At 46.3% G+C, this 144179-nt stretch overlaps 3 protein-coding genes and 1 pseudogene across 9 annotated transcripts in view; 1 reads left to right on the top strand and 3 right to left on the bottom strand.

Moving 5' to 3' along the window:
* St7l (suppression of tumorigenicity 7 like) overlaps positions 1-18051 on the top strand; it is an 87272-nt gene extending 69221 nt beyond the window's left edge. For 3 of the 4 annotated variants that reach the window (XM_075981704.1, XM_075981703.1, XM_075981706.1), the window contains exon 15: positions 13959-14078. In XM_075981704.1, the coding sequence (XP_075837819.1) occupies positions 13959-14063 (105 nt within the window). In that variant the 3' untranslated portion in view covers positions 14064-14078. Of the gene's footprint in view, positions 1-13958; positions 14079-17871 lie in introns of those variants that run through there. The other variant, XM_075981705.1, reaches the window with a different exon arrangement.
* On the bottom strand, positions 16685-34847 carry Wnt2b (Wnt family member 2B). Its single transcript, XM_075981709.1, has 5 exons — positions 34361-34847; positions 27885-28105; positions 26403-26680; positions 23070-23334; positions 16685-19444 (listed from the first exon to the last, which is right to left on the bottom strand). Exons 1-5 carry the CDS (start codon positions 34540-34542, stop codon positions 19215-19217), a joined length of 1176 nt encoding a protein of 391 aa, XP_075837824.1. The 5' UTR covers positions 34543-34847; the 3' UTR covers positions 16685-19214.
* A 19390-nt stretch (positions 34848-54237) lies between these two features.
* On the bottom strand, positions 54238-54808 carry LOC142853880 (large ribosomal subunit protein eL15-like; annotated as a pseudogene).
* Positions 54809-64953: 10145 nt separating this feature from the next.
* Positions 64954-115297, bottom strand: Cttnbp2nl (CTTNBP2 N-terminal like). 4 transcript variants are annotated; one of them, XM_075981699.1, is made up of 6 exons: positions 115217-115297; positions 101470-101591; positions 94861-94968; positions 73970-74200; positions 70304-70411; positions 64954-69124 (listed from the first exon to the last, which is right to left on the bottom strand). In XM_075981699.1, exons 3-6 carry the CDS (start codon positions 94957-94959, stop codon positions 67646-67648), a joined length of 1917 nt encoding a protein of 638 aa, XP_075837814.1. In that variant the 5' UTR covers positions 94960-94968; positions 101470-101591; positions 115217-115297; the 3' UTR covers positions 64954-67645. The 4 variants fall into 4 exon arrangements, with proteins under 4 accessions (XP_075837814.1, XP_075837816.1, XP_075837817.1 ...); XM_075981701.1 differs by having other exon boundaries at positions 114955-115242; XM_075981702.1 differs by lacking the exon at positions 115217-115297 and adding an exon at positions 103085-103540.
* Between the last annotated feature and the right edge of the window lie 28882 nt (positions 115298-144179).

Raw genomic sequence — 144179 nt, 5'->3', positions numbered from 1 at the left:
GATCATAATAAGCTCACAATGAGTTTTTCCACAGTAGTTGAGGTATAAGTGATAGATGGATGCCATTTAAATAATTAAATTATTCAATTGATACATCATGTATGCGTGAACCACAAAAAGAAGAAAAATGTTTCCATTTCCTGGTACTGGCAAACTGGTTTGTAGAACAGAACGTTTTGGCATGTTGTAAACTGTGTAAGGATTTTTCAGTTGGCTCAGATCTATAATGACAATATAAAGTAGAAACTGATGAAATATTCTTTTCCTACTTCTTAATAAGGCAAAGCCACTTAAGAAAACTTATCAAATTGTTATTATCTCTTCATCTTCCTACCCCATTAATGCTCCCTCCCCCTTTTGTTGTTTTTAGAGATGGGTCTCACTTTGTTGACAGGGTGGGTCACAAACTCATGGGCTCAAGTGATCCCCAGACCTGTCTTCAGGGTATCCATGGCTGTAGGCACGTGTCACCATGTGTGACCAAATATAAATATTTTGTTATTACCATTTCATCTTCTTTCTCTTGTATCTCTTTGTTTTAGCTCACATGTTAAAGCAAATTCTATTTGAATTTCTTAAGATATATTTATTACAAAAATGTGTTTTTATAACGCCAGGCACTGGAGATTAATGACTTGGGGTTTTTTATTTTTGAGGCAAGGTGTTGTGTATAGCAGGTGTTCTGGAACTCACTATGTAGTTAAGGATGACCTTGAGTTCTTAGGGCTTTGAACACAGCAAACTAGCTCTCTACAAACTGAGCTACATTCCCAGCCCTAAGATTAATGATTTTTAAAATTCTCACTGTGTATCAAATTTAAAGAAATGGACGAGGATGAATGAGCTAGAATGATTACTGGTTTTAGCACCCTCGCCCCTTTTTCATGGTATAAAGCTATGTGGAATCAGACTTAGTTTTCAGCAAGTTAGGATATTTTCTCCAGACTGAGATGAAAACCTCATCTGACATTATGCACAGAGCAATGAAAAGGTTGCATAAATCCCCGAAGATGTGGAATGTACTGATACCAGAGCTGATATTCTCCAAGGCCAGGATTCCTGAAAAAGGAAAAATTGCTTTTAAGTGGTAGGTCATTTTCTCACCTGCCTTGAAGCCTGCTGGGTTAAATATGAGGGTTCAAAGAAAGGGTAGCCAGCAAGCGGCTCTGGGAATCTGATTCTCTTATCTGAAAGGAGTGTCTTTATTTAAGAACAGCACTGCTCTCCTCAGCGAGCTAGTCTCACCCACTCCGGCCCTTTCAGTTCCACACTGCAGAATGAGCTTGCTTTTTAGCCAGGCTTGGAGGCTGTTATCACAAAAGATGTAAAGATGCTCTGCAGGGATTTCACTGGCTTCCTGATGAATTCAGACTTGAAGCTGTGGCTCCAGTGCTCTGCATCAAGATATGTGTTTGAATGCCAAAGCTCCTCATTGAGTTTTAACTAAATAGGACAGTCACTGCAATGTTGTCAGAAAAGGTATTAGGGTTAAGGCAAGAAAAAAAGAGTACCAATAAATTTTGATTCTGTTGAGTTTTGCAGAACGCACACTGTAGCTGTGCTGGTGGGGGCAGACCTTGTCTCCACATACTCCACTAATCTCTATGTGGGAAAATGCTGTTGGATGTACAGAGATGAATTTCAGAGCAGCTCATAATTGGCTGGCTCCACCGTGGCCAAGGCCTTACAATCTGCTTGATTAATTCTTTAAGGACTACATTAGCCAAGTTGCATGATTTCCAAAGATATAGAAGGTCAGTTCTTACACTAACAAAGGACCTCTCCACAAAATGCCTCACTGGGGATTCTTCAGGCCCTGCCTAAAAATAATTAAAAATTTTCTTCCCAAATTAAATTTTTAAAAATAATAAGCACACACAAATGCCAAATATCTTTTACTGAATAATGAAAAAACTTTGGGGAAGGTTTATCTACTATCCCTCATTATTTTCCCCCAGGGACAAAGATTAGTTTAAGAGCTAGGAAGTTGATAAACAACTTTAAACATATTAGTATATAACATAAAAAAGATATGACTATCTTGAAAAGTTCTTAGTTTTTGAAAAATCATCATAACCAGTAAATGTAAATGTTCATAGGTAAAAGAATATTCCTCACATTTGACCTAATTAATGCTAAAAACCTATAATTTCTCTTTGCTTAATATATAGGATTACATTCAGAATTGTGACTGACAGCTAGGGATATGGCTCAGTTAGTCAGAGTGCTTACCTAGAATAAACAAAATGCTGACACTATGTAAACCAGGAATGGTGGTTGTAATTCCAGCACTTGGGAGGTAGAGGCAGAAAGACCAGAAGTTTAAGGTCATCATAAGCTGCATACCACGTTTGACGCCAGTCTGGGCTACATGAGACCCTGCCTCAAAAAAGAAATGAAACCGACAATGTAAGTTTCTTCACTTACTTGGAAATTATTTTTTAAATATTTTAAACTTATATTCCTGCAAAATAGTGTTCTGCAATCATACTAACCCTGTGGTAATGCAGCTGAGACATTCCCAGAAATTTTAAAGGTAGCCTATGGTATGACAGGTCAGTTTTGTTTTTTTAATTTTTTTTTTTTGCCAGTCATGTTTGGTCCTATCCTAGGTCTTTGGACTGTCCAGACTTAGATATTCATGAAATTTCATGTATTTTTTCCCCATATTTTTCAAGTGCTGGAATCTTTCAAAGTGGGAAGGAAAGAATAGCAGAATAATGTGGTACTGCCAGATGACTTCCTCAGACCTTACTTGAAGCTTATGGAAAGCACCCTTTTTTCTCTTTATATATGCCAGAGATTCTCAAAAGCTCTCCCTGAATATTTTTGGCAGTATATTTAATCATTTTTCTCAATCAAAATGAGTCTCGGTACCAAAGCATAGGACATCCTGTCACTATCACTAGTATATTTACTGGTTAATCGGTTGTGTGTCGGTCCATGGATTACCCAGCAGTCTCGGAAGCCTTGTTATTAACATTAGATGAACTGCGTATCCCACGCTCATACTGTCTGCATGGGAGTTCAGTCTAGAAGATGTACTTATTTGTTAGATGAACTGCGTATCCCACACTCATACTGTCTGCATGGGAGTTCAGTCTAGAAGATGTACTTATTTGTTGCTTTTGAAATAGATTTTGTCCTGCAGATGCATTAAAGTTCTTTAAAGGGAGAAAATAGTGGGATACAAAAGAAAACAATAATACCGAGGAATATTTTTTAGCTTTTTCTTTTTGAGTTTCATGCCCTTCCCTGTGTTGATTGAGGTTTCTGCCCCACCCAGTCCTTCATTCGTTCAGTCCCAAAGGAACACACAGAGGTCTAAATTAATTATAAACTGGTTGGCCTAATAGCTCAAGCTTTTCTTATTAACTAATTCTTACATCTTATATTAGTCCATTAATCTTGTCTGTGTTAGCCACATGGCTCGGTACCTTATTTGGCAGGGCAGTAACATCTTGCTTCTTTTGCATCTGGGTGATAGCTGCTCTGAAACTTCCCTCTTCCCAGAATTCTCATTGCCCCACCTCTACTTTTGGTCACCCCGCCTATACTTCCTGCATGGCTACTGGCCAACCAGCATTTATTTAAAATGCAAGTGACAGGGTACAGACCATTGTCCCACAACATCCCTGGTGAATCAAATTTCTAATATTCAAAAGAATTAAATTAGTAAAATTATTTAAGGTTTTTAAACACTTTAATTTTTAGATTTTTTATTTTTAAAAACTTTATACTTGTTATATTCTTATTAGAAGACATTAATTTACAGTGTTATATGGCTGGGAAACTTGAGTCATGAAAGCTAATTACCTAAAATTTCACAATGCATAGGACAGTCTTTTACTTTTAGTCATGATATATATTTCTGGTTTCAGTAATATATCATAGTCTATGCATGGTGTTTTATATCTATAATCTCAACCCTCAGGAGGCTGAGGCAAGAGTTGAGTTCAAGGCCAGAGTGAGTACATAGTGTAACCCTGTCTCAAACACACACATACAGACACACAGACACACAGACACACAGACACACAGCACCTCACAACTTACCTCAAAACAAGTAGAAAAGAATAAATTTCGTACCAAGTAGAGTAATATTGAGGGAATAGAGAATGGCAGAGTGATACCAGTGCAGTGATGCCCACCTTTAATCCCAGCACTCTGGAGGCAGAGGCAGGAGAGGTTAAACTGAGGTCAACATGGTCTATACAGTGAGTTCCAGATCAGCCAGAGCTACACAATATTATTCTATTAGAAAACAACAACAAAAGACAAACTGGAGATGGCCAAACGGCTTTGCTAGAGAAGTCTTCCTATGAAGGTTGAATATCAAGAAGATTTTTACATTCAAAGGCTGATGTGGATGGCCAGAAAAACAGGAAGGAAGTTTAGATTCAAGAAATGCTTATTGTAAGTCAAAGCTGCCTAGGGAACCCTGTGAGTTTGCTGTGGACTCTGATGCTGTAAAGGTTGTACACTTGCAGTCCTCTTCTTGCTAATTAGCTGCTTAAGAATAAAGAGTGCTGCTTGGGTATTTATACCAGGTACATAACTGAACGAACAACTTCTGCATCTCTGCTTAAAATACATGGAAACGTAAAGGAACGGTAACCCTTGGCTTATAATATTGCAAAAGGAATCTAATGACCTCAGAGTAAAAACAAATTTTGGAGCTGGTAATTTTCGTAGCTCAGTACTAGAGCATCTATCTGCCCAAGTGTGAGGTTCTAGTTTAGGTTGCCAGCAATCTTCCTGATTCAGCCTCTCAAGTACTAGGGTCAGTCTGTGTTTAAAATGACACGCACACACATACACACGCTCATGCATGTCTATATGCTTGGGGTCAGGACCTTGTTCATTCTAGAGGAATGTTCTATCATTGAGCTACTCAGCAACCCTAAAAAAAGTTTCACCACAAATTGTAAATAAATGCATATCTTATATTTCAATATGAAACTTCTCTCAAAATCAACTTATAAGTTTGTGTAGGATTATAGGGGTAAATTTAGCTGGGCAGAATAAACTCTTGGTCTAAAATATCCATAACTTTCTCTTTTGCTGAAGTGGGGATTTCAGGTAGCAATTAGACTTCTAATAGTTTTATCAGTGGATGTGCCCCTTACTGCTGGTGGGGAAAGTTTGTGTTTATGAGCATTTACCAATTTAAAAGGGGAAATTATTTGTCTGTAATAATGTTAAGATTGCCTTAGGGCCTGGGTGTGGTGGCACCCACCTTTAATTCCAGCACTCAGGAGGCAGAGGCTAGAGGATCTCTGTGCATTTGAGGTTAGTCTGATCTATATAGTGAGTTCCAGGACAGCTAAGGCTAAGTAGAGAAACCCTGTCACAAAAACAAGCAAGATTGGCAAGAGAGCTCAGCAGGTAGTGTTTGCTGCACAAGCCTGGAGACCCGAGTTCAATTCCAGGAACCTTTTTTTTTTAATTTATTTATTATTATGTATACAACATTCTGTCTGTGTGTATGCTGCAGGCCAGAAGAGGGAACCAGATCCCATTACAGATGGTTGTGAGCCACCATGTGGTTTCTGGGAATTGAACTCAGAACCTTTGGAAGAGCAGGCACTGCTCTTAACCTCTGAGCCATCTCTCCAGCCCCTCCAGGAACCTTTGTAAAAGAAGGAAGAATGGCACTGACCCCACAAAGTTGTCCCCTGACCTCCGTGTGTGCACTGCTGGGGTGCACACACATGCATGCACACATGCATCATAAATAATTTTTAATTTAAAAATAGACATAAATTTAAAGACTATCTTGGGTCCATCTTGGCAGTAAGGAACTTCAAGGAAGTACATTATTTGGGTTTCACATGATGCTCAGCAGTTAAGGGACTTTATTATGAGAGTTCTCTTTATGCTGAAACTTGGCGCATTCCAGAGGTAAAATGTGTATGGGTGTCTGTGACCAGTGTGAGAAAGAAGCCACTTGAGAAGTTAAGACACATGCAGGAGCAGGCTGGCCCTTGTTCTCCTCTGTTCAATGTGCTCTTGTCCTCATTTCTTTCTGAAGCCAGAATTCAATCTTTCTGTCCCAATAGCAGCCTCATTACAACTAAATTTTAATCCTCAATGTTGTTAGACTCCTATCCAGAGTACAGCCACAGCTGCTCTTGGCGGGCAAATGCATTGCTGTTTTTCCCTCAGTCACAGCGAGTAGAAAAATGTTCTCTGGCTGGAGTGTGGATGAAGGCACTTCACTAATCTTATACATAATTCATTCTCTGTTGCTGGGGTACTCAAAGTTGAAACTCTGCCCTCTGATAAAATTCAGCTGGATTTTTTATTTACTTGACTCTGATCCCTTTGGGGGTTTCGCCTTTACTGGGAGACCAGAGACTCTAATTTAGCTAAACCCTGCTTGTGAAGACTATTCTTATTCATTTGCTCTTGGTCTATTTTAGCTATTGTAATACCACCTTTTAAAAACAAAACAAAAACTACACTGGAACATGCAGTTCAGAGAGTCCTGGATACCCTGAAAAAAAAAAGCTTTCAGTATCAGCTTGTTGAATGGAAGAACTCCAAAAGGCTTATCTTAATTTGTTTTCAAAGTTTAGACTTTTAAAAGAGCCTCAGCATTAAAAAGAATATGCTAACTATTAAGCACACTATAAATCTCTGAGTTTCAAATTCATTGCATTAAAGTATTACTACTAATGGATTTGTTTGTTCGTTTTGTTTGGTGTTTTTGTGTGTGCTTATGTGTGCAGTGAGAGTGCCTATCGTGTGCATGTGAAGCCAGCTGTCAACATTTGTTGTCTTCCTTTGTCACTCTTCACCTTGGTTAGACAGCATCTCTCACTGAACCTGGAACACACTGATTGGCTGGATTCCTCTGTCTCTGCCCTCGCAGGACTGGGATTATAGGCACACAGTGCTGTGCCTGGCTTTTTATGTACGTGCTAGGAATTAGAACTCAGGGCTTCTTGTTTATGCTGCAAGCACTTTATGAGCTGAGTCATTCCTCCCAGTCCTTGTTAATTCTTTATGCAATAAAAATATTTATTGGTTTCCTTTATGAAGTATAAGATACAATTCTTGTTCACAAATAGCTCATAGTCTTGAAGTGGAGGGTTGAGCAGAACATGAAGATATGTAAGTATGAGGTAGGAACTGTTGCCACAGTAGAGACTCTTCCCTCCCTCCTTTCTTCCTTTTTTCCTTCCTTCTTTCTTTCCTTCCTTCCTTCCTTCCTTCCTTCCTTCCTTCCTTCCTTCCTTCCTTCATTTATTTTTTAAAACAGGGTTTCTCTTTTTAACAGCCCTGGCTGTCCTGGAACTTGCTCTGTAGACCAGAATGGTTTCAAACTCACAGAGATCCGCCTGCCTCTGCCCCCTAAGTGTGAGGTTAAAGGCGTGCGCCACCACCACCCAGCTCATTCATTCTTTCATTTTAATTTATTTTAGGTGACAAGTTATTTCAGTTGCCTCCAAAATATCTACAAAGGTCAATCTAGACTCATGGAGGGCCCTCCTTTCTGTATACATCTGGCTAGAGTCCTTAAATCCAGCAAGATACAGAAAGAAGTATCTTTATTCTCTTTCAAAGATGTAACATGGAATATTTTCATCTTTATACCTCACTGCCTAAATTCATAGCTTTATAAGGTAATATTTAGTATAATCTCTGTATAAATAGTTTAGGAATTAACACAAAATGAAGAGCTCCTCAATGACACATTTAAGAAAAGTCTCACCTCCTAGTCCCATAGTAACTGCCATAAAGCTCCTATCCCATATTCTTCCTCTATTATATTATCTCATTCCTAATAGTGACAGGGTCCTAGTGGTTGAAGGACATCCCAGGTGAAAGTCAAATATGCTCATGGGAGCAGACTAGAAAACTGAGTTAGAAGCAGTACCTTGGTTTCTGTGTGTGTGTGAGGAAAAGGACTGGAGACAATGCCCTACATCTCCCAGAGCTCACACGCTCACCGCATAGCTGTCTAACCCTGCAGCACTAGCCATAGGCCTGTGCCATGCACATTTCAAAAACCAAACAGAAGGACACTGGGATACAGCAGTAAGTTCCTATCGTGCTCTCTTCCAAGCTGAGTGTTGTTCCACTCTGATCCTTCACAAGTCTGTCTTTCTGGGAAGGACCTCCAAGTGGTTTGCTTTACAAGTAAGTGAAAATAGTTCTTTCGAGGCAGGGTTTCTCAGTAGTTTTGGAGCCTGTCCTGGAACTTGCTCTGCAGACCAGGTTGGCTTCTAACTCACAGAGATCACCTGCCTCTGCCTCCCGAGTGCTGGAATCAAAGGCTTGCGCCACCACCGCCCAGCAAAAATAGTTTGTTTTTATTTTTTATTTATTTGTATTTTATGTACATTGGTATTTTGCCTGCCTGTGTATCTGTATGAGGATGCCAGATTTCCCTGGAACTGGAGTACAACTGTGAGCTGCCTGTGGGTGCTGGGAATTGAACTCAGGTCCTCTGGAAGAGCAGCTGGTGCTCTTAACTTCTGAACCATCATCTCTCCAGCTCCAAATATTGTCTTTACTGTGCTGCCGCAGTCAACTAACATGCACTAATTGGATCCCTGAGGTTATGACCTTAGGGCGTTCATGTTTTGAAACAGGGTCTCACTGTGTAGGTCAGGCTGACCTCACATCCCAGTCCTTCTTGCCTCAGCCTTCTGAGTACTAGAATTACTTATACATATGAAACTCGACACAGAGCCTATGCCTACTGAGTTTATACAAGTCAGGTATCAGTGAAAAAGGAAACAGGCTAAATGATGTTTGTGGAGTAGAAGAGCAGGCCTGAAAACCGTGCTGGAGTGTTGAAGAATAAGCTAATTAAGTCAGTGCTGTAGCAGATAAAAGGGTATCGGATCATGTGAGTCATGATTCGAAGGCAGCAGATGGAGGCTTTGGGATTCCCTGGTGACTGCTACTTCTCTGGCAATCTCTCTGAGCTTGCCAAACCTACTGAAGTAAGCAGAAGTGGTCCCTCTCTGCGTAGGTTAACAGAATGTCCATTTCCAGATAGAAAGTTCAATGTATAACGGCAGCTTCTAATGCAGAGTCTAATTGGCGACAGGGTGGGAAGAAGGCACGCCCATCTGGCTGTGTGGTAGGGAGCCCATTCCCAACCATCATTCACCTGCATTCCTATGACACTACTGACTGTCTGCTAGCATTTGGTCTCTAGGAAGACTTAACTCCAGCCCTTTGAACTCTGTGAAGCTACTCCCCACTCTCACAGCATTGGAACAAAGATAAGGAACATGGTTATTCAGCCTTTTCCCTGAACTTTTATCTTCTGGATGGCATTAAGAGTAACCATATCTCTGTTTCAGCCTCAAATTCCATATTGAATTTTTTAAAATTGCTTTTTGTGCAATAACTTTTCCCATGTTGCTTAACCAGTCATGCAAGCTGAGGCTTCTGTCGCTAGGCCTATTTTATAATAGCTGTCCTGGGAGAAGAGATGAAAAATAAGACAGTTAGATATTTTATGAGTATTGCAATCCCCTCCATTCAGAAATGTAAATAAAATAACCAGCACGAGCAATCAGCTTATGTCAGATTCCATGGGTTTACATTACATGGAGAAATTATAGTGCAACCTGAAACACGCTGCTTCATGAATTCATGGTGGTGTCACAAGTGAATGTAAACCCTGAGCTTTCCTTTTGTGAAGGCTTTCAGAAATCACCTTTAATAAACTGCCTAGGAGAGGAGGGATAACAGCTGAGATGACACTAACCAACGCTGTACCTGCAGAGTCGTGGCCTCCCTTCCAGCACCCACTCACGCCAGCGAGGTGAAGCAGAAAGCTGAGATACTGCCTACCTTTGGGCTTATTCAAGGAGCATTAAAATACAAGTACTCAGCATCACACTGGGTCCAGTGCACAACCAGTGTTTATGCTGGCTCTGAAAGTGGCATCAGGAAAGCAAATAGTGGAGCAGGATTGTCTTTGTGCTCTTTGTCCTTGTAGGTCAAGTACGACAGAAGCCTGCTAAAGGCCGTTTTTACCTAACCAACTGCAAGATCCGCATGGGCTCAGAATTGTCCGCCTTTAGCTGTTGGTCCAGTGCCCTGTAGTTAGAACTGTCTTCTCATTTATCAGTTAACATGTTTTGTGGTCTCTAAAGTTCTTTAGAAGTTTCCCTCTGTCCACTGTGCCCTCACATGTGATAAATCTGTGGCCACAAAAATCCAGTATACCAAATGAAATATGAGAGTCAAGTTTTAAGGCTCAGAGTGAGGGGAAGAAATGTATTTTCTATTGTAAATTATTTTCTTTTCCCATTCTCATTTCTTATGCATTTGACTTGATTGATGTCAGGTTTGGGGCCTAATACTACATTAATGTATCATAGCACTGGATATTTAATATCACTTAATTAACCCAGAATTTCAAATGATTGGGATCTGTAGTTAATGCATAGCTTTTTGGTGGCTTTCACAAACACCCATCTCTTTGAGTCCTTGTATCAAATGAACTCATCCCAGTGCTCTGCCAGAGATGCCCCGAGTTCACTGCCATAGCTGCTGTGCAGCTCTTATGAGACGCTGAACCTCTTGACACAATCACCTCGTAATAAAGCTCTGGTCTCAGCATTCTGATTTCTCTGTATTCCCCAATGTATATAGTATATACTTGCTTGAAATTCCTCATATATTGCTCGTACATTCTTGCTTGTAAGATTCAGCATACACCAGTCCCTTCAATATAGAATGCCTTCCTCTGCCTTCCGTTGTTCATGCTTATCTTATAACATTCCAGCCCTTTGGAAAACCATCTCTAATGAATTTCATTCATTCACGTTTTCTTCCATCTAAGACTTGTTTCCCGGTCTCTTAACTGTTTGTCTCTTTGTAACTGTTTCTGCATGTTGTCACCCAACATCATGATGCTAACAATGATGATCATTCTCTAACCCCTTTGCCTTTTTTATTCTATGCAAACCTCCGAAGGCCCACAGGTGATGTGCTTTTCAATGTCCTAGTGCACATCCATTCCCTTTCCTTTTACTTTATAGATGAATCCTAGAGAAGCAAGGTATCTGTTGAGGGCTCGGCCTCCATGTCAGCATGTGATCAGGTCCTATGATCAGGAAATATTAGCCCTTAGATTTGTCCATTTTTGCATTTTTCTCAGACACCATCACGCTACACACACGAGACCAGGAGCAGACCCACAGACAGAAGTCGGGAAGGTTCCACTGAAAGCCAACTTAGAATTTTCCTTCCTTTTTACACAAGATCTATGAAGCTGCTGTTGTCAGCAGCTCAGCAGACATACCCCTGCTCTGACTCCTTTCCAGGAGTCAGGGTTAGTTTAAGAAAAACCTCTGTAGAAGCCATGACCTCGTACTTTTATCCCCTCCATCTGGTGTGCGGCCTCACGGGGCTGTGCTGCTATGCAGGAGGTGAGCAGTGGAATTCTTCAGATGATGACTTCTGAGCCCACATGTGGAGGCAGCTGGGGGGTGGAAAGCAGGAGAGCAGTGAGAGCCAAGATGGATGGACCAAAAACCAAGGTTTGCTGCAGAAGGAATCCTAACTATAGGTAGGTGTTCTTTCCCCGGCTCAAGCAGGGGCCCAGGTCAGAGAGCTGTAATGTCCCAGCCCATGATTGATGAACACTGTGTTTCTGCAGCCTCCTTTCTGACTTCCCAGTTGGAGTATACCAGTGGGATACATGGGGTATTGGAGGGCTTACCCTATCTCTAACCAAGTATATGCCAATGTGGGACCAGGAGGGGCCAGCTGAGCTAGCTACCTCTTCTCCTGTCTTCAATTAAATTTTGAGTAAGGGCGGAAGGAGGAACCGAGGAAAGCACGCTTTTGGTCAAATGAAATTTGCTGACTGCCTCATCTTAGAGATTTTTCTCTGCATCATAGATATCCTTTGTCTTAGGTGTATCCAGACAACAGCCCAGAAGCCACATGTATCTGCACATAGCAAACAATAACTAAATGCAACCCAACTCAAAATGATAAGCTTACTTAAAACATGAGAGGTTTTGTGATTAAAAAAAAAAAACAACCCTTAACTGCACAGTTCTCGAGTGAAGACTTTGTATTATATTGTCAAAGTTAGACACAACTGGTACTGGTAGATGAAATGCCTGTCTCAGTGAGTGGTCCAGGGGTTTATACTGTTTCTTAGGTGGGCTTGGATGGGATAATATCTTAGCTTCCAATACAAGCCCAGGGTCTACTCATTTCTTCTCATGACTACTCCGACTCTGCCTATGCATTGAGCACCACTGTAAAAGAATTTAGAGAAATAAAAGAACAATTTTAATGTTAATCTGAGGGATGGAGGAGTGGGGCCTCAGAAAATGACAAGCAAAAGCTGTTGAGATACAGGGTCCTTTGTAGAGTGACTCTGGATAGTGACAGTAACAGTGGGAACGGATGATGTCTACAGGTTAGGGGAATGTAGTCCTAGCCTTTATAAACTCTGCTCAGATACTCTGCTGGCAGTATAGGATTCTTGTGTGGGTTAGGGCTGTTAACATCAATTTCTGTTCTGAAGTGTTGGTAAGCTGACACCCCCAGTCCCAGCATCCTCGGGCTTTGAGGAGAGTATGTAGTATTTGAAGCTAAAAACAAACAAGCAAGCAAACAAAAACTAGTTGTAGTGGTGCACGCCTTTAATCCTAGCATTTGGGGGGTGGATCTCTGTAAATTCAAGGCCAGCCTGGTCTACAAACCGTTCCAGAATAGCCAGGACTACAGAGAGAGACCCTGACTCGAGAAGAAAAAATAAATAAATAAATAAGCAAGATTTGTGTTCTGGCTGGATCATTCATTGAACCTCTCTGAATGACTCCATAAAATAGAGCAATCCCCACCTCACAACCCCTGGAGTGATTGTGAGATCTATACCTACATGCCCGGGCATTTTGTGCACAAAAGGCTTTTGTGAGCATTATTGTTATTCTTGGGGAAGCCCCACCTTGGAATTTGTCAAAAGCTGCTTACAGGACAGTAGTATTGACAAAATGTTATCGGATTTTTGGCCTTCTTTGGTTAAAAAACTCCTGTGTCCTGCTTCTCTAAGTGAACAAAGAAAAGGTGCTTCAGCGTCAGGGAGCAAAGCAGAGATTGCCCATCTTGTATTTTTAAATCCTGGATGACCACAGCATCCTATGTAAACAGCCACGGTGATGCTCAGAGGTAACCCAGGCTATGCATGCAAGTGGGGAAAGTAGTTTTCAGACCCCTCTATCCCTTTCAACTTTGGGGTTAAGTTCAGGTCTACTACCTGTGAAACCTGTCAATCATCCAAAAAGAAAGCTAACTCTGAGAAAGCTTAGTTCAGTCTGCAACTGTGACATCTTTACTCTAGTAAACCCACTGCTCCTGCTCTTCAGACACCTGCCTCTCTTACAGAGGTCATTCCTGGAACCAAGGGTATCCTGTTCTTTAGCGGGGTAAGTTTAAAACAACAACGGATCATAAACACCAAGTTCAGTGTCTATGTGTGACTTCAGAGCGGTCACAGGCGACTGGGTAGTCAGGACACGGAGGATGCACTCCTCCCCGTCCCCCGTGCAAACCAGGTTTGAGAAGTTGCACAGGCTCAGCCACTCTGCTTGGGTGGTAATTCTCCACCCTTGATCTCTCTTCTCCATGCCCTTTCCGTGTCCTTCCTCCACCACCTCCCGGGAGAGTACCAATTCCCAAAACAAACATTGCATTGCATGTTGATAATGTAGTTTTGAAACATTCCTCGCTTGTCGCTGACCCTGTTGTTGGTATGATTTTGGGGGGGATCTAGATGTTGGTTTTTAATTGTTGGAGAGGTGAGACTATGATAATTCCCACACAGGCTGAGAAAAGCTGTGTGAGCTCATTTTGCGTGCACCTTCTGCATGTGCGTATGTATGTGTGTATCCTCATGGTTGCGCTCAGGCTGACAGGAAGGGCAAAGAGTAAAAAGGAAACGCGTCTTTCTTATTTTCCAGCATTGCTTCAAAGATGCCCAACCCCCGCAGTACAGGCAGTTCCCAAGCGGAAGGTGGGGGCAGAGGCCTCCAGCAAGGCCATCAATAACCAGGTGTGTAATGTGAGGCTCTCTGTATTTCATTTCTGCACCCAGGGCCAGCTCTGCAGGGTTGCTTACGGAGCGCTCTGTGTCTGGCACCTCTCTCCACCAGACCCAGGCGCCCAGGGCCCACCGACCTGCCCAGGAATGCACTGCATTGTTCTCTGCTGCTGTAATTTGGCTGCAGGAGCTAGGCTGAATGCCTCCCAGGGATGAGAAACATACTCTCCCTGGCGGCCTCCCTTATCCCCAGCTAGCTTGGGCTTCTGCCCTATGACCACTGAGAGCATTTAAATAAAAAGTTTAGAAAGGCAGGGGTGGGGGTGGGAAATCCTGATTATCTGTCTTCTATTAAGCCATGCAGAAACTTATGTCCTGAGTGGGGTCTAAGAATTTGGCAAGGGGCTTGGTGGTTGGCGTTCTTGATAAGGGATGTGAGAGAAAGGGGAAGAATAGTCTCCTGCAGCAAAGAGGAAGAGAAATGAGGCTGAGAGTGTTCGAAAATTAGATCTACAAAGCTTGTAGCAAACAGACCCTCGGGATAGCGTTTTCTTCTAATCTCAAGTCCCTGATTCACATTTACATTTACTCTATTTGAGAGTGTGAAGGAATGCTATGTTTTAGAGCTGAAATCAGTATGATTTGGCAGTGCTGAAATCAGTATGATTTGGCAGTGCTTCGTCGGGGGCTGTGGCGGGCATTCTTACTTTCCGGGTTTTGTTTGTTTGTCTGAGACAGGGTCTTACTTTGTTCTTTCTTAGGCTAGCATGGAGCTCACTGTGTAGCACAGCCTGATCACAAACACAGCAGTTTTCCTGCATCAGCCTCCCAGAGTGTCAGGATTACAAGTGTGAGCTATCACCCCAGCTCTTCTATTGAAAAGAAACTGGCTGCAGGCTGTGCAGCTGAGGTTCTTCAGTCACGTGCCTTCCCCCAAAGATCCTATTATCCCTAAAAGATAGAAACAGTATCTTTTAAGTTCACTTTATATCCAAATAGCACTTACTGAAATGCGCACTGTACTAAATGTTTACCAAAAGATAAAAGAAATGAGGACCAACAAGAGGGAAAGGGAAAGGGGGAGAGGTTAGGACACTGCTGGCGGAAGACACACTTCTCCCATGGGGAATAGGTGGGAGACACTGGTGGAGGACACACTTCTCCCATGGGGAATAGGTGGGGGACACTGGTGGAGGACACACTTCTCCCATGGGGAATAGGTGGGGGACACTGGTGGAGGACACACTTCTCCCATGGGGAATAGGTGGGGGACACTGGTGATGGAGGACACACCTCTCCCATGGGGAATAGGTGGGGGACACTGGTGATGGAGGACACACCTCTCCCATGGGGAATAGGTGGGAGAGACTGCTGGTGGAGGACACACTTCTCCCATGGGGAATAGGTGGGGGACACTGGTGGAGGACACACTTCTCCCATGGGGAATAGGTGGGGGACACTGGTGGAGGACACACTTCTCCCATGGGGAATAGGTGGGGGACACTGGTGGAGGACACACTTCTCCCATGGGGAATAGGTGGGAGACTCTGCTGGTGGAGGACACACTTCTCCCATGGGGAATAGGTGGGGGACACTGGTGATGGAGGACACACTTCTCCCATGGGGAATAGGTGGGGGACACTGGTGATGGAGGACACACTTCTCCCATGGGGAATAGGTGGGAGACTCTGCTGGTGGAGGACACACTTCTCCCATGGGGAATAGGTGGGAGAGACTGCTGGTGGAGGACACACTTCTCCCATGGGGAATAGGTGGGGGACACTGGTGGAGGACACACTTCTCCCATGGGGAATAGGTAGGGGACACTGGTGGAGGACACACTTCTCCCATGGGGAATAGGTGGGAGACACTGGTGGAGGACACACTTCTCCCATGGGGAATAGGTGGGGGACACTGGTGGAGGACACACTTCTCCCATAGGGAATAGGTAGGGGACACTGGTGGAGGACACACTTCTCCCATGGGGAATAGGTGGGAGACACTGGTGGAGGACACACTTCTCCCATGGGGAATAGGTGGGAGACACTGGTGGAGGACACACTTCTCCCATGGGGAATAGGTGGGAGACACTGGTGGAGGACACACTTCTCCCATGGGGAATAGGTGGGAGACACTGGTGGAGGACACACTTCTCCCATGGGGAATAGGTGGGAGACTCTGCTGGTGGAGGACACACTTCTCCCATGGGGAATAGGTGGGAGACTCTGCTGGTGGAGGACACACTTCTCCCATGGGGAATAGGTGGGAGACACTGGTGGAGGACACACTTCTCCCATGGGGAATAGGTGGGGGACACTGGTGGAGGACACACTTCTCCCATGGGGAATAGGTGGGAGACACTGGTGGAGGACACACTTCTCCCATGGGGAATAGGTGGGGGACACTGGTGGAGGACACACTTCTCCCATGGGGAATAGGTGGGGGACACTGGTGGAGGACACACTTCTCCCATGGGGAATAGGTGGGAGACACTGGTGATGGAGGACACACTTCTCCCATGGGGAATAGGTGGGGGACACTGGTGGAGGACACACTTCTCCCATGGGGAATAGGTGGGGGACACTGGTGGTGGAGGACACACTTCTCCCATGGGGAATAGGTGGGAGACTCTGCTGGTGGAGGACACACTTCTCCCATGGGGGATAGGTGGGAGAGGAGCCTTCAGAACGGATGAGGGTGGAGCAGAGCTATGTGGAGCCCCAGCACCAAGAAAAGTTCTTGTTTTTTTGCTTGTTCCAAATAAATCAGTTTCTGTTTGTATAGTGTAGAATCAACGCCAGTTGTCTAAAGCCAATTGGAATGCAGAGACAAGCTAAGTTGTAAGGAAAAATTAATTGCTTGGCCATCATTCCTTCTTGGGGCCACACAGCTTCTGTAGCAAGGCTTGGATAGACATCTTTTCTCTCATATAAACACCTCACTTTACAAACTTCTCACTTCCTGAACAGCCATTTCTCTCTCAACCATTTATAAGTGGTTATGCATCTTTATCAGCTAGAATTCGGAGTGCAGGGAGAAACATGGAGTAATCTGAACTGTCACAGAGGACTACCACTTCTTTCCATAAACTAAGAACCCCGAATCAAAGGGGAGGTGATAAAGCACAGGTAGACTGAACTTAGGCTGGGTTCCTGTAGAAGGCCTATGCCATCACTGATGTAGTAACTTGGATGTCTTCACCCCTGCTCCCAAAGCTTCCCCGCTTTTAAGAGAAGTTCCTCTTCCCCTCCCATTCCCCCTCCCTAATCCCACCACCAGCTCATCAGTTATCCAGTTGACTCTACTCTGCAAGGAAGACATTCTCTCTGCCTGACTCATTCAGTCCCATTTCTCCACAGTCATCCCCTCACCACAGACCACAAGGGCCCTGACTAGCTCATGTTTTGTGTTAATGGATGTGAAACCGGAGCAAATCCCCTCACCAAAAGAAAAACCACCCTAAACTCTCCCACACAGGTCTCAGCAGGTTACACAAATATTAGTCCTATCATCCAAATAAATCTGCCTCCGTGGCCAGAGCCACCCCCCGCCCCCCACAACCTCCTGCTGCCTGGGCAGAATGAAGTTGCTCCACAAACATCTGAGAACCCGATTGGATAAAGAGGGACCGGAGGGAAAGAGCTCAAGGCCCTATATCCAGAATTCCTTGCGAAAGCTCCTTAATCTCCAGTCTGTTATCAAGACCAGACAACCCTAAATTAGAAGTTCCTAGAGAAGTTAGGATGTACTTGATCAGTCAGAGGTTTGATGACGTATATCTGTTGGCTGTTAAATCTCAGTATCTGAGCGAGGTATGCACCCTCATTTTACAGCTGAAAAAACGGGCCCGGAGGATTGAAAGAGCCTGCTGAAAGTAAACACAGTGAGTGCGTAAATGACTAGCATCGAACCTCGGCCCGTCAGACTGCGGATTTCTGTAATACTGCTGTTTATCAGTAGGCAAGATGATCACTGTGTACTCATACAAAACTAGGCCATCAAGAGTTCAAAGCCCATATTCTAGCTTTCCATACCTGCTGCCTTTGAAGACTCCACTACTGCGAACCCTAGTTAGGCTAGTGGCATAGAGGGAACCCTCCCCTGTTTAAGTCCATCATAGATGGGCAGTAGTTATCAGTAGGACTTGGAGAATCACAAAATGGGGGAAGGCTACTGTCTTCTAAGGTGTCTACCACTTTGGAACCATCTCGTTTTCTACATAGCGACATGCTTTTGCTCCTGCGTCAATGCTGAAGGTCCTCTCCTAAAGAACTGCCGAGAGGAGAGCTCGCCAGCTTCCTGGTCTACACTGATCCTCATGCAGCCCTTGAGATCAGGTTGAGCCCATGAGTTGCCTGCCCTTCACTTAGTCTTTTCCAAACCTACCTAATGTCCAGAATAATTGATGGGGGAGGAAGTCCCAAGGCCTAGCCAGGCTTAATATACTATTCTCTCACAGTTCTGTTCCAGGGCTCTAACGGTCTATTGAGACTTTGAACCACTGCAAGCTACCTCATCTAACAAGCAGCCAGTAGCAGGCTGCTGTTGACTGATGTAGGTGAAAAAGGAGACAGAGAATGTGCATTTGTACAGTTGTGTGATTTCTCCCCTCACAAAATCACTGGTTTATAAGCTGTGTAAGAGCATGGGATGAAGCCTTGTTCACCGTGGCTAACACATCTAACTACCTCGGGGTCTCAGCAGAATACTGTAGCCTAAGGTTGTCTGCACAAACTGTCTCCTGTGAAGGGACAGGCAGTTTATCTCTGTCCTATGTCCTTGGCTACAGTAGGATCAAAAAGGAAGCTACCTCCAGATTCCCTTCCTGTTGCCTACCCAAAGAGTATCAGAAGTCAGTGCAAGCAAAGGGGACAATGAGCCTTGACTTTAGTGCAACTCAGATCACTCTGAAGAGAACTCCTACCTCTTCTACTCTCCCTTCAAACCTCCAGGTGGGATAGCAGGGAGCCACTCACTCCTATATCCATCCCCTATCAACTCCTTCCTAGGGCTAAGGAACCAGCCAGGACATTGGGGTCCCCCTGGATCACTCTCCAAGTCCATAACAGAAGCTGTAGCAGCCCAGGATTGAGGGTGGAGGAAGGTGTGCATGCAAAGATCTTGTGCTTTTGAATTGGAGGCTTGAAGTGGAGGGATGTAAGAGGTATCTGTGTGTTCAGGTCTGGTCCAGCCACTCTGCCTTCTTAGGAGCCTTGCAAGTGTGGACGTCCACAGTGTTCCTGCACTCTTTGCACCGCACAGCACAACACCAGTGGAATTTGCACTCGCACTGGGTGACGCGGGTGACCCGAGTTGTGTCGTACCCTCGGCCACAACACATGATTTCGCAACCATCTGTTCCTTTAGAGGTCTTGCTGCAGACACGGCCTGCGGTACCTAGGGAACCTGAGTTGAGGAAGAGAGGTGAGAACCAAATTACTTCTGTTTTAGCCACCGTGGGTATCCTTATACTCTTAAGAAGACATAAAAAATTCTCTTTCTGAAAATGTATCCACTAACCAAAATGATCATTCATTGCCCTCTGGCCCAGGCTCATTTGTTTCCACCATTAAAGCTTCCCATAGGTTGCCAGTTTCACATGCTATGCCTTTATTACCAGTGCACACTGCCATGTCCTCTTCAACTCTAAGTCTGGGTGAGCACCTCTCATTTTGTGGGGGTTGTGATGGCATCTGGATTTAAATCCTGGTTGGGCCACTGCATAGCTGTAGTTATTTAGCAAGTTAGTGGATGTGTTGGGCCTCAGTTTCCATATATGAAAGCATATATACTAGCAGGTCTGGTAGCACGTGCCTGTAACACCATCATGCAAAACACTGAGGCAGGGGAGTCACTTTTAGGCTAGGCTGGGATATGTAGTGAGTTCGAGGCCAAGTTGGAATGCACAGCATGATCCTGTCTCAGGGAAACAAAAGGACTCAACGTCTAATGTAATAAATTGTTACGGTGCACTCATCACTGCTGTCCAGCAGAGGTGGACCGGTTGCCATGACTGGTAGAGGCATTTCTCTAAGAGTTCCTGTATTGTGCCCCTTTCAAAAGGGATTCCTAAAGAGTAAGAAAGCTTTCTCCTTGCACAAGGAATGCTCAGGACCTCATTCCAATAGATGTCATCACAAAAGATCCTGTAACCCTTTACCCAGTAACAGGGACCCATAAGTGGAAAAGTGACTGGCCTGAGACTTCAAGAAAGAAAATGGATCAACTAACTTCAACAATAGTCTCCATATTCCACTAGGATATGAGGGGAAAATGCAGAACTTTTATCTTTGTGCTTTGGCTTATTGGTTTAAAATCTCTGTTTTAGGGCTAGGAGTATAGTTCAGTGGTAAGTACTTGCCTAGCATTTGCAAGACCCCGCATTGGATCCCGGCACTTTAACAATGATGACAGCAATAAAAACATAGATAACATGCATATCTTATAATATACACAGTGCAACAGCATGAGTGGAATGTCTAAGAACATGCTCGATTTCCTCTTTTAAAATTTTTATATGTATGTATGTAAGTAAATTATGGGCATGCATGGGCCACAGCATACATGCAGAAGACATGAGGGAGTTGGTTCTCTCCTTCTATATTATAGCTCCTGGGAGTATCAAACTCAGGTTAATAGGGTTTGTAGAAGCTCCTTTACCTGCTGAGCCATCTTTCCAGCTCTCAGTTTTACTTTTTAAGATTTTATTTATTTATTTATTTGTGTGTGTGTGTATGTGTGTGTGTATCTTTGTCTGTGTGTATGCACACTTGTGTCTGGATGCCCTCGTAGACCAGAGGAGGGCATCAATCCCCAGGAGCTGGAGTTACGGGCAGTTCTGAGCAGCCTAATGTGGGCTCTGGGGACTGAACTCAGATCCTCTAGAGGAGTAGCAAGCACTCTTAGCCACTGTGCCATCTCTCCAGTCCCTCCATTTTTTTTTTTCAACAACAGGAATAATTAATCCAAAACGTTAGCAAACTTCTGGTCCAGACTGTGGGCTGACCAGGTCTACTTCATATGTTATTCTGACTCCAAGGACTGGGTCTTAAACACCGAAATCCTCTTTTGCCGTCTGGAGCTATGCTATCCAGTACTGCAGCTACTAACTGCATCTGCTCTTTTAAATCAGTGAATTAGAGTGAGCTAAACTAAAACATTCCAGTTTCGAATTGGACTAACTCTGTAGTAGTCCGTCACACTTGTTCACGGTTTTAGTCTCTCTGGCTTGTTACCCAATATCAACTGTAGTTCCAAAAGTATTAAATGGAAAATCCAAAGATAAATGATTAAAACCTATAAATATTTTATCATACCATGTTATTAAAGTTATCTTGTCTGTGACTCGGTGGTAGAGCCCTTGCCCAGCATATTGCAAGGTCCTGGGTTAGATCAACAGTACCACCAGAAAATGGGTCTACTATCTTATTATTTGTCCTTGTCGTTTGTCCCGTCACTCCTAATCTACAAGCTAAGCTCCACCACAGGTGTATCTGTCTCAGAAGAAGCATGTGCACATAAGGGCTAAGCAGTGCCTGCACTTTCAGGAATTCACTTGTTCAGTTATCACATGTGGCTTGTTGCTTCTGCACTGGAGAAGCAGCAGTGGAGATTCGATCATTGCACGAAGTTTAGTTGGATAGAACTGCTGTGGAGGGAATACCTGGTTCTGTATTCCTGGGGTGGCTGGCCTATACCATTTGGATTCTTTGGGTTTATGGCACCTAATTTCATGCCTCTGAGAAAAATTCATATGCATATGACTTGTCCTTCCTCCTAACTCCAAAGATCCTTCTCCGAGGGTACATTTCAGCGATGTGAAACAGGTCTACACTTCAGGCTCTGTGGAATTATTCCCAGGCGTCCAGAGATGAACCCTCTGAGTTAGAACACATGGAAAAACTAACTCACAACAGTACGTCTCTAGAAGAGGCCAGAGAGCCTCCCCAACCCTTCTTACTTCTAGTACTACAAACTGCACATGTACCTTCCACTATCCAGTGGAGCACCGCCCCCTCTGTGGGCTGAAATGATGAGAGTGAAGCCAGCCAAGGTGGGTGGCTACCGAATCTTGACTAGTGACTCTCCAGCAAAGAGCTGGGAGCCCAGTGACAGGGACCAGGAGAGAAGCAGCTCCACTGAGCCACACACTATCCCTGGTTTAACTTATCTAGACCAGAAATCACGAGCCAAGATGGGAGCTTCCATTCTCACAGAAACACCTTGTCACTTTGCACTGTTCCCAAGGCCCCTTGCCCAGCATCGCACATACATAGAACCGGCTGAAAACGGCCGTAAAGCTTGTTACCAAGTGTTTGCTGCTTCAGCAGCCTTTGCAGAGGTCACCTCCTGTCTTCCTCACTGCTGGAATCTGCAGTGGCAGCACATCAAGAAGCAGCTTGATTCCCCAAGTTCAAACAAACCTTCTTTGACTGTGTTGCTCATCTTCCTTTGGGGGGGGGGGGCTTTTGAGACAGTTTCTCTATGTAGTCCTGTCTGTAGACAGGTTGCCCTTGAACTTAGATATTCACCTGCCTCTGCCCCCAGAGTGCTGGGGTTAAAGGTATGGCCACCATCGTCCAGCTAGTCATCTTTGTAGTACCTTTGCTTACTATGTCGCCTTTGAGGGGGGTAGTAGGGGGTGGGGTGTCAGACCCAGGACCTTGCACACACGAAGCACATGCTGAGCTCCATCCCCAGCTCCATCTTCTTTCTTTAGCTGGATCGTAAAAAAGCCAGAGGCTTAGAGCTACATCTGATGCTTCTATGTAGCTCTCCTTGCTCAGAACTGAAAACAGGTGGCTCATTTAAATGTTCTCCAAGTAGTATCCCAGACCCTGGGGATGTAGCCGAGTGGCACGGGACCTGTTTGTGTAACCTCGGGCCTGGCAGCCTGAGGCACAAACCACCTATCTCAAGACTAGATTGTTTCCCTTCCTGAACTCCTGCACACCGGACAGACCCAGATTAAGCAGGAGCGCTGGCACTAATCACCAGGTCCCACGTCTCTCTCTGCTTGCCGCTTTCTCACCTGCAGCCTTGTCCAGGACACAGTAGTCAGGGGAGTTGTCAAAGTAGACCAGATCAGTCCGGGTGGCATGGCGATAGCCTTGGCGGGCTGCTGTGAAATTGGCGCCATCCTGGGTGGCGGTCACCTGTACAGCCCCATCATACCTCCGCCTCAGGTAGTCACCAGTGCGGCGGAAGTCTGAGAGTGCCCTCCAGCAGGTGCGTAGTGTGCAGGAGCCACTCACGCCGTGACACTTACATTCCAGCTTCAGAAAGCGCCGCACAGCCTGGGGGAGGGAGGAAGCAGGTCAGGACACGGCTCAGTCATCCCTAGGGTCAAAAGCAGGAGTGTTGAGGGCTCTGCTGGCCCTCTGCTGGACCTCGAGGACATCTTCCTGGATGACTGCCTGCTGGATTGTCAAACCGCAGGGTTCTGCTCCTGATTACAGCCTACACATCCTTTTAAAGAGCCCAGTGCCGTGCCTTCTGCTATATAGCGGGTGTTCAAATACCAGTGAATAGCCTGAAGCAATACCTGAAGGTCACTCTAAAAACAAACTACTTTTGGGCCAGTGATGCTGGTAGCAAGGAAAGGCACTTGCCATGCTGTCCTGGCAACCAGTTTGATCCCCAGAACCCACATACAAGTGAAAGGTGGGAGCCAGCTCCACAGAGGTGTCCTCCGACCTCCACACAGGTACCATGCCATTCATGTCCACCCATATACATCACGTCCACCCATATACATCACGTCCACCTATATACATCACGTCCACCCATATACATCATGTCCACCTATATACATCACGTCCACCTCTATACATCACGTCCACCTCTATACATCACGTCCACCTATATACATCACGTCCACCTCTATACATCACGTCCACCTCTATACATCACGTCCACCTATATACATCACGTCCACCTCTACACATCACGTCCACCTCTACACATCACGTCCACCTCTACACATCACGTCTACCTCTATACATCACGTCCACCTCTATACATCACGTCCACCTCTATACATCACGTCCATCTCTATACATCACGTCCACCTCTATACATCACGTCTACCTCTATACATCACGTCCACCTCTCTACATCACGTCCACCTCTCTACATCACGTCCACCTCTATACATCACGTCCACCTCTCTACATCACGTCCACCTCTATACATCACGTCCACCTCTCTACATCACGTCCACCTCTCTACATCACGTCCACCTCTATACATCACGTCCACCTCTCTACATCACGTCCACCTCTATACATCACGTCCACCTCTCTACATCACGTCCACCTCTCTACATCACGTCCACCTCTCTACATCACGTCCACCTCTCTACATCACGTCCACCTCTATACATCACGTCCACCTCTATACATCACGTCCACCTCTCTACATCACGTCCACCTCTCTACATCACGTCCACCTCTCTACATCACGTCCACCTCTCTACATCACGTCCACCTCTCTACATCACGTCCACCTCTATACATCACGTCCACCTCTCTACATCACGCCCACCTCTATACATCACGTCCACCTCTATACATCACGTCCACCTCTATACATCACGTCCACCTCTATACATCACGTCCACCTCTATACATCACGTCCACCTCTATACATCACGTCCACCTCTATACATCACGTCCACCTCTATACATCACGTCCACCTCTATACATCACGTCCACCTCTATACATCACGTCCACCTCTACATCACGTCCACCTCTATACATCACGTCCACCTCTATACATCACGTCCACCTCTATACATCACGTCCACCTCTCTACATCACGTCCACCTCTATACATCACGTCCACCTCTCTACATCACGTCCACCTCTATACATCACGTCCACCTCTATACATCACGTCCACCCATATACATCACGTCCACCTCTACATCACGTCCACCTCTATACATCACGTCCACCTCTATACATCATGCTCACCTCTATACATCACGTCCACCTCTATACATCACGTCCACCTATATACATCACGTCCACCTCTATACATCACGTCCACCTCTATACATCACGTCCACCTCTATACATCACGTCCACCTCTATACATCACGTCCACCTCTACATCACGTCCACCTCTATACATCACGTCCACCTCTCTACATCACGTCCACCTCTCTACATCACGTCCACCTCTATACATCACGTCCACCTCTATACATCACGTCCACCTCTATACATCACGCATGCACAGAGAACAACAATAAAGAAATTAAAACTTAAAAAATTAAAAGCTACTTTGGGGCTTGGGAGATGGCCCAGCATGTAGGAACACTTACTGTCCCCATAAGAACCTGGGTTTAAAGCCAGGTAGTGGTGGCGTAGCACTCAGGAGGCAGAGGCAGGCGGATCTCTGTGAGTTCAAGGCCAGCCTGGTCTATAGAGCAAGTGCTAAGACGGGCTCCAAAACTACAGAGAAACCCTGTCTCGAACCACCCCCCACACTAAAAAATTAATCTGGGTTTAACCCATGTAAAAAGCTAGGCTTGGCAGCACATGGGCTACCTGTTGTCCCAGTGATGGGGATGGGGACAGAAACAGAAGGATTGGAGATAGGAAGATTGCTGGGACTTGAGTTCCAGGTTCAGTGAGAGACCCTGCCTCAAGGGAATAAGGTGGAGAGTGACGGAGCAGGACACCTGACATCCTCCTCTAGTCTCTGAGAAAGCACAGACATGTACATCCATGTATGCACATGTGGACGCACAATCATAGACAAATCACATTTTTAAAAATTGAAAATTTACTTTTTTGTTCAGCATGGTGGCATGCCCATATAATCCCAGCACCCAGGAGGTTGAGACAGGAGAATTTAAGATCAGCCTAGACTATAGGCAGAGTGAAACCCTGTCTCAAGCAAAGCAAGGTGGGGCATGGTGGTACACACTTTTAATCCCAGCACTAAGGAGGTAGAGGCAGGTGGATCTGTGTGAGTTCAAAGCCAGCCTGATCTATATATTGAGTTCCAGGGCATCCAAAGCTACATAGACCCTGTCTCAAAAACAAAGAAACAACATCACCCACCCCCCAAAAAAAAGAAAACAAAAAGGAAGGAAACAGGAAGGGAAGGAGAAGGGAGAGGAGGGAATGAGAAGGGAGGGGGCAGAAAAAAGAGAAAGTTCCTTTCCTGTCTTAGGAAAACCTGGCTGAACCTGTGTATCGCAGGCTTCCTGCATTCTGTGGCAGAACGTTAGGGATTTTGGACGCGATCCAGAAGCTGTCAACCCTTCCACCTCTGACTCCAGCCTGTGGTCATGCTAGTTGGTTGACCCCAGAGAATATGAACGTACAGACCCAGATGGGAGTACTGACCGTGCGACCGCAGCGGTTGTTATGCAGGTTCATGAGGGCCCGGGCATCCTTAAGCCTCTTCTCTTTGGCATCCACAAAAGCCTTGGCAAAGCGGACACCATAGTGGATGTTGTCACTACAGCCACCCCAATCAAAGTCCCCTCGCTGGTCATGGTGCCGACCGCGGGTGTATGGGTCACAGCTGCACACACTCAGTTCACCCTGGCTACAGGCCCGAGTGATAGCGTGAACCACTCCTGCTGACGAGATGGCATAAACAAACGCGGCCTCCCGGCTACCTGCACGGGGAGAGGCAGAGACATGTTACGGGAACGGTCTGTGTCTTCCGTTCTTCCAACACACACACACACACACATTTCCAGGTGTTTTCTACAGTGTCTTATTCAATGGTCCAGGCCTGGAATTTGTAATGTAACCAGCTTTGAACCTGAGGTTTTCCTATCTCAGCCTCCCTAATGCTAGGATTGCAGGGACAGGCCACATGCCCAACTCTGTCCAGTCAATCTACACAATTTCAGAAGTTTCCTTCTCTTATAAGAGCATTCCTCGGAGACGCCAGCCCCTCCTGCCAGCTCTCACTAGTCACTATCATCTGACCTCTTTGGGATGACCTCCGTTCTGTTTCCCCTAGGTCTCTCTCTCTCTCTCTCTCTCTCTCTCTCTCTCTCTCTCTCTCTCTCTCTCTCTCTCTCTCTCTCTCTCTCTCTCTCATACACACACACACCACACACACACACACACACACACACACACAGAGAGAGAGAGAGAGAGAGAGAGAGAGAGAGAGAGAGAGAGAGAGAGAGAGAGAGAATATTAGTCCTGCCTTGGTCAACATTCCAGGGTTTTCAGATCCCCTCTGCTGGACAGTTCCCCTGCAACGTCGACCCCTACTTGGGGTCTGCGACCCCTACTCTGGTCTGATCGTTCCTTGACCTTGGGGACTGATGTTCATCATCCCCAGTTCTCCTTCCCCTTCGGAGTCCTGTCTCATTCCTTTTCTCCTCTTTTGCTGTCCAGCTCTGCTGAACTGGAGGTGAGCCACTAGCCCTTGGAATATTTACATATGACCTTTCTGTTTATCTCTTGTTCCCATTACTATGATGCTGGGACTGTTAGGGTGACTGGGTGATGATAGTGACCGAGGTGATAAGAAGCAGAGGACTGGGTCCTAGTCTTTAGTTGTATAGTTGATGGATGCTTGCCTGACTTGGATATGGGGAGGCCAGAGAAGGGAAGAGAAAGATGTAAGTATCAGGGAATGCTGTCCTTGACCCACCATCTCAAAGCACTTAGGTTGAGAGGGGCCCTGGCTTACAAATCTAGGGTAGTGAGCAGCTGTTCCTGTTTCCAGGGTTTCCCACAACTGTTCCTTAGATTATGAGGTAGTGTGTAGGAAAATGAAGGGGATCATGCCTACCCTTCTAACTCACCACCCCAAGCGAAGGAAGGGAAGGGAGGGGGGAACATGGAAGAGGACCCTACTTCTAAGCATGACACGGCCAAAGACAGTGTGGTCCCGGTCCAGTGTGGTGCAATTCCAGCGGTGATGGCGGAACTGGTGCTGACACTCTCGGATCCATTCTCGGGCACCTTCACCCACTGAACGCATGATGTCTGGGTAGCGCTGGCACAGCTGCCGCTGCCGGCTCACCAAACCAGGGATGTTGTCACAGATCACTCGGGCTCCCAGTGCCCCTATGTACCTGTAAAGTGGAGTCATTCCAAAAGGGGACGGGCATCAGCAAAGGGATAAAGAGGGGGTTATTTGGTATCTAGACCTTAAAGACATCCCTTCCCTTCCCAAGACATTCTCTGAGGCTGGTGGGGAGAACCATTACCCACAATCTCTGGAAAGAAAAAAAAAAAGCTCCACAGTTGCAGAAAGAGTAATTGAGTGGTCTCCCACCATTACCAGTTCCCTAGCCAAACAAAGTAACAGACACTTCTAAAACACAGACCAGGCATGTGTCATATACACAGAAGCTGTGGGCATGTCATACAAACCCACTGCCTGTTTATTTAATAAACATTAAGATCCTCGCAGAAAAATAAACTAACAAAATGAGAATCGGAGACAACTCTCTTACATGTACAAGTGGCTGGTCTAGGAGATAGCTTGGCCACAGAGGATGGAGAGAAGGGGGGCCAAGAAAGGCACCATGGGTAGTTTTGAGTAATGCTCACAGCTTTGGCCCGTGTGGCTAAACAAAAAAAAAAAAAAAAAAAACCCTCACTTCCAATCCCAAGGCTACAGAGCAAGACCCATTCTTTACCCTCCTCCTCACTCCCTTCACTCCCAGGCCCTAAAGCCTTTCTTCAATGAAGCTTTTAAAATCACTTTCCCCAACCTTTAAGGCACAAGGTCCAGTGAAGACCTTTGTGGACAAAGAGCTGTTTGCAGCAGCGGGAAGCCTGAACAGGACAAAGTAGTAAGAGTTCAGCAGGCAGGATGCCACACACCTGTAATCCCAGCACTCAGGACACAGAGACAAGCAGATCTCTCTGAGCTCCAGGGCAGCCTAGTCTACACACTACACAGAGTTCTAGGCAAGGCCACATAGTGAGACCCCATCTCTTTAAAGAAATAAGCAGTGTGGTATAATCTCTAGTCTGAATAATTTACAAGGTCAAGCGAGATGGCCACTGAAGGATCGGTGGGCTGCCAGCATCATTCAAAACTGCTCTAGGTACCGGGTGGTGGTGGCGCACACCTTTAATCCCAGCACTCGGGAGGCAGAGGCAGGCGTATCTCTGTGAGTTCGAGACCAGCCTGGTCTACAGAGCTAGTTCCAGGACAGGCTCCAAAGCTACAGAGAAACCCAAACAAAAACAAAAACCACTGCCCAAGGCAGTATTACCTTTCCTTTCAAACAATCTTACCCATGGACTCCACCATGGCCTCAAGAGATTCTGGAGAGAAAACAGGATGATATCACCCTTCGTCCCCAACAAGTCCCACAAAGAAATAGGACTTATTCCCTCCCTTTCTGCAGCTTAGCTTCTCTCCTTTCTGCCCCCCTTCCCCCGCCCCCAGCACACCCTCCACATAGCGCTTCCTTTGGTCTTTCCAGCATGTTCTATCCTCTTGTACCGACACTTGAAATGGAATTCCATGCTTTCCTGTTGGGAACAGGTGGGAGCTGTAGCAATCAGTTGCTACTGCAACAGAAGAACTTTGGTCTGAACTATGAATGAGCCAGTGGTTTGGGAATGTCCCCTAAGTGGGCCTAGACGTGAGTAGGGAGAAGGGAAAGCAGCCAGTAGGGGAGGGGCAAGCCAACCAGCCCCGAGCCCTACCCCCACCCTACATTCCCACAGCCGGCCCTCACCCACAGACTAGATCACCACCAGTGACAGGAACTCAGGCAAACACAAGGAGGGTTGCCATTTGCCTCTTGGGGAACTCAGCGGGGGTGATGAGCCCCATCTGTCCAGGGCGGAGGGCTAGAGGGCTGTTCCTCCAAGAACAAATCCTGTGGAATCAGCATCCCCAGCACTGTCCGTCAGGGCAGCAGCTTCCAGGAACAAACAAAATAAACAGCCCAGGCTGGGCCAGGCCGGAAAGGCCTGCCTGACGCACAGCTCTGCGTCCGCCCACCGCCCTGGTGCTTTGTTTGTAGTACTGAAACCATCGGAGTTGGAGCTCGTCCCTGTCTCACCACCGGTCAGCTTCCCCAGCTCAGTCCCAGATTACTGATCTAGGCAATGGGTGTTTGTTTTTTTTATCTGGGGCTTGGAGGAAGGCGGGTGGATAGGAATGGGAGACCAATGATCCAGCCCTCATAGACAGTCTGGAGTGGGGCAAGCCAAACTCTGGCAAAAGGGCCTTCCTGTGGTCTGACTTTAATCCATTCTGCTGTAGCCCACATTGATCCTTCGTATTGCATCCTCAGTGGGCATGGGACATCTGTTCAGTATCTAAGATGGGAAGGTAATTAGACTTTCTTATTACCCTGCTTACTTCCCAAGTAACTACTTCAAGACCCTTCATGGGGTTTGCCTCTTGTAATCAAGTGTGGGAACCGCCAATAATACTGAGCCTGAAGCTGAACGCATCTCCCTCAGCTCGCACGATGCCTACCATGTGCACGCTTGCACAATGCCTGCCATGGGCCAGTCACTGAGCTTAGCTGTTAGGTGCACAAAGACTTCATGCCATCCCTCAGCTCATCATCTAGGGGAGGATGCCTCAGTCCTGACTTCCTGTTTTCCGTTTCAGAAATTAATTCTTCACTTCCTTCCCCACCTCTGCATCAGAGTGCTCTCTTCACCTGCTTTTGACCAATTCTTTCCCTTGACAAAGTCACTCAGACCTACACCAGCCTCTTGCTTCTTGGGAGTCTTAGACTCTGCCTCTAGGTCAACTGAATCATAATTGGCATGCCAGCATCCCCAGTGCCGAGAAATGTCTCTAGCACATAGTAGGTGCTTAGTAGCTAGTGGATAAACACCAGCTTGTTCTGATTATCCCCAGCTTCCTTCTCCCCCTAGCCAGTCACCAGCTCTTGAAATGAGTTAGTTTGGTTTCTTGTCAACACTGTCTACCCTTTTGCAGACGTTCTGTTTCTGTCCTTTTAATGGAGCCAGGGATCTCTGCCCCCTCCTTTTGTGTTTATCCACTGGCTAAGCTTTAGAATTTAGCTGGGAGTGGAGATTCACAGCTTTAATCCCAGCACTCAGAGGGCAGAGGCTGGCAGATCTCTGTGAGTTTGGAGCTCTCTGTAGAGTTCCAGGGCGGCAGGGATACATAGTGAGTCGCTGTCTCAAAAACAACAGCAAACCACCAAGAGGATGCCACAGGATGTGGCGTAGGGAAATCTCTGCATTCTGGGTTCAGGGATACTGATGGAAATCCCACTGTCAAGGGACACTTGGGGGGAAACCAGGATGAGGGAAGCCATCTGACTTCAAAACTCGGGGGCTTTTGTAGTTGGTTGTTTTGTTTCTTTGAGACAGAGTCTCACTGTACATCCAAGGACGGCCTCAAAGTTTTGATCCCCTAGCCTCAGCCTCCCGAGTGGTGGTATTACAAAAGTGTATCATCATACCCAGGCAAAATCCATTTTTTATTCTAGGAGCAAGAGAGGCACACATGTTTGTTTAGAAATAAAACCATAAGGCTCTAAAATTGATATAAAATTAAGCAGTTTTTCCTTATTTTTGAGATAGGGTCTCACTTTGTGGCCTTGGCTGACCTAAAATTTACTACATAGATGAAGCAGGCCTGGAACACACCAAGACCCACCTGCCTCTCTCTGCCTCTCAAGTGCTGGGATTAAAGGTGTGCACCACCATACCCAGCAAGTTGTTTTTGTTTTGTTTTCTCTTTTGCCCCTATCTCTCACTTTTTTTTTTTTTTTTTTGGTTTTTGGTTTTTTGAGACAGGGTTTCTCTGAAGCTTTGGTTCCTGTCCTGGAACTAGCTCTTGTAGACCAGGCTGGCCCCGAACTCACAGAGATCCGCCTGCCTCTGCCTCCCGAGTGCTGGGATTAAAGGTGTGCGCCACCACCGCCCGGCCTCGCCCCTATCTCTCAATCTGGTCATTGGGAAACAGGGATTATAACAGTAGCTACCTCAGACTTATCCTGGAGAATAAAGATGATGCCTACCAAGGCAGTTGGCTATGGAGCCTGCAGTTTAGTAAAGATTCAGTGCAGGGTGTGCGTTTAGTAATGGTAGTACTAATGCAACCCTGCTCTATGCGCTCTTTATGAGCCCAAGAATACATCTGGTTCTTGGGACTCTCCACATGTCTTGCCATAGACTGAGAAGAAACTATCTTTATCTTCTTTGAGTTAAGAAAAGAGACAGAGGAGTCATTGGAGAGGAAAGGGGAAAATCCTAGGCTGTGAGGATCAGACTGTAAGTCACAGGGATGGATGGCCCTCTGCTCTGCTGTCAAACACGGACACTCTGAGTCAATAGATGTCCGTCTCCTCCAGGGACTGTACATAGTACTAGCCTTGCTGAGCTTGAGATAATGATCCTGGGTGCCAGACCTGCCTTCCCAATTCAGGCGTCCTCTTCCTACAAGTGGTGGCCACTGAGACAGACGCTTTTGGCTAGAGCTGTGACGAGACGAGGGCGAGGAGGTGGGAATGAGCTCTGTCCCTGCATTCGTCATCCTGCCCTGATGCTGTCTACAGGAATAGAAGAGCCACTCAGTCCCACTGTCACCTGCCTCCCTCTTCCAGGTAGTAGCCGTTCCAGCATCTTTAACGGGAGCCACTCTAGGAGGGAAGGAGAAAGAAAATGGGACAGGGAAAATAGTACTCAAGTGGGGGAGGATGGGAACTAGAAGAGCTGCAGGTGCGTCTGTAGGAACCACACCAGGATGCGGAGATGTCCAGAGAGCCACCTCCTCATCTAAGCATCCACAGGCCACCGGATTGTCTCAAGTGTTTCAAAGAGCCAGTTAACATGCGAGCCAGATAAAGGTGGGCACTGGGTACTCGGTGCTTCCGTGCTTTCTCCACAGAGACCCTGAAGATGTAAGCCCTCAGCCAAACTGCGCCATAAAGGTAAAGGCTGGGAGGGGTGGGGGTGATCTTGCTCTGGTCACTGAAAGGCTCCCCGCCCCATCTTCTTTCTTTCTCTTTCCCCTTCTAAAGGAATGTTTCAAGCCAGATGAAAGATATAGGCCTCTCTGTTTCCCCATCCGAACCCCCCTCCTTGCCTTCCCCAACACTGCAGAGATAAAAAAGATCCAAAAGAAAGATTTTTCTTTAACAGGAAAACAGGGGTGGGGGTGGGGATGGAGAGCGCAGCATCTTGAAATGATAGGAATCTGCAGCCAGAGCCGGCTTGCCCCTCAGCCAGCTACCCCTCACCCTTCCAGCCCGGATTCCTAGTCAAGACAAGAAAAGCCACAGGGTGCAAGAGGAGAGACCGCACTTTGCGGGAGGTGGGGGTGGGGATGAGATGGGGGTGCTTCCTTCGGGGGAGGAGCAGAGCAAGGGGGAAAGGGAGCACTGCCTGTTAGAGAGGGGCACGAGTGCAGCCCCAAAAGCCAGTTTGATCGGAGGGGTGAGGAGGCAAGAGATGAGGGGACTGAATCCTTCTGCAGTCCAATTCTGGACTGAAATACCCCCTTTCTGGGAAGAGGATGAGTGTCATTGTGGGGCTGGAGGAGTCTTGGAGCTGGGTAGGGAATTCAACCAAGAACACAGCAGGCACCCGGTGGATCCTGGACACCTTTTGCCTCATCTGCCTTTTGGAAGTGTCTGAAGACCAAGGCCTACAAGAGATCTGAAGAGAGGCTCTCAAAACTCCGAGACTTTAGAAGCCTCTAGGGCTTGGAGGGGAGAGGTGGAAGGTTAGGTCATCTGGGGCAGGAAAGCAAAAAGGGACATCAGTGTTCAAAATTACACCCTCAAAGCCGAGGCTGATGACAAATGCCTGGGTTATGCAACCCCAAGTGTTTAATCTGTTTCAATTGTGGGAATTAAGGGGAAAGGGAATAGTTTGTGCCTCAATTTCACTTCTAAGCCTTGCTGTGGATACTACTGCCTCGTTGTGTGGCCTAGACTAGCAGAGGAATGTGGGTCCCAGCCAGCTGCCCCCAACTTCCACATCCCCTGGGGAAACCTTAGGTGGTCGAAGGCTTTTTGAAGGCAGCGACTGTGGACGGCGTGGAGCAGCTACTGCAGGATGTGGAGAGGAGACTGGCTTCTCGAACCAACCCTGAGAATCAGATAGTAGCTTCCGTGCTAGGGGCTTGAGGAGAAACACAGGGGGCACAATATAGCAGTCTAGGGGACGTCAACCACCAGCTACCTCGCTCCAGATGCTCAGCGCTCTTCTCTCCAGCGCCTCATTCTCTCCATCCCCTCACCAGCCACTGGAGACTTTTGGGACTGTCCCTCAGGTTCCACCCAGGCAGCTATCTGGTGCTTGAGCAGCCGGTGCCTGCAGCAGGACACTTTCCCTGAGCCTAACCGTCCAAGAGCCACACTCACCACCAGGATGTGTCTACACGGGCCGGTAGAGTCAGCAGCAGCAGCAGTAGCAGGCAGGCAAGACCCAGGCGGGTGGAAGCCGGAGACACGTCGGGAGCCGCGGGTCTGGATGCGGGGACCAGGACGCGGGCACGCCGAGGGGCGAGCTGCGCGGCTTCCTCCGCACCCCGCGGCCTCAGCATAGCTCCGTGCAGACTCCCGCCGTGCAGCCCGCAGGGCCGTGGACGGGTACCGTCTGGGCTTCCTCAGGCGTCTCCTAGCTCGCCCCTCAGGGTGGCCATGGGGACTATGGACAACCGGGGACCGCGGGGCACGTGGAGTCCGGGAACGGGGCACAGAGTTCCCAAGAGCTCCCGAGCTGCAGGATGGGAGACCGACGAGAGCTGAGCCGGGTGTGGGCGGCTCGGGTGCGGTGGCAGTGGCTCCGGAGCGCGGAGTGCGGCGGGGGCCAGAGCGCGCGGACAGCCCCTGCGGCCGCAGCTCTCATTGGACGGGGCGGGGCGGGGCCGGGGACACGCGCGGCCTTCAGCTCGGCTCCGCCCGCGCCAGCCCGGGTGCTCGCGGCGCCCTAGGTGTGGCGGCTGCCTCCTCCCCCTCGGCTTTACCGAGCGCCACCGTGCCGCGCCCTCACCTGCTCCGGCCACCCGCGACGGGGCTCTTCTCCGCTTGCAGCCCCCTGTCCCTACCGACGCCACGCCACGCCTCCGGGTCCTAGCGCCCTTCACTCAGCAGCGCGGACCGCTGGGTTTGGTGGCCAGGCTCACCCAGTGCGTGGGGTGGGGGGAGGGTCGCGGACACTCCTCGTCCCCTAAACTACGGTGAAACCTCAGCTAAGCGCAGAAGATGCGCTTTCCTCAGGTTTTCCTATCCTTGCGCTTCTGGGAAACGGATAGACAACCGGCCAGCCAGAGTTGCCAGACAGCGGGACTCCCTTGGCCACGCTGCCTTCTGCCTTCGGGCGCCGTGGGCAGTCGGCTTCGGGCGGGGGACTCGTTCATCAAGGGCCATCGCCCCCCGCTTCTCCTACCCACTACACCGACACTATTCTTTCGTCCCGTACATAGTTGAAACCCAGATCCTGTCAATCCTAGGTGCTTTCTCCAGTTCAGGGTCGTGAAGCTGCCCAAGAGACACACCTGCCGGCGGGATGCTGCGGTCGCCCTGACGGCCGACTGGGGCTCGGCCGAGCTCGGTCTCCCCCGGTATCTCCGTCCCCCACCCCCTCGGGCGGAGCTGCGACTAGGAAAGAATCAGAAACAGCTGGGCGGCTTTCCCGCACCAGAGGCCGGGGTGGGGGTCCTGCGGAGAGAGTGGAAGCCCTGATGCCTTCTCTTCCCCTCCCTTTCCACCCTTCCTCTTCTCCGCTGCTCGCTGGTTCTCCGTCAATCCCGCAGAGCCCGGGGGTGGGGGTGGGAAGTTGGGAAGAGGTGGAGAGGTGTTGTGGGCTGAAAATGACTCCTTGCTCCATTTCTATTACCCCGCCCCCACCTCACAACGGGCTCGCCCTTCCCTGGGTGGGAAGAAGAAGCCCCGTGTGTGTGTGTGGGGGGGGAGCACAATGATCCTTACTGAAGCATAAAAAATTCTTTAAAACCCTGAGCCTTTCAACTGAAGACTTCCTCTAGGGTCTGACCTTCAGCCTCAGTTTCTCCTGCCTAGCCTCCCATTCCCAGGTGTCTTTCGTGCCTCTCTTCATGATTTTATCTAAACTATAAAGTCCTGATGTAAACATCATGCTGGTGACTGCCCACCCACCTTAACCCCGAGCTCACTGTCAGGCAGTCCTTGTTTGGTCGGGGGTGTTAGATGCTGGAGTGTGAAGGACAGGGCACAGCTGGCTGCAGACATCTCAGAGACAGAGAAGAGAGAAAAGTTCAGGGGGTGTCTGCCCTCTCTCCCACAGCTCCGTCCTTTGCCCGAAGTTTGTGTGGTAAGAGGCCAAGTATATGCATCAATTCCACAAATATCTCCTTTTATCTGCTAGGGTTGTGCTGGGCTCGGAGAACATACACACGCACACACACACACGCACACACACACACACACAACACACTGCCTTCATGGAGTTTACATTTTATTGAGCAAGATAGAGAATAAGCGTTAGAAATGAAGCATATGGAATGTGGAAGAGGGCAGGGTAAAAGGGCCTCATCCCTGTGATAGGGATGAGAGGAAGTGAGGAGGCAGGAACTAAGCAGGGAAGATTGTGAGGTAGAGCCTCGCAAGGAGAGAGTCAATAGACACCCCAGACAGGAGTGGGCTGGTGTAGAGGGGCCATCAAAGGGGTCAGCCAAATGGAGTGGCGTGCCCTAGAGAGGAAGAATAAAGTTCAGGTAAGTAAACGGGGGGTGAGCTAAGGTGGGGGAAAATGGCTCCCACCCACCATTGGGCTGTGTGGGTGTAAGTGGGGTTGGGCTGCCTCTGGATGGGAAAGGGGAAAGGGTGGAGCCAGCAGCTGGCCAGTGTCCTTTCCCTCCCCTTCTGTCATCCCTGTTAGTCTACAATGTCTTTAGTAAGGAAAGGACTCTACGGCCGGTTTCCCTGCAGGAAGCAGGTGAGGAGACTGTGACTCCAGGCTCTTTCCTGGCTGAAGCCCTTTCCTTGGACTCTTACCTCCTCCTAGCCCAGCTCCACCCCTGTGCAGGGCCTAAGTCTTCCAGCTTGGATGCCTCTCCCAGACTCCCCTGTGTGTTTAGACCTGGGTGTGACTCTGGCCCTGTGTTTATTTGTACGTATGAGCCTGGGGATGGGAGCTGGAGATGATCGCATCGAACTTTGGGTGGACTCACCCACATGGGCCCCAGAGTCGCTTCTGAGGCCTCTTCTTTGGCTCCAGCTATCCTCATAGCTGAGTGGGACCAAGTCTTGGCACACACAAATGCTCAACTCTTAAAGTATATTTCTGATATGAGCCCCCACCCCCAAAAACATCAGCAGCTCCAAGAAGAAGGGAGGGGACCGAAGAGACAAGACTCCTCACGGCTTACAGGCCAACCTCTGCTCTAGAGTAGGAAACCCAGGACGGAACTTTGTTCCCTCCATCCCGTCCTCCTTCTCCCCCTCTACCAGACCCAGTCCCCAGATCCCCAGGCTGCAGGAGCCAGCGAGAGCACTCAACCACTTAACTAGAGAACAAATACGGAGCCAGAGAAGAGGTTTTCTGGGATCTGCCACTTTGGAGCTTCAAATCTCAAAATAAACTTCCAGTCTCGAGGTCCTAGACACTATTGGAGAGCTCAGCTCCTCACGCAAGGGCCTGTTACGGGGTTCCAGAAAGAGAGGGTCAAGGATGGAGGCTCAGCCTTGCTCCTCTAGCTTATCCCCATCCCCCACCCCTGGGAGAAGTCTCTGCTTTGAGAGTCAGACACTGGTCTGGGGGACCCTGCATAAGGTCAGGTTAAATTTAGTAAGCACTTACTCTGTGCCTACTGCTGGTGAGGGTATCCTAAAGGAAGCAGAGGAAAAGGTCTTAGGTGGTATCGAAGCCTGGTTTGGGTTCAAGGCTGTGTGCTGCAGATATAATGAGCAGTAGTAATAACAGAGACCCAAGGGATTCCAGGCTGCCCCCCTCCTACCCATCCCTTAGCGACACACAATGTCAAATTCCTTGGGACCTACTGCAGACAGTTTCCAAGTCATCTCTCTACCTGGCAGTGCCACCGTACTCCCCTGTCCTCCTTAAAAAGAGTAGCTAAGGAGGAGATTCCGCTCTCAGCTGTGATAGCTCACTTGAGGCTCTGATCTCTACTGAGGCCACTTAGGGCCAAGGTTTCTCCTTTACTTTGTGTGGTGCTGAACTGACTTTAAATTGCCACTTGCCTTTGGATGGGAGTGGAGATGAGCTAAGGGGAGTTGGGTTGTGGGTGAACAGCTCTGATTCCACCCTGGCTTATCTTCCAGAAAACCCCCTTTCCCTGGGGCCCTGGTTGGCGATGACCTTCTCTTTCCTGGTGGGTGGGGGGCGGTGTGGATGGTCATGAGCAGAGAGAGAGAAAGGCCAAGAAGGGGTTGCCGCGGGGGTGGGGGGGGGTTGGATGAAAGTCAAGGAATTCCTGAGCTTGCTACTTACACAAGGGGCCCCCAGATGCCTTTCCTGAGCTTTCTTTGCAGGCAAAGGCAGGTCCCATTTGAATTGAAGAGGGTTTACAGCAGCCCCAGTGCCCCACCTCCTGCCCTGCTACCCTGCTACACCACGCAGGTATCTGGGGAGAAAAGAGGAACCTGAGAGGAACCCAAGGACTTTAAAGGGGGATGCTGTAGGGATCTTGGCTTGTTACACAGCCCCTCCAGTCTCTGTTGGGTATTTATGAGCTTCCAGGTAAGACATGGCTAGGCCAATCAGGCTTCGGTGGGGCTAAGGGAGGAACACCCAGCCCCAAATCAGGGAACTTGGTGGTACAGCATTCATTTTCGCCCCGTTAGTAAGTGGCTGAGCAGAGCAAACATGTCCCCAGAAGATCTAGAAGTAAGCAACTAAGGGAGACGGGACATCAGGAAAGGAGAATGAGGAAAATGGGACCTTGGGGGTAGGCGGGGTGGTCTGGAGTCTTTTCCCACTTGAGCTGCAGTAGGCGGGCTGAGGGCCATCCTGGGCAGGTGGCCCAGGTTCTGTGAGAGAACAGTGGTGTGCTTCTGGGATCCTGGGTGGTCACTGACCAGCCTCTCCTCCAAGGAAGGTTTCCATTTGCCTTCAACACATTCCCAATGTGCCTGTGTCACGTAAGCTAAGCACTGAGCTCTCTCTTGCTCTCTGCCTGGTCTGGGTCCTGGAGTGATCTGGATGTTAGACTTGCTCCCAGTAAGCCAAAATCCGCAGAGCTCCAGACACTCCTCTCACATGGCTTTCCTCGGTCCCATGCTGCCCCCCATCTCTCCTCTGGGGTGCTGCTCTCTTGGGTTGCATTTGTCTAGTCCTATCCTCCTCGCTAGGTTTAGTTCCCTGTCTTCCTTTGTCTTTGCCTGTCTTTTCTTTTTCTCTTCTCTCCTCCTCCTCTTCTTCCTTGATTTTTTTTTTTTTGAGACAGGGTTTCTCTGTGTGACAGTCCTTCCTGGCTTTGTAGACCAGGCTGGTCTTGAACTCACAGAGATTCTCGTGCCTCTGCCACCCAAGTGCTGGAATTAAAGGCGTGGCTACCATGCCTGATGTGTTTGTGTTTTCTTTCTGTTCATATATTTCTCTGTCTCCCTTTCTCAACCCTGTCACTCGGCTATCTCTGGGTTGGCCTCTGTCTGCCTGTCATCTACCCCCGACCCTGACCCTGTGGTGTGTGTGTGTGCACACACACGCATGCATGCGTGCTCACAGGCGTGGGTGTTCGAGCACACATACAACTGTAGGCCTTGCCCTTCTTTCTCCGCCCGCCCCCTTCCTCATCTATTTCTCCATGTTGGTTTTTTAAAAACCAACCAACTAACCAACCAAACAAACAAGCATAGCTCTGGGGCTTTCTAACTCTCTGGGTACCTTGCCTATCTGCCTCTAGACAGTCACTGACACGTGATTATGATTTTATTTCTTTTTTGTCTCTCCTCTGTTCCTCTTCAGCTCCCGCAATATATGAGCCAGAAAAGACCAAAGGCCACTTTCTCCTTTCAACACAGTCATTGTGCGTTGTTTACGAGACCACAAGTCACGTTCCCATTTGGGACCTGTTTCTCCACTGGTGGGACAAGGGCATGGAGAGTTAGTCTGTCCTGTGGCGCTTCCTCTGTCTTCAGCTCTTCCTTTAGCGTAGCATGCCCCATTCTGTTATGCTCCAAGGCCTCTGCCTCTCTGCTTCCTAAATCTGACCCTGAAGTCTGGACTCTAGTGTTGTAGGGACGCCAGTGTGTCAGCCAGCAAGGCCCTCAAAGCAAGATTCCTCACTTCTCCACTCCCTTAAACACCAGGGTAGACACGGTCCCTTTCTGGGGCCATGTCTGGGATACAAACCAGATTAGGTCATCTCTCTAATCCTCTCTGTGCTGGGGCCTCTGCCAGGCAGGGACACCCACAGTGTAGTGTGTGTGTGTGTGTGTGTGTGTGTGTGTGTGTGTGTGAATTCTTGGAGAGGCAGGTCACACAAGGTTCTCTCCTCTGGTACCCTCTCCTGCCTGCCTGTAAAGTCCAAATCAGCAACCGTCCCTGAATGAAAAACGTCTGAGGCTTGAGCTGAGCTAGCCTTCCCCCACCATTCCAATCTCCTTCGCAGCCCCTCCAGGACCGGATTATGCGTTTCAGCCATCCATCCCCCTGTTCCTGAATGGCTCAGAATCGACCCCTCTTTAACGCATATCCCACACCCTAACTGTGTGCACTCTGCAGTCATCTCAGAAGGACTTGTCAATTCCTTCTTGAAGAGCTCCGCACTTCCAGAGGGACGTAGGGACTGTGGGGGAGGGACAGGGGAAATCAGGCTGGCCTTCGGCTTTGCCCTCCAAACTGGAAGCCTCCAGCCAGTCCCTGAACTTTCCTTGGAGAGATCTCTCTGGACCGATAAGATCAAAGCATTCCCTCTGCCAAATCATTACCTTATTTTCGAGGCAATTACAAAACTTATTGTATCAATTAGCCAGGTCTCCAGCTGCAGCTTTTTATCGCCGGCTTTTGGTGCGCCGGCAAAGGGTCTGCCCAGCCCAGAAGGGTGGGGTCCGACCCGGGAGCGTCCCGCTGCTGTCTGCCGGGATGGACAGCGGAGGGCAGGAGGGAGCAGAGGGGAGTCGAGCCCACCTACCACTCTGGCCACGATCGCTCCGTGCCGGGCGCCACACCGCGCGGACGTGGTCCAGATAGATGCTACAGACCCTGGGGTGAGGCAGGTCGCCGGGGCCCTGGACTAGAAGGGGACAGGGCTGAGCAAGCACAGACGCCCAGCCACCCGCGACGCGAGCAGGCGGGCTGGACTGCACCTCGTGGGCAGGGCGCCCCGCCGTGGCGTTTTCTGGAAGAACAGGCGGGGCGAACTTCGTTTTGGAGGATCCCTGGGATTCAGATTGGGGTGGATATGGAAAAGGGAGGTGTTCCCAAATGTGTAAGAGGGTGGTACTGAAAGTTTCCGCCAGGACCACAGCCCCTTCTTGTTGAACCAAATGCACCTGGAGCCAGGTTGGGTGAGAGATCTCTGGAGGTTCTCAGAATTTTGGTCTTAGAAACACAAATATTACGAGATTCTCCCAAAGATCTTTTGCTTACGTGGTTTGTATTCACCCATGTTAGATTAGCATAAACACAGGGACTAAGTGATAAAGCTCCTGATGGATGAGGCTAGACCACGAACAACAAAATAAAAACAGTTCTGCATAGTAATCCAAAGAATAAAACAAATACCCATGGGTCTGAACTAATATAAAGAACCAACTGAACAAATGAATAGACTAACGGGGAAAGAACAGATCCCATGAAGAGTCTTCCCGATAATTTATGTAGACACTGTACTCTCAACGACAGGGCCTATAATAATGCTAATCCTCAAACCTGGACGTGCATTCTGACATCTTTCCAAAGGATACAACACAGCTGTGAAGTGTGGAGGGGAAAGGGAGTTTTACCACGAAGAAAACTTAACAAATACGTCAGCGGGGGTATCGGGCTCAGCTTTACTAGTGCCTGTGATAGTTTTTGTGACCAAAATAACAGGAGTCCCTACAGAGCAACAGTACCACATTTGCTGCTGGAAGAGGGTAAAACGGCCCAAGTGACTTGGGAAGGCAGTTTAGAAACTTCATAGACTCCTACTATGCATTCAAGCAAGTGCACTCATTGGGATGTCCACACAACCACCCCCCCCCCCACACACACACAGATGTTGACAGCTGCGCTCTCCATATTAGGACGCACCTAACACGCACCTGGAGGATGGCTACATGGGCAACGTATGCGGAGAATGGAATTTTTTTTAGTGATGAAAGGGAACGAGCTATGAACAGACACGGAGGAGCAGAAAGAAATGGACCAGAAGGGCTGTGCTTCCAACTGCGCATTTCTGGCAAAAGGCGAAACTATGGGAAGGATAGCGTCAGGAGTTCCTCCTCTGTGGCCTCATCCATAATCCTAGTGTCAGGAGAAATCATGAGAAAAATATCAGACAAATTCCATTCAAGGATTTTTTTTTTTTTGAGACAGGTTCTTTCTTGCTGTGTGGGTTAGGCTGGCCTTGAATTCTCAAGCCTTCTGCCTCGGCCTCCCACGTGCTGGGGTTGTGTGTGCAGCATTACAGCCTGCTGGAAGGACATTCTTTCTTGTTTCCTTCTGGAATATGCTGGGGGGTTTTGTTTCCAGAATGGAGCCTGGGAAAGAATGAAGACGTTAGGAGGAAATAGAGGAAACCTGTTTATGAAACATTGTTTTTGATTTATTTGTAATTAGTAAACTGGCAAGCTTGCTCAGCAGGTAAAGGTGTTTGCCACCAATCCATATGATGGAAAGAGAGAACTGACTCTCAAAAGTTGTTCTTAGACTGCCATTTGCACAGGTGCAACACACACACACACACACGATGGATAGATAGATGATGATGATTAGATAGATAGATAGACAGACAGATAGATAGATGAGATAAAAACAAAAGCAGCAATAATAAACCTGGCCTGAAGCTGGGTGTGTGGTGCATGCCTTCAATTCCAGCACTCAGGAGGCAGAGACAAGTGGAGCACTCTGGGTTCAAAGCCAGTCTGGTGTACATAGTGAGTTCCAGGAAAGCCAGGGCATTGCAGAAAGACCCTATCTCAAAATATAGACAAAAAACAAAAAATAAAGATAAACCTGGTTTGATGCTATTTTCCTATAACCCTAGCATTTGAGAGGTAGAGGTGGGAGGGTGAGGTATTCAAGGTCATGTATCTTGAGCTATATAGTGATTTTTTAGTCTAGCCTGGGATATATGGCTCCCTGTATAAACAAAACAAACAAAAAAATAGCAATGATGAACTCATTAATATTAATGTCCTATTGTTATAAAATAGATATAATTTCCAAAACAAGAGTAAGTTATCATTATTCATTTTTGTAGTTGCCATAATTTCCCAGTTGTGCAGATATCATAATTTACTATTCGCCTATTGAAGGATGTCTCCGCTGACCATTGATATTGCATACTATGTCTTTGGGGGAATAATTTAATGGCGCTCTGGAAATGAATCTGCTAAGTCCAAGGGCATGCATAACCTAAATTTTAGTACCTATTACAGAAAGATTCTTTGAAATGATTGTACCACTTTACACTTTTAATGAGCCTATATGTCCATCACTTATTGAATGGATAATGAAAATTACCCATTCAGCTGTACAAAGCAATTTCAGGGTCACGGCAGAACTGAGCACATATATAAATATTAGAAGCTAGGATCAAAAACAGAGGAAGAAGAAAAAGAGGAGAAGGAGGAGGAGATGCAGCAGCAGCTGGGATCAGCATGATCACATGACAGGATGTGGGAATCTTGTCTTTCTGAGCCGGGGGATTTCACTTAATAGGCATCTCCTGTTCCACCCATTTTCTGATGCTTTTCGTTTTCTTTACTATAGATATTGATGGAGATGCCAAGGCAAGCATGAAAAATAGATAGAGATGGTGACTTTAAAATAAAGATCTACTTTCAACTCCTTACCCCTCTAGGAAAATCAAACAGAATGTTTTCCTTGCATTTGGGGGGGGGGGAGGAAGAAGAAAGAGAAAAGAAAGTTCATTTATTCTGTGTCTCTAGAGAGCACAGCAGAGTGTCAAGGATCCTTCTGTCCGCACCCAGAGTCTGTGCATTGGTTGGTGGTCCTGTCCCCTGTGGTCAGGCTCCACATCAGTTTTACAGCATAAATACTTGTACTGCCTTAATGATAAGGAGGCACTTAGTGGACTCCTTAAAGTTCCATTTGCTAATGATTAATGTGCTGTTTGGGCTGGCCACTCATCCATGCATGTAGCTCAACGATTGAGCACAGTCAGGCATTTGTATTAAAATTTTTTAAAAACGGGAAAACAAAGGCAAAGACTTCAGATGGGGTCGACTTGGTATAAACTGTCAATAGCCGCTTTCCTGAAAACACGCAGGTTGATAAAGTGTTTCTCTCCAGACGGTGTGCAGAAGGAGTGATGGACGGACGAGTGTGTTTGCCGTTGTAGCGCTGCGTGCATTGGAGCAGGCGACACGAATGCCAGGCTGCCACCAGTCACACGAGGTTTTAATAAGAAATTTCCACCAAGGGAGCGTCTTAGACTCCGTGTTTAGCACCTTTCTAAGTAAGCAGAACGGGCTGACTGTGGACTTCAGCAGAACCATCAGTCCTGTTGCACAAGAAATTACATCCATTCCAAGTTGTAAATGCTAATCTTTTTCCCCCCAATAAAAAGACCATTAACTTAAAAAAAAAAGCATCATGGTTTAACCCATCGAGGGCTGCCACTGCAGAGCACAGTCATGCTGCAGCCTCTGCCCAGGCCAACACTGTAGCTGCAGGCACTTCTGAGTCTAATAAACCAACCGCAGGGGCCACTGGCCTGTGCGAGGGGAAGAGGAAAGACCCATGATCCCAGAAGTCTCAACATCCACGGGAAGGCAGAACAGATGAATCTTTTTTTTTTCAAGACCCCATTTGATCTATTCCCACCTTGGGGCTGGGACCAAGCCCAGTGTCTTCAACATTCCCGACAAGCACTCTACCATTGAGCTGCACCCTCAACCCTATACTACTAGTTTTAATTTTTTTAATGTTTTTTTAATTTATTTATTTATTAAAGATTTCTGCCTCCTCCCTGCCACTGCCTCCCATTTCCCTCCCCCTCCCCCAATCAAGTCCCCCTCCCTCACCAGCCCCAAGAGCAATCAGGGCTCCCTGCCCTGTGGGAAGTCCAAGGACCACCCACCTCCATCCAGGTCTAGTAAGGTGAGCATCCAAACTGCCTAGGCTCCCACAAAGCCAGTACATGCAGTAGGATCAAAAACCCATTGCCATTGTTCTTGAGTTCTCAGTAGTCCTCATTGTCCACTATGTTCAGCGAGTCCAGTTTTATCCCAGGCTTTTTCAGACCCAGGCCAGCTGGCCTTGGTGAGTTCCTGATAGAACATCCTCATTGTCTCAGTGTGTGGGTGCACCCCTCGCGGTCCTGAGTTCCTTGCTCATGCTCTCTCTCCTACTGCTCCTGATTTGGACCTTGAGGTTTCAGTCCTGTGCTCCAATGTGGGTCTCTGTCTCTGTCTCCTTTCATTGCCAGATGAAGGTTAATATTCAAGAGGATGCCTATATGTTTTTCTTTGGGTTCACCTTCTTATTTAGCTTCTCTAGGATCACGAATTATAGGCTCAATGTCCTTTATTTATGGCTAGAAACCAAATATGAGTGAGTACATCCCATGTTCCTCTTTTTGGGTCTGGCTTACCTCACTCAGGATAGTGTTTTCTTTTTCTTTCTTTCTTTCTTTTTTTTTTGATTTTCGAGACAGGGTTTCTCTGTAGTTTTTGGTGCCTGTCCTGGAACTAGCTCTTGTAGACCAGGCTGGCCTCGAACTCACAGAGATCCGCCTGCCTCTGCCTCCCGAGTGCTGAGATTAAAGGTGTGCGCCACCACCGCCCGGCAGGATAGTGTTTTCTATTTCCATTCATTTGCATGCAAAATTCAAGAAGTCATTGTTTTTTGAGACATGATTTCTCTGTGTAGCCCTGGATGTTCTGGAACTCACTCTGTAGACCAGGCTGGCCTGGAATTCAGATCTGCCTGCCTCTGCCTCTCGCATGCAGAGATTAAAGGTGTATACCACTGGCCAGCTGGTTTTTTAATTTTAAAAATTATTTTTGTTTTAATTTATATGGGTGTGCGTGTGGGTGTGCCTGTGAAGACCCTACAAGGACCTTAGATCCTTAGAGCTGGAATTCTAGGCAGGTGTGACCAATGATGGACATGGGAACTAGGAACTGAACTCTGGTCCTCTGGGAGAAACGTAAGTGCTCTTAACTGCTGGGCTATCTTCTCTCCGGCTCCCAGTTTTTATTTATTTTTTGTTATCTTCTGTGTATGAATGTTTTATTTACATGTATGGAAGTGTGTGTGCCATGTGTGTGTCTGGTACCCATGGAAGGCAGAGGAGGACATCGGATTCCCTGGAACTAGAGTTGTCAACAGTTGCTAGTTGCCACGTGGGTTCTAGGAACCAAACCCAGGTCCTCTGGAAGAGTGGTATGTGCTTTTGAGGTATGAGCCACCTCTCCAGGTCTCCTAAGGGCAGCTTACAGGAGTAGGTGTTCTCTTCCCACTATGTGGATCCAGGGATTGAATTTAGAGTGTCAGGCTTAGCAGTATGCTTGCTTTTACCTATTGCACCATCTACTAGCCCAATTACTGGTTTTCCTATGGTGACTTTTGTACCCAATCCTCAATGTAACCGGCAACATGTCCAGCATCATAATTCCTCACTTAAGAATACACAACAGAGGGCTGGAGAAATGGCTCAGAGATTAAGAGCACTGGCTGCTGGCTGCTCTTCCAGAGGTCCTGAGTTCAATTCCCAGCAACCAACCATATGGTGACTCACTTATAATGGGATCTATAATGAGATCTAATGCCATCTTCTGGTATGCAGACATATATGCAGACAAGCACTCATATATATATATATATATTTAATAATATGCATATATTATATATATATATATTTAAAAAGAACTTTACAGTTAAAAAGAAAGAAACCCTATCTCAAAAAACCAAATAAATAAAAATACATAAATAAATGACATGACAGGAAAATGTGTCTGTGTCTGGGATGTACTGTATAAAAGAAGAATAAATTTATAAAAACACTAAAGAGACATAGTAACAAAAACAGCACGTTACGGACACAAACCAGGCACACAGACCATTGTAATGAAATAGCAGATCGGAAACTAAAACCCGGCAACCATTTGATTCGTGGCAAAGTTACCAAAGACAGTTGAAGAAGCCTCTTAACAAAAGCAATGCTGGGCTGGAAAGATGGCTCAGTGGTTAAGAGCACTGCCTGCTCTTCCAAAGGTCCTGAGTTCAATTCCCAGCAACCACATGGTGGCTCATAACCATCTGTAATGAGGTCTGGTGCCCTCTTCTGGCCTGCAGGCATACATGGAAACAGAATATTGTATACTTAATAAGTAAATAAATAAATATTTAAAAAAAACAAAAAAAACAAAAGCAATGCTAAGAAAAGAGGGTATCCACAGACAGAGCTGAAACTAGGTCTCTGTCTCACACTGTAAAATCAACTAAATGAGGGTCAAAGCCATTAGTACAAAACGTGACACTTTGAAACTAGTAGAGGAAAATGTGGGGAGGCCCTTCAAGATCTAGGCGAAGACTCTGAGCGCCACACCAATTACTCAGGAAATCAGAGTAAAGTTGACTCACAGAACTGTATCAGATTTAAACGCCTCAGAAAGCACAGAAAAGCAAGCAAACAATCTCTAGAGCGAAGGAAAAGCCTACAGAATGGGAAAGAATCTGCTAACTATTTAGTCCATGGTGAGTTAATGCCTAGGATAGGGTTAGTGGGATGCTCAGGGGGTAGATGTACTCGCTGAGCAAGGCTTAGGACCCGAGTTTGACCTCTTCAACAGTGGAAGAAAAGAACTGATCTCCAAAGGTGTCCTCTGGTCTCCACATATGTGCCATGACACTTATGCACCTGCTTTCATGCACACACACACACACACACACTAAATAACCAAGTAAATAAAACAACTTTTAAAATCAAGCATATAGCCAGGTGTGGGCCTTTAATCTCAGCATTTAGGAGACAAAAACAGGAGGGTCCCTGAGTTTGGGGTCAGCCTCCTCTAAAGAGTGAGTTCTAGGACAGCCAGGGCCACACAGAGAAACCCTGTCTCAGAAAACAAAAAGCAAATTAACAAGCAAAGATAGAAGCAAAGCACATACAAAGAACTCAGAAAAGTTAAACAACCAAACAGCAGATCACCCAGTCAATGAAAGGGCAAATAAATCAGACAGTTCTCCAAAGAAGTACAAATGGCCAATAAGTACATTAAAATACTTTCAACATTTGTAGCCATCTGGAAAATACAAAACAAAACTAATATAGAAGGTGTCTGTAGCTCAGTTTAGTGTTTGCCCAGCGTGTGCCAGCCCTGGGTTCAACCCCCGACACTGCAAAAAACAACAACAACAAAAATATCCATTTTCCATTCCTGAATCCTACAGTACTATGTCATCCTGCTTCAGTCCAAGTGGCTGTCATCAAACAGAGAGCAGGGACTGGGGAGACAGCGGTGGTTAAGAGCAGTGGCTGAGAACTAGGCTCAGGTCCCATCACCCACAGAGTGGCTCACACCCACCTGTCACTCCAGTTCGAGGAGATGCAATGCATTCTTTTGACCACTGCGGGCATCGGGCACACAAGTGGTGCACGATATACACGCAGGCAAAACATTCATGCACATAAGATAAATCTAAAAGATCTTTTTTACAAAAGAAAATTAATAAATGTCAGCAAGGATGTGAGGTGTGTGTGGGGGGGTGAGGAGTCCCATCATTGCTGGTGAGAAGTTACTTAGTCCAATCACAACAGCCGTCAGCACGGAGGTGCCTCAAACTATGAAAAGCAGGGCTTCCATATGCTCATCCATACCTCTTCTGCGTACATACCACTAAAGAATAAAAGATTGTGTCCTTCAGAGATACCTACACACCCATGTTTATCACACATTATCCTAGATAACCAACTGATGTCTTAGCTTAGGTGTCTAACAACAGACTAATGACCAAACAAAATGTCTATTATACACCATGGAGTTTAACTCAAACACAAACAAGAAGGAAATCTTGACATTTTAAAATTAAAATCCACGGCCGGGCGATGGTGGTGCACGCCTTTAATCCCAACACTCGGGAGGCAGAGGCAGGCGGATCTCTGTGAGTTCGAGACCAGCCTGGTCTACAAGAGCTAGTTCCAGGACAGGCTCCAAAACCACAGAGAAACCCTGTCTCGAAAAAAAAAAACAATAAATAAATATAAAATCCATGAAACTGAAGATGGTATTAACTGAATAAACCAGGCTTTTCCTAAATATTGTTGGTCATCACAAAAGTTGTGAAGTGTACCAGTTAGTTTATGTCAACTTGACTCAAAGTTGAGTCCCCTGGGAGGAGGGACCCTCAGCTGAGATGTCTCCATCAGACTGTCTTTATGAGTATGACTGTGGAACATTTTATAAATGAATGAATGATTGATGTGGAAGGGCCCAGCCCACTGTGAGTGATGCCATCCCTGGGCAAATGGTCCTGGGTTGTGTAAAAAACAAACAAACAAAACAAAACAAGACACCATGCTGAGCAAACTATGGAGAGCTAACCAGCATCCAGGATTATTCCATGGTTCCTCTGCTCCTGTTTGAGTTCCTGCCCTGACTTCTTCTCTCAGTGATGGACTGTGACCTGGAAGTGTAAACCAAGAGCACTTTTTCCCGTCTTCGTTTGCTTTTGGTCAGAGTTTAACCCAGCAATAGGCATCGCGGAAAAAAGAGAGAGGAATATCACATATTTTTCTCTCTCTCGTGTGTATATATGTGTGATGTGTGAGCTCCTTTGTGTTTGAATATGTAGGGAGAGGCCAGAGTCCAATGTTCAGGGTCTTCCTCAATTTCTATCTACCTTATTTTTGGTTTTAAACCTTTTATTTTATGTGTATGAGTGTTTTGCCTGCATGTATATGTGTGCCTGGTGCCAGAGAAGGTCAGAAGAAGGCACTGGATTTGCTAGAACTGGAGTTACAGATGTTTGTGGATACTGTGGATGCTGAGAGCTGAACCTGGTCCTCTGCAAGAGCAGCCAGTGATCTTAACTGCTGGGCCATCTCTCCAGCTTCCATCATAGTTTTGGAGACGGAGTCTCTGGATGAACCTGAAACTCATCTGTTCTAGTCAGTAAGAGGATTTACTGTGGATGTTGGAGAGATGGCTCAGAGGTTAAGAGTTCTTATACTCTTGCAGAAGGTCTGAGTTCAGTTCCCAGTAGCCATGATGTCTGACTCACAACTACCTGTAACTCCTCTAGAGGATCTGATACTCCTGTGGGACCCTGGGGCACTTTTGTAAACAATCACATACACATAAGCATGTAATTTAAAATAAAATAAATAAACAACAAACTTTAAAAACGAAAATTTACCTTGAGTGGATTTGAATTCTGTTAAATGGTTTTTTTCTGCACTTTTTTTGGAGGTGTGGGGGGGGGGTCTTAGTATGTTTTTGAGGCTGGTATGGAACTCCTGGGCTTAAATGCTCCTCCTGCTTTAGTTTCCCAAGTAGCTGAGATTGCAGGCATGCACAGCCGCATAGAGCTTCTGTATCTGCCAATACAATCCTGTTTTATTTTTGTTTCTAGCCTGTTTATGTATGCATTGCTTTTTTTTTTAAAAAAAATTATCTTATGTGCACTGGTGTGAAGGTGTCAGATCCCCTGGAACGAGAGTTACAGACAGTTTGAGCTGCCATTTGGATGCTGAGAATTGAACCCAACTCCTCTGGAAGAGCAGCCAATGTTCTTGACCACTGAGCCATCTTTCTAGCCCCCTAACCTTTGTTTCTTAGTTGTTTTTCTTTTTCTTTTCTTTTTTTTTCTTTTCTGCTTGTTTTTACGATACAGGTTTCTCTGTGTAGCCCTGGCTGTCCTGGAACTGCTCTGTAGAACAAGCTGACTTCCAACTCACAGAGCTGGGAATAAAGGCTGAGTCACCACCACCCGGATGTTTTGTTTGTTCGTTTTGCTTTGTTTTCTGAGATAGGGTTTCTCTATGTAGCCCTGGCTGTCCTGGAACTCATTCTGTAGACCAGGCTGGCCTCAAACTCAAAGAGATGCACCTGCCTCTGCCTCCCAAGTACAGGGATTGAAGGTGTGTGCCACTAGTACCCAGCTGTGTGTTGATCTTTTAAAAATAATTTTTTCACTAGTTTAAGAGATAGCAGGTCTCCTTATGGCTTTTTCATACATCCTTATTGTTGTTGACGCCCCTATTTCTCACCCCCACATCTCTGTTCCCTTCCTCACTGGAACATTTCCACCCTCCACACCCCCTTCCACACTCCACACCCCCCTTCCACCCTCCACACCCCCCTTCCACCCTCCACACCCCCTTCCACCCTCCACACCCCCCTTCCACCCTCCACACCCCCCTTCCACCCTCCACACCCCCCTTCCACCCTCCATACCCCCCTTCCACCTTCATATCACCCGTGTTCTACTGGATCCCACACACCTCAGATTCCCTGTTATGGTCCCATTCTACCTTCTTGTCCCCTATACATAGTCCCTTCCACAGATTCTCATAAGAACCAGATGCTGGTATCTACATGAGGGAGAACATTCAGGGTTTGTCTTTTGAGCCTGGTTACTCAATGTAACATTTTCCAAGTTCCATCCATTTCTCTGCAAATTTGCATGCTTTTCTTTATGGCTAAATAAAATTCTATTTTATATGTATATGTGTATATATTTAGGGTTTCTATTGCTGTAATATAACACCATAACTAAAAAAGCAACTAAGGGGAAAGGGACTTTATTTTACAACTCTTTTTTTGTTTGTTTTTGGTTTTTTTGTTTGTTTGTTTTTTTGTTTTTCAAGACAGGGTTTCTCTGTAGCTTTGGAGCTTGTCCTAGAACTAGCTCTTGTAGACCAGGCGGACCTCGAACTCACAGAGATCCACCTACCTCTGCCTCCTGAGTGCTGGGATTAAAGGTGTGAGCCACCACTGCCCGGCTATTTTACAACTCTTAAGTCACACTTTGTCACCAGTGAAAGTCAGAGCAAGAATCTGGAGGTTGGAGCTGAAGTGGAAGCCATGGAAGAGTGCTGCTTACTGCAGGCTCAGTCTGTTTTTTTATACAACTCAGGGCAACCTGGCCATCGGTGGCACTGCCGTAAGGGGCTTGGGTTCTCCCATATTAATCACCATTAATCAAGAAAATGCCCTACAGACTTGCCTACGGGCCAATCTGGAGCCATTTTGGAGCCTGTCCTGGAAGTTGCTCTGTAGAACAGGCTGGCCTCGAACTCACAGAGATCTGTTTGTTTCTGCCTCCCGAGTGCTGGGATTAAAGGTGTATGCCACCACCACTCGGCTGGAGACATCTTCTCTTCTCTTCTCTTCTCTTCTCTTCTCTTCTCTTCTCTTCTCTTCTCTTCTCTTCTCTTCTCCTCTCCTCTCCTCTCCTCTCCTCTCCTCTCCTCTCCTCTCTTCTCTCTCCTCTTCTCTTCCTTCCTTCTTTCCTTTCTTTCTTTCCTTTTCTTTTTTGGTTTTTTTTTTTTTTTGGTTTTTCTAGACAGGGTTTCTCCGTAGCTTTTGGTTCCCGCCCTGGAACTAGCTCTTGTAGTCCAGGCTGGCCTCGAATTCATCTTTTTCGGTTTTTTTAAGACAGTGTTTCTCTGTGTAGCTTTGGAGCCTGTCCTGGAACTTACTCTGTAGACCAGGCTGGCCAGGAACTCACAGAGATCCGCCTGCTTTGCCTCCCGAGTGCTGAGGTTAAAAGCATGTTGCCACCACCACCCGGCTATTTTTTTGCTTTTTGAGAAAGGATCTCATTGTATAGCCCTAGGTGGCCTGGAGCTTGCTTTGATAACCAGGTGTGGGCTATCACGCCTATAGTCTAAATAGCAGTATATTTTTTGTAACACCACATTTTATGTTTGTCTCACCAAGCATCAGTATCTAAATGCCCCAAAGAACATAAGTTATCTATTCTTCCAATTGCCTATGCCAGTGCCTGGCACCTAGTAGGAACTGTGGCATGGATATCTACACTGATAGATTTCTGTGTGTGTGCGTGTGTGTTCCTTCCAAAGTGCTGGCATTTGCTTGGCTGGTGAAGACTGGGCATGGTGTCTCATGCTTGTAATCCCAGCTCTTGGGAGGTGAACAGTGTTGTAATAAGAGCGGCGGACTACGTTCCTGGCACCCGGTCGCCTGCACGGCTAGCTTTATACCCTAAATAATTACACGGAAACTGTATTCTTTTAAACACTGCCTGGCCCATTAGTTCCAGCCTCTTATTGGCTAGCTCTTATGTATTGATCTAACCCATTTCTAATAATCTGTGTAACACCACAAGGTGGCTTACCAGGAAAGATCTTAACCTGCATCTGTCTGGAGTGGGAAAATCATGGCCACTGCCTTACTCGGCTTCTTTCTCCCAGCATTCTGTTCTGTTTACTCTGCCTACCTAATTTTCTGTCCTATTAAAGGGCCAAGGCAATTTCTTTACTTAACCAATGAAATCAACACAAAGCATAAGACTCTCCCACATCATTTCCCCCTTTTCTGTTTAAACAAAAAAGAAAGGCCCGCCACTCTTATTACAGAACAGAAGGGTCATTGCAAGTTCCAGTCCTGCCTGGGCTACAGAGTGTTTCATAAAACACACAAAACAAACTAGGCCTGGTAGCACAGACCTGTAACCCCACATTTGGGAAGCTGCAGCAGGAGGATTGCTGTGCATTAGGGTCCAGCTCGGGCTACAGAGTAAGAGCTAGTTCCCCCAAGAAACAAACAATACAACAGAGTTGGGGATTCAGTGGTAGTGGTTCGGCCCCCAGTACCAGAAACAAAATAAAACAAAACTCTCACTTCATTAAGAGCTCTGTGTTAACACAGCACTCTGGGGTATCGTGCAGTGTGTGATTACATAATAAATGCTGATAGTCACCCTGACCCCTCTAGCAGTACCTGAGTGTCTAAGGTGTTGGTCACTCATGCCAGGAACTAGCTTGGTTTTTGTTTGTTTGTTTGTTTTTGTTTGCTTTGTTTTTATCAAGACAGGGTTTCTCTGTGTAAAAGTCTTGGTTGTCCTGGAACTTGCTTTGTAGACCCGGCTGGCCTCACAGCCCCACCTGCTGGGATTAAAGGCATGCACCACCACCACACCTACCTAGTTTCAATTCTTTTTTACGGTCCTAAATTGTTTATTGGGTATGAATTTTACAAACATTACGTATATTAGCGGTATCGGTGGAGCTAGAGTATTGCGCCTTCTCCAGGCTGCGCGGCGAGAGCCACCAATAGCATGGTGGAACTTGTGGCCCTTGCTCTTGCGGCCAGCAGAAGTCAGCCCACGCATCTCTCTGTGCTTGTGGACTGGTTTGCTGATCCACTGGGTGTCAGGGTTTCTTCTGATAGCTTTATGGAATGGATCCATGAGGATAACCTCAAAAAATTTGTATGGCTTCGGGCAAACTTTAGCTGGTTAACACCATGAAGGACAGGGTTGTCGTAGGTTGTACCCTTAGGAACTGGGCGTTTGCAGTCACCATGTCGGACATGAATCCTGAATATGACATAACCTTGCATCCCAGCCTCTGCGCATAGTCAGGCCGGGTGGGGCGGGGAGCCCTGCGCAGCGCAGACAGCTAGTGGTTATACCAGCAGCCAGCAGCTGACCCTCAGGAGAAAGCGCATCCCGTCCGACTGCTTCTTCCTCCATAGCTCCTGGATGTATTTGTATGCGCCCATCTTGGCTCACCTGATGGCTGCCGCCAGAGGCGGGGCAAAGCCTGATTTCAATTCTTAAACATGTTTCTTTAAGACACAAAGTCAGCCAAGACTCCTAGTGTAGGCAGGCCTATATTCCCAGTTACTTGGAAGGTTAAGGCAGGAGGATCACAATTTCAAGGCCCAACTTAGTGAGAGTCTTGTCTCAAATTTAAAAATATATAAAAATGGCCAGGGATGTAGCTCACTAGCCTAGCGTTGACACTCACCAGATGAGTGTGAGACCCTAGGTTTAATCCCCATCACCGCAAAAAAACAAACAACAAAAATACAGCAATCCTGTGAGGTGGTTCTATCATTATCGCCCCTTTTATCCTCCAATTCATTCATTCATTCATTCACTCACTCATTCATTCTAGGATCCTAGTGGGAGGCTAGTTCCCAAGAAGGCTGTTGTGCACAGGGATACTGAAGGGCATGACCTTGCCTGCGGGCGGCTCTCCTGTGCGCCCATTCCTGGCCACAGACCGCGTTGCTCTGGGTGGCTGAGGTTCGTGCACGGCCACACCTCATCCCAGAGAGGTTGTGCGCGTCCGAAACACCAGGGGGCGCAAGCAACTCAGCTTTTGGGAGAAGCACGGTGAGGCTACCGGCCGGCAGGAGCCCGCCTGGCGTTTGAGCCCAGGAGTGGCTTCAGAACGTCCTCCAATCCAGACGAGCAAGTTCATCCTCCCTGCCCTGGAACTCCGATGGACAAGGGCACATCACCTACGGGGGAAAAAAGCGCAAGCTACCCCTATTCGTGGCCAGGTTGTCACTTAAGACGGTTCCACAGAGAACGACAAGGCTGTTGCTCTTAATGTCTCTTGTGGTCCAAATTCCTTTTGCACTCTCTTGCTGTATACAGAGTAGTTAGATCCCTCTCCCTTCTGTCTGTAAATTAATTTGCCTTTTCTTAAATCTCTAAGCCAGTGGTCCTCAGCCTTCCCAATGCTTGACCCTTTAATATCAGTTCTTCATATTGTGGTGACCCCCAACCATAAAATTATTTTTGTTGCTATTTCCTAACTGCAATTTTGCTACTGTTAGGGATCATAATGTAAATTTTTTGGAGAGCGAGGTTTTTGCGAGAACTGCTGCTTTAAGTCCTCTGACCCCTCCCTCTCCTCTGGGACAGCCCCCACCTATCTGAGGTACCCATGGCGTCTTGCCCTGCATTACTTTGAGATGTCACTTCTGTGGGACTCATCCCCCCCACTAAAATGTAAATTGCAGCTCTTAGCCCTTAATAACCATATGCTGATTAAAGAGAGACAGACACAAAGTGAGGTGTGTGTGTATGTGTTTCTAGATTCAGCTCAGGGCTACACAAGAGCCAGTAGCAACAAGCACCTGGGTTTCATCTGTATTTACTTTAGACAGCATCTTGCTATGTAGCCCAGGCTGACCTTCAATTTAGGATTACAGACGTGTGCCAGCACACCAACAAATCCCTACTGGGTATGCAAATGAGGATTCACTGATGTATCATTACTGCTTTGTTCTGTGTCCTTTCCGTCTACAGCCAGCTGCAATTACCAACTCCCAGAAAGCAAGGAGGAGGAATGTGGACTGGCGTGGGTGCTGGGGGAACGTGAGGAGGCCAGGGGCAGGGAGCAGAGTTTTCCCATGGTGAGAATAAGGCCCGCATAGAGAAGGAGGGAGGGAGAGATGCCAAGATCTGAGTTATAGCAGAAGGAAGCCGAGCTCTGAATGGGAGCCTTGTGTGTGGCCCTGTGGTGCTGACTCACTAGGCTGAGGAGAGCGAAAACATGCTAGGGATGAAGAAGGGGCCTGTGTGTGCCCCGCCACCACCTCCAAACCGCCCCGCCATCCCAGAGCGCTTTTGGTCAGGAGCTTCCTGAGGACACCATCTGCCCTGAGGTGCACACAGGAAGGCTGTGATTGAGCCGGACAGGCAGGGGAGAGGGAGTGGGAAGATGCAACACAACAGAGAGAAGAGAAGGGAGCTTCGAAAATGCAAAAGGCTGCCTAAGGGAGCACTTCAGGCTTGAGTTCAGGTGAAGAAAGGGGCCCAGGAGACGTCTCTCTTTAGGCATTTGGTGTCCCTTCCCCACAGGCAGGTGTAACCAGCCAGAGACTGAGCAGGGAGGGGACAGAGACTTACAGTTTCTGTGGCTTCCTGGCTCTACCTGAAGAGCAAGCCTGCCTTGTGAGTAAATACTTCCCAGGGCTGAGGCCAGACAGAAAGGCCCAGCTGGGAGCCAAAGTCCTACCATGCTCCTCATTCCTACGCTGGGCGCTGGGCGCTGGGCGCTGCTCCAGGCTGTCAAACCTGTTCAGAGACAGCGAGCAGCTAGGACAGGATTCTTGTGGCAATCAGGGTGGTGGGCAGCCTGGGGCTGAGGCAGCCCAGGTAAGCAAGATCAAAGCCAAGCATTGTGGAGAAGTAGGTGAGAGGGAGTAGCTAGGGCCAGGCTGGGAGCCGCTGGCCCCAGGTCAGCCCAAAGCTGAGGCCAGGGGTGGGTAGGGGAGGAAACACAGATTGTGTGGGCTCTGCCGTGGACTGGCTGTGTGAACCTGGCTGGTAACTTAATCTTTCTAGGGCTTATTCTCATTTTTAATACAAGAGACCCACAGCAGAGGTTTCTAAGCTTCTCTCTCACCCTTGATTCCATGTGAGTAGACAAATTGCCCTTGCCTTTCTCTTCATTAGAACCCAGTTTTGTTTTTTTCTGTGTCCTGTTCTCAGCTGAAGAGCTTAAAAGAAACATAACCAGTGGACTCGGAATATAACTGGTGACCCACAGTGTCCTAACTCCCCACATGCATTGCTGGGTTTGCTCAGTATTTTTTTTTTTTTTTGTGATGGGGATTTAATATCTTAAAGCCAAGTATGTTCTATCTTTGAGCTTTGACCCTTCGACCTATTTGGAAATGGTGGCCTGTGGAAGCCTTACAAAGCAAATGGGTCTGGGCTTGAATGCCAGTCGCAGGGCTATGCTCAGGGCAGGAACCACTGCTTGATATGTGCTGTGTTGGGCTTGGGCACGTGTTGGTCCGAGCATCTCCCAAGCCCAACACAACAGACATCAAGCACCGGTTAGCTGTATTTCTCAACCCTCACCCCCCCGCCCCCCATACAAGGCCTTGACTTGCAGCTGTGACTTTTCATCTCAAGCCTGGCTCTATTGTAGGACCTCTGGGCAATTAATTTGTTTCTTAGTCACTGTATCTGTTAGGTAGGGAGATCACTTTCATTAGCTACATAGATGAAAGGAAATAGCATAGTTGCCGACCTGACAAACCTCAAAACTGTGTCCCCCTCAGTTACAGGAAGAGTTTAATCAGGAAGCTCAATCAAGGAAGATTGAAGGCTGGCGGGAGGCTAATCACACCCAGGAAGTGGGGATGGAAGTGCTGCAGGACAGATAGAGGGAGATGCTAAGTTGCTGAGTACCAGAAAAGCCACAGTCAACCCTCTAGGGTCTTCAACAGTCGCACTATTTGAATGTGTACTAAGGAAGGAATCTAGCGCCTCATAAACGCTAGGCAAAGCATAGACCACTGAGCTATACTCCCAGCCCTCACGTGGTTTTAAAGCTAGGATGACCCTTCAGAGTTCTCCCTATTTGGGACAAAGAGACAAATAGTATAAGCTTGAGGCAGCATGGCCGTGATCCCATCACTTGGGAGGCTGAAGCAGGGAGACTGGTAGTTTGACTATAAAGTATGCACGTGAGCTCGCACAGTATGTGTGTGTATGCACGTGAGCTCGCACAGTATGTGTGTGTATGCACGTGAGCTCGCACAGTATGTGTGTGTATGCACGTGAGCTCGCACGGTATGTGTGTGTGTGCACGTGAGCTCGCACGGTGTGCATGTACACACAGTATGTGTGTATGCACGTGAGCTCGCACAGTATGTGTGTGTATGCACGTGAGCTCGCACGGTATGCATGTACACACAGTATGTGTGCGTATGCACGTGAGCTCGCACAGTATGTGTGTGTATGCACATGAGCACACACACACAGACACAGGGTCTTTGGAATGACTTGAGCATAAGAGAATAACCTTGGCCATTTGTTTTGTCTTCCCACCCTAGTAAATACAGCTCCTGTGAGGGGCACTATCCAAGCTAAGATTCCCTGGATCTGGGGAAGGAGGACCCGGGCAGGATGTTCTACTTACATATCACATCGAGTTAGTAGAGTTGCAAGCCTAGTCTTCCACACGACGTGAGTGGCTCCCCAGGATAACAGCTATCTTAAACTTACAGGGGACTGCAGAGATGGCTCAGCCATTAAGAATGCTTGCCACTCTCTCAGGGGACGCCAGGGCAGCACTTACATCGGGTGGCTTACCATTACCAACATCTCCAGCTCCAGGGGATCCTCCTGGACACCTCCACAGCTACGACATACAATCAAAGAAAAATTAAAATCTTTTAGAATTTTGCTGGATGGTGGTGGCATACACCTTTAGTCCCAGCACTCGGGAGACAGAAATAGTCGGATCTATGAGTTTGAGGTCAGCCTGGTCTTCAGAGTGAGTTCCAAGATAGCCAGGGCTACACAGAGAAATCCTGCCTCAAAAAACAAAGCCAAACAACAACAACAACAAAAAGCCGAACAAAAATTCAGTAGCTTCCCTGGGGTCAGCCATTTCGCAGGGATGTGGAGGGGCTGTGGTCCCTCCTCCAGCCTCCTCCAGTAGAGTGGCACAGAAGTGCAGACTTCATTTTTTCATTCTCCCAGCCACTTGCAAGGTCCCAGAGGTTTCTTTGATTCTTTACAAAGCCCATTCCCCACTGCTCTTTCTTAGAGATTTAGAGAGTAAGGAGGGGATGGGCAAAGAGAACACTTCTGGGCGATGCGCTTGGTGAAACACAGCCTCTCACCCTGTCTTTTGTACAAACCGGACAAGCCACAGGACAGTGCAGTGGATTTGAGTTCCTTAAACCAGTCCCAACCCTTGCAGAAATGACACACAGGGGCCTGTTGTTCCTCCTCAAACCAGACTGGGCTCTTGGGGCTTTGTGCCACCATCTGCTTCATCCTTGGATCAAGGCAGTGAAACCTACATCAAACACTGGGAGACAGGCAGAACCCCAGGCAACTGCGTTGAAGACAGGAGACTTTACTGACCTCCTCTGCCCTCTGAAAAACCACAAAGCTTTTGCTACAGGGACTGCACTAGAGGGGAACATTCCTACAGTACTGTCAGTGACTATATGCCTTTTATCTTTTGTTTGAAAGGCAGATGATCACCCTTAAGTTTAAATTGGCCTAGAACTCAAGATCCTCTTAGAATCAAGTAAATTTTGTGTGTGTTTCTTTCAGCTAAATTGAGAGTACCCCGAGGGCGGGAAACAGGTTTAAACTTGTGCCTTTAATAGCTACCTTGGTTTCTGGTTCTCCTTGGCTCCTTCAGAAACCTGTTGTTTGAGGGGAATTAATTAAGGTCTTTGTTTTTGTTTCCTTTATCTGGAAGTCTCCAGGCTCTGGTTAGGTCTGATAAGACACTAGAGTGGAGCCCAACAGGGTTTTCTAACCCTGTTCACTCTGAGTCACCCAGTTAGGGCCTCATCCTAGCCGACAGAATCGGCAGGGAGGTACCTGGGAACGTGTCCTTTTCTTACCTGACAACGGCGATGTTGGTTTTGTTGAGACAGAATCCACACTGGCTTTGAATTTGTGGCAATCCTCCTGGCCCCAGCTAGGCTAACAGGCCACTACAGCCTTGTTTGGAAACACAGGTACTTTATGAGCGAAGCATTTTGATAACTATTACAAGTGGCTGTTTTGGACTAGGCTCCTAAGCCAGGTCCCAAGAGACCAGATTAGAAACCCGAGGCGCTCCCAGAGCAGCTCACCATCAGGTTAACCTTACCTGACCCCAGAGAAGCCTGTTGGTTTGAACCTAGCAAAGCAGTCTTTTGGCTTTAGGCAGATTTGATTTTCTTTTGCCTTAGTCTGCCTTACGAGGAAAGTAACTTTGAAACAACCCAACTACTTCTTGTCCCCTTCAGCTTTGTAACCTCAACAAAGTCTTTGCTCAGTTCACTCCATTCTACAACCACAAAGAGGGCCAATGAAGATCTGGAAGCTGTAATTTTGACTTTGAAGTTTTGGGGGGGCATGGTGCTGGGAACTGGAACTAAGAGTTTATGAATCATAAGCATACTGCTTTCCACTGAGCTACATTTCCAGCCTTTTTTTTTAATGTTTTAGTTTACGGGCATGTTATTTAGCCTGCATGTGTGGGGGTGTTGGATCGCCTGGAACTGAGGTTACAGACAGTTGTGAGCTGCCATGTGGGTTCTGGGAACTGAACCCAGGACCTCTGGAAGAGCAGCCAGTGCTTTTAACTTCCAGCCATTTCTCCATTCCATCTCCACCTCCCCTTAAAGACAGGGTCTCGTCGTGTAGCTCTGGTTGACCTGGAACTCGCTATGTTGACCAGTGCGGGCCTTTGACAGAGTTAAACCCAAACTCCTGGGATGGAGCAAGCGCCACAATAAGTGGGTTTACTAAGCTACTACAGATGCTGGTGGGAAAATAAAGCAGAATCTGGGATAAGTTCCCACGGCCATCAGCAGCAGGGCTCCAGAGCAACAGGAAAGGGCCCACCAGACCAGGGCTGGGGAATTCTAGAGTATTCTTTCCATTACTTTGGGGGGGGAGGCATTTCTTCTCATTTGTGTGTGCATGTGCGCATGCGTGTGTGTGCATGTGCATGCTCGCAAGCGTGTACGGGTGTCCTCAGAGGTCACTGGATCCCTCAGAACTGGAGTTACAGGAAGATCCGGGCCTCTGACTGTAGGAGCTGCACACACTCATATCCATTTTTTTTTTTCCAGACAAGGTCTCAAAAATCCCAGGCTAGCCTCAAACTCTTTAACTAGCTGAGGTGACCTAGACATCTGGCTCCTTCTACGTCCACCTTTAAGTGCCAGGATGGCAGGTATATTCCACCATGCACAGATAAAGAACACTTTCATGAACAGTGTTTCCGCTGCACTGTAGGAAGATCATAGACGAAACTGTTGGCTCTGGATTGTACTTAATAGTTCTATAGTCTATGGAGAACAGGGCACCATCGTCCTGGTGGTGAGCCATGAGACTTTAACACACCTTCAAAGATATAAAAGAGTCTGAGGTCAGCACAGTCCTTACAGAAAGCACTAGGTTAGCTAAGTCTGCGCTGTGAGACCCTGTTTCCAGCTTGTAGCATTTTTTTTTTTTTGGTTTTTCGTTTTGTTTCTGGAGGCAGGGTTTCTCTATGTAACCGTTCTGGCTGTCCTGGAACTCACTCTGTAGACCAGGTTAACCTCAAACTCAAGAGATTCACCTGCCTCTATCTCCTGAGTGCTGGGATTAAAGGCAGGCACCACCACTGCCCAGTGCCTATAGAAATTCTGAAGATTCTTTTGGTGTATGAATGTTTTGCCTGCAGGTACATAAGTGCACCATATGCATGCAGCGCCTCCACAGGCCAGGAGAGGGCACTGGATCCTTTGGAAATGGTTTGTTAGCCACACTGTGGTTGCTGGGAATTGAACCTGAGTTCTCTGTAAGAGCACCCAGTGCTCTTAACCACGAGTCATTTCTCCAGACACAAGCTCATCCCCCTTCTTCATGCCCATCGTCTACACTTGGTCATCACACTCAGCACATCTGTGGTTTCCAGTAACGGGTTTGAGAGCCTGGCTGTCACTCAACCAAGAGTCTTTGTACAACAGCCCTCTTGTTCTCCACCACCCCGCCAACTCACTGGAGATAACAGGCTCACAGGAGGATCTGCAGAGCTAGGCATGCATGTCAAAGCATTATCATGGGGCTTGGTACCCAAACAGGCACTCTCGGCATCGCTGACATTCTGGCGGGACTTCCAGACGCTAAGACGTCTTCTTACACAACAGGCAAATACGTTTCAAAAGAACAAGGGAGGGCTGTGAAGCATTACTTGACCAAAATGCAGTCCTTAGACTCCCCAGACATCATTTCAGTAGGCTGCCCAGGGCATACACAAGCACAGTAAATTTGAGGAGCCCATCCTGGGCTGTATCTACTTTAGTAATGACTTATCTGTTGACAGGTGAACAGATAGATGGAAAGACTCAAATTTTCTCAACTAGTTTAAATATTAAAATGTAAAAATGACTCCTATGGAATATGGCTCACTGCCTCTTTCCAGTTTTGAAAATGTATCTCATCTCACTCCAAAGCTGTGGATGCTACCCAGAGCCTAACATGTGCCAGGTAGGCAAGCATGCTACCACAGAGCCACCCCTAGCCCCGAACCCCCTATTCTGAAGCCAGCATCTCAAGAGGCTGGAAGTTGTGTTTTAAGGACTACCTAACTACCCATCAGAAATCACCCCGTCTGTCTGTGTCTCTCTCGTACACACACTGACAAGGCAGCAGTCATGGGAAACTGGATATAGCTAGCGTTTGTTGAATGGATCACTAATGAGCTTACTTAAGATACGTAAACATCCACACTGTTTGAACATCTTTTGTACATCAAAGGGGACTCAAGTGCTTTCGTCTGGCTACAGCTTACAACTGCAAACATGGAGAAGCACAAAGCACGGACTAGTAAACTTCCAGGGAAGCATTAGTCATTTGTGAAATGAGAGGGCAGGACGGGATCAGGCATTGAAGCTGGAACACATGAGTCACTGGTGGCTTCTGGTCTGGCTCCACGGAAACCGTCAACCGAAATTTGCATATGGACACAGCCATCTTTCTGGGAATACAATGCATGGCTTTTCTAAGATTCTCAAAAGGCCCAGAGCCCTAAAAGGGTTGGAAAGTTGCTAGTAACTAACTGGTCTGGCGAGAGATGTGCCCATGGTACATATACAATATGTACAATAGTGGCAAGAATCGACAGCAGCCACTACTGCTTTCTGATTGGATTTAAGATTCAGCTGGGTGGCGGTGGCATATGCCTTTAAATCCCAGCACTCAGGAGGCATAGGCAGGTGATCTCTGTGAGTTAGAGGCCAGCTTGGTCTGCAGAAAGAGTTCCAGGCCTGGCTCCATAGCTGTCCCACAGGAGGAAGTGTACGAAAGGTACTGTAAATCTGACCAAGAACCCATAGGTTCTAGGAGTGAACTTCCTGTTGCTTTGCTAAGAGAGTATCGACCTGCTTTCAGACACGCATCTTTATACACACAGATTAGCACAGCGCTCAGTCCTTATCAGAGAAGCTCCTTTGTGATGGCCCAGTGGTTATCACAGAAACTCACAGCTGGTCAAAGTACACGGAATAAATCCAACTGGAGTGTGTTTACCCACAAACGGCTCATCTGTATCACACCGTCTCCCAAGGCCCAGGGGATATCATGGAAGAGGAGGAAACATTCTAAGAGCCAGAAGTTAGGGATGAGGACCTGGCTTCTGCGCCTGCCATGCCCTCATGAACTCACAGTAGCCGTGGTTGCCTGGACAAGACTGAGCCAATCCAGTTTGGCTCTCCTGTTCCCACTCTGCTTGAGTAGTTAATGGCGGCTGTGGGTACTAGAGAGGGAGTGACAGTTTTTCTTAGGGGTGTGGCCTTTGGCAGGTAGACCATGCTCCAGTCTGCATGCTACACCTGCGCATATATGGATAGCATAAATTTGAACCACCGTGTTGTTAAAACAAAACAAAAAGGGGTGGGGTAGATCTAGGAGTAGTTAAGGAGGAAGGCTGGGGTAAAGATATCAAAATACATTATATGCATGTATGAGATTCTCAATGAATAAAAATATTGTATTAAAAGTTATTAAAGACTAGATTACTGGGAAGTTGTTCCCCCCAGCTCTATGCTTCACAAGAGAACTAATGTCTAATTTTTTGGAGTTCTTTTTGGTTTTGTTGAGAAACGCTTTCTCTGTGTAAGAGCTCTGTCTATCCCACAACTTACTCTGTAGACCAGGCTGGCCTTAAACTCGGAGATCCACCTGCCTCTGTGGTGCAGGGATAAAAGGTGTGTGCTGCTACGGCTGTCAATTTCTTGTGAATTCTAACCTGAACGCACCCATTGAATCATCTGGTTGTTTAAACACATGATCAAGTGTTCCTTACAGCACCCACTCCCCTTCCTAACAAAAGAGGCCCGGACTGTACAACACTTTTCGTTTTGTAGACAAGACTTTTCTCCCCAGACAGTATGATTTAATTTGTTTTAATGTAGTCTGCTATAAAAATGAAGACTTCTGCACGGTACATTTGGCTTTACAAATGTTAATAACTAGTTAATGCTCATATTACACCTTGCACATCATTAGAATTTATTGACCAATAACAGTTTTTCTGACATGGGTTAATACCCAAATTGTGAATCATGGAGCTTTTACTTAGCACACACACAACTATTGCAAACTTAAATACTAATCTATAATATCTAACTGAATTATTGGATCCATTTCAGGATTGTGCTTATTATCTCGGAAGATAGGCAACTAGCAAAAATACACATTTCTCTTGCATATCCCACCCCCATATTACACTGTTAAAGAAATATTGTTCAGTGCACTTCCTAAGAATAAACTTCCTTATAGCATTTCTCTCTCTATAGATCTCTATCTCCAGACAGGGGGGGAGCACAATGCAACCTTTAAGATTACCATTTAAAGCAAGAGAGGTAAGAATGTTCTGGCGCTGGAGTCTCTCCTCCCGGTTAGGAGGGTCAGCTTCTGACCGGCACTGCTCTGTTTTGGCTCCGCAAGAGGAATAAATCCAGTGCAGTATTGCTTTGGGGAGTCTTAGCCGACAGCGGACGTCAGCGGCACTATCAGCCACGCATCTACCTTCCTCAGTCAACAGTGCACTCTGCTGCTGACCTGCCCACGGATTTCACCGCCTGCCTCTCACCCACTGACTTGATGAGTTAAGAAAAATATTATTAAAAGTTATTAACAATTAAATTTTGGGGAAGACTTTTTTTTTTTAACAGTTCTATGCTACTCAAGAAGACCAATGTCTAATGCCTTGTGCGTTATCTAACCTGGATGGGCCCACCGAATCCTTTGGCTTCTCAAACACATGATCAAGTGTTCCCTACAGCACCCATTCCCCTTTCCTGTAAAAGGTTACAGCAGGTCAGGGCCTTCTGGATAGATGCTGGCTTGGAGGATGCATACAGACACTAGGTCATCCTCTCTCCCACTCCGGATACAACGCTGTATAACCAGTGTCCTGAGCTGGCCTGTCTAGAGTTCTGCTTGCCGACAGGGAGACTGTTCTGTTCTGGGGACTCGGTCAGATGTAGCTGACACAGCAGAGAAGCCCAGAGGTTCCTGTGCATACGAAGTCACTATGAGGGAAACAGCAGAAGGTCTGGGATGAAAGGGGTCGCAGCTTGGTAGCTTACGCGCCGAAATCAACGGCGGCCATGTTTATCTAATCAGCAGTGTTTAAAACCGTTTTGAATCAGTTCCTGGAAATAATTTTCTTACAGAAATTTGAATTCCTTGAATGTTTGGAGGACTGGTAACCTTGGTCTGGAATTTCTGCATGGCAGCAGCTGGGGCTCAATGGGGTGGCTCTATTACACGGGGCTGTGACACTGTGGCTTGCTACATCCCCTCTACTACAAACTAGCGGGCGGCAATGAAGGACCGGCTGAGTTCTGCAGCACCAGGGCTACTCTAGTTGTGCCTTTCTACGACGCTGACGGTTCGGGCTTCATCTGGGACGGCCCCACTTCCTTGTAAAATGGATTCCTTTGTTGGCTGGCTGGCTCCAAGCCACAGGAGGTTGCTTTGGTAGGTAATCTTAACATGCGATTCTACTTGTCCTTCACACTACACTGCAGACTCCAAAGGGTACAATCACACTAATATTTATGTGCTTAAGTGTGAGAATGCTGAACACGTAAAGGGGCATGTATCTATACAGAAATATGTATACTTCCATTTGGGCAAAAGTTAATTTGGTTCCACAGATACAAGTGCTGGCGGCATGGAGAATAAATGTAACAATTTGGTAAAACCTGTATAATTCTGACTTACAATATTACAAAGAGTGACTTTTTAAGTTATTGCTTTTTCATTACAGAATAAAGAGTTCATTATGTCGTTTCCTGTTCAAGTAGAAGCGACCAGAACCGGAAGTTCCCAACAGTCGATGCTCGAAGGTGGTTTGGAATGGAGATGTGATTTCACTCTGGTCAAGGATTGATGTGGGAAACTTGAGGATGACTTAATTTTTTCAAGAGTACAAGAAAATCAGCACCCCAACTGCTCAGTGCGCGGGAGGGTTTCTCAAGGGCTCAGTGACGCGCAAAGCTCGGCCTGACATAGAGTTCACGCCCCTTTGGAAGGATTTCCACTCCACTTCCGCAAACCTCGGGTCAGAACACAAAGCTGGAATCAACAGTCAGAGAGGATTAAGAGCAGTGTTGGCTTTTGACATTCAGATTCAGAGGATCTCGGTCTTTCGTGTCTGCCGCAGAATCGCTCGTGTGGCAGTCTTAATTCAGGCACTTTTAAAGCATCTTCATCTGGAATAAAAATCTGCACGAACTGCTTCTGCAGAACTTGCAATGAGTGCTGAGTGATTCTAGCTCCAAAGCCAACTGTAGATCACCGCCAACTTCTCCATCGCCAGACGCTGGTGACCGTGGAGCTTGAGATGTCTATGAGGTCCCCTTCTAGCTCAGTACAAACAGGCGAGTCATAAAAACCCAGAGTACTCAGTTTCTACTTAAAAAAATACAAAAGGTAAATACACTGAATGTATTACACAGATGGCTGTGGCTACTATCAAAATAAATAACATGATCCGACTCCAAGGTTTAACTCGGAACTCTTGAACGAAATCTGGTGGAATGTCAAATGTGGAGACCCACTTCTGGGGACTAGCTGCTGGTAGGCACAAGTATCTCAACGTCCTTGCCGTTGGCCACCACGGCATTGGGAGAACAGTTGCTGGCGAGGTCTTCTGTGGTGGTCAGGGAGGACGCCTGGGAATGAGGTTTGGTCACGGGAGTGGCGGCAGACTGGGATGGGGTGAGGCCAGGCTTTTTGGGTGGGATTGGTGGAGGGTTTCCTCTCTCGGCTCTGGGGATGGTTGGGGACTTGATTCCTGGAGACAAGGGGCTCAGAGGACTGGACACTTTCCCTGGAGTAGGCGAATGGCTAGCGTCACCTCTTGGGTTGGCAGTGCTGGCCAAGTTCCGGTAGTCTGTACCAAAGGGAGAGCTGCTGGGAGAGACTGGCTTGATGGGCCCCTGGCTAGTGAATCTGGACAGCACCTGTGTGACCGTGTTCCGGGCCAGCTGCTTGGCAGCAGAGTTGTCTAAAAGGGTAGGGGACAGGTCCCTGGACGGAGGGCTCTGCAGACCACTGGCCTGCTGATCTTGGTCTGCTTGGGACTGAAACTTGTGCCGAGCTGCGTGGAACCGCTGGTTGATTCCTACTTGGTAGGAAGACTGGTAGCCGGGGCTGCTGACCGACGACCCCAAGAGACGCTTAGTTAGAACTGGCGAAGAGCAGGGAGAGGAGGTCAGAGAGGAGGAGGCGGTGCTGCTGGGAGACAGTGAGCTGCCACTGGAAGGGAGGTGACTCGGCATTGTGACTGGAGTCTCAGCTCCCACAGGACACCCGCCATTCTCCACCGGCTTCTCCTGGGCTGAGACCACAGATTTCTCTCGCGGAGGTCCTTGGTTTTCTGTGCTGCTGCCTGAGGTCAAGTCCCTGGTAGTTTGTATTTCCGGGTCACAGTGGCCATTGACTTTTGCGTAGGAGTAAGTAGGAGTGGTGGGGCCAGGAAGAGCAGCGTCTGTCAGCTTGGTTAGGATGCTCCCGTGGCTTCTCTCCAGCTGAACACTCTCTGTTTGGCAGAACGCTGACACTAGCAGCGGGGGCTCTGTGGCTGTGCCCCTGGATGCGGTCGCTGGCCCTCTGCACTGCTCACTGGTGCCACTGCGCTGCTGGGCGGCCTCCAGGTCCCTCACAAGCTTCTTCAAGTCTTCAACCTCGTCCTTCAGGGCTCTGGTCCGGTTCACCTCTCGATTCAGTTTGGCTCTCAACTGCTCCCTCTCGATATCGAACTCAGACAACTGCTTCTCCACCTGGGCCTCCGTCTGCAGGCCCCGTTTCCTCTCAGCTGCCAGTTCTTCCTCCAGCTTACTCGCCCGGCTCCTCTCCTTCTCCAGTTTCAGGCTCAGCTCTCCGGCCTTCTGCCCCTCCTCAGCCGCCTTGCTGGTGGCCTTCTTGCACTCCAGCACCAGCATGGACGAGAGCTGCTTGTGGCGGGAGCGCTCCTCTTCCAACTGACTGGACAGCTTTTTCTGTTCTTTTTCAAATTTTTTCACTTGGGACTTTTCGAATTCCAACTAGGAAGAAAAAAAAAAGTCAGCACACATCTTGATTAGAGCAGGGAAGCCATAGTCACAGGGAGTGCCCTCCCTCGCTAGCTGCGCTCTGGGGCATGGTGCTAGCCTGTACGCTGGCGCTTAGGTTAATCAGTATTTCTGAAGTCTGAAGACATCCCACACAGAACCCACACACTATGATCTAATCTTTGCTTGACGACTTGGGAGGCGTTTGGGTTCCTAACTGCCTCAGGGCGAGCAGCGGGAATATGATGCTCCATTGTGCTTTAGGTATGTGGGGAGAACACAGAAGCAGCCAAAACAAATACAGAACATATGCAAGCTAGATCTGGGGATGGAGGCCACTGAAAATCAAACTTAAAGTTCCAGCAATCATTTTCTCTGATCTAAAAAAAAAAAGAACAAACTTAAGTAGCTGCACTTAAATCCTCATGCATTAGACAAGGTCTTACTATGAGAGTGGCTTTGAACTTGAAATCCTCCTTCCAACTGCTAGGATTAGAGGCATGCACCACCATCCTTGGATCTACCTAAATGTACTTTGTCTAATATTATCACACAGACTCGGAATGAGAGGGAACAGGGTAAGTCATGATCATATTTAAAAAGAAATTAAAGAGTGTTGACTTCAAGGCTAGCATGATCTACATAGTGAGACCATGTCTAAAGAATTGAAAACAGAACCGTATACTACAGGAATGAAGGGTTGTTTCGTGTCCTGCCATCTTTGCTCCAGGTACATTGAATTGTGACAGGCCACACTGGTACTGTAGATCAGGCAACAACACCTCTAAAGTGTGTGCTACAGACGACAGCGCCACTAAGTGCTCTATGTCGTTTAGTTTCTCAGACTGTGCACTTGTGGGTTGTAGGTGTTACGAGTGCGGGCGTCACTGCAGACAAAAAGGAGGGCATCAGATCCCCCAGAGCTGGAGTTACAGAGAGCTGTGAGCCACCTGATGTGGATGTGGGGGCCAAACTTGGGTCCTCTGCAAAAGCAGTGTGTGCTCTTAACACTGGGGAGCTGAGCCATCTCCCCAACCCCAAGTAACCTATGTTTAAAAAAAGATAAACATCCTATCTTCTCTCTGAAGACTTGTACTGTAACACTGCACACCGGAAATGAACTTAAAAACTGTCACTCCGAGCAAATGCCATCATTCTTTCTTCCTGAGTTACCTGCTGCGTCAGCCTCTCCCTCTCCTTCTCCAGCATGTAGGTGACATCATCTCCTTCTGCGGTGTCCTGTGCGTGCCTCTGCCTCTCTTCTTCAAGGTCAAGGATCACCTGTAAAGGATTTAAAAATGTTTACTTTCAAATATCAAGTAATCACATTTATATCACTTAACACTTGAGGGTTCCAGATTAAATAATAAACAAATGAAATCCAGCCAGGGTCGTCAAGGAGCATGCTGTCTAGCAGGGTGAAAGACATGCAAGTTATGTGCTAGAAAACAGGCTATTTACTTTGCTGAAGTATGTGCAGAAGAATGCAAGCAGAGACAAGAGAGCGACTAATTAGCTGTGGGGTTCAGAGGGTTTGAGCACCAGCAGAAGTCTGGGAAATCATATGCAGTTGGAATGACCAGGGACCTGCTGGGTGGGGTGCGTGCGTGTGTGCGTGCGTGCGTGCGTGTGTGTGTGTGTGTGTGTGTGTGTGTGTGAAAGAGAGAGAGAGAGAGAGACAGGTGACAGACAGACAGACAGACAGACAGACAGACAGACAGACAGACAGAGACACGGAGACCTTACAAGGCTGGGTATTACTCTCAATGCTGTCACTGGAGGTACCAAAATGGGAATTTGAAATTAAACATCTCAGATGGGACATCCTGGGCCTTACTTAATAAGAATACTTATTTTCGTATACCTAGATAAGACAGGAAAGGCTCCTACTTCATCCTACGTGCAGAAGGCCCAATTACTAGGATCCTAAGTGATGATTTTTCAGAAAACTCTGACTTGTCCATTTATCCTGCGGAAGGATCCAAACCCACACCATGTCCTGGATAGGAATGTATCACTCAGTAGCCTCCGCTTCCGGAGTGGCTCGGCCCAGCCCTCCAGGGCACAGCACTGTCAGCTACCTCGATGGTCATTTCTCATGACTTTGGCTCATAAAAATTCTTAGGAATGAAGAAGGAAGAATTTCTATGACATGGAACTCCATTTTAAAATGAAAACCAAGCATGGGTCACATGCCTATAATCCCAGGATTCAGAAGGCAGAGGCAGGAGGATCGCTATGACTGTGAAATCGGTCTGGTCTATACAGAGAGTTCCAAGCCAGCCAGAGCTATACAGGGAGATTTGGCCTCAAAAATAAATAAAAAATGAAAACATATTAGCATTTGAACTTTAAAAAAATCTAGTTTTTAAATTTAATAGAAAGACTTTTGGTTAAACTTTTTTGGTAGACATGGTTTACCTATACTCTCTTTTGAAAGCCCTTTAAAATTACAAAAAGAAGGGGCTGGAGAGGCGGCACAGAGGTTAGGAGCATTGACTGCTCTTCCAAAGGTCCGGAGTTCAATTCCCGGCAACCATATGGTGGCTCACAACCACCTATACATGCAGGCATACATGCAGACAGAACACTGTATATATAATATAATAATTCTTTAAAAAATTACAGAAAGGAATAAAAAGAACTATAAAGTCTCAGAGACAAGAGTGGCTTTAATAGGGGAGAAAGCTTTTTAAAAGACTCATTTTATTTTTATTTATGTGTGGTGTAGATGAGTGTGGTTGCCCACGGCGGCCAGAATTCATGGAGCTGCCGTTACAGGTGGTGGTGCCTGATGTGGGTGTGTTGGGAACTGAACCTGGGCCCTTTGGAAGAGCAACTAGCGCTCTTTACTGCTCGGCCATCTCCCAGGCCCAGACAAGTTTTAATGACATTCTGAAGTGGGAAAAGAGCAGTCTTCAGACTCCCAAAGAGCTGGGACCTGGAAGTAGCAGGGGCTTCAGGGAGGCTGGTTCAGAGCCTGGACTTTCAGACGACTAGGAAGACTCTCCCTTAAAGTAGGTATGGAAAGTATATATCTGTAACCCCAGTGCTTGGGAGCTAAAGCTGAAGGTCATCTTTACCTCCATGAGTTCAAACCTAGTGAGAGCTACACGAACCCACAAATCCACGTGGGGGCTGGGCAAGGGAAGAGGTGACTAAGGAACTCTGCTTCCATTACAAGCAGTGAGAGCATTATTGCTGTGTGCATCCCAATCTTTCCAGAGGTGAAGGGTCAGTTAACAGCCACACCACAGCAGACATGGGGAACGTTCCGCGAGTTCAGACTATAAGCTTCCTTACTATAGACCTCGAAGAGCTAATTGATTTCTGGCAAATTAAGTGCCCTACTTGGTAACATTCCCAGGAGCAGACAGGTACTCTGTTGGGTAGGCGATGCAACCTTCCCACACGGCATGGTCACACACTGAGAGCTGGAGGCCAGCCTGGGTTAGAGAGGACCCTGTCTCAAGAAACCAAACTGAACAGGCAAATCACTTGTTTTCAAAAATTTAATGCTACTTACATTTCACACTGTAATAGTATACTAAGGAATTTTCAGTTATTTTTAACTTTCTCTTCTCTCCAGTCACCTAGACCTGAAACTACTACACCTTCCATGATACTATGCCATTAGGCATAGTTCAGTCACTTCCTGGATGAAGTGGGAATAAGGCCTGCTCACCACTTGAGGATCTGATGAAGATTTTTTTATCTTCATCATGTGAAAGTCCCAACTTAGGCCACATTTCAACACACTGCCAGGAATGTTCTAGATGACACATTCTAGGTTAGACTCAAAAGATCTTAGGCAACTTTGGGAATTTGACTAAAAGTAAAAAAATACACTTTCCATAAAAATGCATATACTTTTGATATTTTATGTATTTTAGGGGATATCTGTGGCCTACCCATGATTAAGGACCTATCCTTTGGACTCAATGAAGAAAGACGAAGACTGACAGGCAAGAAGACCCAGCCTGGGGACAACCCATCAAACAGGGCTTTAGCAGTGAGCTCTTGTGGAGAGAACCATGGGAACGAACTAATGTCCACTAAGTCTGAAGCTGCCGACCTCATTTTTCTGGTTAAAATGTCTCCTACAAAACACTGCTGATGCCTATCTCTGTAGGTCCAAATCTAAACTGCTAGTTTTTTTTTTTAATGCAGATTCTTGCCAAACATCGTCTGCAGGCCAAAACTGAGCAGCGAACGACAAGCTGAGAAACGAATGTACCCTCACTAAAACTCTGAAGATGAAGCACACAGGGAGCACAGGCTTGCCCTTCCTTCTGAGCTATCAGACAGAACAGAGCGCCTGTCCTCCACCCAGTATAGGAAAAGCAAGCATCCTAGGAGCTGTTCACCGCTTTACAAGCATGCGATGAAATACAGAACTAGAATGGATGGAACAATCTCCATGCCTGCATGGCTGCAATCAGGTAGATTTATCCTCTTTCTTCCCTAAATACTCTTTATTTATCACTTAAGTAAGCAAACAGAGAACGCTCTGTTCAGCTACAAGCTTGGTCAAACACTCGCTTGTTGCCAAAGTTTGGAAGATTGAAAATAAAATGCACCAAGTGTTCTGGAGTGCCGTACAAGAAGGAGTGTCTCCTGCAGGAATGTCTGCCCAGTCCTTAAACTGAGCCCAGGTGATCATCTGTGCTCCTTTTGTGCTCCCCTGGCTCCCGTGTCACTGAAGGACCTCTTTATACCTAGGAGGTCCCCTGCTCCATCAGAGTCCCATGAAACCTGGTGGCGGACAGGATAGGAGGCATTATTTCCAGAAGCCTCTGAGGATTCCCGAAGCACACACCTGCCAATGGGGGAGCCTACCTTTCGGTGCCTGCTCTCAGCAGCAGCCAGCTGGGACAGCATGCGCTCCTGCATGTTCTTGCATTGCTTCATCACCACCTTAAGGATAGAGAGGGGGTTTGTGCACACTGGCTGCTTCTCACTATCATTCTTTTCCTTTAGTGTTTCAAAATCTCTCTGAAGAGCCATTAGAGGGTCACTGATGTTATATTTTCCATAGCGTTCTTCAATGAAAGTATCTCTGTGTTGGGCCTGAGAATAAGAAAGAAGAAAGAACAAGACAAAATCATTAGACTGAGGCCTGAGCTCAGGACGTATTAAAGGTGGTAACATTAGTGGAAGCCCGACGACAGATCAGGAGGAGCCACAAAGACAGGCAACTGCGGAGGTGAGCAGTGTGATAACACGAACAAGCGAATGATTACAGGGAGCTGACCTGGTATCAGACATTATCCAAACAGGTACGGCCATATTAACTCGGGAACTTTTATAGCCCCAAACTGCTAATCATCTCCATTTTGCTGATGAGAAAACCATTACAAAGAGGATGGTTACCCAGCTAGCCTGCCTCCAAAGTCCCTGTCTGGAAGCAGGCTCACTGCCTCTGCATGCGTCTGTCCGTGTTACCTTCAGGTTTACCCCATCTTCCTTCTGTTAAAGTACTAAGCGCGATGACTTTATGAGTTTATAACTTGGAGACAACAGGGAGCCGGCAGGAGCGCAGAGGATGCAAGTCTGGACCTAGGAGAGAGAGTCCAGGACTCCTTGCGATCTGCAGAGGGAACTCGGCTGCACTGTTGATGGGACAATGGGGGGGGCACTTGCACAACCACAGCTGAAGACAAAAACCCCTTCTGCCTGCCACTAAATTCTACCCCCTTTTCAGTCTCCCATCAGCCTCTAGCTCCCTTAGTCTTAGTCTTTTCTGTTCCCCTGAGCAGGCAGCCATCTAAGGACAACAAGCGCTTGGGAAGACACTTCCGTGTCCTTCTTGTGGTACTGCTGCTCGGGGCAGCTTTAAGGATTACATGGGGGAAGCAACAAGCACTACATGTAGGCAGACAGCAAGACCCTGTCCAAAACAAGCTGTCCTGCCACCACGAGACTGGAGTAGTTCAATGATATTTACATGACAGAAACAGAAATTTAATTAAATTGAAAATATTCTTTCTTTTTTTAAAAATCACCATGTGTACCGGTACATGGAGGTCCTTAGTTGAGGAGGAGGTTGGTCCTGAATTCTGGATGGATTTACAAGCATGAACTGTCACACCAGGCCTAAAACCAAAGTCCTCCCATCTTCTTTCATTTTCTTTATTCTTTCTCTTTCCTCTCAGCCTGAGGATCTAACCTAGAGTCTCCTATAGCTCCTGTCCTGGCCACACTTCTGGTTACTGATGTAACCATGGCTGCATCATCAATGTGATAAATGGACAACCACCATCACTGAGATTGATCTGGTAGGGCAAAAGAAATAAAATAAGATGGAATTAAAAAAAAATTAGTAACCTTTTCTTTTCAAAACACCATGGAAAAAATGGGATGGGAGAAGCTGCAGCTTCTCCTCTGGCCACAGAACAACTGGTGACCTCGACATCAGTTCTGCTGAGAAGCTGTCTGTCAGGTTTGAGTATATAGTTAACTAATCCTAAAAACATGACTTTAAAACCCACATAGTGATTATCCTATATAATTAATAAGCACCAGAGTCCCAAGTAATGGGAGCGTCTCTGGTGAGCCTTGGCCCAAGAACAGCTGTCTGGCTGTCTGCTTTCTCTCTGAGTACTGCGGAACAGTTCCAGTCACCTGCACGGTGATTACAATCCACACAGATGGCTTCACCTGTCCGTGCAAGGGCGCTGTGGACAGACTCCAGTCACACAACAACTCTACCACAGGCCAAACACAGAAAAGCTCAACTTGAAGGCTGTATTTATGATACCGAGGACCTAGAAAATGGGAGACAATACAGTTTTCAACCAATGTATGGGCTACAAGTTTAACTGTAAATACAGTGAGAAGCAAAACCAAATGCTAAAACTTAAATAATGAAAGTAACTTTTATGGGGGTACGTGCTGGTTATCTGTTGCTGCATAACAAACAGCCCCCCAAATCAGCAACTTAGATAATGCTCATTTTATCTCACATGACATCCAATGGTTAGGATTCTAGGGTGAGGGGTTAGCTGGGTGGTTCTAGATCAGGATCTTGAGCTGAAGTGCCAGCTTCTCACAGTGCACAGCATGCAGCTGATCCAGACCAATGTCTCAGGAGTGCAACACCACCTGGGACATCCTAGATGGGACCACACAGGGGAAGAGCAGCAGGAGGCAGTGCTTACTGCCAGGGAGCAGGGACTCCTCAGAGGCTGGCCACAGACAGAGGACGAGATGTGTGCCGCTAACACTACATTTCAGGGTGAAGTTTGAAGGCCCAAACGGCCAACACTGAGCTTTAATATTTTAATGACATTTCAGCTATTAAGAAATATAATTATAAGGCCCTCAAGTACACGAGGGGCGGGATGTGAACTTGGGTTTGAGTTTTGGAGAAATTTAGTAATCAGTCAATTTCCTGTTTCATCATTTTTACTTTGCTTTAAGTGACAATATAAACTCTAGGTGAACAGAAATTCCTACATTTTTAGAAACTACACTGGCCTTTAATTTCAGAGACGAGGAAAATAATTGACTTGCCAGACAGACTTGGCGACAGGGGTGTTATCAACAGACAGAACACACTGGCCATCTTCGGCGGCAGGGGTGTTATCAACAGACAGAACACACTGGCCATCTATTACTCATTTCTTTTCACTTCACAGACTGGAGGAAACACATCACAAGAGGAGGCTTAAAATAACATCACAGAACAGCCCTGGAGCCTGCCACACTTAGTCTCCAAAGTCCCAGCTGTGCTATCACTGACTTCAAAGAGAAAGCCAGGCACTCAGACCAAAGCAGGAGAACTGAGAGTTTCAAGCCAGCCTGAGCCACAAAGAAAGATTTTGTTTCAAGCATCCCCGGACCCCAAGAATAAAAGTAGTTTCCTCTTCTACCTTCCTAGTATGTGTGGAAGACACAGGAGTACACACAGTCCAGCTGCCTTTCTAGTATCATGTGTGGAACACACAGGAGCACACAGTCCAGCTGCCTTCCTAGTATCATGTGTGGATGACCCAGGAGTACACACAGTCCAGCTGCCTTCCTAGTATCATGTGTGGATGACCCAGGAGTATGAATAGTCCAGTCTCAAGCAGGAAGTCAGTCCCTATATTCTTTGGACAAATACAAAGATAAAGAATTAGTCTGGGAGAGCTTGGCTGGCAGGGTGCTGGCCTAGCAGGCACGAAGTCCCAGGTTCCACCCTCAGCACAGTATGAAAGTGCGTACTGTCTGAAGTCCCAGTTCTTAGGAAGTGAAGGTGGTGGACCAGAAATTCAAGGTCATTTCCAGCTAAATATCAAGTTTGGGGCCAGCCTGGGCTACGTGAGGTCCTGTCTCAAAATAAAGCATAACAGACTAACAACTAGGCAGATAAATGGCTTAGCTGGTAAAGGCACTTGCTGCCACGCTTATGATCTCAATTTCATCCTTAGGGCCTCTTAGAGCCAACTTCTGTAAGTCTACGAGAGTGCTGTGGCATGTGCCCCCCCCCAATAAAAAACGTGTTATCAGGGGCCTTTGAAGTAGAATGGACTTCAAACACCCCTCAAAGCAATCTTCAGGCACAGATGTTTATGAAAGCAATTATTTACATAAGGACAGACGACTATTTATTATTGTTTGACTAAAGTGTTCTAAATTCTATTCAGGACTAAGAGTGGATTTAATCTAAGTAGCTGTAAGTGTGGCTGCAAGGAGCGGTGTCAACACCCAAATTTCAAAGTCTGTGAAAAGTTTTGATGAAACCAAAGGAAACGTGGACTATGTCCGTCCTGCTGTCGGGTCCCTCCCCTCCAGGAATGAGGCTGATGGGAGGGGTATGGACTTTCTGGCCCGGATCCATATGCTCACCTTTTTGATGTGGGGAAGAAAACATGTATGGGAATTCATCAGAAAAGAAAGAACCGATAAAGGGCAAATACTCCCAAACATAAATCAAGGATTTTAACATACATTAAAAAAACTACTTTATGACAAAGAAGCAAAAAATATCAAATGGAAAAAAGAAAGCATATTTAACAAGTGGTGCTGGCATAACTAGATATCAACATGTAGAAAAATGAAAATAGACCCATATCTATCACCATGCACAAAACTCAAGTCCAAATGGATCAAAGACCTCAGCATAAAGCCAGCCACACTGAACCTTATAGTAGAGAAAGTAGGAAGTACACTTGAACGTATTGGCACAGGGAACCACTTCCTAAATAGAACCCCAGCAGCACAGACACTGAGAGAAACAATTAATAAATGGGACCTCCTGAAACTGAAAAGCTTCTGTAAAGCACAGGACACAGTCAATAAGACAAAACGACAGCCTACAGAATGGGAAAAGATCTTCACCAACCCCACATCAGACACAGGTCTGATCTCCAAAATATACTAAGAACTCAAGAAATTGGACACCAAAAGAACACATAATCCAATCAAAAAAATAGAGTACAGACCTAAACAGAGAACTCTCAACAGAGGAATCTAAAATAGCTGAAAGACACTTAAGGAAATGCTCAACATCCTTAGTCATCAGAGAAATGCAAATCAAAACAACTCTGAGATTCCATCTTACACCTGTAAGAATCGCCAAGATCAAAAACACTGATGACAACTTATGCTGGAGAGGTTGTGGGGAAAAGGGAACACTCCTGCATTGCTGATGGGAATGCAAGCTGGTACAACCCCTTTGGATGTCAGTGTGGCGATTTCTCAGAAAATTAGGAAACAACTTTCCTCAAGACCCAGTAATACCACTTTTGGGTATATATCCAAAGGATGCTCAATCGTGCCACAAGGACATGCGCTCAACTATGTTCATAGCAGCTTTGTTTGTCATAGCCAGAACCTGGAAACAACCTAAATGCCCCTCGACCAAAGAATGGATAAGGAAAATGTGGTACATTTACACAGTGGAGTACTATACAGCAGAAAAAAATAACGACATCTTGAATTTTGCAGGAAATGGATGGAGCTAGAAAACATTATTTTGAATGAGGTAACCCAGACACAGAAAAACAATTATCACATGTACTCACTCATAGGTGGTTTTAAACATAAAGTAAACCAGCCTACAAACTATAACCCCAGAGAACTTAGACGACAATGAAGACACTAAGAGAGACTTACATAGATCTAATCTACATGAGAAGTAGAAAGTGTAAAAAGACAAGATCTCCTGAGTAAATTGGGAGCATGGGGACCTTGGGGGAGAGTTGAAGAGGAGGGAAGAGGTAGGGAGAGGAGCAGAGAAAAATGGAGTGCTCAATAAAAATCAATAAAAAATTTATAAAAAATAAAACAAAAAAAACCTACCTTACCTTTCCCATAACTTTTATGTTCTCTAACTGAACAAGTTAGAGATTTCCCATTTACTCTCGCTGACACACGCCCAGAGCCTCTCCCCTGACCACCAGTTCTCTTTAGAACGGTCACATGGACCCAGGACCTCCTCGGCAACTGGCTGGGCTACAACTCCAGTTTGCCAGGTGACCCACACATCCCTCAACACAACAAGAGTCAACGGCTGCTTAAAATCACACATTGAAACCGCACTGGCCACAGACAGAAATAGGAATTCCTGCACGTGGTAGGGCTCAGTGCAGAGCTGGAGAGATGGCTCTGGGGATGGTAGGGCTTCCCGTGCAAGCCATGCATGAAGACCTGGGAGTGGCCTCAATGGCCCTGTAATCCCTGGCACCGGGGTGCGAGTGGGTGGATACAGGGGTCTCTGAAGCTTGCTGACTGTCAGATAACTCTAGGGAGCGATCCTGTCCCTGGGAATGAGGTGGAGGGGGTCAGATAAGACATCTGGCACACCCACTCCCCTGTCGTTACATGTGCAGATGCCACAGAAATGTACGCATCCCGATACCCACGTCCCTGTTAAATCACAGACAGTTCTTAATCTCAACAGAACGTTACTCCATGCCCCCTTCCAGCCAGAAGTCTCCCTCCTGCCAGAGACAACCTGTTGATTCCACCACTTTTTAGTTTCGTCACGTCCACAGCTCCATCTAAACAGCGGCACACAGTACATTCTTTCGTGTCTGGCCTTTTCTGTTCTCACTGTAATAAAGCTCAAGCTCATCAGTGGCATGTTGGTAATTTGTCCTTTTTAATCATGTGCTGTGTGAGTATACTGCATTTATTTATTCTCTCGATTGACATCTGATTCTACCAAGTTGGGTTCTTCTGCGAATAAAGCTGCTATGGACAGTGGAGTAAGAGCTGTCAGTAGACGAAAGGCTTTGTTTCTTTTGTAATTAGAGCTAGTTACCCACTAAGTCTATGACCACTTCCCAATCAACTTCCAGAGTGGGTCCACCACATTATCCCTTCATCAGCACCATGGACACACTCAGGTCTCACCCAGCACCTGCTGTGGTCAGGCCATGTTTCTGCACCATCTACAGTAGGATCTCACTGTCCTGACTAGTATCTACCGAATTTAGCAGCCTGCCCGTGTTCTATGTTTATGAGGAAGCACACACGCATGCACACACGTGAGTGCTTGTTCATATGTCACACAGAGCTTGTCAGAGGACAACCTGCGGCTGTCAGTTTTCTCTATCTTTCTACCATGTGGGGCCCAAGGATTGAACTGAGGTCACCAGGACTGGTGACAAACACCTTATTCTCTGAGCCATTTTGCTGGACGCCCAAAGTAATCTCAACAGTGGCAGCAGAAACAACAGGGAACCCAACAACTAAATGCTTGTTCTCTGAGAGCAGTGTGCTGAGCTTTCATATCTCCAACTTAATCCTAACAATATTTCTTTTCTCTTTGCTTGAGCCAGACCTAGCAATGTGGCTCAGGCTGGTCTAGAATGTGAGGGCCTCCTGCCTTGGCCTCCGAGTGCTGGGACTACAGGTGTGCGCCACCATGTCCAGCACAATATTCCTCTCAGATGTCGCTATTGTTTCCATTTCTTCTTAGGAGAATCTAAATAGTAGCATACAGCTTTCTCACTCATAGTGAATAAGAAAAGGAAGCGGCACTGACCATGCTGGCTGGTAAGCTGACGCTCCCCAGAACCTACAGGAATGGGTTTCAGTTGATTAGGTCCTAACTGGCGAAATAGGGGGAGGTGAAAGTTTGCACAGTACAGAGTTCATCTCCGCCCCTCCTCCCTGCCTAAAAAACCAGAAGAGAAACCACTGCAGAGCGCTGAGAGTAGGTAGTGAGGATTACTTCAAGGACTTTCTCCCCACGTGTGACCCCAGTCACAATACAGAATCTACTTTGTAGTACGTCTCTATTGTAAATGGCACTGGAAGAGAATGAAGACTCTCAGAAGGCTGACTCCAGATTCTGCTTTTCAACAATGTAAGGTAAAAGAAATATACAAATTGTATTACAGAAAGTGATCAGCACTACTATTTTACTGTAACAAATGCTACGAAAGTCTACAAACTAAAAGGCGTGGCTGTAGATCAAATATATAATATACAAAAGAAAGAAACAAAAACCAGATAACCAAAACATTCTGGAGTCTGGGGACAGTTCCCAGTACACACGCATTTAGTGAGCACAACATGTTTGCAGGGCAGTGCACGTGCTGTGATGTGGGCAGCGACAGAGGAAGACCGGTATGACCACGTGAGGCACAGTCCTTGGTCTTCAAGGCGGTGAGAAGCTGCTGGATTTTTAAGGACAGACTCAACATCTGCAAGGAACAGCAGTTTTCTAAAGAGCATCACTCATGTTTAGAGGAACACCGACTACAGTTTATTTGATAAGAATTTTCTAAGACACAGACTTTAAACTCATAAGGAATAGGAAGGAAAAGGCCGACCCTGGAAGTGGGTGGGTTCTGGCAGATAAATGGGACAATCAGTGACTGAATGAATCACAGGAAATATGGTAAGGTGGTGGGGATGGCGGGGCGTACATGACCCCAAACTCCCTCTGGAGTGCTACACAGTGGGACTAACCCACAGACGTCGTGTGACACCTTAAATTAATCCTGTAAACCCAAACACTGTTCTACTAGCAATGTACACAGGCTCTTTTACTCACTGTGTATCGAAAGCTACAGGGCTCAGTGAGTGCAGGTTCTTACAACCAAGACCAACACCGACAACCTGAGCTTGGTCCTTGGGACCTACGGAGTAGAAGAAAAGAACCAACGCTGTCCTCTCCTCTGACCTCCTCACCGTGCTGGCCAGGCTGCATGACTACATGCATGTGGTTTGATTCAGGAGTATTAGTGCATAAAAGCCTGGTGTGGTGGCACACACTGTTAATCCCAGTACTCAGGGGCCAGGGGTTTTCTATGAGTTCTAAGCCAGCCAATGGTACATAGTGAGACTCTGCTTCAAAATAAAGAAATAAAAAAATCACATTCCACTCAGAGCTCCAGTCCTCCCTTCCAGAGTCACCCAGCTAGAAGAGGGTTCCTCCTCGGTCACACAGCGCGCTTCTCTTTCAGTGCTGGTGACTAAGTGCACCAAGCTTACGGCACCACGGAGCAACCACCACACGTGAACTCCTTTTAAATGTTAAGTCTGAAGCTAAGCTTTTAAAAAATGATTTATTTTTACTTTTGATTATGTGTCTGTTTCTTTGCATGTACACACGAGTGCATGTCCCAGGAGGCATTCGATCCTTTGGGGCTGGAGTTACAGGCTGTGTGTGAGCTGCCTGCTGAGGGTGCTGGGAATTGAACTTGAGTCCTCTGGAAGAGCAGTATGTGTGCACCCTTAACTGCTGAGCTATCACTCCAGCCTGAAGTTAGTTTGCACTAACTTTTTGCTTTAGATTTGTGTGTGTATATACATAACTTAAAAATAAGTTTAATAAAAAATTTAAAGGAGGGTTAATTTCGAAAACAGAGAAAAGAAAGATGACGAACAATTTTGTAAAAGCCATAAAAACAAAATAAAACACTAAACCCAAAAACCTTGAAAAACCAATTCCCAGTTGGGCACCGGGGGCACAGGCAGAGCTCTGTGAATCTGAGGCTAGCCTGGTCTACAAAGTGAGTCCCAGGACATCCAGAGCTACAAAGTGAGACCCTGTCTCAAACAGCGCCCCTACCACACACAAAACAAAGTAAAACAAATCCCAATAAAATGAAGTCCAGAGGAGAAATAGGGAAAGGAAATGCATTCCGAAAGAGAGCACCTGTAATTCAGACAGATGCTCATCAAAGCCCTCGGTGCGACAGTCCGGGAAATAGACTTTCGATTGAGTATCTAGGAGACGACGCCAGCAACACCACACTGTTTAATACTTAGGGCTCGAGTAATCTCAGAGGGAGGGAGGGCCTGCCTAGCATTTGTGAGGCTGGGGCTCGATTTCACAATGGGGTAGGATGAAGGAAAAGGACGTGCAGCCTTTGATTTTCTTCTGATACAAACCTCTCACTATTATCCAGCTGGGGAATGCGGACGAGTACACCTGGCCTTGACTAGAAAGGATACCAGGACAAAACGTTCACTAAAAATCAAAATGCGGTGGGGGCTGCAGAGAAGGCTCAGCCATGACGTCACTGGCTACTGCTAGCACCCACATGGCAGCTGGGGGAGTTACTACGCCTTCTCCCGGCTTCCCTGGCATTACATGCATGCATGCATTACGTACATATACGCAGGCAAACACCCATACATGTCAAAGTATTTTTTATTTTAAAAATTAAAATAGGAAAATTTGCTTTATTACATGACAGAGGTGACAGCCAGTCACTTGGTATCCTTTATACAAATATGAAAGCAAAAACAAAGCCATGACTTCCTGTCTGAAGAACATGCTGTTCCCAGAGAAGTAAATAACATGACTGGATGGGAATTCTAACAGTGAGCATTTTGAAATTACTTTATTAAAGCTAGGCCTCTCCTAAAAAACATTAATAAATGGCACCCATTCTTGAGAACTGGCAATGTCAAGCAAGACTTCACGGGTCTGAACTTCACGAGATGAGCACTTGTGAGGGCTTTAGAGACTGGATTCTGGGCTGCACAGCTGGAAGAGGTGAAACGCCAGCTCTCCCTCTCCATGGAAGGGGGAGATTCAGAGACAAAACACAAAGAGCCCTGTGATGTGCAATGCTTATCAGAATGAACACATCTTCACATTGCTGTAATCCCCAGTGAGGACAGAAAAGAGAAATCACATTAAATGTATTCAGCTTTTTAAAATGTACTGGCGTGCTTGGTGGTTAAGAGTGCTTGCTGTGGGTTCCTAACACACACACCAGGCAACTCATTGTAACTGCAGTTCCAAGACAAACACCGAAATAGACACAATTAAATAAATGTAATTTTATAAAACAAACAATCCCCCCCCCCCGACCAAAAAACGACCAACTAACAAAACAAAACCACCCCCAGAAATTCTAAAGGACCAAACACAACACTATTATGATATAGTGCTGAAATGCGCTAGAACAGATTCTGAATATACACCATGATTACAGAAAATCGTATTTTAAACAGCCATGGAGGGCATTTCATTTAAGAGGCACGTGGAAGAACAAGAAACGATGTGGGGCCGAGTGGGATTAAGACAAGAGTGCCAACGGCACCAAGGAAAGAAGTTTAAAAAGGAAGACGAGGGGCTGGAGAGATGGCTCAGTAGTCGAGAGCACAGGCTGCTCTTCCCAGCACCTACACGGTGGCTCACAATGTCTGTGACTTCAGTTCCAGGGGAATCTAGTGCTCTCTTCTGGCCTACACTGGCACTAGGAATGCACACACGACATATATGTAGGCAAAACACCCACACATATTTTTAAAAAATGGCCTGGAGTCCTAGGAATTGGGAAGCTGGGGGGGGGGTCTGCTGTGTCTGGTACCTGTCAGTTACATATCACAACACCCTATCTCAAGAAACCAACACCCGCCGCCACCACCAAAAGTAAGGCACTCAGGTAATCTAATTAGAAGGAGTCAGTAGGGGCTGGAGTTTAGAGGTAGAGTGTTTGCTGCGCTACGTTCTGGGTCCAATCCCCAGCGCAGAGAGGGCAGGGAATTAGAAGACACTGAAACACCTGCGGCACCAGAGGAGCCGGGGATGGCAGGTGGCTCAGGTGAAGACGGCTGCAAAGAGCTTGGGCTCAGAAAAGAGCAGAATGCAGAAACTGGTTCAAATGAGCCTTGAGCCTGGGACAAGAAGTAATGTAAGTGAAGAAATCGGAGCATCAAGAGAAGGGAGGAAGCAAGGGGCAAGTAAGCCATGAAGAAAGGGAAGAGGGCTGGGAAAGACGTCCAGCTGGTAGAGCGCGTGCCCAGTATGCGCGCAGCCGAGCTCCAGCCCAGCACCATGTAAATGCATATGGGGCGTCTATACATCCCAGCACTCAGAAAAGTGTAACTGTATAAGGAAACTGAAGTCCTTGACTGCAACCCAAGCTACTGCTCTCCAAGTCTGTGAGTTCTCCTCCTGGGCCACTTCTGAGCATCTCAATGATTAGGTCTGGATGTCCAAAACAGTAAACTAAGAATAACCAATAATAAACTACATAAACTAATATTAACTAATCTGCGGTGCCCTGTTGTGTCTTAAGAGATCTAAGTTGGTGCACAACAGTTCTTCCTTTCTTACAAATACTACACATTAGGCCTGTGGGCACTGTCTAAAACACCAGCACTGGAGAGGAGAGGCAGGAGACTGCTCCAAGTTGAGGTCAGCTTGGCAGGCAGTGCAAACCCTCCACCTAGGAATAGTCCACAGTGAGGTAGGTACACCAGGTTTTGCAGTGCAAACCCTCCACCTAGAAATAGTCCACAGTGAGGTGCACCAGGTTCTGCTGCCTTGCTTTATTGCTTTACAGGTTCACGGTGCTGTGTTAAACAGTGGTGCATAGAACATCCTTGGGTGTCTATGGAAGAATGCCCCCACTTCCCCCTCCCAGACAGAGTTTCTCTATGTAGCGCTGGCTATCCTGGAACTCAGAGATCTGCCTGCCTCAACTTCCTGAGTGCTGGTGGGATTAGAGGTGTGGGCCACCACCCAGTGAAAGGACAGTGTTGTAGAAGAGATATTTCCTTCCTTCCTTCCTTCCTTCCTTCCTTCCTTCCTTCCTTCCTTCCTTCTTTCCTTCCTTCCTTCCTTCCTTCCTTAAAAAAAGACTTTAATGCTTTTATTATGTGTACCCGTGTGCTTCTGCATGAGTATATGCCACTCCTGTATGGGTGCCTGAGGTGTCCAGAAGAGGGTGCTGAATCTCTGGAGCTGGAGTTACAAGTGGTTGTGAGCCGTTTATTGTGGGTGCTGGGCACCTAACTCAGGTCCTCTGGAAGAACAGCACGGACTCTTAACCACTCAACCATCTCTTTAGTCCCCTATAATAAAGGTTCCTAGCTTTTCTTTTCAAGACCACCTCTTTATTATCGTGTATGGATGAGACTCTGTGGAGTTGGTTTATTCCTTCCACTTTCACACGGTTCTGAGACTTGAACTCAGGTCAGCAGGCTGTGTGTGTCGTTGGGCAGTGAGCACCTTTACCTGCTGAGAGCCATCTCAGTTGCCCCAGGTTTCCCAATACGTTCTGTAAAGTGTCTCTTTTCCACACAGACTGTCAGCAGGCAGATAGGATGGCTTCCTCCTCTCCTAGTTATTTCTACAACTGGCTGAATCCACACACTACATGACCCAGCACCGTTTTTATTTGAAATAAAAACTTTCGTACTTCTCCTTGCTTTTCCCTATAGGGGCAGCTAGAAATAGCCTGATTAAACCTGAATCATGAGGTCAGCACATGCCAGGAGACACAATGACAGGACGTCAAAATAACAGGAATAAGCTGCTTCCTTTTTTATCTTAGTTTCAGGCTGAGGGACTGCAATAGAGCTTGTTCCCAACTGCCCAAGAGGAGAACTGTTCTGGAAGGAAGTGACACTTCACAAGCAGAACCCCCTTCCCTTCCTCCAAGGCATGGCCCTCCGCAACCCCATACCCAGATCCCAGAGGCCACAGGGAGATGTGAGCTGATGACAACAGTGGTGCCTGTAATTACTGCTCACATACTCACAGCATGAATGGCGCTCACCGAGGGCCAGCGAACAGCTGACACCACAATCACTTTTAAGAGCTGGCTGTTATGGATGAGGGTCAATGTTTTCATGAATAAAATTCAGATGTTTTATCACTTAAGAACACAAGCTTCTTGTTATAAATAGTTTATGAACTGTTATGCAGTTTATGAACACTCTTCGATAGGAATGGCCTTTCCTGTTCTTCTGGCTCTTTCTGCCGGGATGGCTCATCGGTACTCCCCGCTCACTGACTCACCCTGCCCTGGGTAGTACAGGACTCCTACCGCCTTCAGGGAAGCAAGCCACAGAGAATGGAGAGGCTTGGTTGGGATTTTCCACCAGTTACAAGCTGGTACTCTTCTATGTTCACGGTTCTGTTTTCACACACAGACCTTTTTCCTTATTAGGCTGAAGGTCCACTCTGATCGCGCTGTACTGTTCTGCCCAGACCCTGCTATCAGATGCTAGGCTGTTTCTAGCATTTCCACTGCACTGAAACTGCTCCACGAACAGCCTGACTTGCCTGATTTGCGACTGTACTCAGGAGGCTGAGGTGGAAGGAGGGCAAACTGCAGACATACCTGGGCTGGATAGTGTCTCAAAACACTAAGGAAGAAAACTCTGACGACATCTAAATATTCAATATCACTAGTCAATAAGAAATGAAAATTAGAACTGAAACGAGAGCCTGGTGTGGGTGCAGGAACATGCAGCCGAGGCAGGACTTCTCTGAGTTCCACGTCAACCTGAGCTATACAGTGTGTTCCAGGCCGGCCTGGGTTACACAATCTCATACAACAATAACAATGAAATGGAAGTGACTTATGACGCACCTGTTAGAATGGTTAAATAAAAAAGGGGGCTGTACCCAATGCTGGCAAAGCTGTGGCATCACTACAACTCTTGATGGGGAATATAGGATGGTTTATCACATCAGAAAACTACCTGGATAGTTCTTACAAATTAAACAAGATACTTGGCATGGTGGCTAATGAAATCCCAGCACTTGATTTAATTCAGTCATTCCATTCCTTTGTGTCCACACAAAGCCTTTCACATGTAAAGGTTCATGGTGACTTTATTTATAGTAATAACAAAGTTTGAAATAATGCAGATACTAAGATGAATGCATAAAACAAAACCATAGTTCAAGGCCAGCCTGGTCTACAAGAGCTAGTTCCAGGACAGGAACCAAAAAGCTACGGAAAAACCCTGTCTCAAAAATCCAAAAAAACAAAAACAAAAAAAACCAAAACTATGAGGTATGTATAGAGATAGTGGAACACCATTCAGTCATAAGAGAAATCAACTGTCAATACATAAAACAGCATAGATAATAAACAATCATACGCATAGTAACAGGCTGCCCCTAACTTATCTTTGTACCTATAGGTTAGGGCGTCTCTCAACTATCATCACAGAAGCTGCTTTTTGCAGTAGGTGGCAGTTAATACAGAGACCTGCTCTAGCCAACACGCAGAGACTAAGAGTGTGAAATGTTCAGACAAACGGGACATCTGGAGCACACTCCCTTCCCTCAAGGCTCAGACAGCACTGACAAAGAGGGGCTGGACAGTCTGTGAGAGCCAGAAAGAGGAGATGTGTACAGAGAAACCGTAGTTGCTGGACACGACAGGGTACCTGTTACACGCATGAACTCACAGTGGCAGAGGTTGTGTGCTTAAGACCCAAACAAGATTAAGCCAGCTAAAACCCAGGTGTGGATGGGTGAGAGGTTCTTGAAGTCCCACCTCTACCTGAGAAGCTACTGACAACCGATGGCTGTTAGGGGATATTGGGGAAGTCTGCTGTTTCCAGGGATATGGCCTAGGCTCCGTGGATGGTCCCGTGCCCATGCACGCACAGGCAGCTATGTGGGCTCAGTGGATTTAAAAACAAAGCTCATAGAGATGAGAGGAAAAAGTGGGAGGGGGCAGATAAGGCGGGGAACTGGACAGAAGGGAATCAGGCAGATTTGATCAAACACAACATTTGCAGATATAAAACTCTCAAACAAGTTCACTCTTCCACAACTAAGAAAATAACGTCTAGATGATTCCATAAAGCCAGGTAACTGACATCTGGGGACAGAAAGCAGGCCAGGGATTCAGGAGCAGGGGTGGTGAGGTGAGTTAGGCAGGGTGAATTAAAAAGGGCACAAAGAAGATCTTGGGGGTGATGGACACATCTCTTGGGACTGTGGAAATGGTCTGCAGTGCACACCCGTGACGGCAGCACTCTGGCAGAGACGATGGACGGGTCTTAGGCTCAAGGCCAGCTTGGGCTGAATTGCAAGACTCAAACACAAAACTATGGAGGGGTTTGGGTGGGGGAAGCTACAACATACCATCTGCTCCAAGCCACCAAGTCAACCTTACCCTTTGTCAGCTGTTTCAAAAGACAGACATCTGGTTATCAGGGTAGGGATGGAGTAATTCCAGACAAGCACTACTGGGAACATCAGAAAATGCCACTGAAAAGCAAAACGCGGATCTTCCCCGCAAGACAGCATCCCATCAGCACTGCAGGCTTTATGAACGTAGTTCTGCCCTAAACCGATGAACTCTGTAGCGTGGATCGTAATGATAGTAACTATGGGTAAAGTGGTCATACCTGTCTAGTCGGGGTCTCTCTCTCAGTTCATCAGACGAGAGCCCCATCTGTGCTGGTGTGCACACACAAGTGCAAAGTCGGATGGAAGATGTCTTTCTTTATTATTTTCCTTTTTTCCCCCAGACAGATGCTATGTGGATAGAGCTAAGTATGGCTCTGTATCAGAGGAAGACGTGTGTGGAGTGTGTGCTCTAAATCTGATCAATTCTGTTTCCCAGAGTTTTAAATGGCCATGATCGCAGTCCCCTGTCCTCCTCTGGGCAGGCACTTTCTATTTCTACTGAACTGGGACTTTCCTGCTGAATTGTGTAGCTCCACCCCTGGCTTCTAACAATGTAATTTTCCTTTTACTACTGAAGGGATTTCTACAGTGTGCTCACTCGGGAAAATAAAAGTTTATGTGACTTTCATGAAGATTGTTTTTCCCCGACACATGCTTCTAAACAGAAAATCATGTTTACCTGAGGTTCAATTGAGACCAAACACACTATAAATGGTCTCTTTAACAACTAATTTACATACAGGAAGACTGGTTATTACACCATAGAAACACTGCCTTTCATGGCTTTATGCAAACATGCTTCGGCTGCAGCAGAGAAGGGCCCGGCGGCTTTTCTATGGGCAGAAGCACACTACTGGGAGACTGCAGGAACTGCAGTGCAACCTAGCACGTGGCAACAATTCCAGAGAGTGAATTAACACTTTTACAATCCCAGCTCTAGACAGGGATTCATTTTTACAAACTGTAGGACATTTACAATTGTTCCCTAAAGAAACAAAACCTGTGTGACTTGATATTCACCAAGAAGCAACAGGTAGCCATGTGGTTTTGTTCAGAAACAAAAACTTAAAGTAGAAAAAAAAGACTGTCCTTCCCCTTTGAAAGCAAAAGAGCAATCAAAGCTGCTTAAGAAAGACCAAGCTGTTTTTTACCGCAGCGTAGTACTCTAATGTGTAGATATTCCACACTTTCTTCATCCATTCTTCCATTGAGGGGCATCTAGGTTGTTTCCAAGTTCTGGCTATTACAAATAATACTGCTATGAACATGGTTGAACAAATGCTCTTGTCATATGATAGGGCATCTCTTGGGTATATTCCCAGGAGTGGTATTGCTGGGTCCAGGGGTAGGTTGATCCCGAATTTCCTGAGAAACCGAAACACTGATTTCCAAAGTGGTTGCACAAGATTGCGACTTCTCGAATTTTGCTTGCAAATGGATGGAAATAGAAAACACTATCCTGAGTGAGGTAACCCAGACCCAAAAAGATGAATATGGGATGTACTCACTCATAATTGGTTTCTAGCCATAAATAAGGGTCACGGAGTCTACAATTGGTGATCCTAAAGAAGCTAAGTAAGAAGGTGAACCCAAGGAAAAACATATAGTTATCCTCTTGGCTATGGGAAGTAGACAAAATTGCCGGGGAGAAAATGGGGATCTTGGGGGTGGGGTGGGATAGGGTTAAGGGGAGATGGGGAGAGAAAAGGGAGAAGGGGAGGATGGGGGGAACTTGGGGAAAAAGGAGGATTGGGATAAAGGAAGGTTGGATAGGGGAGCACGGAAGCACAATTCTTAGTTAAGGGAGCCACCTTAGGGTTGGCAAGAGACTTGAACCTAGAGTGGCTCCCAGGAGCCCAAGCCGAGGTCCCCAGTTAGTTCCTTGGGCAGCTGAGGATAGGGAACCTGAAATGACCCTAGCCTATAGCAATACTGACGATTATCTTGCATATCATCATAGAACCTTCATCTGGTGATGGATGGAGATAGAGACAGAGACCCACACTGGAGCACTGGACTGAGCTCCCAAGGTCCCACTGAGGAGCAGAAGGAGGGAGAACATGAGCAAAGAAGTCGGGACCACGAGGGGTGCACCCACCCACTGAGACAGTGGAGCTGATCTACTGGGAGCTCACCAAGGCCAGCTGGACTGTGACTGAAAAAGCATGGGTAAAACTGGACTCTCTGAACATGGCGAACAATAAGGGCTGATGAGAAGCCAAGGACAATGGCACAGGGTTTTGATCCTACGCAATGTGCTGGCTTTGTGGGAGCCTAGCCAGTTTGGATGTTCACCTTCCTAGATATGGACAGAGGGGGGAGGACCTAGGACTTACCACAGGGCAGGGAACCCTGACTGCTCTTTGGACTGGAGAGGGAGGGGGAGAGGAGTGGGAGGAGGGGGATAAGGGTGGGAGGAGGGGGAGGGAAATGGGAGGCTGGGAGGAGGTGGAAACTTGTTTTTTTTCTTCCTTTTCTCAATAAAAAAAAATAAATTAAAAAAAAAAGAAAGACCAAGCTGGCCATTTCTAGAGCATAACTTTATTCCCAGTACTCAAGAGGCAAAGGGGTCTTTATGGAGCCTGAGGTCTAGGTCAGTCAGGCTACATAATGGGATTGTGTCAGAAAGTGAGTGAGGGTGGGCGGAAGTGGCCTGAAGAGGTAAGAGAAGGCTCAGTGGTTGACTGGGCATACTGTTCTTGCAGGGGGACCAGAGTTTGGTTCCCAGAATCACTTCAGACAGCACACGGCAACCTGTAACTCCAGCTGGAAGGGATCCAGCACCTCTGGCCTTGCAGAGATCTCCACTTGTTTGTATGTGCTTGTGCGTATACACGCGTGAGCACACACACACACACACACACACACACACATACACACACACAAAACGACCCCCCAAAAAACAACTCCAAAACACAAAAACCCCTCAAAAAAAAAAGACCAAACCCAAAAAACAAAGACCAACGCTTTTTAACTCACTGAATATGAATTAGGAACTAATAATAAAAAGAAAATCATTGTTAGTTCAGAAAATCTACCAAGTATTTGTTAAGCAAAAGAGCTGTAAGATGACATCTAGCATTGCTACAGAACCCTAACAGGCAGGCAGACAGAAACGATCCCACAGATGAAATGAGATTTCACTTTAATGTAAAGAATCTGGCAGGGGGCCAGAGAGATGGCTAGGTGGTTAAGAGCATGGTGGCTCACAAAAGTCTGTAACTCATTTCAGGGAATCTGATTTCCTCCTCTGGCTTCCCAGGTACACATACATACATGAAGGCAAAACACTCCTACACATAAATACAAATAAATTCAAAACAGCAGCAGCAAAGAATCTTGTTGATGACTGTGCCTCTAACCCAACTGTGAATAACTCTGACTCAGGAGATGTTTAAAGACACCTGTCTTGTGGGGAGCCACACTGGGTGGAGGCCGAGCTCAGCTACATCACCTACAGGCCACACAGATGGAGAATGCCACTGGCTGTCTAAACAACTCCCTTATAGAGCTTACAGCTCCCGCTTCTCTGGATCCTTTCAACTTTTCAGACCATTCTTATAGTAAACAGAACTAGACACATGTAGAAAAACCGCTAGGAAACACGCGCAGCAAGCAGCCAAGGCACCCTATGGCACAGAATAGAGAACAGCTTCTGCTAACTCCAACACTTGCCTGGGAGCACTGTGGCAATCTTAAGGCAATGCATCAAAATGGCAGTCATTTTATTTGTTCAACAAATATTTGATGCTAGGGATGTGGCTTAGTGGCTGATCGTGTCCCCGAGTTAAACTTCAACAACAAAAATTACTACAGCAAATATTTACCACGTATCTACATCAGGCTCTGTCAAGCTTGGGGGAAACGAACAGCAAAGTGACACACACAGCAGGTGCCATTCTGCGCCCTCCCAGGCCGGGAAACGGTCTCTTTCCCTTGCAGGCGTCCTCTGCCACCCCATCCAATTCCGAGGGGATGAGGGCGGATGAAGGACACGGAACGACAGGAACTAGCAGGGTTAAGAATGGGATCAAACCGTCCTTGGTTCTTTTCCTGTTCTCCTCATTGTCAGGCAAGGACAAGGAATGGGAAGGTATCCTGAGGCCAAGCTAACTAGTAAAGTCAGTCTTTTATAAACTAGCATCACTCTAAACCTGACAACGACAGGTTTGCTGTCGAGATGCGCTGTTCTTCGTAGGGAGTCATCTGTCTTCAGCACGCTCAACTTTCGCCTGCTTTGGTTACTGCTCTTTGGCTTTGGGGGTCTCGTCTGCTGAGATTCAACCGATACTCGGAAAAGTCTCTTCTCCTCTTATCTAAACATGTTAAGACAGAAAGATCTCCGTGCAAGTGTAAAAAGCTCCAATGCATCTGCTTGGGTTTTTATAGGCTCTGCAGAGTTTCCACAGATTGTCTCTCCTCACTAATACACCTCTCCCAACCTTTGCATTCTAACTGATAACAAATTAAGTAACCCAATAGTTTCCTTTTTTTTTTTTTTTTAGAAAAAAGGTCTTATTTATGTATACTACAGTGTTCTGACTGCATGTATGCTTTCAGGCCAGAAGAGGGCACCAGATCTCACTATAGATGGTTGTGAGCCACCATGCGGTTGCTGGGAATTGAACTCAGGACCTCTGGAAGAGCAGCCAGGGCTCTTAACCTCTGAGCCATCTCTCCAGCCCTAATTTTTTTTTTTTTTTAATTTTTGAGACAGGGTTTCTTTGTGTAGCCCTGGCTGTCCTAGAACTCACTCAAGAGATCCAACTGCCTTTGTCTTAGGAGTATTAGAATTAGAGGCATGTGCCACCACGCAACCACATCCTGCCTAGCAATAGCTTTATGGAAATCCTGATGTCCTTATATCCCGAGCTTCAGTATATGAATGCATATATACTGCTCATGAAATAGATCTCAGCAAGTTCTCAAAGGGCGTCAGCACTTAAAAACAGTCAAAACATAATAGAAGTGCAAGGCTCAAGGTTTAGAAACCTAGCAGAGACTAAGGGGGCTATTTTTGGGCAGAAAAACTTCATCACTTTTCCCTCCCTTGGTTTGTTTCTTTTCTTTTTTGTTTGTTTTTGTTTTTCGAGACAGGGTTTCTTTGTGGCTTTGGAGCCTGTCCTGGAACTAGCTCTGCAGACCAGGCTGGTCTCGAACTCCCAGAGATCCGCCTGCCTCTGCCTCCCGAGTGCTGGGATTAAAGGCGTGCGCCACTACCGCCCGGCCTGTGCCACCACTCTTGACTTGAAAATCTTGACACAGAGGTGGGTGCCTAAAGCAACTGTCAATATGTCCCACTGCCACTCCAATAACGACACCAATATCCACTTAAATATACTAGAGAAATGACACAGGATCCCCAGGCCCTCTCTCTACATACCTTTAAAGCTTCTATAACGAGGTCCCTTGCTTCAAGTTCTCCTTCAAGAATACTGAACAGTGTCAGGAGTTCAGGCTTGCTGAGTTTTTCCAGATTCATCCTGAAAGTCTTAAACAAAGACAACAATCAGTCTCCAGAAGAGGAGGGAGCTTGACAGGAATGAAGGGTAAGAAGGCAAGACAGAATACACCCTTGGGAGCTGCAACCCAAAACAACACCCAAGGTTTCTGATGCCAATCATAAACTGAGCAGGAAGAGAAAAATAAAATCCCTTGTGAATTATTGATTCCATCACTAACATCAAGTATTCATTACCTTTTCCAGGCTGGTTTGCAACCCGGGTCTCAGAAAGGTTCAGGAACTAATTCTGTGTGCTAGAAACTGAGGTAGAATTGGGCTCCACTGGGTACCATTTCACTAAAGAATTACTGGATCCCACAGAGATCCTCAGTTTAGGTAATGCACGCAGAACATTCTGGGATCTCCCTTCTGTTTGGCTGAAGTTTAACCAAAGGTAATGTGTGCTGTGAGCACAGGAGTAGGGGTCACAATGTTTCCCCATCCTTCAGTAGAACAGGCCTAAACTAAACATATGGAGAGAAGCCCTTGTGTGGTTGCCTTTTTTTTTTTTTTTGGCTTTTTGAGACAGTGTTTCTCTGTGTAATAGTCTAGGCTGTCCTGGAACGTGCTCTGTAGACCAAGCTGGCCTTGAATTCACAGATATCCTTCTGTCTCTGCTGGGATTAAAGGCGGGCACATCACCACCAGACCTAGGAGTGCTTAGAAAGAAGTCCTGGGCCATGCCTTAAGATAATTTATCTGGAGCACAGATAAAGAGACAGATTCTGTCTCAAAAAAAACAAAACAAAAACAAAAAAACATGTTAAAATGTGAAATAAACAAAATAAGTGTTTTTCTCAGAAACCTGAAAATGACTTTATCCACAATTGATAAATTATGAAAAAATATAAGTGAACTAAACACAACCCAGTATAAAGAAATGCCTTTTTGAGAGTCCCAGCCTCTCAAAAAAACAAAAACCAAAACCGAAAAAAAAAAAAAACCAACAACAAAAAAGGATAAAATTAAACGAGTAGCCTCATATTTTAAAAAGATTTTACTCTTCTCTTTAATTGTGCGCCTGTGCACAGATCTGTGCATGAGGACAGAGCCCGTGGACCAGAGGATGACGCCGACTCCTCTGGAGCTGGAGGTAGAGGGGGCTGGGACCACCTGACGGGTGCAAGGGCAGCCAGTGCTCTTAACCAAGCAGCCGTCCTTCATCCTTTAGTTTATTTCTTTTTTAATAACCAGCCTATGTGGTGCAGGCTGGCCTAAAACTCACTATGTAGTTCAGGCTGGCCCTGAAATCTTAGTCCTGCTACCTCAGCCTCCAGAGTGCCAGGAATAGGGTCATGAGTTAGTTTAAGTATCTTAATGAGCTAGGCTACAACAAATTTAACTTTTTATGGCCATTATTTTGTTCCTTGAGATATGGTCTCACTAAATAGAGCAGCTTGGCCAACTTCTTATGTGGATCAAGCTGGTCTTCACTTGTGGCAATCCTTGGCCTTTACTTTCCAAGGGCCAGGATTACAGCCAGTATTCCTTGTTCACAGTGGTGGCTTCCACAAAGACATTTTCATTCAACTGTATCACAATCTTGACCATATTCACCTCCTCAAATATTCTCCTTTCTCCCCAGACACACCAGTCCTCTCCCGCCCCCCACAGTCTTGCTTCTACTTCCAAGTTGTGTGTGTGTCTTAGGTTTGTCTCCTTTCTCTCTGCCGCCTTCTTCCTCGTCTCTACACAGTCATGGCTAGCCTTGAAGTTGCACAATCTTTCTGCTTCTGCTTCCTGGAATTACATCACACTGGTCTTATCATCATCTTGACAGCCACCCTGATAGGTGAGATGTAATCTCAATGTATTTATTTGCTGTCTGAGAATGTCAAGTATTTTAATTTTCCTGTTTTTTTGGCCATCTGCACTTCTTTTGAAAAGTGTTTGTCTCATTAGCCCATTATTGATGAGGCTGGGTGGTTTTTTTTGTTATTTTTATTTATTTTACATGTATTTATTTATGTATTTTTTTGTGTGTTGTGTGAGTGTGTACAGACACACATGCCAAAGCACATGTATGGAGATCAGAAAACAACCGGTGGGGTTGGGTCTCTCATTCCACCATGTGGGCTTCCATGATCCAGCTCACGGTGCAAGGCTTAGAAGGAAGTTCTTTTTCACCCACTGGGCTGTCTTGCAAACACTACTCTTCAGCCTTGTATAGCTGGCGAAGTTTCCCCCCAACTCTGTAGCTGTCTCTGTCCACGACTGTTTCCTTTGCTGTGCAGAAACGTTCTCTCATTCCATTTGTCAGTTCTTGGTTTTATTTCCTGAGCTAACTAGTCTTTTTAGAAATGCCTGTATCTATATCAAATGTATCCCCTAATAGTTTCAGGTCTTATATTGAGGTCTTGTTCCACCACATTCAGTTGATGGTAGTACAGGGATATCATTTATCTAGCACATTTGTTGAGGAAGATGTCTTTTCTCCAATGTATGCCTTTGGCATCAAGTGGTCACAACTGTGCAGGTTTATATACAGGCCCTGTTCTGTCCCATTGATCCACACATCTGTTTTTGAGCTAGTAGCACACTATTTTCATTACTATAATTTGAGACCTACGATAAATATAAGTAGACTATACCTTGAGGTATTGTGACATCTCTAAATCACTCACTCAGGATTGCTTTGGTTGTTCCAGGTCTTTTGTGATTCCAAATTTGCGTTCGGGTTGTTGTTTCTATTTATATATTTTTTTTCTTGTGTAGGCTAGGCTGCTTTATAATTTAAGTGACTCCGAAGGTGACAGCAATTTTATTCTTTCATAGAAATGTATATTACTGTAGCAGGTCAGAGACTTTGATCTGGGTACAGTCTTATTTAGCTAGGGTGGGTGAGTGTGTGTGTGTGTTGGCTTTTGTTTTCGGGGTGTAGGGGTAGACCCAGGATCTAGACTGCCAGTGTACATCACGGAGCTTCACCTTCAGTCCTTAGGCGGAGTGTGGACTAAGAAGGATTTTGGAGAGCACTAATTTGTTTTTTGTTGTTTAGGTTTTGAGACATGGTTTTCCTGGCTGTCCAGTCATGTTGCCCTGGCTGTCCTCCAACTCATTCTGTAGCCTAGGCTGGCCTCCACTCAGATCCACCTGCCTCTGCCTCCTGCATGCTGGGATTAAAGGTGTACACCACCCAGCCTAATTGTTTTGTTTACTTGTGTGTTCCTCACAGCCATCTAGCTGTTCCTGTCCAAGCCAGGACTCGCACTGTGCACTCTCGGTGGTCCCTGTGTTTTACTCTCTGGCACTGCGCACTCTCGGTGGCCCCCGTGTTTTACTGTGTTTTACTCTCTGGCACTGCGCACTCTCGGTGGCCCCTGTGTTTTACTCTCTGGCACTGCGCACTCTCGGTGGCCCCTGTGTTTTACTCTCTGGCACTGCGCACTCTCGGTGGCCCCCGTGTTTTACTGTGTTTTACTCTCTGGCACTGCGCACTCTCGGTGGCTCCTGTGTTTTACTATGTTTTACTCTCTGGCACTGCGCACTCTCGGTGGCCCCCATGTTTTACTCTCTGGCACTGCGCACTCTCGGTGGTCCCTGTGTTTTACTGTGTTTTACTCTCTGGCACTGCGCACTCTCGGTGGTCCCTGTGTTTTACTCTCTGGCACTGCGCACTCTCGGTGGTCCCTGTGTTTTACTATGTTTTACTCTCTGGCACTGCGCACTCTCGGTGGTCCCTGTGTTTTACTCTCTGGCACTGCGCACTCTCGGTGGTCCCTGTGTTTTACTCTCTGGCACTGCGCACTCTCGGTGGTCCCTGTGTTTTACTGTGTTTTACTCTCTGGCACTGCGCACTCTCGGTGGTCCCTGTGTTTTACTCTCTGGCACTGCGCACTCTCGGTGGTCCCTGTGTTTTACTCTCTGGCACTGCGCACTCTCGGTGGCCCCTGTGTTTTACTCTCTGGCACTGCGCACTCTCGGTGGTCCCTGTGTTTTACTCTCTGGCACTGCGCACTCTCGGTGGTCCCTGTGTTTTACTCTCTGGCACTGTGTACTCTCGGTGGTCCCTGTGTTTTACTGTGTTTTACTCTCTGGCACTGTGCACTCTCGGTGGCCCCTGTGTTTTACTCTCTGGCACTGCGCACTCTCGGTGGCCCCTGTGTTTTACTCTCTGGCACTGCGCACTCTCGGTGGCCCCTGTGTTTTACTCTCTGGCACTGCGCACTCTCGGTGGCCCCTGTGTTTTACTCTCTGGCGCTGTGCACTCTCGGTGGCCCCTGTGTTTTACTCTCTGGCACTCGACTTGTAGTCATAGTTTTGGACCTCTAAACGAAAATATTTAAAGACTCTAAAAACACTGAGGAAAAGGGAGTAACGAGAGCAGTCACTGAGGGTGTTGCTGCCGCCTGGCCTGGGTGCTTGTCTGGCCGTTGCTCTGCTCCTTTGGTACTGTGGTGTGCCTTCTTTGCATCAAGGGAAGAGGAAGAGCATGGAAGGATCTCCTTCTACCTTCTGATCTTGGGGAGGGAAGCAAGAGCATGAACCAGGGGAAGGAGCCCGCAGGGCTCGGCGGTGTTAAATCCCTCACCCAGCTTCACTGCTAGCGCCCTGGCCTCGGGGTGTGGTCAGGACTGCGGAGGGGCAGCTCCTCCAACGCCTTCGTTAGATCTGTTTGAGACTGAAACCACCTGGGAGATAGCTCAGGGCTTAGGAGTGCTGGGTGTGGTGGCAAGTGCCTTCAATCCCCTCGGTCAGAAGAGGCCAGGCCAAACTCTGTGAGCTCAAGGTCAGGGGGAAAAAAAGAGTGTTTGTTGTTCTTTACAGAACCTGAGCTTGGTGGGTGACAGCTGCAGGTTAACTCCAGCCTCAGGGGATTTGATGCTCTCGTCTGACCTTTAATGGCACCCGCACTCGGCACACATAGCACAGATGTACATATATACATAAATAAATAACAAAACAAGTCAAAAATAATAATTACTCAAACAGGACCACTTAGATGGTTCATTGAATAAAATCACTTTCTGCCCAAGCCTGATGACCTAGGTTTGATCCCTGGAAAGGAAGGTAAAGGAGAAAGCTGGCTCCTGAATGTTGCTGTCTGACTTCCCTGTGCACGCCATGGCACGCGCGTTGCCCTCCTCACATCCGCACAAAATAAGAAGTAGATAAGCTATTAAATTTTTATTTAAAGTCATTGATTGAGGTGTAGCGCTTTATACTTGTACTCTGCACACTGGAGAGGCCGAGACAGGAAGACTGCTTGTTGTGAGCTCAAGGCTAGTCTGGACTTCAGAGAAAGACCCTATCTCCAAAAAAGAAAAGGAAAAAACAGGGAAGGAACTTGGTCCTTGAAACAGCTCTGGCCGTCTTCCAGTAAAGCTTTCTAAAGCCCCACCGCCCTGTCCATCTGGAGGAGGAAGTCTCCCAGTCATTCAAATAGGAAGATGCAGACCTGGCACTGGCCGCAAAGACATGGGTTCTTTGTTGTGCCCTATGTCGCTTAAGGCAGGACTGATAGACAGGTTTATTAATTGTTGGGGGTTTGTAATTGAGATTGTGTTCTTTGTCGTCGTCCCCCCACAGTAACTTATGGCACATAGTCTTTAATGCTACTGTGAGCCTCGCTGGACTCCACTATCAGGAAGTTAGCATTTAGAGCTGAGGTTATGTTGAGGACTACATGCTAGAACGTGCTCTGGTGATACACTTAAGTACACATCTGTGCATGGTCTCCGTCACTTGAGCACAGCAGCCCTGAAGGCAAGTGAGTGGCTTCTCTGAGTGCCTCTGAGCTTTCAAATGAAGAATAAGGAGAGTATATGAATTCACTGTGTTGCTGTCACTCCAAAGAAAAGCCATGACAGTTACAGTTGAGGTATAAAATGGAAGGAAGGTAGTGTGTGCCCTCCCTTGGAAGCTACGGAGTCGTGTGCAGTGTTCCTGGGTAGGAGACCCTTCATAGCTGGTGGAACCACTGCCTTCTACCTCTGTGTGTTCCGAGACAATAGCTAGAGTTGGTGCCACACTATTTAGCAGATCCTTGGAGAAATGTGAGCTTGTTAAACAAGTTGACTGAAAACACCTCTTAGAACTGGTAAACACTCAGCAAAGTAGGAGAATACAAAACCAGTAGAAAACAGCACCTTTCCCGTGTGCCAGTGGCAAACACCATGAGAAAGGACTCAGGAGATCAGCCCTATTCACAGTAGCTTCAAAAATCGGGTAAAACTAAAATGCCCGGGAGTAAACCTAGCCGGGAAGTAAACTATTTCTGCAGGGAAAGTGCTGGAACACTGAAGAATAACTGAAGACGACTCTGGAAGATAGAAAGATCTTGTATGTTCATGGGTCGGCAGAGTTGATATCATGAGAATGACTCTTACCGAAAGCAATTTACAGAATCAATGCAATTGCCACCAAAATTCTATTCTCAATATACATTATAATCTTCTTACCATAAAATCTTGTCTGAATTAGAGACATCCAAGCTGCATTACGATTTAGTACGGCAGTGGTGAACCTGGGTGCAGAGGTGACACTGACCTGGTATTGGTGGTTGCACTTGCGTCCTCTGGAACAAAGTCTTAGAGATTTCCTTCAGTCAAAACTTTGGAAAATTGACAGATACTTAAAATGCCGTCAGCATGGTAGAAAAGTGTCCAACACTGCAAAACAAGAAGAAGTTCACTGTCTTTGAGACCACACTATGAACAGTGTAGTGAGCCCCATTGGTGGCCAATAGGACCACAGCTGGTAGGTCTGATGGCGCCAGGCTGCTAATGTAATCATGGAGGGTGGGAGCTAACGAAACCCGCCCCCCTTTTCTTCTAAGACAGGGGCTTGCTACAGAGCCTGGGGGACCTCAAACTCCAATGCTGATCCTCTCGCTTCAGCCTCTAGCATCCAGAATCTCTTCTGATGTCCAGGGCCACTCTAAGGACTAACTCGTCAAGGGCATTGGACACTCACTTTCCCTGGATCGACAAAAGCCTGAGCAACAGACAGCATGAGTCACGCACGATGCCACAATGCACTCAGAACATAATCACAACCAAAATGTTCCACCTGCCAAATCTGTGTAAGAAAACGTCTCATCTCACTTCCTGACAACCACAAAGAAACAAACCAATCTGTGACCTTTTCCACTGTTTACAAGGATGACCAAACACTGCCAGCTTCTATTTTCCCATCATGTCTACACATTAAATGCTGACTTACAAACAAATGGTTTTGCTTATATTTCCCCAATGGTACTAAGCTATAGTTAAAAAAAAAAAAGATACACACACCCCTCAATATGCAAGAAGTGAAATTGACCAGAGAAAAAACGGGGCACTGGGAAAGGAGTGGAGTCAGAAAAGGGAGGGTAGGAGGGAAGGGGAATGGGGACGTAGGGGAGTCAGGCTCAACATATAATATATACATGTATGAAAACTTGAAAAAAATGAAATAAAAAACCCAAGAAGAAAAAGGAAATGGGAATCTTTAATTTTATTCAATTTATTCCAATTTATTTACTGAGTCAACAGTTAAACTCTGAACCTCCCAAGTTAGAAGAGGAAGTTTGGGTCTATCACACAGTCAAGAGCAGAAGACCAATAGCACGCAGGCAAACACTAACTAAGCTATTCCAGCAATTTCTGCCAGTATATGGGCAGAATTACATAGCACAAGGTTTTCAGAAAAAGGCTGTCACTCATTTGAATCATCGTTGCCAGGTTTTGGGCGCGTATGCCATGCTATACTACAGGCTATCGGCTGCTCTGTTTTCCAAGTGAGCTGTTACTTGTCACTGACACCATCCATGAAGTGACTTTGAAAGACAGGATCATGCCAACCAGATGCCCAGCTTGCTCTTTCCAGCAGACCCCTCCAAAGCCCAGTCTGCCCGAGTTTACCCCCACTCTGTCTAAGGAATGAGACAATCTATGAATCAGAAAGAAAAACCACTTGTGCATACGTTGTCTGGACAGATCCCAGTGCCGGCTGACAGTGCACTAAACTTCAGAGTTTTCTTTAATAAAAATACATAGAAACACACACAATAAAAATGTTACAAATATTTCAATGCCCTGGAAAAATAAGCCCACTTAAAGACTAAGCATGAGACTTTATTTACGTGACGGTAGGTGATTTCAAACAAGCTTGCTCAGCATACCTGTCACAGGCTCCTTCCCGCTTCTCCAGCTAACAGCTGAGATTGTAAGTCTTCACTAAACAGACTTCTCTCTTGTTTTTTTCTGTCTGTCTTTTGAGGCAGTCTTACTACATAGCCCAGGCTGGTCTGGAACTCACTATGTAAAGCAGGCTAGTCTTGAACTCAAAAGATCCACCTACCTCTGTCTCCCGAGTGCATGCAGGCCTCCTTTTCCTTTTTGAGATGGGGTCTGGCTATGAATTTACCCCTTTGCTTCAACTCCTCAAGCACTGAGACTAAAGGTGTGTCTGGCCTAAATGTGACAACAATCAGGAGGAGTTATGGGTATCAGGGAGGAGGGAGTGTATATGCACACGCGGGCTACACCCCCCTCGTTCACACACCCAAACAGCCTCCTAAACTGCCCTGCTGATTCTGCCTGGGAAATACATTGCTGCGATCTGCTCACTTTGTTCCCAACCTTCCTGTCTCTGAGGAACACCCAAGCTCCGCTCATTCTGGTTCTCACTGTGTTTCCTGCTTCTCGACAAAGCCTGCGCCCTGGAACTGAACTAATTTTGTAGGACAACAGGCACAGCTGCCCTTTTACTACAGAGAGACGAGGTGGCAGAAAAAGAAACACCCCAAACAGCTTTTACAGCCCTGTAAGTAACAGGGCAGGGCAGGGCAGGGCGGGGCAGGGCGGAGCACAGGTAAAATGTTTAGTATCTGGGTGTATCAAGGGAAGGTTTACTCTCTAAGTAGTTAGTAATAAGGAACATGGATTAAAAAAATCAACATTTTAGATGAGTCTTAGTTCTTGACAGTGTGACCTCAAAAACAAAAGAAAAAAGAAAAAATAACTCAATTTTCTAAAAATTCAGTTATTTTACTAGGAGATCATTTTGTTATACACTCAAATAATCCAATTTAAATAACTCATACTTGGGCTAAAACTGCCTCATAGGCCATTCAGTGTGATTTTGGAATCAGTAATTAGATATGACCAGATATATAAAATAAATTTGTTCCAATTATGTAGCTTCAAATATATTTGTATAAAACCAAAATATGGGTCAGTTACTTCTTAAAACTCAAAGAGATAATACACAAACATAGGCACTTTGAATCTGTCCACTAAACAGTACACTACTTTAAAAATCCAGTGTGCACCCGGGCACGGCTGTGCAGACCTATTATCCCAGCACCTGGGAAGTGGGAGGCAGGAGGATAAAACATTCAAGGCCAGCCTGGGCATGAACGCCTACTGGAGTCAAGGCCTGCCTACATTAACTGAGACCTTTCTAGAAACAAAATTAAAAACCAAAACCAAACTAAACCAAACCAAATGACAGAAAACCAATATACATGAGATATTAAGAAAATGAACATGAAACACTGTTTAAAGCTACCAAACCTAAATGTGGGCACAGACGCACGGTTAGGAGGTGAAAAGTACTGGCATGTTAGACTATGTCAAAAGATTAAAAACCTCTGCTCCTCTCTGGTAAGACAGTAAACAATTCTCCAAACAGTTCCGCCCCCTTTTAATGTGTTTTAGGGGCTGATCAGGGAAGAAGATCATATCAACATGCTTTAACAAAACAATTTTCTGGTTTGTTTTAAAAAGCGGTTTTTAGAAGCTGGGCAGTGGTGGTGCATGCCTTTAATCCCAACAGTAGGGAGGCAGAGGAAGGCAGATTTCTGCGGATTCGAGGCCAGCCTGGTCTACAAGAGCTAGTTCCAGGACAGGCATCAAAGCTACAGAGAAACCCTGTCTCAAAATACGCTCCCCCTCCAAAGCGTTTAAAAATTCCTAACGTCAAGGTGAAAAATACAATTTCATTTTAAACTATTAAGTAATATAAACTTAATTAACCATACAATAAATCAAGCTTTTTTTTCAGCTGAAGATATCATTACAAGACTATTTCCATTCCTATATGTTAATGGGCTGAGCCCTTACCCCACACTCCTGTTGACTCTTAAGTCCAGCCTCTGAGAATGTGATTACACCTGAAGACACAAGGAACGCTCCCCCTCCCCCACCTTCCTTTTTTCTTTTTCTCCAGGACTGGTGGTTGAACCGGGGGCCTTGAACTTGTTAGGCAAGTGCTGGACCAGTGAGCTATTTTCCAGCCCCAGAGACTTTAGAGAGGCAATTAAGTTAAAATGAGGTCACCACTACCTGCAGCATTAGAGCGAGAGGAGCGAGTACTCCGTCCTAATGAGATGTCTATCAGACCTCTCCCCACAGGCTCCGGGATCCACATGGAAGAGGAGGTGGACAGGCATGAGGCAGAGGAAAGGAAGGCTCTAAGGCGACAGTCATCCAGACCCAACAGGACGGATAAACAAGACTAACAGACTCCAGCAGCACCTCGAGACCTGTGCAGGTTCAAGCAGGAGAAAATTTCGGCATGGAGAAAGGAAAGTGGACACAGGCCCCATTCCTGGTCTTTTTAGATATTTGCAATTGACACCTGATGTGGGGGAGGGGAAAGAAAATGTTTTCTCCAATGGAGTGTCACTGCTTACAACAGCCATACCCCAGGGCCGGCCCAGGAGTGGGTGGCCAATACAAAGTAGACTTCATGGTTTTTTGTGTACTTTATTTTTGTTTTGATTTTCAGGATATTTTTTATTTTGTTTACACAGGAGAACGAACATGAAGTTGCAAGGCAGGAAGTTGGGGGAAGGGAAATGATATGATCAAAATAAATTGTATGAAAAAATCTCAATAAAAAAGGTCAATATAATCCTTAATCCAATAAGACTAGTATCCTTAGGAGTGAAAATTAGTATACAGGCCAGTCAGGGCAAAGTGCAAGGCAGAGCGCACCCTAAACAGAACAGTGGGCTAAACTTTTAGCCAACAGGTGAGAAAAGACCTTTTTATTTATACCAACCAGTCTGCGGCCACATATACTAACCACTTTTTGTTTGTTTGTTTCCGATGTCCTGGTTGGCCTGGAACTTGTTATCTAGACTAGGCTGACTTAAAACTTTCAACAACTTTGCTGCCTCTGCTTCCCAATGCTGGGGTTACAGACATGTGCCACTAGGCCTGGCTCACTTCTACTCTGAAAGTGCACGGGAACAACCAGACCCGAGCCTCCTGCCTACCAAGTGTCACACAGCACTGCATGCCCTTTCTCAGACAGCGTCACCTTTTTTACTGGCCACGCAATACACAGCATTACATTAGATAAAACGTACGGTTTGGGAGAATGCTTTAGAGATTGTACACTGCAGGACCCTCTCTCTGAATTAACGTGAAAGACGTCTGAATAATAGGGAGCTGTCACGGCACTGGGGGATAGAGACATTTATTTACTTAACACTGAGGAGCTCAGCTGGTGGTGCTAAAACTCCTCAAGGTCAGCATTAAGACACTGGAGTACTCCTTTAAGGCAGATTCAAGGACTCTCCCCGCTTATGCTTCCTATGAACAATGAGAACATTAATCACCACTACCTCAGCATTTTACAGCATAACTTTTGGAGAATTCAAATGAGAAATAAAAAAAACAATAAGCATTTATTGGGCTACACATGAATGTGTGCCAGACATTTCTAAGGACCTGACATATATTATCACTATCTTGGTGACAGAAGTCACACCCCTCAACAACAAGTCACTGCAATCCCAGTTAAAAATGGCCAAGCTGAGGCACTGTGGCTGAAGGACTTGCTCAGTCTCATAGCCAGTATGTGGAAGAAAAGGGATTTGAACCCAGTAAACCTGACTCCAGGGTTTTCTTGAAAACCACTACTCACAGCTAATCTCACTTTATCAGCCTTAGGTGATGGGGCCTCAGAAATAATCTAATTCAGCCCCTCATTTACAAACAAGGACTGAGCATACGGCACAGCTAAAGAGAACCAGGTCTAGCACTGCGCATTACAATTTATTATATTTACTTATTTGTTGTGTGTGTGTGCGCGTGCACGTGAGCATCCCATGGCATCCGTGTGGAGTTCTGAAGACAACCTGCCAGAAATGGTTCTTTACCATGTTGGGCCCAGGACTGACCGCAGCAAATGTCCTTACCCACTGGGCCATCCTGCTAGCCCTACTTACTCATCTCTGAAATCTCGTCTACCTCGCTCTTTTGGACACTGTGATTAAGTTTTGGTTTGGTTCTTAGGGTCTTCTGTGTGTGTGTCTGTGTGTCTGTCTCTCTCGTTATTTCTCTGACATGTTGTCAGCAGGAGTACATGTGTATTGAGGAGCAGCTGTCTGTCAACAAGCATCTCTCCGTCTGTTTGAGGATGCCAAGACAAAGCTATCAAAAACAGGCCTTCTGACTGGGCATGGGTGCACAGCTGTAATCCCAGCATGCAGGAGACTGAGGAAAGAGGATTTCTACAAGATCAAGGCAAGCCAGGACTACACAGTAAGACCCAGCTTCCAAAACAAAACAAGAAGCCAGGTCTGTTTACCTGAGTATCTGTTCACACCCTTTCACTTTTCTCGCCCACAGAAGACCATATAATTTTAGTTTCTGGAATGGGTGTGAATGAAAATTATTAAGTTTTTTTTTCTTTTTTGGATTTTTCAAGACAGGGTTTCTCCGTAGCTTTTGGCTCCTGTCCTGGAACTAAAAATTATTAAGTTTTAACAAAACATTTTTCATTGTAATTTTAAGAAAAGACACATATCTTTAAACATCAGATTATCAGAATTTGGTTTTCATACTTGCTAGTTAGTTTAAATGAAATTATAACAAGATTCTAGTCTAACATGTCTATTTTAGCTATCAGAGTCCCCCAAAATTCCACTCTTCTGACAAAACCAGAACAAGGGAACAATGGTTGTGTAGGTTGATTTCATTTTCAGTAAGATGTTTCATGGGCCACAATTCTTGAGGCGGCCTGGATGGAAAAACCCTCAGTAGCAGCAGGAGATGAAGTCACCAGCTCCACAGGGATTGCAGAGACACACCAGCAGTTTGGAGGACTAACCGCCACAGTCACGGTGTCTGAACTGTGCTCGCGCCTTTCCCTGGACTCTGAAAACCTCCACACGAGCCTAGTTTTAACAATCTGTTGCCACCTGACTATTATGAGCAAGCAGCAATGTCTTCTGCTCCGGTCCTTCAGGGGAAATCATCCTCATGGGAGACAGTGCTCTGAACCGGAGAGAGCATGGACTTTGGAGCCTGACAACTGGGGTTTCAAGCTGCCTCTGGTCCATTTAACATCTGAGCTGTAGCTCCTCATGTAGAAAACAGGATGACATACATTCTAGCAGGAGGCTGTGTGGACTCCATGAGCTAGTGCCTGTGGCTGTCAGTTCTCACTCTGCATCAAAGAACATCCAAGTCCAACTACTGCTGTAATTTAGAAAAAGACGCACGGGAGAGAAAGGAGCCATGGGATGGACCTCAGGTGGAGGGCTTTTTTTTAAATTGGGGCAAACTGAATGGGAAAAGGGGGTGACAGGGAAGACTGGTCTCTGGGGACAGAAGAGAAGGAGGAGAGGAGGGGAAGGGAAGGGGGGAGGGACAGACAGATGGATGGGGAGGGGGAGAGAAGGGGAGGGGTGGGAGGTGGGCAGGGCCCTTTAAAAGGGACTACATTGAATGAACACAGGAGGTGCTCTTAGTGGCTACAGCTGAGGATGTATACCCCATGGTCAGGCCAGTACAGATGCCTGAATACTAACACCTACAAGGACAGGACATTATTTTATTTATTTATTTTTTCCAATAGAGCATCACTGTCTATCTTTCACGTGTCTAATTTACAAATGAAAATAAATGTATTTATTCTTTAACCCAACTCAGGAGGTTGACCTGATCCAAGGAGGAGAGGGCATCTCGAATTCCCAAAAGTGTCAGTTTAGGGACATGTCCCACACATGTCTAAGCCTATGATGATAGCTGAACACTACTTGGGAACACGGAAGGACACTCCTCCACCTCCACCAGCCCCTTGAGCAGTCTGCAATGGAAAGGAAAAGCGTGTCTCTGCTTCTAGTGAAACTGTACAGCGTTTAAACAAGTTACAGCTTTCAACTTGTAATGGCTGAGAAACGGGGCTGCTAAAGCTACCACAGCTGATTTTGACATTAAACATGTAATAGCCACGAACCCAGCTCTGAACTCTGGAGCAGCTATCCCTCTCTATTTTATCAATTCATCCATTTACACATCTGCTTACGGGTTTCGCAATTCTGAACTCTGTGGACAGCTGTTCCGTCTGGTGGAAAGAGGAGGAGGAAGCGGGAGGGATTTACGCACAGTGACTTGGAGACCGATTCCATTTAGGGAGCTTAATGGGGAAATAATCCAAATCCAGCAGAGGTTTAGAGACTCGGTGACCAATGACAATGTGGTCAACAGAAACAGGGATGTTAGAACGGGAACTGGTTTTAGTGGGGAAATGATGACTACAAAATGAGACATGCTGACTAAGAACCAAGCAGCCCCCCAAGAGGAACCTGTGGGAGTCGGCTAGTGTGCTGAGAGGCAAGGTCTCAGGAAATGGGCTCCTAAAGAAATCTATTTTGGTGTCATTAATCTAAAGACAAAGGGTAAAGCTGACATACAGGACCAGATCTGTGTCCTCAAATACTGTCAGTTAAAATGAGACTATAGCCTGGCCTGGTGGCACAAACCCAAAACCCCAGCTACTCGCGAGTCCGAGACCAGAGGATCTCAATGTCAAGGACTGTCGTCTGGACTACATAAAAAGTTCAAGCTGGGGCAATTATTTAGTGAAACTCGGTCTCAAATTTTTTTAAAAAAAAGGAAGAAAGAAAAAGGAGGGGTGGGGACACAGCTCAGGAGCAGAGTGTGTGCCTGCCATGTACAAGGTCCTTTTCCCGGGTGGGGTAAAGAATAACTAGACTGCTCTGCTTTCACTCCCGTGTACCAATACCAAGGACTAGCTAGGAGAATCAGCAGCACGGCTTCCCTCACGCCTTCAGCAGCGCTCTTCCTGCCACTTCCCTGCCGTGCTTTCTATACCTTTTATTCCTTCCTATCTGCAATCCCTATCTATTTCCCTTCTTGTGTGTGCATGTGTGTGCACGTGCGCGCATGTGTGATGCTTGGATGTGTGCAAATGTGCATGCAAGTGGAGGCCAAAGGTCAGCAACAGGTATCTCCTAAATTGCTCTCCACCATATTTTCTGAGACAGCCTGTCACTGAAGCTGGAACTTCCTGACTGGCAAGGCTGGCGGGTCGCAAGCCCCAGGGATCCTCTGATCGCCGGTCCCCCAGGGCTGAGCTCACAGGCTTGCAGCTGCACAGGCTGTGCTTGAGGGTGCTGCGGGTCAGAACACTGACTCCTCAAGCTTATGCAGTCAAGCACCTAACTGACTGAGCCAACTCCCCAGCCCCTTATGCCTTGTTAAAGCAACTTATTCTCTCTTTCCTTTCTGCCCTTCCCCCATCTCCTGGGCTCCATACAGGGCCCCATGCTTTTAAATGCCCACTAGGCTAAGAGTCAGGAGTCTCAGGGTTTTGTCTCTAAACTCCATCATCTTGTGATCCCTAATTTTTCCTTTCTAGTTTCTATTAAATTTACTAACAATCGTGAATACATATGTATATACACATATGTATATATACATACATAGTGGCTCTAACAAAATACCTTTACCGGCAAAGGCACGCTTAGATGGGACGCTCTGGCTCTGCACTTGGCTCATCTTTTGGATCCACTTTTCAAGGAGAGGCCGTCTTATAGCACTCTTTACTTCAAGGATGTCTGAAGTCCTGTCTTCAGTCCCCAAACCCTTGCCCTTGCCACCCCCCACAGTCATTCTCAATTTCCCTTTCTCGCCCGTTCCTAAAATCTTTCCTTATTTTTGGACTGACAGGGGAGGTAGCCTTCAAAAATAAGGAAAATACTTTAAATCAAAATTACCATTGAAAAATCTCTTAAATCTTATAGAAGACACAACCCATGCAGTAAGCACAGCACCCACAAAACCATTTATAAAAGATGCAGGGTGGCAGCATTTAAAAAGCAAAGCTTGCCAGGTGGCAGTGGCACACGTCTTTAATCCCAGCACTCAGGAGGCAGAGGCAGGCAGATCTCTGTGAGTTCGAGGCTAGTCTGGTCTACAGAGCGAGTTCTAGGATAGTCAGGACTGTTACAAAGAGCATACCCTGTTTCAAAAAAACAGGGACTGGAACTAAAGATGGTTGTGAGCCTTCCTCTGGGTGCTGGGATTGAACCTGGGTCCTCTGCGAGAGAAACAAGTGCTCTTAACTACCGAGCATCTATCTCTTCAGCCCAAATCATACCTATTTACAGACAAATTTAAAACGAAGCCAATCAACAAACACTATTCCACTTCTGCTTACGGAGACTATTTAGTGTCTTTTTTCTTCTTTCTCGCTTTCTTTTTTGACTAAGGTGGTCTCAAAGGACAGCCCCCTGCCTCAGCCTCCAGAGAGCAGAATGTGTGCATGATAAACTTCTCTGACTCAAATGCCAAGTGCTAATGACTTTCCTACATGACACACCTTGGTAGGTTCACAGTCAATCTTACATTCCGATGTGTGAACTTACCGAGTTGCCTCATGTAGGAAACAGCCATTGAGAGAGCTCTGAACTAAAAGTTGGCACTTGATTTCCAGTTACTGACTGAAAACATTCAGGAATTAAAAACAGCTTTTAAAAGCAGGCTGGCAAGCCGCTCCTGGGGGCCAAACCCACAGACCACTATCACAATTTTCCTATATAGAAATAATCTCTCTCCCTCATGCCACTGAACATCAGTTCAAAGGCAGCCTCTAAGAAATACCACAGAGAGCCAAGAATTCAAGTTCTGGTTAGCAAACCAACTGGCAGCACCGTCAATGTGATTCTGACTTGGTACAAATTCCTAACAGACTAGGGAGATGGTGTTAAAGTCCCCTGATGTCCTGTGCCGTTGACACACTTAGTGGTAAGTTAAAGCACAAAAATTAAAGCTCAGGTGGAAGGGCCGAGGTTCAAGCCCCAGCACAGGGTTCAGAGAAAGGCACAACAAATTAATCAATGAAAAATCCACTAAAAAACAATTAAAGGAGGCCTCTTTTGTAGTTTGGGTTTCTATATATTATATAGTATATTAAACAAGTGCTTTTAACCATACTACATAACCATACTACAGCCAAAAGCAACTTCAGGAGGAAAGGGTTATGTCATCTTACAATTCTCCAATCACATTCCACCAATGAGGAAAAGCCAGGGCAGGAACGCAAGGCAGGAACCTGGACAGAGGTACTGAGGCAGAGACCACAGAGGAGTGCTACTACCTGGCTTGCTCAGCCTGATTTCTTACATCACTCAGGCCCCCAGACCCCTTGTGGCACCACCCACAGGGAGCTGGACCCTCTCATACCCATCATCAATCAATCAAGAAGATGCTGCACAGGCTGTCCCACAGGCCACTGTGGGGGGAGCATTTTCTCAACTGAGATTCCTTCTTCCCAGATGACTTGAGCTTTGTGAAGCTGACGTAAAACTAGCCAGCATACTCAGAAATTGAAATAAAAAATAACCAACAGTTCCTACTGTGTTCTCCAGAATCCACTTCATCCCCATCAGATGAGATTTCTATACATACATAACTTTACAATGACTACGACTCATCGTGTTTGTAAGTCTGGCTCAAATTTCATAACAGAAGAACAAACAATACCTCACCAGAGATATTTTCCCATAGGAAAGTCAAAATTTTAGTCACTTCAGATACGGCAATTCCCTATCATATCAGATAAGGAAGAACCAAATTACATGAAGACATGAAGACAGATGTTTCAAACTAACAAGATTTGCCATATTTTATCACTTTATGATCTGTCTGGTTTGATCCTTCGGTGAGAGTTTTAAACTAAACTCAGTGTTCATATCAGGTACTGTGGAAGTTACCAAGAGCAGACTTTATGTCCTCAAAGGATAGTTTAATGGAATCCACTAAACACACGCGCACACACACAGACACAAATTATCTGTACACAACACCTTTCGCCATCTAACATGACCAAAAAAGACACTGAGAAGGCAAGAGGAAAGAGCTCCACCAGAGTTGAACACAGTAGTGCCAGCTGTAATTCCAACACAGGACATGGAAGCCCCCTGGGCTACACACATAGCTTCCAGAAACATGATGAGACTGAATGCCCCACCCTCAATTTAAAAGAACAAAACCCAAAACAAAACCAAAACACCCTCAGGATGCAAAGGTATATCAGACAGGTCTTTTTTTATTGTGTCAAAACACAAACGGACTTTATTTTCTTTTCCCTCTCTGTTTATCAAGACCCTGGCAATCACTGCTCCTTGGATTCCTGAAGTCTTCTACCTTAGTTTATTTTCTGTTCTCTCCTCATGTAATAAGATATATCTTTCGGGGATTTCCTGTTCTGCTTCTAGATTTTTTTTTTCCTCCTGCTATTGCTGGGATAATGTATCCTTCCCGCCCACAGCAGTAAACTGTGTTTGCTGGAGAGGCCCTGAACACAGTTTCTCCTTTGTGCTTCCTTTCACTACATATCTGGAAACAATCACGGAGCAGATCTGCAAGCCCCCAGAGTGGCTCAGAAACCTTGGAACCTGACTATTCAAAAATAATTACCTTCGGGAAGTCTCCTCGGAGGTTAGCGACAACAGCCACTACAATCACCCTCTGTGACTGCAACCGGGCATCTCACAGCTACCAGCTATAAATAACCAGTAGTAACGCAAACTCGAGATTAAACTTTTAAAATGCTAAAAATATGGGAAAATTAGTAGGCGGTACTGCGAGCCATACCTGATTACTGGAGATGGGATGACATTAACATCAGGCAAAAGGCATTTGTACTTTACCATTGATGACTTGAGCAAGTCTTCACAGGTACTCCAGAGACACTTAGGTAGTTTTACATGAGCACAGAATTCACCAGGCCTTTATTTATCCTCTCTGAAACTGAAAACTACCTTTTATTTTAATGCTCTAAATTTTGGTTGATGATGCTGGCATGGCAGAATCACATCGCAGGGGTATTGGTTTCCTTTGAGAGTAAAACCCCACTATAAAAGAAGGGCAAGAGAGTACTCAAAGGCCAAAGGACCAGATTAATCATAAACCTAGCCAACTGAACCTGAATTTTGTTCAAATACTTCCTGTCTTTTGTTTCAACCTGCCACACACCTTCAAGGTTAACTGCAGTCTCCCTGAGCAACGGACCAGCCCACTTCAAACTGGGAGATGGGGATTCTTAGTGCAGAGCCATTTATTGACTCCTTAACACCGGTTCATTTGAAAATATGCTTTTATTCACTGACTGTCAAACAATACACACTGCATTCCTACCCACACAAGGCCAACTCTGCTGATAGCTAACACACCCACCTCGCTAGGAAATATGCGGATGCTTTCCTATAGAGTTCTCAGGGAAGAAACCGGGTGGAAAGCAAAACCAAAAGGCAACACAAACCTAAAAACACCCTAAAAGCTGGCTTCTCCCACAACAACTAGGAGGGTGAAGAAGGTACAAAGGGCGACGGGAAGGAGGTAATGTATGATTTCACCTGCCACATTCTAAAAACGTCCCGAAGCCGGGCAGTTCTCAAACACTGGATCCGAGGGGATGCAGGAGCAATGCTGAGCATCAGAGGCTGGGGGATGGGACGGGCTAAAAAAAGGGGGCAAGGCCGCTATGGCTGTTGGAAATGTCTGTCTGGGTCCAGTCTTTTTTCTTTTTTTTCGCCCATCCCTCATAAGGAAAACGCCGTTTTTACCTTATGCAGAACACTAGTCTGGTTCCACCCTTGTGAGAAAGGACAGGTGTGAGAAGGGCTGCCGGAATTCGTGGGGGTCTAATATAGGGGGTGGGGGCTGCAGCCTGGAAGACTAAACCCACCGTCCGTCTCCGAGGCTGGGGCTGGGCACGACGTACCGTGGCGTGAACCGGGACAGGAGGGGACCCCTGCTGAGGGGCGGATGCTAGCGAGAGACAATGAACAGCCGCGAGGACCCCCGAGGATGCCGCGGCGCCTCCTCGGGGAATCCCGGGAGCTGGAGGCGGCGGCCCCGCCCCCTAGAGGACCAGCCCTACCGCGACAGGGGCCGCTGCGGGAAGCCACCCACGCTCCGGGCCACGAGGCTCTCTTGGGGACCCGGCCCCCAGCACCGCCGGGCCCACAGCCCGCGCTCCGTACCTGGTCTCGGCTCTCCGGGATCCTTCCCCGCCGCCGCCTCCGCCGCCCGCTCCCCATCCCCAGCCTTCCAGGACCCGCCCCCTCATCCGCCGGCGGCAGCGACTGGCAGATGCTTCGGCCAATCGAAGCTTCGTTCTTGCGTCCCTGCCACCAATTCGCGCAGACTGGAGGCGGGGCTTCTCCAAAGTCATCCCAGCTCCTCCCGGGGCCCCAGGATCCCTTTTGTTTGGGAGAGCCAGGCTGGGATTGAACTCGCGTCACTTCCGGGAGGAAGTATCCTCCTCAGACCGGCTGGGGTCTGCGCTCGCTCTGTCCCTCGTCAGGTTCTGCAACTTTCCCTCTCCAAGGAGACTGAGGGGCAGGGCTCTGGGAACACCTTGAAGTTGCTTAATTGGGTTTTAATCCAAAATGTGAATAAGCCAAGTGAGTTTTAGCTTCTGCTTTAGAGTTAATTATCGAAATCCTGGTAACGTGGCTTCTTTGCTCTTTCCTCTTGCACCGACCTCTGGGTGTGGTGTTGGAAGCAAGGGCGCAAAGATAAAGATGAAGCGCCGGGAGACCACCCTCATAACCACATCACACACCAGGTGCACGGAAGAGTTCTGGTGATGGAGCCCCTGGCCGGAACAAGCACACGGTAAAGGAGGGCGTAAGCCCTGCCGACCTCCCTTTCAGGCCGGAGTCAAATAATTGCAAACCATGCGTTCTTTTCCCACGCAATGCTTGCTATTTGGCTACATGGGATGCTCTTGTATGTTTGGGCCCCGTCCTATCGTGGGCAATGACGTTTGTATCGAAGCTGAAACAAAGAGCAGTTGGACGAGAGGGAATGGCTTTCCTTGTGAACACACGAATGTAGATCTTAGTGACAGCAAACCCTAGAAACAGGACCAGATAACCTGCAGGGAAGAGACTCCCTCCACCTGAGATAAGAGATGTTGGTTTCCTTTTCCGTAGGCTGCACTTCAGCCCACAAGTGATTGAGCTGGATTAATAACCACATTGTTTTAAAGGACGTGTAACAAGTACGTACAAGAAGCCGAATATCTGCCGGCGGTGCTGGCGCACACCTTTAAGCTCAGCACTCACAGATCTCAAGGAGTTCAAGGCCAACCTGGTCAACAACGGAGTTCCAGGACAGGCTCCAAAGGTACACAGAGAAAACCCATCTTGAAAAGCCAATAAATAAATAAACAAATGAATAAAATAAAAAAGAAGTTGCCTAATATTTAAAAGCACAAATAATGAATTACTCTGAATACATTATTCCTAATCTTCATAATTAATTCTTTGCAAGAGGAATATTAGAGACTTAGTACACCATAGCCAGCCGTTCTCAATATGTGGAATGCAACTCCTTTGGCAAACCTCTATCTTCAAAAATATTCACATTATGATTCATAACGGTAGCAAAATTACAGTTATGAAGTAGCAACGAAAATAATTTTATGGTTGGGGGTCACCACAACATGAGCAACTGTGTTAAAGGGCCACATTGGGAGGGTTGAGAACCACTGCCTTAGGCAAACACAGTCCTCAAGACAGGTGCAATTTACAGTCTGGTAGCGAGATGCCAGCCTGTGTAATCATGATTTAGAGTAAATAAAAAGGTATTTCTCGTCATCACAGCTATGTTCCTCCATATAATATTTGTGTCAGTGCTGTGTGAGAAGTCTGTCTTGCCCTGTAAGGTGGTCGTCACTGTGACCAATTTATGATGAGGAGATAGTTACAAAACCCAAGAGAACCAGAGGAAGGTTATAAAGTTAGTAGATGGTAAAGAAAATTACAAGAATAAGTAACTCCAAACCTATGCTATATTCTGCTAGCCATCCCACCCCCCACTCTCACCAGGTGGACCTGTCCAGGGGCATGGGTAGTGAGTGATTCAGAACAAAGGCAGCAACTCCATACCTCCCTGGCCATTACAGGCTTGGGAAGGTCAGGGAGACAGCACGTGTGGATGCTCCAGCACAGCCCAGGTGCTTTTGGAATGGCGAGGTAGGGCATGGAGAACTAGCTTCACAAAGAAAGACAATCCGGTTGGATAGGGTGGTGCACACCTGTAATCCCAACATCTGGGAGGTGGAGGCAGAGGAGAATCAGGAATGCGGGACCTCTCTTGGCTCCATGGTGAGTTGTAGAGCACCCTGGGCTATAGCAGACCTCTCAGAACAGAGCACAGTGTCTGAGGTGGTTAAAAGACACCGTATTCTGTACAGGAATAGTACCACAAGCTTGAAAGGAATCCATTTCCTCCTCCTTCCTTTTGCTTGGCCTGTGGGTATGCGTGGAGGAAGTGTCTCATTGCCAGACAATGAGGCAGATGTGGGACAACAGGCTATTTTTCTGCTCGAGTCTGACTCACTCTAAGATTGGCTCCAGTGAATCAGCTCTCCCGGCCTCCCTCTCCCTCCCTTTGTAGCTATTAATCCACCATCGCCCATTCTACTCCAAAGCTGACCTAATGGAAACTACCGTGTGACCCACATCCTCTAAAGCAGTGAGCAGCTCCTCTGATTCGCCGGGTTCCTTCAAGCCCATTCCTGAGCAAGTGCAGAAGGGTTCAACAAGGATGAGATCACCCTTGCCTTGTAAGATTCAGAGTCCTGGGAGGGTGTAGATGGCTTTCAATTTGTCACCCCGGAGGTAGTGAACAGGCAGGGCTTTTGAGCGTCTGATAACCTTCAGCCTTCAACGGAAGGCTTCAACAGTGCCAGTGAGTTCTGGGATCTTGTGAATAGATTTAGGGTCTTGGTATAGCGAGGGAGAAAATAGGCTCATGATGTCTTAAATAGGTATACCACATTATGTCATGTTTTGGTGTATTGTTTTAGCGGCTTGTCAGCTGATATTTATTAAATGGTTCCAGTGTGTCCGGCAACAACTTTATGTTGTTTGCATGCTGAAAGATTGCAGTTTGGATCAAGTTTTTAATACAATGGCAAACTTTGTAGGTAAATGTTCTAAGTTTCTGTTGCTGGCTTGGGAGGCAATGACAGAGTAAAAGAGGTTAGACTGGAAATGGAAAAAACAACCCGGGATTTGATGCTGCTCTGTCATAAGCTGTTGTAACAAATTACCAGGGCGTGGATGGCTTAGGACAACAGAGCAGATGCTCTCCCTGTCTGGAGGCTAGAGGCCTGCAAGCGAGCTCTTCTGGGGGCCGGGAAGGCAATCCACCTGTGACTATTGTGTGGCTCCAGGCAGTCTTCGGCACTCCTAGGCTACAGTCACATCACTGCAGACTCTGCTTCCATCACCACCTGGCTGCCTTCCCTTTGTCTCGTGTTCCTACGTGTCCTCCTCTTTCCTAAAGGCAGTGGACATGTGGGAGTTAGAGACTGCTCTGATGTGGCTGTTCCCCCACCCCCAGTCTCCGTATATAGACCATGTTGGCTTGGGAATCATGAATAGGTGGATTTATAAGCATGTACCACTATGTTTTGCTTATCTTCATGACATTTATTATCTTCATGACATTTGCAAAGACCCTGTTTCCAAACTAGTTCACATTCTGAGATTCTGGGTAGACAGTAACTTCTAGAGGACCAGCACGTACAAATCTAGTTAACAAAGTAATCTTCCCCACTTAATTCTAACTCCACTTTGGTAATTAGCACGAAAGAAATAGATGGATTATTAAATATCATTACATGCTATGATTGTCAAACCATTATATATATATAATATCTACATATATTATATATATATATATATATTCAGCATTGAATTACTATTAAATTATGTGCCAGGTGCTGTGGACTTAATTTCCAAAAAGTATCTGTGTCAGTACCCTGGGAAGAACATTAATGTCCCCATTTTGCAGATTTGGAAATTGAGCACCAATAGGTCCCAGACTGAGGAATCTTGTGGTCCATACAGAAGTGCACCCTCTTGATTACTATGTTGTGTCCTCTCTCCACCATGCTCACTAGGTTAAAGAAATAGAGAATGCAGCAATGCCCTTTTGATTTACGGGGCCAGCAAGAATAGCTCAGTGGGCAAAGGCACCTGTTGCCAAGCCTGATGACCCAAGTTCCATTCTCGGAACTCACATGGCAGAAGAATGAACTTCTATGGATTGTCCCTTAATTTCGACACTCAAAGCATGGCAATGCACACACACACACACACACACAAATGAATAAAGGCAATGACATTTGTTGATTTATGGGACCTGGAGAGGTGGCTCAGCAGTTAAGAACATGGACTACTTTTCCAGAGGACCAGGATTCCATTCCCAGCACCCACATGGTGGCTCACAACTCCAGTTTCAGGGGAACTGACACCCTCTTCTGGCTTTCCAGGACACCAGACATGCACATGGTGCACAGACATTCATGAAGGCAAAATATTCATACACATAAAAAGTAAAATAAGGGCTGGATGGCTCAGTGGTTAAATGCACTGGCTGCTCTCCCATAAGTCTTGAGTTCAATTCCCAGCAACCACATGGTGGCTCACTACCATCTACCGTGAGATCTGGTGTCCTCTTCTGACATAAGGTCGCTGGAGCACATATACATAAGAGCATGCCTATAAAATAAACAAACAAACATAAATAAATAAATCTTTTTAAAAAGGTAAAATAAAACTTTTAAAAATTTTAAAAAGATTTATGGAATACTTGGGGCTGAGTAGTTCTCCTGCAGTTATGTGTGTAGTTTGAACTAATTTTAAAACAAGGGCAGGGGGCTGGGGGCTCAGTGATAGAACACCTGCCTATCACAGGCAAGGGTCTGGATTAGATCTCCCAACCAAATAAAAACCAAACGAGGGCAGCAAGAGAGGAGCAAACAGTGAGTGATGATGAAGCATAGTAGCCGAAGTGTGGGCGGTTACCCGAATCCAGCTTCCTCACTTTTAAAATGAGATGCTCGCCTCTGCCCCAGACACCAGTCTGTGACTTTTCAGTAAGATGATACACGTGACACTAGCTCATCACACAGACGTCCACATGGGATTTTGTAAACCACCTAGAGACCTTTTATAAGTCCTTTCTCCTTGTGGGTCCCAGCTCTCCGACTATACACCCGGGACTCTATAATAGTCTGGAGTAGTCTTTTAGCTGTGGCCCAGAGCCTGTGAGGTGTCGCTGGGTGAGCTAGAAGAAGCTGGAGTGACTGCCAAGAGTGTCCTACCCACTCCAAAACCAGACCCGAGAGGCTCTCTAGCTCGGTGCTGGGCCAAAACCGAAGGGAAGGTGTTTCATTCCTGCTCTCTCATTCCCCTCGCATCTTTTGTCCTCATGAAGGTCTTTCTGGGCAACACTTAATCCTTCTCTTCTTGCAGGGACCCGAGCGGCAGGGCAGCAGGAGCGTTCTGAGATTTTTGGGTGTGGCCCTTACCACTTTCCCGAGCTTATTGCTCCCTCTAGTGTCCACTGTTGAGTCCTGCAACTGTCTGCTTCTTTCCCGGCGGTCTCCGTGATGAGCTGATGGCTTTTCCTTTTATGGGTTGTAGGCAGAAGGCACATCAGGTAGGGGATTCTAAAGACCTGCAGGCAGTTCAAAAAGCCAACTCCAGGAACAGATTACTTATTATTATTAATTAATTTATTTTTTTAGCTGGACTTGGGGCCAGTGTGGTTACGATAGAGGCGGAAAACCTTTATCCTTGATTGCGGTGGAGGTAGATTTCAGAGGAGGAAGAAACAAAACAAAAGAAAACAAATATTGAGTGTTTACTCTCTATCAGACACGGGGCCAGGGCTTTTGCATATACACCTTGTAGTCTTCACATATCTAATCCTCATAAGCACTCTGAGAGGTAATTGTTATGACTTCCAGCCCTTCAAGGGAAGAAGCGTGTTCAGAGAGACTGCTTGGCTCAAGGTCACGTGGTACCAATGCAACACCTGTGCCAGTTACTACGTTTCCATTTCGCACCAGGTGCATCGTGCGGGTCCTCATCCCAGCAAAGCTTTAACGTCATTCAGCTGATAAGGCAACAGATCTCAATACTTTAAAAAAGGAATAGCTAAACAGCTTGCCCGGAGTCACAGCGCCCTTCAGTCTTTTTTTTTTTTTTTTTTAAAGAAAAAAACCCTAATTAAGACAGTCTGTTATGTTAAATCTTTTTTTAAATATTTATGAATCGAACTCGGGTCCTTTGGAAGAGCATGCAATGCTCTTAACCACTGAGCCATCTCTCCAGCCCACCCTTCAGTCTTCTATTGCCTCACAGTGCTGTTGGGCGACAGAAGTGGGTCCCTAGACTAGGTTGGTGTCACTTGGAGGATTTTTGCGTCGCTGACTAAGGTCCTTTCTGAGGACCAGATAACCAGTGTCATGTGTTTTTTCAGATCTTTCTCGAGACCTGAGGCAGGAATGAAGAAGTTAAGGCAGAAGTGCCTGGGTCTTCACGACAACAGTGAAGTCAGGAAGAGCAGCCAGAGGACTCGGGTGAGATCCCCATCTTCCCCTGAGGTTGGTGTGCCAGGGTGCAGGATTCAGCTCTCACAGGGCGTGAAAGGAACGTTAGAGGGGAAATTCCTGGAAATAGAGAAATTACAGGGTTCTCAAACCATCCCGCGAGGTTCCCAAGAATCTGGATTATTTTTAGCTCCTCCTCTCAGCCTTCAAACGCTCATTAGTCACAGATCTCTGGAATAACGCTTCGTGTCTCTGAGTGAGTCACACACTTTCCTTCCCACTGTCAGCTTTGAGATTGTTAACTATTATCACTGCACATTTTGAGCAATGAGCCGGCAAACTGACTTTTTTCTTAATTCTCATTTCTTTTCACAGGGTCTCACTGTAGCCTTAGCTGTCCTAGAACTTGCTGTGTAGACCAGACTGGTCTCAGACTCGCAGAGATCAACCTGCTTCTGCCTCCCAGGTACTGAGATTAAAGGAACACACACCCCCAATTATTATTTTTAAGTGTAAATTTTGTACAGTTGGACAGCTGGGAGAAGGTAGTAGTTGACTATATATATATATAGTTGACTATATATATATATTTATATATATAAATTTTTAATTTTTAGAGTCTCTCTCTGTAGCCCTGGTTGTCCTGGAACTCACTCTGTAGACCAGGCTGGCTTCAAAGTCAACAGATATCTACCTGCCTTTGCCTCCTGACTGCAGGGATTAAAGGCATGTGTTATCACACCTAATTGGCTACATATTTTATGTTAATTGCCCCTTTGCTGTGTGTGTATGTGTGAGTGTCGTACATAGGATAACCTCAGGTGCTGTCCTCTGGTACATTGTTAAGCTCCTTTAAGACTGGGTCTATTGCTGACATGGAACTTATCATCTAGTCTAGTCTGGCTGGCTGGCGAGTCCCAGGGAGCCTTTGGTTTCTCTCTCGGCAGCAGAGGAATTAATTGATCATAAACCACCACATTTGACCTCGGGTCCTCACGCTTGCAAGGCAGGTACTTTACCAACGAAGCTGTCTTCCCAGCCCTTTCTTGCCTGGCTGCCTTTCCTTTTCTTCTTCCCATGCCTAGGCGAAATCCCTTTCTGTCCCTTCTGGGCTATGGCCTTACAAAGAGGTTAAAGATGGTCCAAAGTCTGGCCTTCCCTTTCTTTTCTCTTTATCCCCATCTTCTTCTCCACACATGGCCTGACATTAAGCAGAAAATCATTTCCAAACTAGGGCCAGAGACAGCGCTGCTCCACAGTTTTGATTTGATGAGAGCCAATTAGGCATTTCCTCCAGTCTGTTATTTCAGCTGAAGCACCACGCAGTTGGCTGAATGGGTCCTTGTTGCTCACGAAAGGGAGACATATTTGTAGGAAAAGTAATGGGCCGGTTATGGCTGTTGGCTGTACCGTCATTTCTAGGCAATTTTCTGGTAAGTGCCCTTTGGCGCAAGCACATGCTGGAGGCATCTGTCCCTCCAGTTCCTGCTCACTGCTCTTGTCGGGCCATCTGACCTGAGCAAAGTGACCAGGATTGCTGCTTCTTTGGAAAGAGTTTGTATACTGCGTGTCCCCCTTTCTTCTGGCCATGCGCCTTCCTTTCACTTTAAAAACTACCACTCAGTGCCGATTCCCATTACAGCAATAACCACCACCTCTCAGCTTGGGACCTGGAACACCCAGGTCCCCGCGTTAGACTTGTGTAACTTGCTGACCCCAAGAAGTTCTGCTTTCTTGCCGCCACACGTGCCAAATAAAATAGCTCAAACCCCACTATCTCACACCATAATCGGGACTCACGCTTCCCAAAGAAAATAACTGAAATCATTATCTTACATCATGATCAGACCTCCTCCAGATGGAAGGGACAGAGAGCTCCAGCCAAACTGGCCATAAGGAAAGAAGGTTTTTATTGGCCCATGCGATGGAAAAGTCTGTGGAATCTGACTTCAGATGTGGCTTGATCTAGCTTCTCAAGAATTTACCAAGGTCGAGTTTCTCTTTGTGTAGTTTGCGACTCTGTCTCCTGTGTGTTGGCTCTGTTCTCCATCATACTTTCTTCCTCCTCAGCCACCAGGCACCTTGGGTTCCATTCCATGACCTGCTACCTTCAGCAGAAGGATCGCCTGCTCTTTCCCGGGAGACAGAAAAATCTCACTGCGTCTCTGGCTGGGCTCTGTCCATATGTTCATTCTTTTTATTTGCTTGCTCGTTTGTTTGTTTCAGATAGAGTTTCACTATAGAGCCCAGGCTTATCTTTAACTCACAATTCTCCTTTCATGTTCTAAGTGCTGGGATTACAGGCACGCCTTGTGCCCAGCATCTATATAGTCATGCTTGTACTGGTGATTGAGGCCAGGGGATCGCAGCTTTCATGGTTTGGTATATGTCGTGGCCTCCACTGGGAGATGTGAATCAAGAATGGTAAAAAGCTATAACCTCAAATGAAGTCAAAGATAGCTATCTATCATCATAATCGTCTGTCTCTGTATACCTACCTATTGCCTGCCTGTCTGTCAATCATCTACTTATCTGTTGTCTTGTCTATTTACCACTAGCAAGAGCGAGACTGGATGCTTTGAAAAGCAAATCATAAGTGTCTGCTGTACGCTGAGGGGTTGTCTATATTTGTTCTCACGGGAGTCTGAGATTCAGTCTGCTATCCAGCAGTCACCTGATTCCTCACCTTGTCTGGAATTGGCCTTGGCCAAGGTTTCCTTGCTGTAGATCCCCGGCATGATGTTTAGGCTCCCCATCCTTATTCTTTGTTGTCCAGAGGAGACCCGTTAACAAGAGACTGGTGTATAGCTGACTTTTATGGAGGATTTGGGGGCCCCAAATGGAAAGGGAATTGGAGATAGATACTATGTTGTTGGATCTCTTATCCCAGCTCCCCCAATTCTCTGTGAGTGGCTGTCATTATTAAAGGACCTGGTTAGCTAAGATGCTTTACTTGTTTGTTTGTTTTTTCCCCAAGACAGGGTTTCTCTATAGCTTTGGAGCCTGTCCTGGACTAGCTCTAGTAGACCAGGGTGGCCTTGAACTCACAGAGATCCACCTGCCTCTGTTGGGATTAAAGGCGTTTGCCACCACCGCCTAGCCTAAAAGATGTTTTAAGGAATAGAGGTTTTTAAAGTTGAGGTCGTATCTTAGCTTCTCTTCTCCTGCCTGACAAGAACAGCTAAAGAGAGGAAGGTTTCGTTTGAGGATGCAGGGCATCATGGTGGGGAAGGCACGTGGGCAGGATCATGGCAGGTAGGGTGATTGCATTTAGTTAGGAAATGGAGCATGTGGTGCGCAGTGTCTTTCTCCTTTCCCCCTTTTATTCAGTCCAGACCTCTAGCCTATGGGGCGTTCCCCCTACATTCAGGATGAGTCTTCCCTCCTCATCTTAACACCGCTGGAAAGCATTTTAAGAGTCACCCCTAGAGCTGTGTCTCCTAGGTGATTCCCAACCCAGCTAAGCTGACAATGGAGACCAGTCACCACACTCTGCCCCTTGTCCGCTTCACACCCGAGCACATCACTTTGCCAGTGTCCTTCCACTGAGATCCTCATACGGTCATAGTTAGTAATGCAAGTAGACTTAGTACATTTAAAAGGTCCCCCAAAATCTTAGCAGTTCTGACATTGTTCAAAAACCCTCCAGCTCAGTCTCTTCTGGGACTGAAGGCAATCTCACTATTGTAAATTCCCATTAGATAAAGTCAAAACAAACCAAAGCATGTCCTTCCAATATACGACAGCACAGAAGTAAATATTGCCATTCCAAAAGGAAAGGATAGAAACACAGAAAGAAAGGCCAAAGAAAGACCAAAGCCAAGCACGGTAAGCACCAAATCTTACAGCTCCATATTTGGCATCTGGGCCTCATGATGGAATCATCTGGGCCCCATTGTCCTTGCTTATCCTGTTTTCCAGCTCAGCCCGCGATAGTACTCATAGGCCTGTTCTACTCCATGTTTGAAGCTTTCTTTGTCGGTCACTTTCCCAGCTTCATGCAATGGCTTGTCAGGGCATCCTTGTAGAGAATCTGGTCCATCACATGTTGTCTGGCTTCAACAACTTTCTTAGACCTTGCCTTGGTTTAAGCTTTCATAGTCCCCTAATGATTGTATTTTGCTTGGCTACAAAACCACACCAACAATGCTGCTAAGTTCTGCTGCCAGCTCAAGTCTGACCCCTTTCTGTGATGCCACGGCTGCAGAGCCTTCTATGTGCCCTGATGTCTAAGTCTGAGAAGATGCTTCCCTCTTCATTCTCAGTCCAGGCTCTCTGCTTTGGGATGAATTTATATTTCACACAAGGTTGGGGGCATCCCTTCCTCACTATTCCGATGAACAGCAGGAAGTTTCTTTTAATTTTCCCCACAAGCCTTGCCTGCAGCTTTAAACTTGCTCACATGTTCTTCCTCACCAAACTGGACACTTTTCTTTCTTTTTAATATTTTATTTTTATGTGCATTGGTGTTTTTCCTACATGTATGTCTGTGCACTGCATGTGTGTCTGGTACCACTGGAAGCCAGGAGAGGGCACTAGATCCCCAAGACTGGAGTTACAGATAGTTGTGAGCTGCTACGTGGGTGCTGGGAATGGGAGTCATCGCTTCTCTTCACTGCCAAGACTCTCTCTAGCCCACAAACTGCACACTTTTGTATATTTATGCTCTCTTATTGTGTAGCTCACAAGGAGTTTTAAGCAATAACCGTGTCCCACCGAATGCTATGCCGTCTTGAAGTTTCCTTCAGTAGCTTAGGCCATTAGCTTTCAATTGAGACTCATACAAATTTCCAGCACATGAACTGGAAGTCATGTGCCGCAGGGCAGCCAGACCCCGCCCCCAATATACAACACAGATAGTCTTTAACCCAGTTCCCAATAGTCTTTATTCCCCTCCGAAACCTTGTGGGGATAGTCTTTGCTGTATGCTTCCTGTGGGCATTCTGGTCTCCCCAGTCCCTCCCAGAACAGCTCATTAAGCCGGGTTTACAGTATCCGAGGGCTTCTCTAGATCACAGCCCCAGACCTTGCCACATTCCTTTCACAAGCCACCTCTAAAGGCCTGTGAACCACATGGTCAGATTTGTCACAGAGACAACCCCACTCTATGGCGCCGGTTTTCTGTATTAGTTACTTTTCTCATTGATGGGATAAAATACCTAGCAAAAACAACAGAAGGAAGGAAGGGCATTTAAGAAATTGTTTTTGATTTTATGCGTTTGTTTTGCTTGCATGTGTGTGTTTGGTGTGTGTGTGTGTATGTGTTTGGTGTGTGTGTATGTGTTTGGTGTGTGTGTGTGTATGTTTGTTTGGTGTATGTATGTGTTTGGTGTGTGTGTGTGTATGTTTGTTTGGTGTGTGTATGTGTTTGGTGTGTGTGTATGTGTTTGGTGTGTGTGTGTGTATGTTTGTTTGGTGTGTGTATGTGTTTGGTGTATGTATGTATGTACGTATGTATATCACATGAATGCTTGGGACCCACAGAGGTCAGAAGAGGGCATCGGATCCCCTGGAATTGGAGTAATCAGCAGGTGTGAGCCAACATGTGACTGCTGGGAATTGAACTCAGTTCCTCTGGAAGAGCAGCAAACGCTCTTAACCACCGAGCCATCTCTCTAGATCCCTTTCTTCTTCTTTTTCTTTTTTATTCAGTATGGTTCCCAGGCCACAGTATGGCATTGCTCACAGTTAAGCCTCTCAGGAAACACTCTCACAGACGCACCCAGAGATGACTCTAAATCCAGACAAGTAGACAGTGAGGACTGACCATCAGACCTTCAGAAGGCAGGTACAGTGCAGCCAGGCTGCCTCAGTTCAGATCCTGGCTCAGACACGGACTCTCTAAAAACATCTCCATCCCTTGGTTTTATTATTTTAAAAATATTTCTTACTTCATGGGCTTGGGCATTAATTAGCTTTGTGCTTATAATCTTGGAATAAAGTAAATGCTATATGAATAAATAACATGCTACTTTAAGACGAAAATGAGTACTTTTGAGATTGAAAGAACACTATTAAGAATATGACAGGAGAACAGGTGTAAGCCAGAGCTGTCCTTGGAATAGAGGGACATTTGGTCACATACATATAAAGGGCTATTAGGTAAATAAGTGTCTTCATCTTCATTGGTCTTATTCCCTATTTCACTTGTGTGATTAGCAGTAAACTCTGCCAGCCGTAAAAAGCCTGTTCATTTATTGTTAGGGGTAATGGAGGAAGAAAGAAAGAACCGGGCAGGGAAGTCCAATGGAACGGAGCAGTAGGGCATCAAAACAGGAACTGAGAGGAAGATGCATACTTAGGCGCTGGGTAGAGGGAAAGGGGGAAGCCTTCCCACAACCCACAGAAGCTGGCCAGTCTGTGTGTTTGACAATGGAAGGCATACCGCATGCTGTTGGGTGGTTGGATTTCTAGAGTTTCAGGCCTCGCTGAGGCCTCATCTGGGAAGAATTCCTGAGGGAGTCTGTGCCGATCCTGTTTGACATGCATTTGCTGTCTGCTCCTCTGGTTTGCTGTTTTCTCTCAAACTGTTCAGAACCATGTGGTTCCATTTGCTTCCCCAACAGGGAGTGGTTTTTCATTACCTTCAAAAAGTTGTTTTTATGAACCGGGATAAACACCTGGTGGGCAGAAGTTTTACCACATGGTCGTTCCAATTTGAATTCCATTATTTCTCCTGCTTACCTGGAGAGGGAGAAAATACACCTGCTAAACACAGCATTCCCTTGTCTGGTTTCCCAGAGAGATGCACCACCAGGTAGCAGTGCCGCTGCAGCCAGGCACATCTGCCTGAAATGCCAGTTGCCAGCAGGTATGGTGGTAGCCATGTTGCCAGAGGGAAAAGGGGAGCAAGAAGAGCTGCGTATGTGCCGTTCAGAGATGTGTGTCAATCATTCTCACCCCTTCTCCTGGAAAGGGCTAGAGGTGGCGGGCTAGAGGTGGCGGTGGGGAGGAGGAAGGAACAAGATGAAATTTCTTTTTCAGCGCGAGGATTGAACTCAGAGCCTTGAGTGTGCTAACAAGTGCTCTAGTATTGAGCCATAGCTCGGTTTAATAACATCATGTATGATGCATGGGACATTTGTCTCCATTATGCTTTAAAACATGTACTGTTGAGACTGGGGAGACGGCTCAGTGGTTAAGAGCAGCAGCTGCTCTTCCAGAGGACCAGACTTGTTCCCAGCACTCATGTGGCAGTTCACAACTGTCTGTAACCCCAGCTCCAGGACCCTGATGCCCCCTTCTGGCCTCTGTGGACTCCAGACTTGCATGTGGTGCATAGACATACATACAGACACATACAAACAAAACAATTTTCAGTTAATCTGCTTGATTATTTCTGTTATTTTTCTAATAGATGGAATGTTGTTTTAATATCGATTTTAATAACTGTCTACTAATTCTATCCCTTACATTCATTTTAGACCAGTTTTCATTGCTCTTTATCTCTATTTTGAACTGTTTTGAACTGATTATATATTTTCCTGCTTATTTGTATGTGCCATAATTCTTGGGTCTTAGTTACTGTTTTATTTGCTATGGAGAAACACCATGACCAGGGCAGCTTAAAACCATGTATTGGTTGAATTCCCAATACTGCGTATTTTGGCTTTTTTTTTTTGGATTTTTGAGACAGGGTTTCTCCATAGCTTTTGGTTCCTGTCCTGGAACTAGCTCTTGTAGACCAGGCTGGCCTCAAACTCACAGAGATTCGCCTGCCTCTGCCTCCCAAGTGCTGGGATTAAAGGCGTGCGCCACCACCGCCCGGCTGTATTTTGGCTTGTTGCATTGTATATTTTATATTTCTACAGATGCTCTTGGGCCTTGTTCTGTGACACAATTAGGCTTCTGGGAACAAACAACTTGATCTTTTGAATTTGCTTTGTTTAGGTATAGCCAGAGCAATTTTTAGTCTCTGTCTCCTATTGCTCCACCACTAAGGTAAAGACCAGCTAGAGAAAGTGATGGCTTGTGGATTATGAGGGTTTCCATGAAGGCTCGTAGCCAGCAGGCCAGTGGACAAACAAATCCTGAGAATTTCCTCCTCTACTCCTTTCAAATACAATTTTATTTCAACCTTGAGTGCTTCTGAGACAACCAAAAGACTCTCCCTGATGTGTTTGGCTAGGAGTTATAAATACTGTTAACACATTAATATCATGATAGATCTTTATTGTAAACACTTTAATTTTGTTCTTAAAATGGTTATAACACTTTTTTTTATTATTGAAATACTATTATATTACTTCTCCCTTCAACCTCTCCCATGTCTCCTGCCCACTCCTCCTTAATACCTGTCAAATTTATGGCTTCTTTTTCTTTAATTGTTATTGCTTTACACACATACACACACACACACAACCTGCTGCATCCATTTATGATTGCCTATATGTACACAGTTTTAGGGTTGACCACTTGGTATCGGATAGCCAATCACGGTGCTCCTAACTGGGGAAGCCCATCTCCTGCTCGGCATTCCTTAGTTTCCTGTGGTTCTTCCTCTAGACACGGGGCTTTGTGAGATTTTTCCCCCTTCCATGTCTACTGGAATTGTCCTTGTTTAGGTAGCCGTATTATTGAGGCTTCTCTGCCATCCTAGAGGATTCTAGGCACAATCTCACAGCAGATTTCCTGGTCCTCTGCCTCTTACGATCTCACCCCTCTGCTTCCTCACTGTTCCTTGAGCTGTGGGTGTGGAGGTTGTTTTGTAGATATAGCTTTTGGAGTTCAGCTCTCCATGATCAGTTGTCCTCTGCATTTTGACCAGTTGTGTGTTTTTGGTAATGTGTTCATCTGCTGCGAAGAGAAGCTTCTTCAGTGAGGGCTGGGAGCTGCACTTCCTGGGCAAAGCCGGCTCATGAGAGCAGGTCTGGAGGGAGGCCTACGGTGGCAGGACAGTAGGCACTTACACTCTTGTTTTGTTTTGTTTTTGAGGCAGGGTTTCTTTTTATAGCCCTGGTTGTCCTGGAACTTGTTTTGTAGACCACCTTGACCTCAAACTCACAGAGATTCACCTGCCTCTGCCTCCTGAGTGCTGGGATTAAAGGCGTGCACCACGACTACCTGGTTTAAAAAATTTAAAATTAGATCTACAACGTGTATGTGTATACCACATATGGGCTTGGTGTTCACAGAAGTTATATGATCCCCTGGAACTGGAGAGAATTGTGATTCATTTCATAGCACATGGGTGCTAGAAATTGAACCTGGGTCTTCTGCAAGAGCAACAGGTGCTCTTAACCTCTGGGCTGTCTCTCTAGCCCCCAATCTTTTAATGTTTATTTTTTCTTTAAATGAGAAATGCTGTTTGAGGTCAGTTGTTTTGATCCTGTGTTTGGCAGTTACCATGTCCTTCCCTGATGCCTGGCTTCCATGAGTGAGGAACAGCAACCAGAGGGCCATGTTGAACTACTCTAGCTGCAAAGGAACCTTACTCCAGTCAGGACCACCCTGAATCATTAATTAATAAAATTAATTAATAAAAACTCAGAGAGAGAAATTGGGGTTTAATCGGAAGATCCGTAAAACAAAACAGCCAGCCACTGGCTCTTACCTCGACCTTAGTTCAAAAAGGCAATCCTGCCTTCTGGAATCTCAGAATGAGACTGAGCCTGAGAGCTGTCTCCTCCTGTTTTAGAATCCTCTCTAGTTCTGGGATTAAGAGTGTGCACCACCGGGATTAAAGGCATGTACTGCCCAGTCACTAGTGTGGCTACTGGGATTAAAGGTGTGTGTTATTGCAGCCTGGTCTGTATGTCTGGCCAGTGTGGCTGTTTTACTCTCTTAACTTCAGGAAAGCTTTATTTATTAAAATAGAAATGAAATATCACTACACCACGCACCCCAGGCAATTTGCAACAACTTCAGTAGATCTCATTTCTAACCAGACAATCCTGGATGGACTTTGGGTGATCTGTTTACCTGGCAGCTCTTCAGCTCAGGATAGGATGTGGTCACTGCTGTGGGAGAATGCTCTTATTCACTCTATAGATTTGTCACTTGTATTAGTTTAATAAAATGCTGATTAGCCAGTTGTCAGGCAGGAAGTATAGGCAGGGCAACCAGACTAAGAATTCTGGGAAGAGGAAAGGCAGAGAGATGCAGGGACCAGCCAGATGCAGAAGAAGCAAGACATCAATGCTGTATCAAGGTACAAGGGTACCAAGCCACGTGACTAAACATAGATAAAAATTATGAGTTAATTTACATTGTAAGAGCTGGTTAATAATAAGCCTGAGCCAATAGGCCAAACAGTTTGCAATTAATGTAATCTTCTATGTGTTTCTTTAGGACTGAACTGCTGCAGGACTGAGTGAGACAGGAACTTCCATTTACTAGGCACTTCTCCAGTGCCTCAGCAAAAGTCATTGATTGGTGCAGTGTCAGGCTTCTGATTGGTGGAGTTAGAAACTGCACACATGGGGCTGTGACTGATGAAATTATAGTCTGTGCACAAGCATGCCACGCTCTTCCTCATGCAGTTTTCTCATGTTCCAGCTTAGTCTGGGAGGGTTCTCTCCAGGACACTAAGACCCTCTGCCCCCCATCCTGCAATGTTAGGTCTCAGATCTCTCCTGGGCACTACCCTCCCACCTCAAGTGGCACCCCTGCCTCCCATGCTGCAATGCTAGGTCTCAGAAAAGTCTCCTTTGGGTAAAACAGCAAAGTATGAAGAGTAGATAAAGGCCTGGATTTTCCTAGCAGCAGCAGTAGAGGCCCCTGAAAAATTCCAGAGTCGCCAGGGGCTAAGGAACTTGATAACAAAAGTTTGAAGTCACAACACCGAGTCCTCGGAGCTAGTGAGAGCTAAATGCTCAGAGGACAGAAGCCCTGAGGTGCAGCACAGGGACTTGCAGACTCTAAAAACCTTAAGACTTGGCAGGACTGTGGAAGTGCTGAGAAGGAAAGTGAGCATGGGGGAGTTGAGACCACAGAAGACGAGGGGCTGTGAAGAGCTGAACAAAGGAGTCGGAGTTGACACTATGCGGGTTGCAAGCCCCAGATGCCAGAAAAGCTTGAGTGAGCCGCAGGGAGCTGAAGAGCTGGGAGTCCCCTATACCTAAAGCTCAGGGCTCCAGCAATTGCTGTCAAGTGTTAGCACTCTAAGCCTGGGCCTTGAGCACCGGGAGCAGTAAGCCTCCAGCTTGGAGAGCGCAGAGCTGTAAACCTCTCATCTTGGAGGCTTAGCGCTTTAAGCCGCTGGATTTGGAAGCTTAGACGTGAGACTCTGGAACTCAGGTCCTTCAACATCGAGGGAGCTTAGCTATCTTTGCTATCTCTCTGGATTGGGCGGAAGAACGCCCAGTCAGCCACGAGCAAACGTGGGTCAGCCTTGATGGAGACCTTCCTCAGACTCCCCGATATCTCTTTAGTTCCATCTTTGAATTCTGACCTGGCCTGCATGATATCTTGAATGGAGGGAGATTTGGAGATCCCCTTCTTAGATTAACACCTGGGAACTTGTTCCTGTCACAGCCTGAGGAAGATGCTGTGCTCACCCCGCCTGCCTTGCTGCTAAAGTCTGAAAATCTTCATGCATTTTTGTCTGGAGTTTTAGCTGTTTCAGGTCGGACTGTACAACTAGTCCCTGTTACTCCGTCTTGGTCAGTATTAGACCTGCTGCTATTTTATGGTACTAAATTTAAAAAATACGCTATCCATTTACAATAAACACAAGCGACAGCATGTTCGTATGTTTGGCTTCCTCCTCAGGCCAACAGTCACAGCACTGGGTGACCAACCTGATAGAAAGTTCAAGGACCCTTGCCTTCCATACCTCTGTAGCCTTTTTTAGGGACCCTGGAGTAAGTGGTTCAATTTAACACTCTCTAAAATAAAAACTACGCTAATATATTCCAGAAAAAAGAGTGATGTTGACACTTGACCTTGTATTGTGCAATCTTGGAGACGGAGTCCTTGAAGCTCCTGCAAGCATAATCGTGTGAGTCCAGAAAGCCCAGTTCTCGCAGTCTCTTTGGGTCTCTGCCACCCTTCCTGCCTCTTTTGCCCCTTACTGTCTTAGGAGCAGTGTGGAATGGATGCGGAAAGAAAGGGCGTTCTTGCCTTGTTCTCTCTGCTAGGATGGAGCGTATTCAGTGCCCAGCTATGTGTGGTGTGACCAGTAAGCTTTCTGTAGGTGCTTTATTGGGTCAGGAAATCATTTTCTATCCGGTCTGTTGCGAGCCTTACCATGAACAGTTGTCAAGTTGTTAACAAATGCATTTTCTGCATCTGTTGAGATAATCATACGATTTGTCTCCTTTATTCTCTTGGTGTAGCAAACCATGGGGATTATTTGACTAAACATTGTGCTCTCGAGAAGCTCTATTTAATCATAACAAATTCTTTCAAAACCTTTTTTTTACATATTGCTTCTTCTAGTTATTAATGTTTTATTAGGGATAGTGAATCAATATTCCCTGAGAGGTACTGATCCAGTTTTACCTTCTAGTTGGTTCTAGTAGCAGTGTAAGACTACTAACAAATTAAATTATCTCTTCCTCTGATGTGAGAGATAGAATTCCTTAATGAAGCTGTTTGGCTTATGGATTTCATTGTGGAAATTTTTGTTTTGAGGGGCAGCAGACTGAACTAAGGGCTTTGTATCTTAAGTATGTACTTACCCCAGCCTCATACAGTTTTTTTTTTTTTAAATAAGAAACTCAATATACTTGGTGGATAAAGGACTCCTCACATTTTCTATTTCTCCTGTGTCAGCTTTGGTAATTTGTCTTTCAAGGAATCTGTTCAGTAAGCATCATTTTAAGATCTACTGGTTCTTCCTTTCATTCCTGACATTTGAAATTTGTATCACCCTCCACTAAGAAATAATTTATCCCATGGTCCTACCTCAGCCAGGGTCTGTGTTGATGTCTGTGGCTCCTGTTACCGCCGAAGGCTGTGCTGATGCCCAGGAAATGGGCAGCTACCTGAGGCCATGTTGGTGTCTGAGGGTCATACTGCTGTCGGGTCTATAGTGATCTGAGTGGCTTACGCTGCCGCCCAGAACCATAGTGACATCTTGGTCTGCGCTGCAGAGGAGTACCATTTCTGGATCCGTGTTGAAGGCCGTGGTCCCTGTTATCACTGGGTGCATGCTGAAATCCGAGGGCCATGCTGAGCTGGTCGTGCCTCTTGCTGACTCTGGGAGATCTGGTCCTGCCCCTCCCTGGCAGGAGAGCTGGCTCCACCCCACACGGAAGGGTTGCCCCACCCACGAACACCCCCCCCCCCTCCGTGACACCAGCCCTGGGAGAGCTGGCTCCACCCCTCACCACGGGCTCAGGAAAGCTGGCTCTGCCCTTTGACCGAGAAAAGTGGTCCCAGTGGAGGCCCAGATTGGCCAGCTCAGTTACTACCCAGGCCTACATCCAGTGCTCTTAAGCTGGCCCACTCTAGCATCTACCCCATCTATGACCTGCTGGAGCATGTGAATGGATTGGTCCTATGGAACCAGAGCTGCAGAATCTTAGGACAACAGCAGGATACCTAAGAGGAGTTTTGGTGAGGGTCCAGTATTGGTGGTGTACCCAAAGCCAGAGAGGCCTTGAACCAGACCAACAACTCATTACAATGAACTATTGCCAAGTAAAGCTGTTTGGACAAAAAGTTATGCTCGGTGACACACTGCAGCTTCCAGTGCCACTAAGACGAATGTTTTAATTAAAAAAATTATTTTGGGGGATGCTGCAAGGGTAAAGGGTGAGTATGGGGGGACTGGAAAATGAGTGGGATTGAGGTGCTCGATGTGAAATTTCCAAAAGAATCAATAAAAATTTAAGTTTAAAAATAATTTATATAGTGTGGGTCTCTTAGTTTTTTCTGCCTTGCAGGATCCTTTTGTCTTAATGACGTAAGCCGTGAGCACTGGCTTTGTGTTTAAGGTGGGTGGATTGGCTCTGGTGGCTGTGGCTGGGGTTCGTGCACACTCGCCGTGTGACTCACTGGATTTGGGCCTTGTGGAGAAGCAGTGACGCGACCACTTGCTTCCTGTTGCTGAAGACTGGGGTGCAAGGAGGCGACTAGAACTTTGCAATTGTCTTACAGCTGGGGAGATGGCTCAGAGGTTCAGAATAGTGGCTGCTCTTCCAGAGTACCCAGCATTGATCCCTAGAGCCGGCATGGCGGCTCACAACCACCTGTAACTCCAGTTCCAAGGAATCTGATGCCCTCTTCTGGCCTCTGTGGGTACTAGGCATACAAGTGGCACACAGATATGCATACAGGTAAAACGCCCATATATACATGAAATAAAAAATAAATTCAAGGTTAAAAAATATGCTTTGAATTTCATTGAAGAGCGTGACTGTGGAAATTTCCTCGGATAGTGGCAGTTAGAGCTGTGCTAGAACATCTAAAGGGACGGCAGCATAGTAAGGCTTTGGACACACTAAGCAAACATCCTGTCATTGAGTTATAGCTCTGGCGTGGGAGAGGAGGATTTATGTACAAGCTGAAAGACCGACTCTGAACAGAGAGAGGGTCATCTTCAGAGTGTAGAGACTGAGGGAAAGACAAGAATAAAAGAGATGTAATGTTGAGGGGGCTCTTGGCTTCATCGTCGTCATCATCATCACCATTGTTATTATTACTATTTCATGTGTTTTAATGTTTTGCTTGCATGTATGTCTGTGTATCGTGTGAGCCCTGGACCTGGAGTTATGCATGGTTGTGAACTGCCGTGAGGGAGCTGGGAACCGAACCTGGGTCCTCTGCAAGAACAAGTGCTCTTAGCTACTGAGCTCCAGCCACAGTTGACTTTAATTTTCCTCAGCAAGAAAAAGGCCAGGCAGCCTGATGAGAGACAGGAGAGTCAGATAGATTTGTAATGGCCTTTCAAGAAACTTATGAGTGACCAGTTTGTTCTTTCTTTCAGGATTCTGAAGTCTGGGCTTAAGTTCAGGGCAAGCTGTGGTAGAATTGCCTTGGGGTGCAGGGTTTTCTAGGGTTTGGGAGTAGAAGAAAAAGGGAGCAAGAGAACGGGGGAAGGAATGGGGAGTCATTTAAGACTGCTAAGAGGCTTAGATTCTTTTGTTTGAGACTGAGTCTCACTAAGTTGTCTGGGCTGGGCTTGAACTCATAGAAATCTGTCTGACTCTGGCTCCCGAGAACTGGGGTTAAAGGCATATGCCAGTAGACCTGGGGTGGGAGTGGAAAGAGAGGGAGGATAAACTTGGAGACAGGGAAAGGATTGAAGTGCTGGGGCTCAGGGCGGTTAGGAGTGGGAAAGTGGGAGGAAGAGGCTGGTGGGTAGCGCTGTTGTCTAAGTTGAGAGGTGCATGCCGGTAATGGCCATTAGAGGAGGAGGTGGAGAAAGCAGGTTACTGGAAGAGAGGAGGGTACTGAGAGAAGACGAGGTGAGTGGGCTGTGGCAATTTGTCTCTGGATGATGGTGACATTTAATACCCATTGATCAATGGGAAGTTGTCAGCTGATGTGGGCCAGGGTCAATAGCAATGACCAGAAGAGGCTAGGCGAATGAACACATCATTCTGCACACAGAGTGCTTTAAGTGAGCTGTTCAGAGAGACAGTATGGATCTGGTAGAGGCGAGAGGTGAGTAGGGAAGTTGCTGATCCCAGGCACTTCCTTTCTGGCTCCCTGAAGAGGACTTTGAGGACGCCAGTGTCCTTGGGTGGGTAGATCAGGGAGGCAGGAGGGTAAGTTCTTGGAGTGTGCTGTCTTCTTTCCCATCAGAATGAGGTTGCCAAGGCCACAGAGGGGCGTATTCGGAAGTCAGATGGATAAGAAGATGGACAGAGTCACTTTGTGAAGGGCTGAAGGGAGGGAGGGTGACCTTTTTGTCTGTGGTTGTCCTTGTCAGTTTGCCGTGGGAGTTGTGTCAACAGAATTGGGTAAAGAAGGAAAGAAATCTATTCCCTATGGAAGAAGTCTCTTTCCTATGGCTGCGTACATTGATTTTCTGGGTCTTCCCTTTTCCATCTGTTTACTGGGGATGCTTCTGCTTTTATCCCCTTAGTAATGAAGCTTACACTAGTGCCCTGTCCAACATCTCAATTTTTTCCATCTGGCCTAGTGGGCAGTTTGTCAATCTATCCATTTCACCCAGGCAGCCCAGGGCAGAGGAAGTCAGGGCTGTGTCCCCCTGGTTACAAGTTGGGAGAACCTAAAATTCCAAGGGTGCAACAATCACAAAACAGCATAGATGGAGACTCAGGTAAGATTAAGAAAGTAACCGAGTTCCTTCTCCCAGCTCCAGCCTGTGCCATGGCTCCCAGAGCAGCCCCTTCATGCACAGCGAACCTTGGGGAGCTGCAGTCAGAGGCGGCTGTGAATGGGCCGGCTGCTGCAAGGCAGCTTCCAGCAGGTGGGAGTGTGGAGTTGTGGAAGGCTGGCAATCTCGCACAGAAGGGATTGCTGGGACAAGGCAAAGTGGAGTTTTAGGAGACCAACTCCACTCTTCAACTGTTATTTCAGAGCTCCAGAGGCTGGTGAAGGAGAGGAAGGAATAGCGTGGTGTGGCCTCTGCCTCGCTCTCCTCTGTCCTCGAGCTTGGCGTCCGAAGGTCCAAATGACAGGGGCAGCTTCCTAAAGGACTGTGCACACTGCAGTCTCTGAATCCAGGTGCAATAACATTCTCACAGACAGACCACTCACTGTGAGAGACTAGGGAGTCTGTTCGGGCACCTTCTCAAGCTTCAGTCCTGAAACAAGACATTCAAAAACTCTGGTAGAGTGCAGACTCCAAACATATATGGACTTATTATTAATGATCAACAGTAGTTAAGAGCAAAATGTGTCACTTGGTCTAATAGGGCAAATAGGACTCTAGGGAAGGATTTCCAGAGGGTTTTCTTTTCTTTTTGGTTTTTCGAGACAGGATTTCTCTGTAGCTTTGGAGCCTGTTCTGGAAATCATTCTTGTAGACCAGGCTGGCCTCGAACTCACAGAGATCTGCCTGCCTCTGCCTCCCAAGTGCTGAGATTAAAGGCGTGTCCCACCACCTCCTGGCTTGAGAGAGTCTTCTAGTGTAACACAAGCTTTTTGGAATTATGTTTTCATCTCTGTGATGTCATTTTGTGTGTGTGTGTGTGTGTGAGAGAGAGAGAGAGAGAGAGAGAGAGAGAGAGAGAGAGAGAGACAGAGACAGAGATAGAGACAGAGACAGAGAATGAGTTTTAAGTACTCAGAAAAATATAGACGCTATAAAAACAAGTAATAGTGGACTGGCAAGACAGCTCAGCAGGTAGAGGTATTTGCTACACAAACAACCTGAGTTTGATCCCAGAACCCATATAAAATTGGAAGGAGAGAAATGGCTATACACACAGAATAATAATAAATTATATAAATAATAATAGCAATTTGCCACTATTAAGCATTTACTGTGTCCCAGGTCATTTTATTCTTAACCGTCTCAACATCCTACTAAGATATGCGGGGGTTAGAGAGATGGCTCAGCGGTTAAGAGCACTTGACTGCTCTTCCAGAGGTCCTGAGTTTAATTCCCGGCAACCATGCAGTGGCTCACAAGCATCTGTAATGGGATCAGATTTCTTCTGGTGTGCATGAAGACAGAGTACTCACATACATAAAATATATGAATAAATAAATCTTTTTAAAAAAGATATGCATAGCCTTCTACTTCAACTAGAAATGGACACCCAAGATTTCAGGAGTAAGTAGTAGCAGGGTGCTATACATGTAATAAGTAATTACAGCAGAATTTGAACCTACACCTTTTGGGCTGTAATAGCTTATGTGTTTCCCATTTAAGCAACCTCACACTTTACTAAAACTGATGCTGGAGAGATGGCTCAGTGGTTAAGAGCACTTAGTGCTCTTGCAGAGGTCCTGAGTTTGATTCCCAGCACCCACATGGTGACTCACAGCTGTCTGGAATTCCAGTGTCAGGGGATCTCAGACTCTTTTCTGAACTCTGAGGGCACCAGACATTTACTCGGCAAAATACTCATATGGTGTGGAAAGTCCTTCTGTATATGTATTGCTTTTATTGGTTAATGAATAAAGCTGTTTTGGCTTATGGCAGGGGCAGAATATACCCAGGCTGGAAAAGATATATATAGAGAGAGTAGGCGGAGTCAGGGTGATGCCATGTAGCCGCTGAAGGAGACAAATGCCCTGGAATCTTATTGGTAAACCACGAGCCTTGGGGTAAAATATAAAATAATGGAAATGGGTTAATTTAAGATGTAAGAGTTAGTTAATAAGAAGCCTAAGCTAATAGGCCAAGCAGTGTTTTAATACAGTTTCTGAGTGAATATTTCAGGTTTGGGTGGCCAGGAAACAAACAAGCAGTCTCTGACAACACTCATACACATAAAATAATAAAACAAATAAATTTTATTTTTATTTTATTTATTTATTTATTTATTATTTATACAATATTCTGTTTGTGTGTATGCCTGCAGGCCAGAAGTGGGCACCAGACCCCATTATAGATGGTTGTGAGCCACCATGTGGTTGCTGGGAATTGAACTCAGGACCTTTGGAAGAGGAGGCAATGCTCTTAACCTCTGAGCCATCTCTCTAGCCCCAAACAAATAAATTTTAAAAAGAAAATGTGGACTAAAACATTTGTTGGTAACTGTCATATTTCAATGTCAAAAGGTTGGACACCCCTCTGGAACAGGTTTTTCCTCTCTCTCTCCTCTTCTCTGTCTCTGTCTCTCTCTCTCTCTCTGTCGCTCTTTCTTCTGTGTCCCCTTCAGTTATACTCACTGTTTATTAAAGTCACATAATGAGTACTTAGGATTCTTGGACACTGACACATTATACCTTGCCTTGGAAACACTGACAAACACAATTCATCATGCTAAGCCAGGGACCCTCAAGTTTTCCAGCAGAGAATTCTAGTCAGCTGCTCTTCGTTGCTCCAGGGATTTGCTTTAATTTTGCTTTCATGTTCCTTGTCTTGCTGTGGGTCCAGGAGCCATCTCTGGGCACTCCTGGAGGAGCTCCCTTTGGGGAGGATTAGCCCGAAAAGGAAACACGCAGAAAACAAGTGAACCTTAAGATTTGACTAGCTGATCAGTTGATAAGTGCTCAGCAGTCTGCTGTGCCACTGGCCGGGCTAGCTGTTGGGATGGAGGGGAGTATTGGAGACAGTCTTCACACTCATGCAGTTTTAGACAAGAGGGCAGAAGAGACCTCTTTGATGAGATGGTCTTTGAATAGAGAATCGATGAATTTCTGGGGAAAAGCATAGCAGGCAGAGGGACAGGCAAGTGCAGAGACTCCAGGCAAGAGCCCTCTAGGAATGTCTGAGCTGCAGCAAGGCTGGTACTTACAAAAAGGCTGGAGCAGTGTGTGCAAGAAGACATGAGGTAAGGGATGAACTGGGAGAGGGTGGAGATCGCCTACTGGGCTACTGTGGGAATTTTAGGGTTTGCTCCAACCAAGAGGAGAGAGAAGTCAGTGGAGGAGGGATTTGTGCAAAGACGTGGACAGGACCCAGTTGAGATCTTAGCAGGATCATTCTGAGCGCTAGGTTGAGGATAGATTCAAGGTAGCAAGGGTGCTTGCTACTTGAATCCTTTTTTTGCTTTGTTTTGGTTTTGTTTTTCAAGACAGGGTTTCTTTGTGTAGCCTTGGCTGTCCTGGAACTCATTCTGTAGATTAGGTTGGTCTTGAGCTCACAAAGGTCCGTCTGCCTCTGACTCCCGAGTGCTGGGATTAAAGGGATGCGCTACCACCACCCGGTTTAACATTTTATTTACTTATTATTTTTTATGTGTGGCTTGCCTGCATACATTTCTGTACACTACTCGTGTGTCTGATGCCCACAGAGACAGTGGAGAACATCAAATCCAGTGGGACTGGAGGCACAGGCAGTTGTGAGCCACCATGAGGGTGCTGGAAACTGAGTCTCAACTCTCTGGAAGAGCAGTCAGTGGTCTTAATTACTGAGCCATCTCTTCAGCTTCACTCCTGGAATCCTGAGGCAGCTATTGGTCCGCTTCTCTCTTCGGCAGTTTTGTCCGATTCTAGCCCTCGTCTCAGTATCACGGTGTTAAGATGCAGTACAGAGGCAGAGGTGTGGCTCCGTCAAGCCTCTCTGTCTGCTCGCAATCACTGCACCATGACCTTCAATAACTGCAAACTGACTGTAGCGGTAGAGGTGGCTATGGTGGGAAGGAAGGCCATGTTAGTGGTGTCAAGATACCAGGCATGCCGGGGTAAAATGCCCCCAGCACACTAGCAACAAAGCAAACCGGATGCTAGGAACAAAATGGCAGGGCTTTAGGTCATGTACTGACTTATCCATCTACCAAGTTCTGTTTGCGGCCGTACCAAGCACCAAACACTTCATGGGCCACTGTAAAGTTAGAAACCTTAACCGCTGCCTCCAAGACTTAAACTCTGCTCCAGAGGGAAGTCTCCAGCTAATTATTGAAATTTATCAATCGATTTTGATGGGTCAGACATTGATTGAAGTGCTTTTTATGTATTGCCATATTCATTCCTGAAAATTAGCTCCATCAGTCAGGTGCTATTTCACTTTAAAAATGAGGAAATGGTGGCTAGCAGAGGTAAAAATGACACGTTCAAGTTCACCTCACTGTTTAGCAATCTGGGATCTGACCCCAGATAATCGAGTGCCAGGCTCAGAATGACTCTGCTTCTGAGACTGGAGACAAGATCGCTAAAAACAGGATTATAGCGCGACCCGTGCAGTAGTCACAGAGCTCTTGGGCACTTGTGACATTATCAAGGCCCGAGGCCCGAAGCCTTTTCAAATTTCCAATCCTGTTAATGCTGCTGTATAGTAAGGCTTCTCCTCATAAAGTGCTATGAAGCACAACTAAGATTTTTAGTGATGTTTCCAGAGTCTTAATAAGAGATGATGTAATGTATAAAGCTGTATTCTGGCAGAGGACTACCCGTTTCTTGGGCTATCACTTGCTCATCTTCCCACTACCAGTTCGTAGCTCTTCTGTGGGCAGTTCCTTCTTCCTAAAAGGAAACCCCAGAACGTTTTCATTTTGAGTAGAGTCCAACCAAGCTACTCTCCGTGACTTCTTCACGCCTTCAAAATGAGGACCACCTTGGAAACGCGGTGATCTTTCTGCTCCAGTCTCTCAAGGGCTGAGGTTACGGGCTTTTGTGGTGTCTGAGTGTTTATGCATGGATTTGTGTGCACATTGGTGTGTGTGCATGTGCACAAGTGTATAAAACAAGTATGAAGGTGAAAGGTCAACCTTGAGTGCCATTCCTCAGGACCTGTTGCCTTACTTTTTGTTTCTTGTTTGTTTTCTTGTTTGTTTTTTGAGAAGAATCTCTCCCTGACCTGAGGCTGGCCAAGTAGGCTAGCCTGTCTCGTCCTCCCCATGTCTGGGTTGCAGGCATGGGCCACCACGGCTCACTTTCTATGTGGGTTCTGGGGGTCAAACTCAGGTCTTTATGTTTTCTCGGCAAGAACTTGACTGGCTGAACCATCTCCCCAGCCCCCTATATATAGATTTTGAAGAACCTGCCATACTATTTTCAGACTTTAAAAGCTCCAGCTGCTCTAACTTCCATCAACACAATGTGTGGCCTTTAAAAACTGTAAGTGTCCTGTTGATAGTGGCAGACCCTCATGGTGTGCCAATTTGTATTTCTAATGATTAATTGTATTGATCACCTTCTCCTGAGCCAGTTTGCAATTGTTTTCCTTGTGAAGGTGGTTGTTCAAATTTGTCGTACTTTAAAAAATTATGTTTGCTTTCTTAAGGACGAATTTTTAGCCTGGTGTATCTTCTAGGCATAAGCCTTTGCCTGGTATATACTCAGCAAAGCGCTCTCGCAGAGTGTCCCTTATCTGATCATTCTCCAGTGGTAGTGCTGGGATTAAAGGTGTGTGTCGCTGGTGCCTGGCTCTAGCAGGAGCCTTTAAAGAGCAAATATTTGGATTTTTGGTGAAGCCCAATTTATTAATTTTCCCTTCCATAGATTGTGTTTTTGACACATCTAAGACAAATTTGCCACAAAGTTTTTCTTTTATATGTATTTTTTATATTTATTTATTTATTTTATGTATGAATGCTCTATCTGTATATATGACTTTATGCCAGAAGAGGGCATCAGATCCTATTAGAGATGGTCGTGAGCCTCCATGTGGTTGCTGGAAATAGAACTCAGGACCTCTGGAAGAGCAGCCAGTGCTCTTAACCCCTAAGTCCTATATTAAATCTCTTTTATATATTTTTGAAAGTTTTTATGTTTGCCACCTTGTTTTTTAGTTTTAGATTTTACATTCAGATTTGTGGTCTATTTTAATTTTTATAATTCATATAATATACATGGTATGGCCCAAGCGCCAGGATTAAAATTCCCTTTAGTTTTCGCATGGTTAACACCCAATTATTTGAGTATCCTTTACTGAAATTCTATCTTTTATTCTTTGTCAAAATCCAGTTCCATTTATGTACACACATACATGTGCACATTCACACACATACATGTTTAGTATATATAGGTTATTAATGTTCTTGCTTTTTAAAAACAGGAGTTACATGGCCAACTTATAAACCCAATGGCCCATACCAACTTCTCACTACGAAGCTTTAATGCTGCCTTTATAGCTTTAGGCCTTTCTTGGGATCACAGCTACACAGTGTGGG

Source organism: Microtus pennsylvanicus, chromosome 7, assembly GCF_037038515.1.
Source record: "Microtus pennsylvanicus isolate mMicPen1 chromosome 7, mMicPen1.hap1, whole genome shotgun sequence".
NCBI classification, from domain to species: Eukaryota; Metazoa; Chordata; class Mammalia; order Rodentia; family Cricetidae; genus Microtus; species Microtus pennsylvanicus.
This window is presented reverse-complemented; position numbering and strand designations above follow the sequence as displayed.

Bases quoted from the DNA above. Each gene is read 5' to 3' on its own strand.
- Wnt2b (XM_075981709.1), bottom strand. From the start codon at position 34,542: ATGCTGAGGCCGCGGGGTGCGGAGGAAGCCGCGCAGCTCGCCCCTCGG. The intron at 28,106-34,360 runs GTGAGTGTGGCT...TCCACTTTACAG, and splicing joins CGTGTAGACACATCCTGGTG to GTACATAGGGGCACTGGGAG. The intron at 26,681-27,884 runs GTAGGGTCCTCT...CTCCCCGTGCAG, and splicing joins TGGCCGTGTCATGCTTAGAA to GTAGCCGGGAGGCCGCGTTT.
- Cttnbp2nl (XM_075981699.1), bottom strand. From the start codon at position 94,959: ATGAATCTGGAAAAACTCAGCAAGCCTGAACTCCTGACACTGTTCAGT. The intron at 74,201-94,860 runs GTATGTAGAGAG...TCTTATTCTCAG, and splicing joins TCGTTATAGAAGCTTTAAAG to GCCCAACACAGAGATACTTT. The intron at 70,412-73,969 runs GTAGGCTCCCCC...AATCCTTTACAG, and splicing joins CTGAGAGCAGGCACCGAAAG to GTGATCCTTGACCTTGAAGA.